Raw genomic sequence first — 144,179 nt, forward strand, 5'->3', positions numbered from 1 at the left:
AAAATTATTAAAAATTAAATTTAATTCATTCAAAATAGCATGCATTAAATTATTTATTATAAAAAGTGGCAAGGCTCTTTTTGTCTGACAGTTTAAATCCTGATAACCGCAAAACTGACTTATTTCTCCATTTTTAAGATGCGTCACATAACTCCTGGAATGGTTTTAGGCTAGATTCACCTTCAAATCCAGAGTTCATATGTGCTACGGGCGAAACCTTCTGTAAACAATGAAACAATAACCACGACAAAATATATTTTGTTGGACATTTGTCAGTAAAAGAAAAAAAACGCTTTAATTCTAAACAAGATATGTTACACAGTAAACACAAACAGTCAGTCAAAACATGAATCAAGTTGAAGCATCTGGAAGTTGCATAAAGTTGGACTTTTGCCAGTTAATTTCTTAATAAAACTTTGGAGCTGTGATTTCAGAAATATATGGCATTTTCTTCTAATAAATCCTCAAATGTTCCTATTCCAATCTAATATTTGACCTTGCAAGAACTAATATTTCACGTTTTACCTCCCATTTGCAGTTGCTCTTTTGCCAGTTGTCATCAATGCATTACATTTAAAGTGGGAGGGGCAGACAATGGGGGATTATTAGGGGGAAGTGGGAGGACAAAATAAAGTTTTAGTGTGCAAATATAACTGCTAATTTTTGTGATAGCCAAATTTTAATAAAAACTAAAATTTAAATAAAACAAGGAAGAATTATATATTAAAAAATCATGGAAGGACAAGTTCTAGTCTAGGTGTTCTTTGATAATCAAAGGTTAAAAACAGCAGTCTTTCTTCAATAGCAGACAGACATACAAAGTAAATTTTTGAAAAGCATTGCTACTAAAAATATAGAAATAAAACAGTGTTCGGAAAAAATTAGTGAAGTAAAAAAAAGAGCGAGAGTAAAAAAGTAGTTACATTAACTTATTTTGAGAAAATTGACTAAGATGGAGCTCCCCCCCCCCTAGTTTTTTTTGTAATCTAAAGTAAAATTTAAAACAAAACCATTTTCAGGGAGATAAATCTATCTTCTATGTCTTATCCCTGTATCCCTGACAGACAGGAAATGAGATATTAGCGAAGGTGTGAAAAGGAAAGAGCATATTTAACTAAGATCAACATACACAAGATGTTTCTCTAGGAGCATAGCTACTCTATAAACAACTATGTATGCAAGGCAGTATAAAAGGTGTATGAAAATGAAAGAGCATATTTAACTAAGATCAACATACACAAAATGTTTCTCTAGGAGCATAGCTACTTTATAAATAACTATATATACATGGTATTATAAAAGGTGTATGAAAAGGAAAGAGCATATTTAACTAAGATCAACATACACAAGATGTTTCTCTATGAGCATAGCTACTTTATAAATAACTATATATACATGGTATTATAAAAGGTGTATGAAAAGGAAAGAGCATATTTAACTAAGATCAACATACACAAGATGTTTCTCTAAGAGCGTAGCTACTTTATAAATAACTATATATACATGGTATTATAAAAGGTGTATGAAAAGGAAAGAGCATATTTAACTAAGATCAACATACACAAGATTTTTCTCTAAGAGCGTAGCTACTTTATAAATAACTATATATACATGGTATTATAAAAGGTGTATGAAAAGGAAAGAGCATATTTAACTAAGATCAACATACACAAGATGTTTCTCTAAGAGCATAGCTACTCTATAAATAAATATATATAAATGGTATTATAAAAGGTGTATGAAAAGAAAAGAGCATATTTAACTAAGATCAACATACACAAGATGTTTCTGTAGGAGCATAGCTACTTTATAAATAACTATATATACATGGTATTATAAAAGGTGTATGAAAAGGAAAGAGCATATTTAACTAAGATCAACATACACAAGATGTTTCTGTAGGAGCATAGCTACTCTATAAATAACTATATATACATGGTATTATAAAAGGTGTGTGGAAATGAAAGAGCTTATTTAACTAAGATCAACATACACAAGATGTTTCTCTAGGAGCATAGTTACTCTATAAATAACTACTAGCGGCTTCGCCCCTAGCCTCTAGGGGCTGTGCCCCAAGAGGTTTGATCAACCTAATTTTTCATATTTTAGATTTAAAAAGAAAAAGTAAAAAAAATTTTTTTTTGGGGGGGGGGTTGTTTTTCATTTTTTTTGGGGGTTGGGGGTGTCCCACTCCCCAAGAAAATAGCTTAAAACTATCACAGGACCAGTAGGTATATTCCCTAAAGAGTAGAGCCCAATCAGTTCAGTGGTTACTGAGATCTTAAGCTTCAGACAGACAGACAGACGGACAGACAGACATCGTTCTACTTTGTATTATAGATATATACATGGTATTATAAAAGGTGTAAGATAAGGAAAGAGCATATTTAACTAAGATCAACATATACAAGATGTTTCTGTAGGAGCATAGCTACTTTATAAATAACTATATATAAATGGTATTATAAAAGGTGTATGAAAATGAAAGAGCATATTTAAGATCAATAAACACAAGATGTTTCTCTAGGAGCATAGCTACTTTATAAATAACTATATATACATGGTATTATAAAATGTGTATGAAAATGAAAGATCATATTTAACTAAGATCAACATACACAAGATGTTTCTGTAGGAGCATAGCTACTTTATAAATAACTATATATACATGGTATTATAAAAGGTGTATGAAAAGGAAAGAGCATATTTAACTAAGATCAACATACACAAGATGTTTCTCTATGAGCATAGCTACTTTATAAATAACTATATATACATGGTATTATAAAAGGTGTAAGATAAGAAAAGATCATATTTAACTAAGATCAACACACACAAGATGTTTCTCTAGGAGCATAGCTACTCTATAAATAACTATATATACATGGTATTATAAAAGGTGTATGAAAATGAAAGATCATATTTAACTAAGATTAACATACACAAGATGTTTCTTTAGGAGCATAGCTACTTTATAAATAACTATATATACATGGTATTATAAAAGGTGTATGAAAAGGAAAGAGCATATTTAACTAAGATCAACATACACAAGATGTTTCTCTATGAGCATAGCTACTTTATAAATAACTATATATACATGGTATTATAAAAGGTGTAAGATAAGAAAAGATCATATTTAACTAAGATCAACATACACAAGATGTTTCTCTAGGAGCATAGCTACTCTATAAATAACTATATATAGATGGTATTATAAAAGGTGTATGAAAAGGAAAGAGCATATTTAACTAAGATCGACATATACAAGATGTTTCTCTAGGAGCATAGCTACTTTATAAATAACTATATATAGATGGTATTATAAAAGGTGTATGAAAAGGAAAGAGCATATTTAACTAAGATCGACATATACAAGATGTTTCTCTAGGAGCGTAGCAACTCTATAAATAACTATATATACATGGTATTATAAAAGGTGTATGAAAAGGAAAGAGCATATTTAACTAAGATCAACATACACAAGATGTTTCTCTATGAGCATAGCTACTTTATAAATAACTATATATACATGGTATTATAAAAGGTGTATGAAAAGGAAAGAGCATATTTAACTAAGATTAACATACACAAGATGTTTCTACTTTATGAATAACTATACATACATGGTATTATAAAAGGTGTATGAAAAGGAAAGAGCATATTTAACTAAGATCAGCATACACAAGATGTTTCTCAGGAGCATAGCTACTTTATAAATAACTATATATACATGGTATTATAAAAGGTGTATGAAAAGGAAAGAGCATATTTAACTAAGATCAGCATACACAAGATGTTTCTCAGGAGCATAGCTACTTTATAAATAACTATATATACATGGTATTATAAAAGGTGTATGAAAAGGAAAGAGCATATTTAACTAAGATCAGCATACACAAGATGTTTCTCTATGAGCATAGCTACTTTATAAATAACTATACATACATGGTATTATAAAAGGTGTATGAAAAGGAAAGAGCATATTTAACTAAGATTAACATACACAAGATGTTTCTCTATGAGCATAGCTACTTTATGAATAACTATATATACATGGTATTATAAAAGGTGTATGAAAAGGAAAGAGCATATTTAACTAAGATCAACATACACAAGATGTTTCTCTAGGAGCATAGCTACTTTATAAATAACTATATATACATGGTATTATAAAAGGTGTATGAAAAGGAAAGATCATATTTAACTAAGATCAACATACACAAGATGTTTCTCTATGAGCATAGCTACTTTATAAATAACTATATATACATGGCATTATAAAATGTGTCTGATGGGGAAAGAGCATATCTAACCAAGATCAACATACACAAGATGTTTCTTTAGGAGCATAGCTACTTTATAAATAACTATATATACATGGTATTATAAAAGGTGTGTGGAAAGGAAAGAGCATATTTAACTAAGATCAGCATACACAAGATGTTTCTCTATGAGCATAGCTACTTTATAAATAACTATATATACATGGCATTATAAAATGTGTATGAAAAGGAAAGATCATATTTAACTAAGATCAACATACACAAGATGTTTCTCTATGAGCATAGCTACTTTATAAATAACTATATATACATGGCATTATAAAATGTGTCTGATGGGGAAAGAGCATATCTAACCAAGATCAACATACACAAGATGTTTCTTTAGGAGCATAGCTACTTTATAAATAACTATATATACATGGTATTATAAAAGGTGTATGAAAAGGAAAGAGCATATTTAACTAAGATCAGCATACACAAGATGTTTCTCTATGAGCATAGCTACTTTATAAATAACTATACATACATGGTATTATAAAAGGTGTATGAAAAGGAAAGAGCATATTTAACTAAGATTAACATACACAAGATGTTTCTCTATGAGCATAGCTACTTTATAAATAACTATATATACATGGCATTATAAAATGTGTCTGATGGGGAAAGAGCATATCTAACCAAGATCAACATACACAAGATGTTTCTTTAGGAGCATAGCTACTTTATAAATAACTATATATACATGGTATTATAAAAGGTGTATGAAAAGGAAAGAGCATATTTAACTAAGATCAGCATACACAAGATGTTTCTCTATGAGCATAGCTACTTTATAAATAACTATACATACATGGTATTATAAAAGGTGTATGAAAAGGAAAGAGCATATTTAACTAAGATTAACATACACAAGATGTTTCTCTATGAGCATAGCTACTTTATGAATAACTATATATACATGGTATTATAAAAGGTGTATGAAAAGGAAAGAGCATATTTAACTAAGATCAACATACACAATATGTTTCTCTAGGAGCATAGCAACTCTATAAATAACTATATATACATGGTATTATAAAAGGTGTATGAAAATGAAAGAGCATATTTAACTAAGATCAACATACACAAGATGTTTCTCTAGGAGCATAGCTACTTTATAAATAACTATATGTACAAGGTATTATAAAAGGTGTATGAAAATGAAAGAGCATATTTAACTAAGATGAACATACACAAGATGTTTCTCTAAGAGCATAGCTACTTTATAAATAACTATATATACATGGTATTATAAAAGGTGTATGAAAATGAAAGAGCATATTTAACTAAGATCAACATACACAAGATGTTTCTCTAGGAGCATAGCTACTTTATAAATAACTATATATACATGGTATTATAAAAGGTGTATGAAAATGAAAGAGCATATTTAACTAAGATCAACATACACAAGATGTTTCTCTAGGAGCATAGCTACTCTATAAATAACTATATATACATGGTATTATAAAAGGTGTATGAAAATGAAAGAGCATATTTAACTAAGATTAACATACACAAGATGTTTCTCTAGGAGCATATCTACTTTATAAATAACTATATATACTTGGTATTACAAAAGGTGTATGAAAATGAAAGAGCATATTTAACTAAGATCAACATACACAAGATGTTTCTCTAGGAGCATAGCTACATTATAAATAACTATATGTACAAGGTATTATAAAAGGTGTATGAAAATGAAAGAGCATATTTAACTAAGATGAACATACACAAGATGTTTCTCTAAGAGCATAGCTACTTTATAAATAACTATATATACATGGTATTATAAAAGGTGTATGAAAATGAAAGAGCATATTTAACTAAGATCAACATACACAATATGTTTCTCTAGGAGCATAGCAACTCTATAAATAACTATATATACATGGTATTATAAAAGGTGTATGAAAAGGAAAGAGCATATTTAACTAAAATCAACATACACAAGATGTTTCTCTAGGAGCATAGCTACTTTATAAATAACTATATATACATGGTATTATAAAAGGTGTATGAAAAGTAAAGAGCATATTTAACTAAGATCAACATACACAAGATGTTTCTCTAGGAGCATAGCTACTCTATATATAACTATATATACATGGCAGTATAAAAGGTGTATGAAAATGAAAGAGCATATTTAACTAAGATTAACATACACAAGATGTTTCTCTATGAGCATAGCTACTTTATAAATAACTATATATACATGGCATTATAAAATGTGTCTGATGGGGAAAGAGCATATCTAACCAAGATCAACATACACAAGATGTTTCTTTAGGAGCATAGCTACTTTATAAATAACTATATATACATGGTATTATAAAAGGTGTATGAAAATGAAAGAGCATATTTAACTAAGATCAACATACACAATATGTTTCTCTAGGAGCATAGCAACTCTATAAATAACTATATATACATGGTATTATAAAAGGTGTATGAAAAGGAAAGAGCATATTTAACTAAAATCAACATACACAAGATGTTTCTCTAGGAGCATAGCTACTTTATAAATAACTATATATACATGGTATTATAAAAGGTGTATGAAAAGTAAAGAGCATATTTAACTAAGATCAACATACACAAGATGTTTCTCTAGGAGCATAGCTACTCTATATATAACTATATATACATGGCAGTATAAAAGGTGTATGAAAATGAAAGAGCATATTTAACTAAGATTAACATACACAAGATGTTTCTCTAGGAGCATAGCTACTTTATAAATAACTATATATACATGGTATTATAAAAGGTGTATGAAAATGAAAGAGCATATTTAACTAAGATCAACATACACAAGATGTTTCTCTAGGAGCATAGCTACTCTATAAATAACTATATATACATGGTATTATAAAAGGTGTATGAAAATGAAAGAGCATATTTAACTAAGATTAACATACACAAGATGTTTCTCTAGGAGCATATCTACTTTATAAATAACTATATATACTTGGTATTACAAAAGGTGTATGAAAATGAAAGAGCATATTTAACTAAGATCAACACACACAAGATGTTTCTCTAGGAGCATAGCTACATTATAAATAACTATATATGCATGGCAATATGAAAGATTTATAAAAAGGAAAGAGCATATTTAACAAAGATCAACATATACAAGATGTTTCTCTAGGAGCATAGCTACTCTATAAATAACTATATATGCATGGCAATATGAAAGATTTATAAAAAGGAAAGAGCATATTTAACAAAGATCAACATATACAAGATGTTTCTCTAGGAGCATAGCTACTCTATAAATAACTATATATACATGGTATTATAAAAGGTGTATGAAAATGAAAGAGCATATTTAACTAAGATTAACATACACAAGATGTTTCTCTAGGAGCATATCTACTTTATAAATAACTATATATACTTGGTATTACAAAAGGTGTATGAAAATGAAAGAGCATATTTAACTAAAATCAACATACACAAGATGTTTCTCTAGGAGCATAGCTACATTATAAATAACTATATATGCATGGCAATATGAAAGATTTATAAAAAGGAAAGAGCATATTTAACAAAGATCAACATATACAAGATGTTTCTCTAGGAGCATAGCTACTCTATAAATAACTATATATGCATGGCAATATGAAAGATTTATAAAAAGGAAAGAGCATATTTAACAAAGATCAACATATACAAGATGTTTCTCTAGGAGCATAGCTACTCTATAAATAACTATATATACATGGTATTATAAAAGGTGATGAAGAGGAAAGAGCATATTTAACTAAGATGAACATACACAAGATTTTTCTCTAAGAGCGCAGCTACTTTATGAACAACTATGCATGCATGGCACTACAAAAGATTTATGAAAAGCATACACTGGTTGTTTTTTTTGGAGCACTGCTACTCTATAACACATTTTGTCCATACAAGTAATAGTATGTGTTGTATATTTTACATGTTTAAAATATGTGAATATTAATTTTCTTGCAGGAATTAAAAGGGACAATACTTTGGAAGATAAATTTATCTTACATCAAGGATTCAGTAGTTTTATGTTATTTTCCTGACCTTCTTCCCTAGAATCTCCCCTCTCCTAGGGGCGAGGCAACTAGTACTCTTATAAGTTTGAAAGAGCTAATAGGTTTTGTGATTTTTTCCTATATCTTTTTAACCTATTTAAAATAAGCAGATGTAAATAATTAGGTTTTAGGTTCCTTAGGTCAAAAAGGGTTCAGTTTGTACAAATAGACGTGGTTTCGAATTTTTTTTTACAAACAAAAAATATATATTTTGGGTCCCATGTTTCGTTTAAGGAAACATAAATAAAGAGGGGCAAACTGTTAAGCCACATGTTGCGAATATTGTTAACAAAGTGAAGTTTGCGGCTGTAGTAATAATTTAACAGTGAGATACATGTGCGGAGGTGAAGGATCTCCATAAAAACCAAACTGTAAATTATAGGCTTCAACTAAATTAGACCCTATCACAAAAACTATTCGAAACACCAGGGATCCAAAGGGATAAGACAATGGATGATAAATAAATGTACATTTCAAATGATTTAAAAGTTTGGACACCGCTTGTTTTAACTCATCCAGATTTAAGGGATGAATGGGAAAGCATGTTTCTAAAACTGGGCACTAGAATAATTTATAGTACAATGTACCCTCCATTCCTGCAAAACACAGACAATTTTCTTTCAAAATTAATTCTTGTTACAAAGACATAGGATGTTCGTGTAAATATGTGTCTGTTTGTACCAAAAAGTTATGGGTAACCGCTGGACCGATTGGATTTCAATTAACAATAAAGCTTCCTAAAAAACATGCCTTAAAAAGATTTTTTGGTGCTTGCTTACATGTGAAGACCGGAGCACCGAAACCCCCCCCCCCCCGCTTAGTTTTGACAAAAATAAAAAATAAGGGGGGGGGGTAGTTTTGTAACCCCCCGCTTAGTTTTGACAAAAATCAAAAATAAGGGGGGGGGGAGGGTAGTTATTAACCCCCCCCCTTAATTTTGAAGAAAATCAAAAATAAGGGGGGGGGTAGTTTTTTCACTGTACAACACGCCAGAAAGTTGAGTGAGGTAAATCAAGTAAATCCAGTATACCAGAGGGGAAACCTTATTACAGGGATATTCATGTTTTGGGGCATAATTTCCTTATTTATTGACTGATTTTAGTAATTGATGTATCCCTGAACAGAAAATAAGGAGGAGGGGGGCCAGTAAAAGGTTTTAATTTTGGGGGGGGGGGGGTTTTCTGTGCTCCAGTCTACCACATGTAAGCAAGTACCGATTTTTTACATTTGAATTAGTTATTATCTACTTTATTATTAACATGTATTCCTAAGATGATGGGGCAAAATGTTATAATTAAAGAATTTCTATAAATAATTTTAAAACAAAACTTAAACCGAATTTTTGTACATTATACAGATTTCTAATTAATGTATGTTAAATATTGACCTAATGATTCAACCAATAATTTCAATCTATAGAAGAGGTAATTATGTTTATTATCATTATGGGATACATCAATATATCCTCCATTGTCTTATCCCCTAATGTCCCTGCGTTTTCTCCCTTGTTGTTTATATTTGATATAATTTTTAGTTTGCGTGCCTAAAAAAGGGGTAAACTGATTTTTTGAGGGTGTATGAATGGGTAAAAAAAACCTATTTAATCTCAAGGATATTAGAATATACGTCGTGGATATTATGACAAGGAAAAAATGCCGTCAATTTAGGTTGCTAACATGGAACTCATTTATTGCTCAGTTCGTTCATCAAGTAGCTGGGGAGGAGGGGATTTGTTAAAGAGGGTGGATGGAGGGTATCGTTATTTTAGCCCGCTGTAAGTTTCACTTTATTAGAGAACATGAAAACAAAAACAAGATTGATCCAAATCAGCGAAGCTTAACAATTCAGACAAGCAGACAAACATACCGAATAAGACTGACAACAGAATGCTTCATATGGACGTACTTACATTTCAAGACTTATTATAGACACCCTTTGCTTATTACAAATTGTCCACTCGTCCTAAGGATTTAAATTCCGACTGAAATACCATAAGTTTAGAACAGCTTTATATATAATAAAATTTGAATTAAAAATGAAATGTTAGATAGATTAAACTATATAAAAAAAATTCTGTAGTTTTTCAAAGTGCATATCCTTGTCCCAAATATAATCCTATTTTCCCCCTTTATTCTATTTAATACTTCAGTTTGGGTTTGGAATAATTAGTGCTTATTTAAAACCGTAGCTATTCCCATTTTTGGTGTATGTCGATATGGATATATTTTATATTTAGATTAAAGGCCAGTTAGAATTGCCTTACAAAATTTAATCATGTATATGGATAATTCCTGTAAAATTAATTAAAATGGTCGTCAATTCTTCGAATTATTGCCCCCCAAGGAGAGCTGAAAATCATGTACAAGTTTCGTGATTATTTTCCGAATTAATTTCGTTGTTGGTATAAGCTGCATTCTAGCACAGAGTCGTATTGAACTTTTAAAATATGTTTTTTTATATTGCAACTTTATATTTGTTTGTTTGTCCTAATGTAAGAATCAATGAGCTTCGCTTTAATAGAGGTTGTCATCGTTGTTTATAAAAAAGCGGCATCAATACATGGGAATAATTCATATTACAACAAGAACAATATTATACATGAAAAGCAAACGCAAAACAAATGGCTCTTGACTTTGGGAAAGCTTCATATTGGTCCTGATATTGTTTGTATTTATTGGAGATGGTTAGTTTAGACCACCTAAGAGAAATGGCCCCCGGAAAAATTCCACCTCTAAAAAAAACATATATTATGTAGTTTTTTATCGCCTCGTATGATATACAGCTTTCCGCGGATATTAAAATGAAAAAATATAAGATTAAAACTAGTTTTGTTAGACCCCAGAGACTGAAAGACCTGGCTGACAAAACTGGTATTAATTATTAAATTTAAAATTATTAGGATTAACATATTAGGGAAAATTAAAGCTTAATAGAACAAGCGTTGCAAGTAAAAATTTAAAAGCTGCTATTCAATTGATAATTGTATACGTTTTAATATGATGCATAAATGAATAGCTTTTAAGTATATATAACTAATAAAGCTACTCTTCAAGCAACTTAGTCTGTCTGTCTTTTAAGCTTTTCTTCACTATCAAACCTTTTCTCGTATTTATTCGAATCCGGTGGATAGGAACCGGTTCTCATCCATACGAAAAAACTATGTCTAGCATCGTATTATATCCAGCTTTCTACGAATATAAAAATGTACAATCATAATATTAAAACCAGTTTTTTTTAGCCCGTGCCTACGGCACCTAGGGGCTAAAAAACTGGTTTTAATCTTATACTTGTACATTCTATATCCGCGGAAAGCCGTTTATAATACGATGCGAGAAATAACTATTATTGACGAATCTTAATGTAGCTAAGTATCGGACTATCAGCTAACGTCATATAATGGTAAAATATGCCTGTGAATTAGGGAATCTACAAAAAAAGTTTTAAAATTGCTGATATGCAGTTAAAATATTATTGAATGGTCTAACAACATGACTTATATTTAGGGGAATAATCACAAGAAAAGCCTTGCTTCTATCTTTTATAGCATTAAAGAAAACTTTTCTTTACCACTCTTTAATACAGACTGACAGACCAACCTCAATTATAGAGTAGCTGCGCTACTAATAAATTGTGTTGTATTAGGTTTCGTGATACTTTTTTTTTGTTATTGCGACAATATTTGTCAAAAGATTTACTTCTATAAAGATAGAAACAAATTCAAGTTTGAAAGAGAGGGCGTGTGGCCTAATGGATAAGGCACCAGACTTCGGATCTGGGGATTGCAGGTTCGAGTCCTGTCACGCTCGGTAATGTTTTTGTTGATAGATTTCTAATTTAGCATGCGAAAGGTTTAGTAGACTGTCCCAAAAATAAGACTTTGATGCTGTGGCAATGAATTAATTATTACTTGGATTTTACACTAGATTTTACTATTCTCTGATAGAGTAAAACACGTAGCTGGTTACAGAAAATATTAGGATTGAAATATTTAGGTAACAATAGTTATATAGAACATTCGTTGCAAGATTCTAGTTTTAAAGCTGCTATTCAATTGAAAGTTGTGTTGTATTCTTTTAAATAGAATGCATAAATGAATAGATTTTTTAGTATATACATAACAAAGCTACTCTTCAAGCAACCAGTGATGGTCTGTTTGTGTTTCAGTTTCTCTTTCTATCTAATCATTTATTGTACTCTAATTAATGTACTCTAAAAGTAGCTAAGGATCGGACTGACAGCTAACTCTACACAAATGGTAAAACATGCATTGAACATAATATCAACCCACAGCATTATTTTCAGGTAGTCTATAAACCTCTTGTAAATAAAATTTCATATTAATAAAATTATAACCAAGCGTGTTAGGACTCGAACCTGCAATCCCCAGATGCGAAGTCTGCTGCCTTATCCATTAGGCCACACGCCCTGAAATTCATTAAATATTAATTCAATATTTTTAAAATAATTCTTGTGACAAATTTAATCGCAAGAATATTTAATAGTATCACGAAACGTAATAATGCATCATTTTTTAGTAGCGTAGCTACTCTATAATTGTACTAGCGGATAAGCCCATAGAGGCCTCAAAGGGCACTTGAGGAGGGGAAAGTCGAATTTGATAGCCCAATTTTATATTTTTTAAAGAAAAATTTTAAAAACATTTTTGATGGGGGTGGAAATTTTTTTATGGGGGGAGGGGTCCCCACCACCCATCATTTTTAATTTTAGTTAAAAAATAATTTTTTTTTTGGGGGGGGAGGGAGTATTTTTTTATTTTTTGGGGGGGTTGGAGGTGTCCCATCCCCCCAAAAAATAGTTATAAACCTTTCCGGACCTATGAGAAGCTAACCTGTTAAGGAGAACCCGATCGATTCAGCAGTTAGCGAGATCCTTCGGTACAAACAGACACACAAAAACACAGACATCCTGTTGCAAAAGATTTCTCAGATGCTATTAACGATAGAAGCCTGATTTGTCTTGTGTATAAACGTAAGACCATTTAATAACATTTTTCACGTTGTTTTTCAGCCACTTTTATACTTTTAAGCTGTCAGACCAATCCTTAGCTACTTTTTTGTCTGTTATGTTTTATTACTTTACCCCCTTTTTTAATATAAGACAAGTAAATCAAATATACTACTGCTACTATGTCATATGCGCGACCTTATCTATTAGAGTTAAAAGAATACATCAGAATGTCAGCCCAAAAGAGGCGCATGTTAATTTCACGAATCACAGTTGTGGTATCAACCTAGGTTAAATGGCAGACACCCGAGTTCAAACGACTACGGCAGTGCGAACAGACGTGGACACATATATTATAGAGAAGCTACGCTTCTCTAGCAATCACTAAATAATAAACAGAGTCTATTCAGATGTTCCTTTATTCAGGGTCTAAGGTTTACTACAGTTATATACAACAAACAATAAATACACAGATTGGAATAAGTAATCATAAAGCAGAATCAATATAAATACATATACAATAATCAGATGGGGCAATAATGATCCCCCATCCCTGGAAAGGGTGGGGGAACCAAACAATACAGCTTAACCATAATAAGGCTTGTCAAAATCTATCATTAATTTCAAAGCATAGGGAGGGGTCGGCTGACCCCTTCCCCAGTACTCGGGGGAGGGCCCTCGGCCCTTCTCCGAACCAAGGTCAGGGTTGCCATAGAACATGGCTCACGGCTGCTGAATACCACAACTCTCCCCTCGGAAGGCTGGGAGGGGGTTTCCCTGCCAGACTTCCGACAGTGGTTGAGGCCTTCGGCCCGCTCATTAGGGGCTATTATGTACAAGAGATAATGATTCAATGGAATCCTAGTGGTGATTTTCAGGGCTGATGGGCCCCCAACGTGGGGTAGAAGGTAGAGGCTGGCTTTTGTTGGGCACGTAGCTCGGCGCCAGCGGGTGTCAGGTTGGCATGGGGCGCAGCCGCTGCGGGACCGGTCAGCAACGGGGCATTCTGGTTGGTGTTGGCAGCGGCTGGGGCACTGGCTACCAGGTTGACTGTCTGGGCAACAGCCTGGCCTCCCGAGGGGCCGCGGGGCTTTCCAGAGTGTGGCCCAGGCCTGCCTGGGCGGTCACTATTGGCTGATTTCATGGATACCATCTCCTCGGCTGCTTCCCGGCCAATAGGAATGGCATCCCAGTCCACTGAAAAGTCCTGGGACTTGGCATGGGTGAGCCTGGCCCTGGCCAAGGCCTTACGATACAAGGTTGGGTGATACAGGTTACTTGTGACATCGCGTTCAGGGCGGCTTGTACACCTCCTTGTGCAGCTGCCAGGGAGATGATGGTTAAGTCTCCCAGCAGCTTGAGGATCAACAGCAGCAGACACAGTATGGCTGCGCCATCTCCCCACTCGTGAATAGCCTGTCTAAACCCAGCCCAGACATCCAGGGTTTCCTCCCCTTCCTCCGCCAGTCGGTCAATATTGTAGGACACGATCCCATGGTCTCCGGTGGCTGAACAGCTGCCTTGCTGGACGCATGAGCCATATGACAGGCTGGTCAGCATGGCGGCCTTATACCCCGGGAACGCTAGTAGCTGCTGCCAGTCATTCAGCTCGGCCTGAGAATACAATCCTCCCGAGCTAAAGTCATCCAAGGGCTCGGTCAGCAGCTGCTTGGGTGTATCCAGCGGGGGCGGCCTCTTCTTAGGTGCAGGAGTTAGCTCTATCCACCCTTCCTTGGCGTGTACAGTTAGGGGGTAGGTGGAGGAGCAGGGAATCTTGGTGGCGTGGCCGCTATACACCTTTGTCACAGCATCTACAAATCCTGTGGGCTCCACCGGCACCTTGTCCCAACATTCATTGCTCTCCCTTACCACGTACTTATTACGTTGGCAGGTAAGCTGGAGCAATACATCTCCCCTCAAAATAGAGAACGTGCTCCCCTGGACACGCACCGGATGGGCCGGGTCTAGCTGCTGGAGCTTCCAGCAATTGGCCGCTACTTCTTCTGCTGCTGCGCTTCTCATTCGAGTTTCCAGGGTAAATCCGATGTAACCCGCGTGTATCTGGGCCTGGAGGGGGACATCCACGTCCCTGGCCGATACTCTGGGCAACGCTGCCGCGGCCGGGTCGGCTGCCATGAACAATGCTGGGTGGTTGGTGGCATGGGCCTCAAAGTCGCAGTTCACTATTGAGGTGGGGGTAGTCATATTGATGAAGAATTGGGCCTGATGGTCAACCAGGAACGCATCCATCACCAGGCTGGGCTGGAGGCTGCGGATCAGCCTCAAGGGGCAATCTCTCCCCAGGTGGTCCCACACATATGTGGCCTCTCCAGTGACACAGGACAGCTCGGACTGGGGACACTCTAGGGTCAGGTGGTCAGACTGGGACTCCACCCGTCCGTTCTCAACTACGTAGGTCTCTTCCTTGACCAGCAGCCGTCGCTCCTGGAGCACTAACTCATTTCGGTACAGCTGGCCTTCACAACCCACCCCCTCGGGGCTGTTGACCAATGCGCCTACCATATCGAGGGTAAAGAACAGGGGGTGGTTCAGCTGGAACGTCAATGGCTTGGTCTTGCCTGGCAGGGTGTAGACTCGGCTCCGGGCCAGGTCCCGGCACGTTTCTGGGTCAATCTTGGTTGGCCGCATGAAGGTGGGGACTGAGGTCACCTTCAGGTGGCCCCAGACTCCACACCTAAATGTCCACTGGGACACTGTGAGTTGACAGCTATATCCCGTGGTCTCCCGAATCTTGACTTGCTGCAGGACATGTACCTCATGGCCCAAGGGCACCTCCTGGTGTAGCGGCTCCTTGCTACACATCTGCTCCTTGTTGTAGGCGGTGACATGGGTGGGGTTGGCACAGTCCCACCCTACTAAGACATAGCTAGTTGTAGGCCACACAGCTGCTAGCAATAGGCCCCACAGAACCATCCACCAATGGGAGAATCTGCCAGACAGCCATCGTCCTCGCGCACGCATCTGGGGATCCTCAGCTCTGGCCACAACTGCTTCCTGGGGCTGGACACTGCTGGACTGCTCCTGGCTAGATATAAATTTCCATTGAGTGTTATCTTTGGACGCCCGGGGCGTCCCGATGCCCTCCCCAATGACAGACTGACAGGCGACTGGCGCCTGTCTGGGCGTCGGCTCCCCTAGCCCCAAGGTGTCCCTTCCCTCGTCCATGGCATGCCCAGTGGCATGGGGCTGGAGTGCGTGTGGCACAGGCTCGCCCTATATTACATCCCTCCCCTGCCCTAGGCACAGGCAAGTCCTGATAACCCCAAATCTCAATCTCCCCAGCCTCTGGTGCGGGAGGCACAGGCAAGGCTGGAGGGTTACAATATTTTGGATACAATGCATTTGTCAATTTTAACTTATCCTGGCTCAGTTGAGGGTGGTAGACAGCTGGACTCTCTCTGCTGGCAGGTGGCTCTGGATGATGGATAGCTGGACTCTCCCTGCTGGCTGGTGGCGCTGGCTGACTGGGGGTGACGGATGTCACCCCTCCCTCTGGGGCTGCAGGCTCGTTCCAGGGTCCAGGTATCCTGGTGGCGACGACGGTTGTCGCCCCAGGCACCAGTGTGGGGGCGCTGGATAGCACCCCCCAGTCTTCACAGGTGGCGGCGGCGGTTGCCGCCCCAGACATCAGCTTGGGGGTGCGGGATTGCACCTCTCGTCCTTCCCAGGTGGCGACGCCGGATGGCGCCCCATACATCGACTCCGATGCGCTGGCTAGCGCCTCTCGCCTCTCCCGCTCAGCGGCCGCCAGGGCCTCCCCGTACACTGTCTCGGTGACGCTGGGTAGCGCCCCTCCGCTCTTGCTGGGGGGACTCGGTCTGGCAGGCCCCATCATGTTGAGGCTGAATGGTTGAGGCCGCAGGACTTCTGGCTCCGCAATGTTGGTTGGCTGCACGAACTCCGGTCCCAAGTGGTTGAGGCTGAAGCCCAGGCCAACCCGGTTGGGTTCAGCCGCTCCTCCCAGCACGTTGATCCTGGCTGGGATAGTCCCAAACTGCGGCATTCCTTCTGATTGGCCCGCCGCGCTGGGGGCGGCTGCTTGCTGGAGTGTTGCTGGGGGCGCGCTCCCTTCCATGTTGGCTACCCGGCTGGGCTTCCCTGAGTGAGCGCCCTTGTCAGCTACACGTCTCCGGCCGGCTACCTGGTCCCAGTCAGCCTTGCACTCGGCTGCCGTATGGCCTGCGTAATGGCAACGTTCACATTTGGCAGGACGGTCACGGCGTGGCTGGGTGCGTCGCTCTTCTAGGCTGACCTCCATAGGCGTAGGACAATCTCTGATTCGGTGGCCCTTCCCATGGCAGCGGTAGCAGTGGCCTGGAATCTTGTCGTCAGGTGCAACCTTCCCCATCTGGTGGAGACCCGGAGCCAAGGCGCCAATCTCCATTGGCTCCGACTCATCGTACTGGGGCAACTGGACGCTGGCCGATCCCGTGAGCCCGTCGGTGGCGTCCACTAGGCACACACCCTCCTTCAGCTGCTTGGTGATCATGGTCACGGTGAACATGGCTCGCCTCGTGTACTCAGGTACCGAGGCGATCTCATGACCCATCATAACGCGTTTCACATTGGCGTTGCAAATGCCGCGATTTAGTTCATCTATCAATAACTCCAAATCTTCGTGGCTGTAGGCCTCCCGGTACAGCGCACACTTTGTGGATATGTAGGCTTGTATAGGCTCCGTCGAGTGTTGCCTGTAGTCTCTGAAGGCTTGCTTCAGGGTCTGAGACTCATAGGCTGGACGAAATAACATTTCACACTCGGCCTTGACTTGTTCGTATGTCAAGGCTTGGCCTGCCTCTCCAAACAGATGAGAGGCCATCTCCGCCGCTTGCCCCGCCAGGAATAGTAAAAGGGCGTTGCGTCGGTTCAGTGTGTCATGGGGGGGTACACGGTAAGCCGCCCATGACATCTCCAGCCTCCGGATGTGGGAGTTCCAGGACTGCTTGGGCGGTCCTCGGTACTCCGGCAGGTTACTCAACATCAGCTTGCGGTACTCGGCTGGAGCCGGCTGGGGATCGTCCTGGAGCCATCCTTGGAGCTGGTCGCCTCCTTGCGCTTGTGGCTGCTCCATCGGGTCAAAGGTTCAGCGGCGGGACACTAAGTTTTAAGTCAATACTATAGGCGGTTTACACTTATGGCTTCTATCCTAGCAGCCAATACCGTTTATCACTTGGTTGGTAGTTTGAACTACAAAGATCAAAAATAGGTGTACACTAGGATACTTGTCACTAGCTTCTAAGCTTTAAGGTAGGCTGGTAGGTGTAGATAGTTGTTGAGGGTCTGAACTGCTGTCAGGAACTGATTTGGTTTTCCTTATCACACTGTAGATAGGAGGGAGGAGCTTGCAAGTCCTTTTTTTCTAAAAATATCTCTGTTGTATGCTGTAGAGTAGCTCCTCTCCTGTGTGTGTGTGTGTGCGTGAAATCTCCTTTCCTTGCAACGCGCCTACGCGCCGTCAGATTGCGCACACAGGTAAAACGTGCATCTATCCCTCAATCTGCTCTCTCATTGGTCCGCTTTATCTCCTTTGTCCGTTGAATTTTTCGTTGCGTCCCAAGCTCCGCTGCGCAACCCGTGAATTGCGCTCCATTCTCCCGGTCGCTATCTCCGCACGGTGGACGGACTTATCCAAGTGTGGGGAGAAGGGGGAGTGCGTGAGGGGACGGGGTAAAGCCGTCCTTCCCCCTATGGGGAGGGGGGTGCTGCAGGTTTGAGGTGACTGGGTGGTGAGGTAATTGTGCTTCTTCCTTAATCCTTGGCTTATTCTTATGTCACCTCAATTGTATTTGCTTCAATTTATGGTGGGCCCCTCCCCTTCCGTTGGGATAAGGGGGTGTATTTGTCGTGCTGTAGGTTTGGGGTCAGATTGTTTACCAATGCATTGTTATCTTACATCTAGGTTCTATTTTTGGCTTTATCACAATACACAACAAATTTGTTTACCAAGCCCTGCCCATAAATCTATTGTTCAGCTTTCACACCAGGGTGGTAATCCATAAAATCTGATATAATATCTGTTTTTCTCAATGGGTGGCTGCGCTGTAGCCTCTCAGGATACTTGGAGTTGACGTAGTTTTTCTTCTGCTTGGTACACTACACTCGTATTTTCGCTCACAGCTCGCAGCTATTTGGCTTGTTTCAGCCAGTCGGCGGCAGGGAATGTCCCGTCCTGCAGCGCCGTGGATTCGAATCCGGTTGGTGGCGGCAGGGAATGTCCCGTCCTGCAGCGCCGTGGGTTCGGATCCTGCTATCTTTTGCAGTAAATGTTGGCCTATTTTCAGCCGTTTGCAATTATTTGGCCTGTATCAGCCCGTCCGCAGGCCTGTTTCAGCCCTTGAGCGCTCAATCCTCCGTTAGATTTCGGCGCTCTTCGCGGTTCTCCGTCAAGTTTCGCTGCTCTCCGCAGTCTCTCGTCCGATTTCGCTACTCTCCGCAGCTCGGGTTCCGCCACACTTAGTGGTCTTTCGCTTCCACAACTGCCGGATACAGAGTTAGACCTTGCTATCCAGGGTGGGTAATTCAGGTTGCTTGTGTCAGTTTTGCCAGTTTCACTGCTGGGAGTACCTTAGCCTCAGCTGCGCGTCTGCTCTACACTTGTGGTTTGCCGTAATCTCACACAGCTGTCACCAAAAGTTGTGGTATCCGCCTAGGTTAAATGGCAGACACCCGAGTTCAAACGACTACGGCAGTGCGAACAGACGTGGACACATATATTATAGAGAAGCTACGCTTCTCTAGCAATCACTAAATAATAAACAGAGTCTATTCAGATGTTCCTTTATTCAGGGTCTAAGGTTTACTACAGTTATATACAACAAACAATAAATACACAGATTGGAATAAGTAATCATAAAGCAGAATCAATATAAATACATATACAATAATCAGATGGGGCAATAATGATCCCCCATCCCTGGAAAGGGTGGGGGAACCAAACAATACAGCTTAACCATAATAAGGCTTGTCAAAATCTATCATTAATTTCAAAGCATAGGGAGGGGTCGGCTGACCCCTTCCCCAGTACTCGGGGGAGGGCCCTCGGCCCTTCTCCGAACCAAGGTCAGGGTTGCCATAGAACATGGCTCACGGCTGCCGAATACCACAACAGTTATTACAAACAGCCAAATTTAATGCAAGCATAATGACCAACTGTTGAAAAAGGAGATTTTGTAGAATATTATCCGTTTTTGTTTTTTAAAATTAGAATGGAGAATATTGTCCTTGTATGTATAAACAAAGTTAAGTGAGTGACGTGGTTTCTTCATAACTAGCGGCTACGCCCCTAGAAACCTCTAGGGGCACTGGTAGGAGGGGGATAAGTCGACCTCATCCAATTTTAAATTTGAGTTTCAAAAGAGTTTTAAAAAAATATTTTTTGTGGGGAGGGTAGTGAAGACACCCTCTCCAAAAATAGTTTAAAACCTTCCCAGGACCTAATATAAGAAGCTTCGGTGTAAAGGAGAACAATATCGGTTCAGGGGTGAGCGAGATCCTTCGAGACATACAAAAACGCTTACTACTTTATATAATAGGATAGAAAATCTCTTAACTTGGAAAGGTTACGAGATTTTTATTTATTTATCTAAAATAACAGGATGGATTTATTATTACTTGGATCTTACACCAGAATATCGCTAAATAATTATTCCTTCCCCAATGAAATGACCTATAAATTATTACCATTTAGTAAAAATTTCATAAAACCATAACTTGAAGCTAAGATAACAAAAAGACTACAAACATTTCAATTCTTTTGATTGGTAAAACTTTTGTCTTGCTATTGAAATAGATTTTTTTTTATCTTAGACTTAAAGGGTTTGTTTTCTCGCCAAAATATAATAATCTAAAATTTCAAAAGATGTTTAGGGTAAGATAATAGATGTCTCTTTGTAAAATTAAAAATAAACTGAAACTACTTCTTTTCTCAATATTATAACAATTAAATACAAAGACAAACTTTACTTGGCTTCTATCCAAACAAAAAAGTTTTTTTGTATCAAAAGAATTATAATTTGGCACCAAGGAAGACTAATTCTGAAAACCACTTGTACATGTTAGTTATCATTTTTATTATTAAGTATAAGGGCGTAGCTATTCTACAATAACGATTATTTCAGGGTAAATAATTAATAATTGAATGCCCAATTAATCACTTTAACAATACTCATAATGTGAATTTGAGTCTTGTATATGTTATAATGCAAGATTAAGGTAAATTCAAAACAATTACAAAATTTTACATTTTAGTGACAGATGAAAAGATCCCAAATTGAAAATACTATAGGGAAGTAGCCCACCACTAAATGATTCAATTCATGCAGGTTTTTAAAGAATTACATATCAATTACATGATTTTAACATTCTAAAGTCAGGTCAAACATCCTAGTATAACTAAACAAACACCTTGGGTATTAGATTAAGAATTAATCAAGATACAACCAACTCTTTGATTGCACGATCTTTGCCTTTGGTAAGGAACCATTCTTAACGTCTTTCGTTATGACGCAGTGCGAAGCCGAGGTTCGTACCTATCAGCTGTACTTTACTATTACAGGAATAGTTTAAAATCGATAGGACAATTCTAACAAGTCTAAATTAACTAGGTACATTTAAGCTAACAGTTGCGGACTTACCGTCCCCAATTATAGAAAAACTTTGCTTTTATTTTAAACATTATATGTTATAACCTAGTTTCAATTTTCTTTTTCACAGCACGATGACTTTTTGTGATAGTCTAATAAACCTCTTGTATGTAAAATTAAAATTTGATCACAATAAAAAGCTACCTAGCGTGACAGGACTCGAACCTGCAATCCCCAGATCCGAAGTCTGGTGCCTTATCCATTAGGCCACACGCCCTTGCTTACATGAAACGTTTTATTTCAGTATTTATTTAAGTAGATCTTGTGACAAATTTAGTCGCAAGAAGATTTAACAACATCACTAAACCTTATAATACATAATTTTTTTGTCCATCAAGAGTAAATTGACGACAAAACTTAGTTTTTCTCCGAAGCTAATCAAGATATGAGCCTGATTTTTCTTGTGTATATTCCCCTAACTATATAACCATTTCATGACTGTTGTCAGCCCTTTTTATGCCTTTTAGCGGTCAGTCAATCACTCAAATCCTAATATACTATTTTGGATGTTATGTATTTTTATTTTACTTTACATAATTTTACTCCTTTTTTCCTCTATACCTTAAGAAGGGGAGGGGGTGGAGAAGGCATTGAACCCCCCCCCCCTCTATGATCTCAGCTTCTATTTGAGCTAGGAGGCTTGTACTGCATGTTACCGGTTTCATATAGAGTTTCTGACCACAAGGGTCAGTCAAGTTTCGCTTCCTTCACCCTTTTATTTAAAAAGCAGTGTTTTAGGTCTTTTTAAAAGTGGAGCTTTTCTATGATTAGGGTCGGTCTGTCCATCCGGGTATCTTTTTTTTGTTAATTAAAACTTGTTAGAATTGACCTATTGATCTCAAACTTTGCATGGTGATTCCTGTAGTAGCAACTATATAAACGTTACAACAATGTCCGTACGTCCATTTTAAACATGTTAATTTTTAACTTTTTAAACAGATTTTTATATGATAAAATTATCAGATTGATCTAATTTTTGGAATATTGATTCCTAGGACAACAAAAAATAATGCTGTAAGCGAATCATCTCTATAAACAAGTCCTAAAAATGTAAGTGTGTCCTTAAACATTATCCTTTATTTATGCATATTATGATTACTCTACAAGTGTTTATGTTTGCTTTTATGGATGTTATCATCCTTGTTTACTTAAGAATGAAATTATTTTTTAAGCTAGAAGAACAAGTTTTGCAGAAAAAGTTTAGCTTTATGTAAATTTTATATTATAAATCTCAAAATTTAAATTTTGACGACGGCAGCTGGCTGCCGCCGGGAAACAACAGTAGCAGATTTTCACCATTTTAAGATTTCTGGAGGATCATACATGGATACTAAAATTGACTCGAACACCTATTTTTCGCATGAGGATTTACTAATTTTTGATATTAAAGTATTTTTGTAACATCAAATGTTTTGTTTAAGAAATAAAAAAATATCTTTGATATTTATCTGAAAAACCAAGCCAGGTGTGCAGGCATCCTGTGTTCGTCAGGATTGAGATATTTAAAAACTACAACTATCAGTTATATGACATACCTACATCTAACAAGTCACTCAGCTTTAGCCCTCTACCTTTAACACACAGAAGATAAGATAGAAAAACAGATGGGGGGGGGGCATTGAACGTCAATTTTAACGGGTCCAGGAAGACCTCCCTTAAGATACCCCTAATGTGCGACACATACTCAAACAAACTTTCTGGAGATCACTGTTTTAGAGGACCCCAGGGCCGAACAAAGCACGAGCAAGCAAAATTGATTTTCAAGTCAGGATATTTTTAAAACTACATGGTAAAAAATAAAAATTCGTTCAAATTATGTCCTATAGATGTAGTTTAAACTATTGAACAGAAGAAAATATGCAGTTCACTAAATTCAAGTTTAAATGCACTTCGTGCAACTACCCCTATGTAAGTTTTTATCATTGTGAGACCATAATTTGACAAGACCATACAAGACTTATAGAGTAAGCTTCGCTACTTATTAAATAATAATATATGTATATCAAACTTTATACGATAATATTAAAACATTGACAAAATCACATTTATAAACACAGAATTTTTTTGAATGAATTAATCATAGGTATACATAAATAACTGTAATAATCTAAAGGTAAACTCGCTTTTTCTGATAGTGGAGCACATATTCCCCCAAATCCTGCCTTTATAAATACAAGAAACAATGAGGGGGGGGGGGGTATAAAATTGTCTTGTCTGTTAGGCAAGGATAAGCCATCAGACAAATTTTATTAAAGTAGGAAGTTTAATGTTCCACTAACAAAACAAGAGAATCTTCCTACCGAATTAAAAGGTTAATATAGAAAAAATCGGACAGTTTTAAAATAAAAATTTTTGATCTTAGCTCGTTTTCAAAAGATAAGTGATTTTCACAAAATAATGTCAGAAAATTTAACCTTTAAAAAAAACTATATCTATTTTAAAAATTACCTAGGATTTTTAAAAAATTGAACTATGAAGCACTGAAATGAAAATTCAATGTTTTTTTTATTTATCACATAATTACAATAAAAATACAAAATCAATCAATAAAATAAATCCCCGAAATAAAATTGGAAGGGGTTGTTCTATGAGTAGAAACTTCTTTAAAAGCTCACACTTATTGAAAGAAAACCTTTCATAGAACAACCCTTTAAATTTAAAACTTAAATTGAATAACAAATTAGGCGATTTTTCTTTTCTTTTTAGCAGATTTTTGTGCAAAAAAATGACATTTAAAACCAAACAGTATCATTTTAACATGACTAGTACTGACAATCATTTTACCTGGAATCAATAAAATAGTTAGTTAAACCTATCAAAACACAGGTTGATCTATCTTGGTCGATAAGTATACATAACATTTATATAATTCCACTTATCATTTCATATTTTATCAATAGTTGTTTATTTTATATTTCTTCTAAACTACATAGTTGAATTTATTCTTGTATTTTTAGCCAAAAAATAGCCAAAACCCAAGAATAAATATCTAGTGAACAGATATATAGAATTATAATAATCAAAAGGGGATGGTAGATATAAAATCCTATCCTACTTAAGCTTGGTATTTAGTATAGTAGAAAAATGAAAAAGCTGATATTGATTTCTGCAAATAGAAAGAATCAATGCTTTTAAAAATCATAATCATGAATTAATTTTAAAGAGACAAAAATAAAACTATATTTTGGTTAGGCACCAGAAAAAATTATTTTTCCAGGATGGCTTCGAAGCCGATTAATATCCGCTGGATTAGAATCGGTTCTCAGCCATACTAAAAATCATATATAGCATCATATTACAGACATTTAAACATTTTTCAAAGAATATTAAGATACAAATTATAAAATTAAAGCCAGTTTTGTTAGCCAAGGCCTTCGGTCCTAACAAAACTGATTTTGATTTTTAATTTTTTATTTTGATATCCACAGAAAGTTGTCTATAATACGATGCGATTTATAACTTTAATAGTACAGAACAATGATTTTACATTAATTTAATATTTTTTGGTACATTAATCTTATCCATTTATATACTAGAAATGAAATACTTTTTAAATATTATATTTTTTAACATATTATAATAGGAAAAATTTTATGTCATAAAAGGAATGAATTGAATATATGGAATAAATCATAAAAAAGAGATTCAACTAAAATTTTTAAAATCAATTTGGTACACTTTAAAAATAATCTAAATAAAAAGGTTACAATTTTTGTAGATTTTTCTTCGGTTGTTCAATTAAGGGAAACTCTTTGTAGGTTGTAAATGCTGACTTTTTGTTATGATTACAGTGTGTTCAATTTTTACAATTAATATGTATGTGTATTTCTTACAGTGTAGCAGTTTCTATTATGTAAGAGAGTAGCAGCGGTTACCAGTCCAACAGCTGTTCTTAACAGCATCCGCCTGAAGAGCTGCTGTTCTGGCCGCCTGCAGGTGTGCTGCCAGCGGCTCCGGCCTGCTGGGGCCCGATCTTGATACCGTTGGCCTCATTGTTAATATCAAACACACCCTCCTGGATTTTGTCATAAATTTCCCTGAAAAAAATTGAAATGAATTAAATTGAGACATTATGCAATTATAACAGCCAATATAACCGTTAATTTAAAACTACTTTTTGACCAAATATTATAATTTTTTTTTAATGAATAGGTGCAAATTAATTTTTTTTTTTTTAATTTGTTGACATGCTTTTGAAAGATGAACCAGTAATGAACTCATTCTTATTACACATAAAAGTTTTTAGTCAATTATGTAGGTATAATCTATAGGTAACTAAATTTTTACAGAGAATACAGAGAAATAAAACCCTACACATAAAAGAATCTTTTTGATTAAATAGCAGATAAGTTTGAAGCACTAGATTTCTGCCGATTCCTTATCCCTTTCTGGCTTACGTACCTAGCAGTGTTGATGAATGCCTCCTCGACATTGGCGGCTGTCTTGGCGGAAGTCTCCATGAAGATGAGTCCGTGCTCGCGGGCAAAGGCTTCGCCCTCCTCACGTTTCACATCCCGTCTTGCCTCGAGGTCACTAAAAGTAAAAACAATGGATAATTTAATTCGAGGTATCTGGCAATAATGGTATCTATTTATCATAAACTCTCAACTCTGGTAAGTTTACTCTAAGATAATATACAGTGATAAGGTTTTTTTGTCTAAAGCTGTTTAGAAATTCTTCTTTTTAGGTAAGCTTTAAAAAAATCTTTGGAGTTGTTTTAAACACTTACTACTTACACTACCCAGAGGCTATGGGCGAAGCAACCACTTTTTAAATGCAGTTTATATAACCAAAACAAAGGAAATCTACCTTTTTTTTTTACAGAACTTGAATTTTGCTTGGCAGGAGTTTTAATTTAGTTTATGTAGTCTTTAAAGTAACTGCGGCGAGCCAAACGGAAACCACCGCAATTTTTAAAAAGTTTATCTAATATCTATTAACGATGTATGAGGGCATTTCTTCACAATTCCACATTGTAAAAACAATTAGGTACCATACAAAGTCACAATGATGAAATCATTTGTAGTGCACATTGGGGCAAATCAACCAAAAAGGGGATTTAATTATTTAGTACCCTTAAAATTCATCTCACAAAAATTTCTTTTTATACTTTTTTGTAGGTAATTTAACAACAAACAAATTTGCTTTTATGTTTTTTTCTGTCATTTGAAAGAAACATGGAGATAAAGGTCATTTTATGAAGGTAGATAGAAAATTACCAGATTAACCCCTCCCGAAAATAGCCCCCCCTTACCCTATCCATCTATCTATCCATCAATCTATCCATCAATCTATCCATATATCTATCCATCTATCTATCCATCTATCTATCCATCTATCTATCCATCTATCTATCCATCTATCTATCCATCTATCTATCCATCTATCTATCCATCTATCTATCCATCTATCTATCCATCTATCTATCCATCTATCTATCCATCTATCTATCCATCTATCTATCCATCTATCTATCCATCTATCTATCCATCTATCTATCCATCTATCTATCCATCTATCTATCCATCTATCTATCCATCTATCTATCCATCTATCTTTCCATCTATCTATCCATCTATCTATCCATCTATCTATCCATCTATCTATCCATCTATGTAATTGTAGTCCGATTTTAGTGTTCAAAGTGTCAAATTTGGGGTCATGGAATTCATTTCAGTAGGAGGGGAGGGGATGGTGTAAATGGGGGTGGATGGGGAACCTTATTTTAGCAAGCTACAAGTTTCACTTTATTTTTATGTTTAATAAATCCATTATAAATGTGGGCATGATTAACATAAATTTTTATAAACTAATATCTATATTTATAATGATATTATGATTCTTGTTTACTGTTCATATGAATACTAGCGGCTTCGCCCCTAGCCTCTAGGGGATTTGCCCCAAGAGGTAATTAAACAAGGATGACAACATCCATGAAAGAAACGAAGCTCTGAAATGGAAGTACAAACAAACATTTACACTTGTGAAGTGTCAGAACTGAATATTAATGCATGTCTATACAAAATTGTAATTAAAACTGATTAAAGACATGTTACTGTTTAAGGACATACTGACGTTTTTAGGACTTGATTATAGAGATGCATCGCTTATAACATTACACCTTATTGAAATAGGAATCAGAATTCAAAAAATCAGATGAATAGGATATTTTTAACATTCAAAACCATTATTTGTTGTCAAAAAAGTAAAAATCAGCTTGTTATAAATGGATGTATGGACTTTCTGGTAACGATTATAGAGTTGCTGTGCTTTCTAAGTCGTACCTAACTGTTGTAGAAATCAGCATGAAAAGTTTGAGATCGATAGGACAGTTCTAGCCTGTTTAAGTTAAGTAAAAGAGCTATCTGTACCAGACGTACGGACGGACCGACCCTAATTATAGAAATATGTGAAAATTGAGGAGGATTTTTATTTTTGAAAAAGAGCTTTAAACAACCACAGGACCAGTAGATATATTCCCTGAAGAGTAGAATTCAGTTTAGTGGTTAGCGAGATCTTAAGAGATGGGCGGACAGACAAACAGACATCAAGCTACTTTGTATTATATATTAACACCTAGGGATCTAAGGAACAAAACAATAACCGATTAATATGTACATCCCTAATATTGATACATATTTAATAAACTATATTACAAAATTATTTGTCTGTAGATGACAATTAGTGGTTGAAAAGTTTTGACACTTATCTTAATGAACCAACCAATAAAAAATCAATTAAATTTCCTGAAGTTCTTATGCTAACGAATATAAAAACGTTATTATAAAACTTGGAAGGTTGGGGACTAGTGTAATTAACAGTCCCCTCCCTTTCTAAATAAAACTGCTGACATTAAACATGAATAACATGTAACTACATAATTTAAAAACAAAGCATTACCAATAGACAGACAGATAGACTACTTGCTAATTCCAATTTAGAATGATTATAAGAACCTCACATTATTTGCATATTAACTTTACCTTTCTGGGTAGGGGACATTGGGCTGTTTATAACACTAGTCCCCAAAGTTTTACAGTTGTGTGTTCAAACGTTTTAACTACTAACTTTAATCTACACAAGGGGTAATTTTGTTTATTATCATTGGGGATGTACAACAATTTATTGACCTTTGTATTATCCCTTTAGATCCCTGATATTTGTAATAATCTATAGAAACGATTATTTAGTTACATTAAAACATCAAACATAAAGAAGTTTAGATTCAGGTTTAGCCACCCCCCCCCCTCTTCTTCCCATCATTGAGTGCAATAGAACTTGAAACTATTTATTATTAACTTTAATTCTAAGTCAGAATAAATATTTCCCAATATGTCTATGTTTTTGTGTCTTTTATTTATTATTTATTTGAATTATATCTTAAGTTTTGACTTTAAAAGTGCAATTAAACGCTTTTTCTTACAAACTTTTCGTGCACTTACGTTCAGAAAACGGACTAAAAACCCCTACGGGGGCGCGGGGGGGTAAGTGAAACCAGTACTGGCGATTAAAATATGTCTTTGGGTAATCAAATATCGTTTTTTTAGCCGGCGACACCCGGCGAAAACTTGTTTCCTTATACTGTCTACTTAAAAGTTGATTAAAAAACAAACAAAAAAAAACTAAAATCTTGACTTCAACTAGAATTATTTAGGTTTAATTTCTTCAATTTGTGTTTTTTTCTTTTACACTGTCAAAATATATGTAATGCATGACTCATCAAAAGTTATTTTGTCTAATTACGTTAATTCTAAGAGATTTTATAATACTTTTAAAATTGTTGGTGAAACACAAAAAGTATGCCTTTTTCTGTAAGAAAATTTTTGCATTTCTTGACTTCCATGCTTTAGAATGCTTACTTGAAAAGCGTATTTTTACGATTCCTTTGAAATCTGATGTAAATTGGGTATGATATTACTCATAGAATGTTTAAAACTTGATTTAGGGGTGGTGAATTGATGCCCCTTGTTGCCCCTATGTGTAGTGTTTTAAAAAACGTAGCACTTCCACCATCATCCCCATTTCAATAGAAACTTTTATAGGGGATTATTTTGTTAATAAATAAATAAACACTAGGTAGGTTTGTTTGGTAACTAGAATATTTTTTTAAAAGTTAGGTTAGTTGAACTCTAGGTACAGTTACACTCTGACAAGTTAAGGTAAAAAATTACACAGAATTTGGTAGATGGCTGAACCACTCTGTAAATACCTAGTTACCTTTTGTTTCCTATGAGCATAATGACCATATTACTGTTACTGTGTTGTCTCGCATCTTCCAACCAGGTTGTCAAGTGATTAAAGGTATCTCTAAAATAACATATTAACAAGATTAGTTTTCATAAAGACTTATGCCTTTTTAAAATCAAAGATACAAGTTGTTTCACTATCGTGTAATATACAACTCCATTTCTAGAATATTTACTGGAACAATAAGCAAAAAATGGACAAGACACACAAAATATCATAAAGAGGCATATACATCTTTATATAAAAGTAACAGGATATCCATTTATGTTTACCAAAGGATCTTGCTAATCACTGAACATGTATAATTCTCCTTTACAATGAAGCTTCTCATAGGTCCTGGGAAGGTTTATAACTATTTTAGGGGAGGGTACCATCAACAATGAAAATCCACAGAAAATTTACATTTAGAAAATATTTTAACCCTTTCAATTTGTTTTATTTTATCATTTAAAACTAAAATTGACTTCTCCCTGTTTAGAGGCCTCTAGGGGCGTAGCCGCTAGTATTAAATTAAATATAATAATAACCTTCTAGTGATATCATAAACTAGTAGGGCACCGGCTGCGCCTCTGTAGTAAGACCTAGTGATGGATCTGAAAGCTTCCTAGACAACGTAAAAACATTAAATATCCAGCTTGTTAAATTCAAAGAAAGTTATAAAAAAAACAACGTGATGATATAATTAATAATTCCTAACAAACAAAAGAAAAGTTTTAGGTACATATATTTAGCTAAGACCGTAAAAAATTTACAATGGTCGACTCTAAGTTTATCAAATTAAGACGCTAAATATTAATACAATGGCTCTAGAATAAGCGTGGATATCATGACAGGGGAAAATTTGTCAAAAACATTTATTCTTTAATCCATAATTGTAAAAATATGTACATGATTTAGAAAAAAAGGAGTATTGATATTGTATGTCTAAAAATAGTTTCTTTTTGAATTATAAGAATCGTTAAGATGATAATACCTAATGAAAATTCAATTCTAGAGTAAAATCCGATTTTATCTTAAGTTATTTTTATTGTGTTTATTATATTTTTTAGTTAAAATATATATTGTAATGTTTTTCCTGTCCGGCTGTGTCCCAAATCTGTAACTTGATTTGTTTTCCTTCGATGTTGATCATTCTAGCAAAATCATTTTTTTCATTTAAATTCTTGGATCTTTTTCAAAAGAACTTAATTTTGGTCCTGGACATTTTAAAGCATAGGTATTATAGTTTAAAAGTAACCGGAATTCTATCTCTGTGTACCTAAGGATCTCGATAATCGCTTGACCGATATGGTTTTTCTTGCAAATATATTTCGCAACATACAACTAGTGCAAATATACATAAGTTTTCCTTTTAATTGCTGTTCAAATCATAACGGTCTTCTTTATGGTAATGAACCTCTAAGGTTCTGGAAATGTTTTATCTTTTTAAGGGGATTGCCAAACCACTCTCCTTCCAAGAGGGATCGCCACTAGAAATGTAATTCCAACCACCTCCTCCCTCCCTTCCCTGCTTTTCTATAATATTTCTAGAAAGTCTAAAGATGAAAATGAAAATATTGATTTCCTAGCTCCAAACTCTACACCAATGGTAAGATCATGGACAGGCTGGAATCTTTTGTCTGTGAACTGAAGCAGCAAACATGATTTACCTACACCTAAAATATATATAAATATTACAATAAAAACTATTTTTGCGGTCATAGAATCTTAAATTATTGAAATCAAAACTTTCCATATTTAGACAAATTTTATCATAATCTTTTACAAATGATACTTAGAAAATTAATATATTGTCTAAAAGACAAAATAGAAATGAAGCTTAAGATCCTGCTGATGGTTTTAAGCTTATTTCTTGGAGGGTGAATACCAATAAAACAACCCTAAGGGCGAAGCCCACATGAAGAAAAAATTATTCAAAAGTTTTGATTGATTTTTGTTTGTTTAAACACTATAACATTGTCTGCATGAGGCTAAAAGGGTTTTTATTTCAAGGAAGTTTCAAATATGATTCCTACCCTTCAAAATAGGAACTACTAAATACTAGGGGCGCATCCCTACAAGACAACAGATAAACTAATTACAGAGTAAAAGCCTCGCTACTAAAATCTATATTTGTATGCAAAAAATGTACATACCTGTATCCCCAATGATAATATATTTGAATAGGTAAGCGTAAGACATTTTTATATCTATAATTAAAAAAGAATTAAGGTTTTAACATATATTTTTAAATCATTATTATTCATCTAGCTAACATACAAAAACAGTGATTATGTGAAATTAAAGACAATTTTGATTAGAGTTGCGTATTTATGAAAAATAAGAAACGTTTTTTGACCTCTTTAATAGTTCAGCTAATCTGCAGACTGGCATGTAGCTATCTGTCAACACTTTCTAGAGCTATACGTTTTACTTGTAATTTTTAACAATTAACAAATTAGTAGAATTATTACTCTAAATTGAAAAATAGTTACTAATTTTAAGCAAGCCATTCAATGAATGTGTTCCAGATAAAGATCTTTTATTGAGAATACCTGCTGAAATTATGAATTTTAATAAATGGGCTATTTTCCATGCAATAAAATTTTAAAAATTAAGTATATATAACCTTACTATTATTATTACATACTTCCTGTTTAGAATAATTATTTTTATTGCTGCGCTACTTTTCAATATATTTCCATTAATGAAAAAAATAAATAAAATATCGATTAAATTACGTTTTAAATCTTAGACAAAGGTTACTTTTCGATGTTATATAAAAGGCTTTATGCCTTTAAAAAGAGGTTTTTATTGATAAAATCACTTATAAAATATGTTCAATACTGTGTTTTATATATAAAATAGACAGTTATTTAGCTATTAACTTTCTATGAATCATAAATTAATGAATATATGTGACTTAAAAATTATATATGTATTGTAAAAATTACTAACAGCTGTTTTTTGTATGTGTTAAAACGCAGAGAAGGTTGGTGGAAAAATACTACATAGACAAAAACTCCCACTGTAAATGGGGTAAAAAAGAAAACTTTAGACTAAACCTTGAATCATTTACATGATGTTAAAATATATGAATATGTAGTTACATCGTCCCTAGATTCTAGGACAGAGATGGAAAGGTCGGGAAATAGCCAAAAACCACCCCAGGGCTAAGAAATTTATTAGGCTTCCCTGAAAAGTACAGTAGCCATTCGAACTAGCAATTTTTGAGATCTTAAGCTTCAGGAAAATAAACTTTTCTACCTCATAGTATTGGATAAATGTTTAAGTAATACATTTATTTCCCAAAAATTATAGTTTTCTCAAAAAAACCAACATTAATTTTCATTTGGGGATAATATATGTAGGTAAAATTGTCTATCACGTAAAGGGAGGTTGACAGAGGAGAGGGGAATATAAACGTCACTTACAGCCCTATCCCTTTGTACCAATTACGCTTGAATAAGACACCCCACTCCTTCCATTTTGTTACCCCTTGGTGTTCCCCCTTTGTTTACCCTCGAAACAGCGTTGCCGTGTTACAGATTAAGAAAAATTAACTAATTAATTTTTTTTAATTTTTAAAATTATTTGGTTAAGATTATTATAAAATCGAAAAATTATAATTTTTGGTTTGAAATTTGGCAACTTTGAAATGAAATGTGATACGGGGCATTTCTTATCATAAAGGGTTTTTATTAATTTTTATAGATAATAGAAAAAGCTAATTTATATAGATAGATAAAATTGAAAGAAACTTGTATTTGTACATATTGCTACAATTTGGTACATCATTTCAATTTTAACAATAAAATATTTTAAATCTAAAAGACGACATTTTAACACACCTGAATTATAATTCCAATAAAAATCCGCAGACAAATAATACAAATTTTAGAATAAAAGTAAAAAATAATCAATGCTATACCCTCATACAATTTGCAATTTAATTTAGAAAATTGGACCATAAAAGGCAACTTCAAAACTTTAAGGGCAAATCTAATAACCTATTTGTTGATAAAAATTATTTTTGTTGAGGTCAAGATGAAGACTCTGCATCAAAGATGCTATTTCAGATAAACACAACAGATGAGATTTTTTGGTGATGATTCCCTACACCAATGAGTCTCCATTTCATAATTTACTTGGTCCGTCTGAAGGTCGCGGTAATGCTTCAGAAGACATAGATTTTGATAATTATTGTTTATTAAGGTTTCGTGATTTTATAAAAAGAATTAATGTTATCTTTCTCTTTCTTTTTTTTATGACAACTGAGCATATGCTCTGTTACTCACTTTGTTTGTTTGATCATTCATGGTTTCCTCTGTGCTTTGCTACTTATGGATGTCATCCTTGTTTTATAAATGAAAAACTATGATACATAGGAAATTTATAAGACTGACAACCCCGTGTAATAAGCAAGCCCTCGCCCCCCCAAAATTAAATCTTTTTTCTTAAATGACATCCAATAATGTAAAGTAGTAAGGTTTTTTGTCTGAAGCTAAAGATCTCGGGAACTACTAGTGCGAATTGGTTGGACTTTTAATGGAAGCTTGGGGTGGTTTTAAGCTATTTTCCTTACCTTCCCCGCCCTCTACGAGGGTAGGGGTAGAGCAACTAGCAAATATTATGAATGAACAAACAAAAGGTTCTACTTATAGAGTAGCAGCTTTGTTAAAAAGTAAATAAATACCAGTTAAAATCAATCATTATGTTAAAAATAGAACATGAAAAAATAACCAAAGCTTTATTTATTTTTATTTATTGAATATTTCAATTTCATAAACATACATATTTTAAAACATTTTAAAAATACAATTTATCTAAATCGCAATTATGCTAATAATATTTTATGCCATAAAGTTTAAATATAAATATATTGTTCTAAAATTTTTACATAATAATTTACTGTTCATGATTACTCATAATTTTGGAAGCACTGGATTTTTCAACATAAAAGAACAAAAACAAAAAAGTTAGATTTAGTATTTTATAGAAAAAACATGTATATAGCCAAATTTTACCATAAATATCTTATGCTACCAGCTTACTGAAACCTATTATAACCTAACTATTAATCTTATTTTCAATGGTAAAATCTGACTTTATATATTCAAAAGTCTACAAATGGTTTGAAATAACAATTTTAAAAAAGTAATATGTAACAAAAGGGATATTTTCATTTAGTTTATTAAAGTCTTATTTTCATGATTTACCTAACTTACACTTAATCTTCTAAATTTATAAATGGTCACTTTATAAATATCTTGACAAATTAAATATACTTCATGAATTTAACCTTTTGATACTTTTATTGAGTATAAAGTATGGTTATATTGGCTAGTTTGCGACTAGAAACTTAAATTAAATCATTCTATTTCTATTAGCATGAACGCAGGTTATATGTTGAATATTATAAGACAATGAACAACTTGTAAAAAATAAAAAATGTAACACTATAAAAAAAACTTAAAAACACACAATTATAATATAAATAATGAAAGTATAACTGTAAAAACTTGTACATTAGATAAATTTGGAAGACATAAATATTAAAAATGGAAGCACATAGAAATATATATAGGAAGATATTATTACATATAAAATATCACTAAATTACTATGACAAAAATAGCTGCACAAAGGGCATATAGCATTCAAAAATTGATAACAGAAAATAAAGTATAATTTTTTTACAAAGAATATAAAGCATTTTAGAAAATCACAATAATTTAAATTAATTTTCATAGTTAATATCACTAAATGTAAATATATTTGGAAGACATCTTTCAATAAATTGAATTGTAATTAGTCTTTAACTACATTTAATGTTTTTTTTCTTCACCAGATGCTAAAACTTGTTTTTTTTACTTAAACTTTTAGAACACAGGGATAATGTATTTTTATATACTGACAAATTGATCTACAAGAGGATATGTTAATATTTAGAAAGACTTTTTATTATATCACTTTATAATTTTAAATTTATATTAAAAATCCTCATGTATGCTTTTGTGGAACTTCTTCTTTACAAAGCAAATGTTTACAACTTTCTAAAAAATCCGCGAAATGATTTTTAAAAATCTACAAGGTGAAGATTTTTTTTATCTTGCAGGATAAACCTCCTCCTTGGCAGGTTCTTTATGCGCAATAACAAGCATTCTCTCATCCTCATCATCATCAATCTCCGCCTGGTCAATGCTGTATCTGTGCTTGGTCAACTGTATCGGCTCATCATGATACTTGGTGTACCCGCCTCCATAACCTCCATCTCTGTGACCATTCTGTCCTCCATGGACAACTCGGGAGTGATGTGGGGGAGGAGGCACTTCTGAGCCACCACGGGGTGGTGGAGACATCTGGGGTAGGGGCCCTCGCACCATTATGGGCTGCATCATTCCAGATGGAGGCCCATTCATGCCATCGCCCCGGTTGAGGGATTCTAGCTTAATATGATGACCGTTAGGATCTCCCCGCTTCTCAAAACTCATCTTGAGTGGGATGCTGTTGTTATTGTTGTTGTTATTCAGGCTTGCAGCTGCAATTATCCTGTGGTGGCCGTGTGATTGTGGCGGCCCTGGAGGCTGGTGGGGCAGCCCCGAGTGATGTCCACTATGGCCATGACCATAGGGTGGATAATCAGCACTGCTGCGCATACCTCCGCTGCTGCTAACATTATTGTTGTTGTTGTTATGATGGGGTGCTGGTGGCAGCGAGTGGTGGTGGTGCTGCGGCTGTTGCAGAGGAAGGTGGTGACGACCGCCAGGAATTGTGGACTGCGGCGGCTCATGCGTCGTCAGAGAAAAGGTTTTGTACTGCATTGGAACAGGGTGGTCGTCCTCCTGCAATAAATATGGTTTAGGTTACTTAAGATCTCATGAATTGTTGGACTATTAGGTCCCAAATTAAGACATATAAGAATGTTCAAAATAGTCAAAAAGACTAATTTACCTGTCTTCTGATTGTATTAGAAGATCTCTGAATGGGAGGACCAGGATAAATGTCGCCTTTGTCCTCTCTCTTCCTGCTCTGCTTGTAAACTCCCAGCTCTGCAAAGTGCTGCACGTTACCAGGAACCTTGGAGAGAGCCTGAAAAACAGTCCATATTAGCATGCTATAATTGTTGAAAACAGAGTATACTGTTTCAGGACACAATTTCATATTTAAGACTTTATTATAGAGATACTTTGCTTAAAATATTGTACCATGTTGTCCCAGGAATCGTTGTTCCAAAGATCAGAGGCATAGGATAATTATATCATGGAAAAATGTTTGTCAAAAAAGAAAATATCATCATGTTTTAATTGGACATAGAGACTAGAGTTTATACGCTCTCTAAATAGTACCTAATTGTTAAAGGAATTATCATGCAAAGTTTGAAAACGCATGGACAATTCTAACAAGCCTAAATTATCAATAAAAGCTGGTTCGTTTATGAAAAAAGTAGAGACGCTACAATGAAAATTACTTACATGAGCTTGATTTTGTTTCTTGATTTCTGCATAGATGCCGCGCTTTCTGGCGGTCTTGTACAGCTTCCACTTTGATACCTTAACAACAAAATATTTTTTAGAAATTGGACAAGAGACGTTAAAATTATCTTCTCCCCAAAAATAAAACGTATTTTCTAGAGTAACATATTGTTATTAAGTTTATGTAAAAATTGTAGGAGAAAATTTGTCGTCAAATTAATTTGCTAACATGTTTATTGGTCAGGTCGTTCATCCAGTATTAGGAGAGGGGATGGGGTAAAAGGGGAAAATCATCATTTTAGACCGCTGCAAGTTTCACTTTATTAGAGAACATGAAAATCTAGTGTTAAATCCATTTATGTATTTAACATAATTTAATATTTTCTTTCAAACGCTTTGTTGTGTTCTAACTGCTATAAATAAGATGATTAAATAAATATAAAAAAATTTGATGAAGTTTTTAATATACAATTACGACGATCTCATTCTATAAAGTAACATAATGTCTGTCTGTATATTTGTATGTCAAGTAAGATCTCGTAAACTTCTGAACCGATCGTTCAGCGAAGTTTGGGGGCAAATCCTCCTATTGGGGCTCGATACCAATAGGCTAGGGGTAAAAAAACACTGTTTATTAGAAATATTAGCAAAGCTTTTTGAAAAATTAGACAAAAAGTAAAAAATAAAAAACCTACCTGGAAGAAATCAGCTGCTTTTCTGAATCCCATTTGTCTGGTGCTGATCATGTCAATGGCGTGCTCGAAGGCCTCGTCCTCAGACAACTTGCTACGGTCGATGGATATGCGCTGGTACTCGAGCCCGGGCTTGCTGGACACTCCTGAACATTTAGAAAAATCATTAGAATTTTGTATAGATATTTTATTAAGCATGCAAAAAATCAAAAACCAGTATTAACATGCAAAAAATTTAATTAATTAAAAAATTTCACCTTAACCAAAAGGGAAACTTTCATCTAAAATTACATTTTTTCCTCTATCTTTTTTTTATTCTGTATTAAAAATGTGTCCTAACTATAAATATAAGTTTTTTTCTTTAGATTATAAATTTTAACTTTCTCTTTTTTTCTTCCATTCTTAGTGCTTTTTTATCTTTGTGTGTTATGGGCGTAAGCTTCCCTGTTTTTCAACATCAAATGGCCGTTTTGATCTATCAGATTTTGAAGAATTTTAAAATAGATATTAATAAAGAAATAATAAGACGTCATGAATTTAACCAAAAATTAATTTGAATGTTCCAGTTAAAATGTAATAAATAATAATTAGATTTTTAAGAATTTGAATTCAGAAATCTATTAATTCTTGTTAAATTAAAATTGATATGTTGCTAAAGAAACAAGAATGTTTTCGATTAAATCCAAAGAAAGCGAAACTTTTTGAAGTTATGGTTTAATTCCTATATTTGTAAAATGTAGATATAATTATCTAGTGTTAAAAAATAAATGAAATAAATATGAAGTAATATATTTAATTAACGTGTATAGTAAAATTGTAAATAATTATTATTTATTTCATATGCTTCTAGCTAATGTACAATAAAAGGCTCCATACATTGATAATCATTAAAAGTAATAAAAGTTGCTTACATACTGTGTGTTTTTTAGTATCGGTGCTACTGTATAGCTAAGGTCTGTCTGTACACATTTGTCCGTTTGGCCGTGTCACGGCTACACGAGATCATACACACACACACACACACACACAATTTTTAATCTTTCATATTTCTAGTGTTCTCAAGAAGGTTTATTATGTTTATTTAAAAGAAAGTATATATAAGGCTTTAATTTAAAATAAAATATACATAATCAAATAGAAAATAGTCTGGTTCTAATATTTATGTTCTAATCTGTTTATGAATAGTTAAAGCATTATTGTGTTGCTTTAGTTTAAGTGCAGAACAAAAATACACTGCAAGAAATTTACAAAAAAAAAATTATTAAAATACTTTTAATTTATCAAATTTAGAAGTTAGCTTATTGAAATTGTATTTTTTTACAATACTTATTAACTAATTTTATTCAGAATTTTTTTTCCGTTTTTTTGTGAAATATTTTTAAGAGTGTACAGAGAGTTTAATTCAAGTATTGGGAGCAATAACAAATTAGGTTCTTAGAAAACAGCTAAATTTATTTCAAAATTTTAATACTTTTTAGATGAAATAGCCTAATAATAAGTATAAATGGTAAATTGTCTTACTCTAAGCGATAAGATTACTACTATAGTTCTATATCTACCTTAAAATAAAACTAGCGACTAAGCCCCTAGCATCTAGGGGCTCTTTAAACAAAGGAAGAAGGAGGGGGCAGAAATGAGTTTTTTTTCAAAATGATAATTTAATCTGTTCAGTAATTAGCTAATTCATAACGGACAATCAACCCTTTTATTGCACAACTTATGTATCTAATATACCTAACATAGCAGCTGTAGATACCTTATTATTAAATCATGGTGTAACTTTATATTAATAGCTAGCAATGGTGTAACTTTATATTAATAGCTAGCACAGCGCGATACACTTTATGGTGCCGCAGCTGCTGGTTTGTACGGACGTCTCTATTGTAAAAGTTGATATAATAACAAGTATTAGGTCATACAATCACAACTTACAACAATAATATCCAAACTTGGCTTAAAAACAAACCGTTTCTACCAAAACAAATCTAGGCTGCTTGCCAGTCCTGTCCTGATATAGAGTTCTATTCTGCTTCAATTCTATACCTTGATATTTTTATGTTTTAAACATGGGACAGGTATTTAAAATCAGGAATCTAAAGAAACAAGACAATGGCCGATAAATTCATAAACATCTCCAATGATGATACACAAAACTACCCCTAATGTAGGTTACAATTAATGGTTGAAAAGTTTGGACACTCAACTTAATGAACCAACCAATCCCAATTCAATAAAAGTCTCCAAAGTTTTTAAACCAATGAATAAGAAAACGATATTATAAAACTTTGGGGAATAGTGTAATTAACAGCCCATTTTCACCTCCCTCCCTGATTTGAAATAAATAATAATCTTTCTCTTTTAGCTCATTAAATGTATTATTTTTAAGCTGAAGAAACACAAAAGTAAACTTCCCAATAGCAGATGCGGATTGGTTCAGCGATTACTCAGATCTTAATATATAATATCACGAAGAATTTATCATCACCCAAATTCTAATCTCCTAATAACTATTGACAAGAAATAGCCATTGACCTCTCCCTACCTGGTATTGAAAAATATTTAACCCAAATATACACATTTATCCCTATTATAAATATCTATTTTTAACCTTGTTCAAAAGCAATGCAAAAATGAACCATGTAAAAATGAGTCAAATATTTATCAGAACATGTTGTTTTTCACCCTAATATGACCTTCATTATGAATCAACCCTTTTTTGCATCAAATCCCCCCCCCCCTCTAATCCTCCATGAATGAGGGGTTATGGAGAAAAGGCCTCGTTGGTCAGGTATTGCAAGGGAAAGGTTTGTTGTCTATCAGGGATTGGACAATGAAAACTAATCTTTACTGTATGAAATTCTACCGTTTAAAGCCGATGATTCTTTTTTTTTTTTTGGGGGGGGGGGGGAGAAGGGATTGTAGATTTATTTAATCATCCATTCATCCTTGACTGTGCATATAGTTTGAGTCCCTGAAGTTCTTATTCGTAAACATTGTTTCGTGTACATCTTTATACACTGTTAGAAATACTTCTATTAATGAACTCTTTAAATACTGTAAAAAAATTATATAACGGTTTTGAACAAATTTGATAGAGGATATATTATTACTCGGATCTTGCACCAGATTTTATGTTCTCTAATAAAGTGAAACTTGCAGCGAGTTAAAATAACTAAACCCCTTTCAACTACCCCATCCCCTGGATGAACGAACTATCCGATAAATGAGTTCCATGTTAGCAACTTAAACTGACAACAGTTTTTCCCCTGTCCAGTCCATACATCCACGTATATATCAAATCCATTACTAATTGACACTTTAATAGTTTAGGCAGACAGTCTTATGTTTTTCCAGTTAAGTACAAGATTTTGGAAAACAATGTCCAACATAAAAAAAAATCGAACACCTTTCAGAAATCTAATCATATGTATATAACTTAATCTACCACAGAACCTCGTTAATGGATTTTGTTTGACACTAAAGCCTCAAAATATCAACAGTATCCACCAGAACTTTTCATTTAAAAAAGGCATTTATGAGAGGGTACATTGGGCTGTTAATTACATTAGTCCCCAAAGTTTTCTCTGGACGCTTTCTTTTTCGTTGGCTTAACAACTCTGGGGGACTTTTATTGAACTTGGATTGGTTGGTTCATTAAGTTGAGTTTACACACGTTTCAATCCCTAATTTAAATCTACAGAAAGGGTTATCTTGTTTATTTATATTGAGGATGTACAATGTACATCAATTTATAAGTTAAAGTCTTATCCCTTTAGATTTCTGATTTTTTTTTAGAAAAAATGAAAAACAATTATTTGATTTCCATCCGCTCATTTATTCATCAATCTGTATCAATTATTCAGCACATTATTAAAAAATATACAATCAAATTATAAACACAAATATTTATATATAACCATATAGAATTATTATTTATACAGCAAGAACTTTTTTTATTTAACTACATTTTATAAGTTCTGTTTTTAGTTTTATTTAATACATATATAATTTAATTGTATACATTTTATTTAAAACTTTACATATTCATATAAAATACATAATTTTCATAATATATTTTTTTGGTTCAAAAATGCCTCTAAAGTTTCTTTTAATGCTAATGATAATAATTTTGGGAGATTAATTTAGATTGGGGGATGGAGTTGATTATGGAATTTTACATATAAAATAAACATAAAGGTTTATACATAACTAAAAGTGAGGGGTTAAATAGGGATTATTATAATAGTAAAATAATACAAAATAATCATTAAAGTAAGAATCTTTATGTAACCAATTTCATTCAATTTTAAGTAATAACTCTAAAGTTAATTTTTAAAGAAATAATTCTTGGTTTTTGTAGAATAAATATAAAATAGATTGGTCCCTTTTACTTGGTTCTTAATTCAAATTTAAAAAAATGGTCAAAAAACTGAAAGAATTTCTGAATTAAATGATAAATAATGCCCATCTTAATTGCTTTTTGGATATGACTTGACTTAAAAACACCAGAATACATTTAAAAACAACATGGTTACATTATTAAATTCACCAAAATGCTGTAAGTATCACAATTAGGGTGTTCCAAAAGTGAAATTTACTAAATCTAAAAATTTTGGGACACCCTAATAACCAGAGAAGAAATTAGTACAGTGAACAAAAGGTAAAATTGATCACCATGAAACCAGTAATTATAAGTTCAAATATAAATAAACCAGTAAATTAAGTTCAAATTTAGGTTTCTAGAAAAGAAAAGAAATTTGTTGGAAGAATGACTTATTTTTAAAATTATTGCACTAATAAAATTATTGCTTTATTATTGCTTATATGTTTTTTTATAGTTAAAGCAAATAATAATGTTTTCAAGTAAGTCTAATACCTAAAATCCTGAATGCATTCGATTCCCTTTTTTTTTAGTTTTCCCTTCTATTAGAAATAGTTCGCGCCAATACTTAAAAATAATTGTAAAATCTTTTATCTAGTATATATACATTTAAAGACTTTCAAAGATGATTATATGGGATGAGATCTAAAAATTAAACCCCTAGCTTCCTAGAGAAAAACATTTTTGAACCTTTTTAGAAAGAATTAATAAGGAATGGAGAAAATATTTTTAAGTATTGGACTCTTGTGATTATCGATATCTGATAATAAAGCTGTAATACACCAATACAAAGATGTTCAAACTTTTACACACTTCATCAAAACACATTATTATTTGCTCTAAATATAAAAATAAAATTGACTAAAAATTAAAAAGTATTTTTGATGTGAAATAAGACCTTATATAGAAATCTTAGACATGACAAACAAAAGAATCGTATCAATTAATTAAAACCTAAGTGGAAAATAAGAAAACAAGTTTTAAAAACAAATATATAGAATATATATTAAGGAGAAAAACTACAAGGGCTCTTTTTCTAAAATTACTAGTTTTTTTAGCATAAATAAAAGGAATGCACAGGAAAGTTTAAAATAATAATAATTTAGGCATGGTCATCACTGACATAATGTAACAAGAAAATTGTATAACTGAAAGAATACTAAGTACATATAACTATTAATGCATAATAATATTTTATAAACAACATGTTTTAACTTTGTAATACTTCATAATTAGAGTATAGTGCCTTTTTTTATGTAAAGAGAGTGAGAAACTAACTTTTTTTATGCAAGAAAAACAACTTCAACTTTATAAAACTTTCTATAAAACAAAAATGAATGGGTAAAAAATGAAGTTCTCACTCCCTTGTTTTGACTGGTGCAGTAAATATGGAAAATAGAAAATATACTTTTTCTTAGAATATTTTCTTCAAACTTAGAATCTATATCATTGCAAAAAGGGCGCCAAACAAACAGCAAATTTTGGATTTTAGCAAAATTATTGATATTAAAATATTTCCTAAAAACTGCTGTTTATTTCACCCTATCTTTTGGAAGAACTAAAAAAGGGCAAGAGTATGTTATACTAATAACATTTTAGCACTAAAAAATACGACTTTTCAATCATAATAATTTTCATAACACATTCTATGAAAAATATTTAAACAGCATTGCACATTTGTTAATGTTAATTGGAAGTAGATTTTGGGGTAATTTTACTGGAATATTACCCCGCAGCAACTCCTTATGGAAAACTAGATATTTTATGGATAGACAAAGTTGCTTAGAGTCATTTTTTTCTCAGTTATTAATACATTTTTAAGTTAGGATAAAGTTTATTTTATTTAAGGAAGAATTTTAATTGCCTTTTTTCTTCTTTCTAAGTCTCAATTAGCAGACCCGAATTTAGGTTAAAAATGTGGAAGATTTGGGATATATGTTTTTATACATATTTATATACTAGTACAAATAATATAATGCAGAGTTTTTTTTTACAAACTTTTAGTATGAAAACAATACGACATACTAAAGTATTTAATATATCACATTGAAAATTTTAAGTATAAATATTTCTTGTTATAATATACTTTAATTTTCAAACAAATTTGGTTTTATAGTAATGGATAATGCCAATTTATTTCTACTAAACAGCCAAACCTTTAATTTTTACAATAGGTTTTTTTTTCATCATTTACATAAAAGGTTTCAAAAAATGCCCAAAGTTTTTTAGTACATAATATGATACATAATGATACATAACTATTAACTAAAGTGTTTTTATATAATACATATACATAATCTTCAAATATAATTTTCAGTTTTTTTTTTCTCTCCAAAACTGATTTTTACTGTTAAATACTAAAAATGTTTTATTGTTTATTTTAGTTAATACTTATTTCACAAGCTCTGTAGTTAATAAGTTTTTTAGCTTTGTGTTTTGGAATGATTAGATACTTCTTTCATAATAATGCCGCTTGGAATGTATTCTTAAGTCATGGAGTTTCTCTTCATTCTTTGAGATCCGAATTCCTTTTTGTAATACAGACTGTCTTTTTTATTACAATATAAGAAATTATATATAATAATCACTGTAGAAAAAGTATCTCAAAAGCATATAATGCCCTTTTAGAGTCTAAAATTTATATAATAGATTTATACATATAAAAAGCTATTTTCTTAATAATACTTTGTATGATTTTTATTGAGCAGATATCTCATTTGTTGATGGGGGTATCTTGATGGCGGGAGTGGTGACGGAAGATGCGCTACTCACAGATGTGTCCAGCGGCTTAATCGCCGAGGATCCCAAGGACTCATCACCCTCTGTCTCCATATCCTCGCTGATACCGCTACTGTTGTTAGCCGCGCTACTGCTGGTGCTGCCAGATTTACCGCTTTCCGATTTTTTCTCACCACCACCGATCAGCTTATCCCCGTCTTTATTACCGCTCTGGTGATCCTGAAACTCCTTTGCCTTAATCAACAAGGAGGCGAGGCCGATGGGCAGATCTTTGTTTGAGTTGCCGCCCACAGAAATGTCATCGTCGCTGATATTGCTGTTCCTCTGACTGCGGTGAAGGCCGGGAATATTGGCGCCCGACAACAAATTAGCCTTCAGCTTCTCCCCTTCCGCCAGCATGTTCTGGTTGTGGAGAGTCTGCATGCTCTGCATCAAGTCCTTGATACGAAACTCAGCGTTGGGCAGACCAAACAGTCCGATTGGCGGTTCGCCACCGCCTAGCGGTGAAAACGGCAACAGGCCCTGTGGGCCGAATGGATTGAGACCGGGTGGCTCGAATGGGAACATAGGTGGGAAGGGTAACGGCGGGGGAATACTGTTGCTGTTATTTCCGCCCATACCGCCAGCTTTGCTAACGGCAATATTGGCAATTCCATCTTTGCTAGCTTTACGCATCATTTTATCCTTAGCTTCTTCACGTTTTATATTCTTTTCTTTAGGCGTTGATCGGCTGTTGCCGATTGTGTTTAAATTATCATTTGCCGCGGGCGTATTCTTCTTAAGTGCATCCAACCGCAGAGATTTTCCGTATTTTCCGCGGACATACATAAGGAGGGAGTTGTAGGGGATGGCGAACACGCGGCTAGCCTGGGATGTTGTCATCCGCTTGTTCCACACCATCTCGAGTGCCTTGGTCAGGTCGTCGTTGGTCCAGGACCGGGGAGGACCGCCGCGGGGCGCGCTGTGCTGACCCTTGTTGCGCCGACCTTAAAATAAACCGGTCATGATACGGTCAAGGATTTATGTATCCCTATAAGAAGGACCCTTTTCTCTACCTCAAGTTTATGTGCTTTCAAAATCTATTTTGCCGGATTTTTTTTTTATATGACATGTTAAAATAATACACAAACAAAATAAAAAATGGACAAAAAGATTTAGTAACCAAAAAAATAAAAAATCTGTTTATCCATAAAAAGACATAAAATACAAAATAATAATTCTATGAAAAATAACAAACACAAAAATTAAAATCTTTCAATGTTTCAAAAGATAGAAATGTCTAAACTTGAAAGATTTTTCAATAAGAAAATAGATATTTACAACAACAACAAAAAAGTTTAAAAAGGAAGAATTAAAATAATGTAAAAAATGTGAAACTTTGAAAATAGGAAGAACGAAGAAAAATTGACAAAAAAACTAAGAAATTCACAAAAAAATTATATCTAACATTTAAAAAAAAAATAATGAATAAAAAGCTTATATGTATATTTTACAATATTTACATACAAAAGTTTAATAAGTCAAATTGTCATAATATAATTGGTCATATTGTAGTCATAATTTAGTTTAAATACATGCCATAGTATTGGTTTAAAGATATATGGTCATATAATATGTTGTGTCATGTAGATAGAGAAATAAGATTTGATGGTGTCTTAAAAACAATAAGTTTTCATATATAAGGTTATAATTCTCTAAATTTTCATAATGGATGTAGAATATAAGTGGATATTAGGACAGGGAAAAAATGTCGCCAATTTAGGTAACTATTTATTTTGTCATTTATTGGTCAGTTAGTTCATAAGAGTATGAAAAGAGGGGATGGAGAGTAGGGATTGTTATTTTAGCCCGCTACAAGTTTGATTTATCAGAGTCCATGATAATCTGGTGTAAGATCCAAGTAATAATAAATCCATTTTTTATTATTTAATTTACATATATTTAATGTGGAATTTAAAAACAAATAACTTACAACGAATTTATAGAAAAATTTAGATCCTATTTGAAATCTGTTGTATATATGATTTTATTTATACTTAAAAAGATTTCATAATAATGGGATTCAAAATTGACAATAGATTATTTATCAAAAACATTTTTCTTAATGAATATCAGTCATTTTTTCTCTCTTTTACTCTCTTTTAATTTCGAATAATTAAGGGGAGGGGGGGGGGGGGGGAGTAACCACTCTCAAATTTTTATTGAACTATTCATAGATTCATGTGAATATGAAAGCTTCATTGAGTCTTTTGTTTCATAACAAACAAAATTGTTTACAAGATTCCTAAAATAAAGAGCACTAAAATCGTATTTTTCAGAAAAGCGTAGCAACCTTTAAATTAGGCGGGGTCTGTCTGTCCATGTGAGGAAGTTAAGATAACATATTAGCTAATATCAAATTAAAATGGCTGCCATATTGAATAGGCAGCTGGAATTTTGTCAATATTTGATATTAGTCTGCCTATGCTTTTTATGGATATAAGCGTCTTTGTAACACGATAAATTAGTATGATGTCTGTAAGTTTGTAAATAATTACTAAAATATTTGATTATTCTTTCTATTTGTATTTAGAGAAGTATATGTAGAAGATTTAATATTTGTCTTATTCTACATAATCAAACAAATCAAATCTCATCTCAAATTCAAAATTGTTTATTTATTCTTTATAATGTATTAATCTATTCTTCTGTTTATTCTTTTCCATATATATTAATGGATTTGTTGCATTTTAACTTAGGTAGCGCAGCAATAAGAAACCAATAACCTTCAATAATAAATCAATCAGACAAAGAACATACTTATGGAGTAGCAATGTCATTTTAAAAAAGTGTTTATTTATCATTTCTTTGTCAAAGAGATAGTTTAAATAAGAATGTATGTTTAAGCTTTAGTTAAAATCTCATAAAAATTCAAGATTTTGAGTAAAACTTGTGTAGATTCTAAAGGTCAAAGTCATAAAAATATGAATAATATAGAAAAGGTCGTCTTTTGCTTGGTGTCAGGTTTTTGTGCACACAAACACACACACACACAGATAGGCGTAGTATCTCTACAGCAATAATGCATATAAAAGCTGCGGTGGTCCATAAACTTTTCTATTAATGGTATAACATTAGAATTTTAGTCTAACCAAGACTGCAACTCTGTAGTCATGCTGTAAAATAATAATGACTCAAAATCCGAACCCAACTCAGCTTCATCAAAGAATTTGCAAGGGCTCGCGAAATTATTCGCAAAACAAAGAAGAGGGATGGAAAAACGGGGGAGAGATATGAAAAGGGGGTTTAAAAATTTGCATAGCACTGTTGCACAAAAAAGATTCCATACAGGTCAGATTTTAAACTTTATATTTTTTATGTTTTAAAAACTGTATCCTTTAAAAGTTCTATCTATTCAATAAATTAAAAATTCTATCTATCCTACTCTTTAGTTTTGTTGAAGTCCTAAAAGTTACTAAAATAATTTGGTAGTCAAGTCATAGTTTTAAAGTAAATATATAATATTTAGTATTACCCAAAATTAGGGATAGATATTTTTTCAAAAAGCTTAAATTCTTTTTTTAAAGGAAAAAAAAGTGCACAATATCTTTCCCTATAGCATACCTAAACAAGCAAACAAAACATATGCAAAAAACAAACAAAGAAATCTAAAAATCATTGTAATAGTAGAAAGGGGTTAAATTTAATGTAAATTATGATAAAATATTTTTTTTGCCATTTCAAATGATGAGTTTCAGTTTGAGAAAGGATGGAGGGAAAATTATAAAGGACATAACTTTTTTTTCAGTTTCCAGTACAAAAGAAAATAATAAAATGTGTGTTTGTATGTTTTGTTTGCCTGTGTGCATGTACTGTGCACAGAAGAGTTACTAGAAAATTCTAGCGTGCACAACCATGCGCGCAAAAGTGTTCATATAAGCTGGCATAAATTTGATAAATGCAAATTTGCAATTTTCATTAAAAGAGTACAAAATCTTCATATAGGTGAATATTTTTTTTAACATTTAAAATAAATTGCCCAACTTAATAAACACTTTGAGCGCTCACCATAAACCAAAGAAGAAGAAGGTAGATATAAAAATGGTTATGTGCATATATACATAATATACTAAGGAGATAAAGATATATCAAATATATATATGCGCACACAAAGCACAAGTTTCTAGCACACAATAAAGCCAGTTTTTTTCGCCTTTATGTTGAACTACATATACATACACACCAACAACTACACACACACACAGCTAGCACAGGCTGTGCAGTGTAATCTGCAAACCACCCTAACTCACCCCGCCCCCAACCCACCCTCAACAACCGCCAGCAAAAAAAGAAAATGCGAAAGGTTGTCTAAGGAGTGGGGGAGGGGGTGGGGTAATTTAGGTTGCAAAGGATAAAGGCGAAAGTTGTGGCAGAATTACGTGCACAATTTTTATTGTTCTTTCTACTACATAATACAGTTGGGGATTTGAAATTGACTTTGATCTAAAATTGAATCTTAAAAATAAGTTACATGTAAAAATTTCAAATCCCCAATATGAAAAATGTCGGAACAAAACTAAAATATATAATAATAATAAAGAAAGGAAGATAGTTGTTAGAGAGAAGAGGAAGATAAATAGGTAAAGTAGATTTTGAAAGCACCGTAAACCATTTTTTCCATGGGACTTTTATAGAATAGGGACATTTATCATACACAATAATGCACAATTTAAGAAAAATTGTGCCTGATATTTATCAAAGTTTGATAGAAATTATTTTGTCAGAAAAATTTGATTTGGGTGTACTACGGTTTATATTAATTAAACTTAAACTAAAAGAAACAGAGTTCTAGAGAAAAATAAGAAATATAGTTAACACTTGAGCTCAGCATGAACAAGCAAAATTTGCGCATATTTCTCAGAATTTCTGGTCTCAGGAAAAGGGAATATAAGAATATAAAACCAAAGTCTTTGTAAGCAATAAGCTTTTCTATTATAATTGAATTTGAAATGAATATTGGAATAAAACCATAAAAAATATTTTCAGGCTGAATATTTTAAAACTCAACCCTTATTTCCCAATTAATTAATTTAATTCCTATAAAGAAAACCAAGCTCTTTTTTATGTTTAGATGAAATGTTTTGATGACGTCATAAAAATGGATAGGTCCAGTCAAGTTTCACAAGGTTACACAGATATATCAATGCACTTCTTGTTTACTTGCCGCTGGATTTTTGTATATCGCAACAAAAATAAACCAAAATAAGTCTTATTTTTCACATTTTATTCTTATCAATAATATTTTTCTGAGATCATTGTATTTGTATACGCAAAAAGGAGTTTTGAGCAAAATTTAAACTGTTATCTTTTCATGGATAAAAAAAAATCATGTTCATATGCGCAACTGTTAGCTGAGATATCTCTTTTCTAAAATAAAGTGAAACTTTGAATATAAACCTTAGCACACCAAAATCTTAGAAAATGTTAAAATGAAATGGAAATTGATAAATATATGATGGTAATATGTACACTATACATACACACACACTCTTAATTTTCTTTAATTGACAAGATGGAAGATATTGCAATGTTTACATGAGGAATAAATTAAAATTCAACTTTAAATTACAAAGATAGATAGATATATATCAAATATATATCCTTAACCTTATTATCTTAATTATTTTCATGTTTTCATGATATTATGATTAAAGAATTGAAATATTATTCATAATGTTTGTCTAAGAAAGTTATTACTGCAGAGTTGAACAGAGACAATCATGGTCAAAAACATCAGCAAAATTACCACAAAAAAAGATTTAATTTCATATATTGAAATTTATCATTAATTTAGTGTAAGTTACTTCTTCTACAAGTTAAATTAAATATGAGTCTACCATGTCAAATAGTTTTTTCCCCTAGAAAATAAGTCTCTATGTTTGACAAGAAGGTAACCTGTAACTTCTAGGCATTGATAGTGTAATATAACACCATAGAAAAATACATTTTTCGCAATTTAATAAGCAATATAAAAGTGACTGCGGATCTATTAAAGTCAGAAAGCTGGATAATATAAAGAAGGGTTATAGTTCAAAAGGGGAAACTGTTGGTATGACATTTTTTATGGTGCTAATATTTTTGTCAAGTTTGACCTTTTTTATTACTTTACTTAAATTTAAGGTATATAACTTTAGATTGGATGTAAATAAACTTTAAATAAAATATTTTTAAAGATATTTTTTAATAATAATATTTTTATATTTTTTGATGATTGTGTTATAAAAAATACATTGACATAAATCTATGACATCCAAACATAAAATTCATGATAAGGTTAAAGTTTAAGGTGGCCCCCATTGACTTTAAGCCCCCCCCCCCCCTAACATACCCCATGACTGTGAAAGTATGAATATCAAAAATTGAGGCTGGGACAATAACAAATAATAAGAGCCCTCCTACCCTCTCTCTCGCTCTTGTCTTGTTTATACAACTTTTTGATAATATTTTTATACTTTTATCATGATATCAAACTAACTCTTCATTCCCCCCTCCCCTAGGCCCTCACTCTCCCTTTATTTTGTCCTCTAAAGAGAATGGAAGAGGAGGTAATCTCCCCCTCTCTCCCCTCTCTCTCTTTTACGTTCTCTTTCTCTTTTTCTCAGCCTGTATCCTAATATGATAACTGCCAATGGTTTCACTGGCGGAACTTACTTTGACCAATAAGAAACAATATATTACATGCATGTAGATAAAGGTTCTGCAAATCAAAGTGCCATAAGTATAAAATGTAAAAAAAAGTCAAGTTGTCTTTGTTGTAAATAAAGCTCTGATGATATATTGATTACAGGAAGGCAAAAAATTATGTGAAATTCATTTTTCTTTGTTTAAAATCCTATTGAAGTAAAGCAAATTTTACTTGAAAAGTATAAAGCCAATGAAATGATGAAATGAAATTTAAAATTGTGCAAATACATGGAAGAAAAAATATTAAGTTTTTGTTCTCAACAATCAGGCTAAGTGGGAATTAAAACAAAGAGGTCTTCAATTTGGATAAGGAATATTTCAGGGATAAACAAGGATAGAGTTGGTTAAATGTGAGAAATTTACCTGCAGCTAATAATTCTACTTTTTAAGGGTGGGATTACTAATCATTGATGACACAAAATGCAATTGTTTCGCAAAAAAATTATAATATTAAAAAAAATTCTACTCTTCTGATGAAAAAAGTTTCAACTTTGAAAAAAAAACAATGTCCTATCCCTTGGTCCCTGTCAATTTGTTTGACATTCAAAGATTGTTGTGTGCCATATTATGATAGAAAAGTAAGTCATAAGGTGACACAGTGGACCACTCTGGACCAACTGGGGGAGTACCAAGTCACAATGGTAATAAACACAAGCATTTAAAATTAGCCAAAAAAATCTGGGAAAATTTAATTTAAAATTAAATCAAAGCTAAATATCTTAAGTTGATTTATTTTACAATTTAGGTACTTAATTAAAAATAAAACTAAGTATTTTAGATTTTGATCAATTTTAGCCACTTGTGGCATAAGAAAAAGGTCAGGAAGGGATATTTTGTAATATATCTTAGTGTCCAGGCCTATATAAATAGATAGATAGATAACTATGGAAGGGGTGGAATACTGGAATATGGGAAATTAGGCAAAACAATAACAAAGTTTCTAGGTTAATAGCAAAAGTGTTAAATAAGTCAATGTGTGTTTTTGTAGGTTTAATTTTATGCTATATAATCTTGTCATTTAATAAAAATATTAAAATGTACATAAAACCATCATATATGTTAAATTTAATCAGTAAAAACAAAAAGAAATAAAAAAACAAAATATCAATTAAAGAAAATGATATATTAATTTTTGTTTCTTATGTATATACTGATTAATTTTTGAGAAAAAAGGAGAGATAGAAAGATAGATACTCACCCCCTGGATAGGAAGAGCCGCCTTTACCGCCGCCGGCGGGTGATGATATCGGGGGGAAGGGTGGTGTATGCAGGCCGGGGTGACCGAGGACCGGGTGGTGACCGCCAGGACCGGGTGGGATCATGTGACCTGGAAGGCCACTGCTGTTGGCCATGAAATTTAGCGCCTGCAGAGCTTCCTAAATTAATAATCAGTTTAAGAGTAGCTGCAATAGGAATCTAAATATACTATCAAATGCTTTTGTTAAGTCTAAACAACATTAATTTCTTGTTTCCTATAATATTTGACATAATATATGAATAAAAATCTAATTATAAAGAAAACCTCAAAGATAACCATAAAACGACTATTTCTCCCTTTGGTTATATTATATTATGTATATAAATTAGTTTCTATATATATATATATATAGATTATTTTAATATAAGTTATTCCCAAGAAAGTTATTACTAGCCCTCAACTTAACCTCAAATAAGCAATTTCAATTAAATGTGTGTAGCACTTTTCTTACACCCCTGCTAAATCTTTAGGCTGTTATTGTGTCGACATAGGCTTGTTGTCAAAATGTCATTTTTAGAATAGCGTTTTAGTGTATGAAAAAATGGTTATAGTGACCAATTTTGGATTCATTATAGAATTTGACAAGTATGTCGAAAATAAGTCAGTTAAAGTCACTTATATTATGTTTGTTAAGTCGACATAAACTTGACATTTTTATGATACTTTAACTGTCCAAAAAAGTTTAGATTATTAATATGATAATAGCTATTACGACATAAATACTTTTTTTACTGATATTAAAGTTATTAAAAGAAAGTTATCATAAGTTATTTCGGGTATAAATCACCGCACCAACAAGTAAGATAATGTTCTTAGATAGCGAAGTAAAAACAAGCTGCTTAATTATGTAGAAAGTCACAGTAAAGTTAGTAGCTCATTTCATTTAAACCACTGCATTGATGGTAAAATTTAAAATTAACAATCTTCTTTAAGCTAACATGCGGACTTATAACTATTCGCAAGTTAAAGAGTAGGTGCGATTATAATAAACTTGTGTTAAAAGTTCTAAACAAATTGGTTAACAGTTTTCCAAGATATAAGTTTCTTTTAGATATATATAACAAGGGAAACTATTTTTGTAAAACTTTTTTTCAAAGTTTTATTTAAAATGTTCATTTTTAATGAATCTATATATTCTTTCGACTACATTAAACCCAATTTAAGGCAAATAATCTACATTCTTTAGGAGTACTTTTTAAAAGTTTTGTATTACTTATATAATTATATCAGAGAATTCCGATAATTCTAAGGCAATGACTGTCCCTTAAATACCATCATACATAAGCTAGGCTTACACAAAAAGAAAAAGAGAAAGGAAAACTTTAAGGGGGGGGGGGGGGTTATTAGTCAGTTTAGTCGATATCAAGGACATTAAGTTTAAACTTTTGGACACTTATGTCTATTATCTATCTATTTACCTAATTATCTATCTATTAATCTATAGGTATACATACAAATGTTTATAAAACAGAGAAGGACCAGGTCAAAAGTTTGGCTTATTTGGAGGGAAATTTGGGAATTATATGTTCCTAATTAGCATAGGACAATTAATGGATTATTGGATTCTTACTTAACCTGTATTTTTGTCTTTAATATATGATACTTCTAACAAGGACAAAAGTATTAAAACCAACGTACCTGCTCATGTGCATGTTTAATACCATTCTGAAAATGTTTGATGTCCTCCCTTTCCTTGGCCAAGAGGTCATGTGACATGTCCAGATCCATCCTGGAGGAGCTGTTGTCCCTGGAGTCCACTAGGCGCTCCATTTTCACCAGGTTAATTGCGGGTGGGTGACCGCTGCGCTCGCTACGTTCGCTATGTGACAAAGGGCTGTGATGGCGGCGCCTATCACTAACGCCGTCCCGGCTGTCGCCGTGCTCCGCTGGAGGCACTGAGCTTCTTGCCGGCGATGGGGAGCTACTTCTCTTCAGAGACAAATTTTCTGGGCCGCAGGTGTCATCCATGATACCGCTGCCATAATGGTTATTGTGCAGATTTGTCGGTGAGTCGCCATGTTTGCTTGACCGTCCGCCGCTGGTTAAATCTCTGCCGTCCACAGAATGACTGCCGCCGCTGTAGGACAATGGAGGACTACCGGGCTTACTTAAATCTAGTGATGAATTGATGCTGTCGCCTGACCGGCGGCGAGGCCTGGCCTGCTTGCGGCGCGGACAATTGGACTGTTGGGAGGGCACGGGGCTGGCACGACCACTATCTTCACCGCGGCTTCCGGTGCCGCGATCTGACAACTGTTCCACATGGCTGGTCAGGCTGAGCGGGCTGGATTCTGTGCTCCGCAGACCACCGCTGCCGCCGCTCGACAAATGCGGCACCTTGGAGTCAGAGTATCTGTGATGTAGGCCGCCCAGATGTGAGGGATGCAGGGCATGGGGCGAGGGGGAGGGCGAGTAACCGCGGTATCCGCCGCCTGTTGACAGGTTGGTGGGAGAGGAAGACAGACTGGTGCCAGAGGGTGGCAGCTGGTCGCTGGACGTAAGGCCGCGGATTTTCAATGATTCAGCAGTCTACAAAATAAGAGATGTTAAAAAATAGTTAATTCATTCTTTATGTCTTTCTATCCTTTTTTAATCATTCTATCTATCTTATCAATCTACATGTTTACCTTGATAAGACTTGTGAGTTGAGCCTCGGGTACACTTGTCTCTCCCTTGTACATGAAGTCCAAAATACTCTGCATCTCCCAGAAAAATACATCCTGAAAATATCAATGATTTGTGACTAAACCAAAGCATTTGATGGTGTACATTCTTATTTTCTGATTTATAATGAATGATTATCAAGACTTATTTTCTAGCCTTGTGATTTTGAACCTTTAAATCTATATAATTTTCAATTTGTGACATAAACAGAGCATTGGACAATGTTTAATTTGCTGTAACTACAGCACTTCTATACTTGCAATTACATACTTTTGCCTTTAAAGTATGCTTAATATGTATTTTGAGCAGAAAGTATGTATTCTAGCTGTCATGTTGCAATGTTAATATCAAGCTATGCAAAGTATCTTTTTAATGTTTTGTTTTGTTGGCTTGGATTTTGCAATCATACAACCAATGTTTTATTCTGTCACACGAAAAAGAACACATTATTCTAAAAATTTAAGTTTCTGTAAAACTCTCATGCTGATATTATATCAAATTATGTGTTAGGTTGAAGATATAGGTTAAAAAAACTCCTCTTAATACTATAAATAATGTAGGCATATCCAATTTTATTTTAGGTAAAACAGTTCAATTTTAATGTTTTTTTTTAATTGAAATCTTATCTCTATCTTTGAGAATAATAAACATATTTGTTTCAAGGGTTTTTGCAAAATGCAATTACATCAAGTATGGAATCATAGTATGAGTAAATAAGGGCTCAGCAACAAATCTATAGTATAGATGTACTATATACAGATAACCTGCCCCCCTTTTCCTTTTTTCGTCTGCTAGCAATTTGTTTTCTGCTACTTGGCTGTGTTAATATTCCGAACACTATTGGTTGATTTTCAAAGACCCGATTGAGAGTCCGTACTAGGTCCTCGGGATGGGAACGTGTTCATTTAGCTTGAATTAATAGTACTTTACTCTTTAAAAAAGCTTGCTAAAAATGTACAGACCGTATATTCAAAACTTTTATGTAATTCATAAAAAATTCTCTTTTCAAACATATAGAAAAATCTTTTGTTTTTAGTAAACAAAAAGACATAGAAATTTTTTTTAAAAATAATTAAAAATAGAATTCTTTAGAATAAATAGTTTAATATGTAGAAGTTTAGAATTTATAAAATCTTAATGAATAATAAATAATTCATTTAAAATTATAAAAATATATTCCAATATAGCTTCAAAACCGCTTAATATCCGCAGGATTAGAACCAGTTCTCAGCCATACTGAGAAAATTATTTATTAACTCGTATTTTAGACAACTTTCTACGAATAATAAAATAAAAACCATAAAATTATTTACTGCTCTATTAGCCCGGGCTTTTGGCTCCTCAGGGCAAACAAAACTGGAATTAACTTTATTATTTTTTTCTTATACTATCCGTGGAAAGGTGTTTATAATGCGATGTGATAAACTGAATTTAAACTTACCTTTAGAACAATGATAGGATGTTTGCCGGGGTAGTCTATGAATAGTCTCTGGAAGTATGGGCTGCAGGCTGATAGGACGACTCTATGGGCTCGAATCCCGGCATCCTCACACATCAAGGTGCAGTCAACCAAGATTTCATTCTGAACAAAAAATAAATGAATAAATAAATCATTAAAAATCTTCGAAAAATTTCATAATTTAACACAAGAAATTATACAGTATCTTTGATTGAAGTTATGAACATAAGGACGAACAGACTCTCGTCTTAGAGAAACTGCAATGGTTATATTATTACTTGGATCTCACACCAGATTTTTATTTTCTATAATAAAGTGAATTTTATAGCAGGCTAAAATAATGATCTCCCCATCCCCTCCCCACTTCCTTAATTAAAGGCTTGATTAATAAAAGCGGGGGGAATTGCAACCTAAATCGACAAAAAATTTCTCTCATTATAATATCCACGTATATTATACATCCATTGCGGCTGTGCTACTATGATTTGTTGACAATACCTGTAACAATAATTCAAAGGCATTGAGTAGATGATGTTGGTGGTTGTTCCATCTGAGCGAATAATGCTGTTGGCCGGGGGTGCTAGGGGGGCAGTTGACCAGGGGGCCCGGGGTCACGCGAGGACCCTCACGCTCCCCAGTCACAGGGTCCACGCCGCGGGGCGCGGGTGTGCTCGACCCAGGACGCTCAACGTCCACCTCGTCACGCTCCATTTTTTGTTGTTGTGGGGCTGTGTTCGATGGGGGTTGGTTGTCTGCTGCTCTCTGGGATGGGTGTTTTCAAGGGTAGGGTGGCTTGAAAAAAATATTCCTCTACCAAGATTTAAGTCATCGGTTTCTGAAAAAAAAATTATTGATTTTAGTAAAAATAAAATATGTCTTAAAAAAGAATATTTTACTGGCAAAATAGTTTATCTTCTGATAAAATGTCCCTCCTTCCTGTTAATTATTACATATAGAGTGCACCCTTTGAAAATGGACATTACAGAAGTGTTTCAATTGAGATAGATATTCAGTAATTTTAATCGTAAAATGTTTTTGTGAAAAACCCTTTTTTTTAGCTACTGAAGAATGTTATATGATTAAGTTGGCTAAATAAGGAAGGGAATTGATTTCTTTAAAAATACATAAACTTTATATGTTTTAATTGCCTATTAACTGTCCCTGTTCTAGGTGTTATAGTAGTTTCATTGTGTTTTAGCCTGGATTTTGGGTCTTTGGGGACTTGAAATCTCTTTGAGATGTATGCATATAAACCTTAATTTAGGCTAATAAAGTAATTGTTTTAGAATTAACATTTAATAAATTATAAATGTATTATTTGTTTTTAATTTTATGAATATATGTGTTTTTTATCAAGAAAGATAAGAGAGAAAAAATTGTATGACATATGATTATGCATCTTTTCTTTATTTGTTTTTTCTTAATCACTAAGTTTTTTATAAATTTTTATTAACACATATTCTGTTAAGAGCACTTAAAAAACAAAACAATATTTTTAGCATATTTAAATAACTAATCAATTCTATATATGTTTTTTTTCTTTAGCTTTTGTTGGTAATCAAATTCAAAAGAAATAATTAAATTAGAAAAAATATATTTTTTCTTTTGATGTTTAGAATTAAAGAATATGTTTTGTGTGTGTGTCATGGTACCTAAGAATTTAGTCATCTTAAAGAATATAAACTGGTGCACAAAATATGAAAATAATGGATAAATAAATAATAATCTTCTAATTTGAAGTTCTAAAATAAATTAATAGTCCTTCAACAGGGCATTAAATGTTCCGAAAAAGGTGACATATTTTTAAATTCAGGTTTCAGTACTCCAACATGTCCAAATCCCTAGGTCCCCTTATGTGTATGATATGATTAAAATCATTATTAAACATGAGTTTTGCTTCCACAGAAATTAATTAATTCTTTTTAGAATTTCTATATGTATTTTTATATACATAAGATTAACTTAGATTTATGTATATTTTGATTCTAGCTAAAAACAGATTAATAAACTTTTTTGAAATTCTAAAATCTTACACAAGGTATTAAACAGCTCAGAAATAACAAGATTAAAACATTTTAATCCAAATTAAGCAATCGAAGTAATTTTTAAAATCCAAAATAAATAAGAAAGTAACTGTCAATTATGCTTTTGGTTTTAGACAGACGTACAAACAGTAATATTAAAATAAATCAGATTAGTGATTAATTTGAAAATAATCAAATCAAATAATCTTCAATATAATTATTGATGTCATTAATTTTTAAGAAATTAATATTTATTTGATGAAGATACTTTTATACTATAATTATCAAGAATTTTGTTTTTTAAATTAAATTATATTTTTATAACTCTAATTCAAAGATATGTTTACTAAAAACATAAATTACGAGAAAATCAAGTAAAATTTTATTTATATAAAACCCATAATCCTATTGTATAAAGTAGTCAAGTTTTTGTCTATTAAGATATCTCTAACCACTGAACCAATTGATACTTCTATTAAGACTCAAATATTGGTTTAAAGAAAATGTTATATTTGAATTCAAGTTGGAAGAACGCTAGTATCTTAAAAATAAAGAACTATCCTAAAACTTTTTGGGTTAAAAATCAACAAGTTAAAACTCCACACAAGAAAAAAATCAACGGAAAACATACACATATATGATATGATAACCTTTTACCCCCCATACATACAAAGAACTTTATCCGGACTTTGCCTCGAGAAACTCCGTTGAAAAATTTCTTACACATATGAACTAAAATACTATACATGTATGTTACATACTACAGTAGTAAAATCAAAGGTCTAAAAATAAAGTACACATAAAAAAGATATTTTAACAATAATAAACGATAGATACCGAACTAAACTTTGATGATTTTTAGTATAGATTATCAATATGATATTAAGAATAAGTGTTATTATATCTGTGTATGGTATAGGACTAGGTTTAGGATATATAGAGGTGTTTTTCTCCGAGCCATGTAACCCACCTCCGTTACCTCTCTCACTCACCTCCGATATAAAGTTGGGTTCACACACACACACACGCACACCTACATACACTAAAACACACACATACATACACACACACACACACACACAGAATGTATAATATATATATAATACAGGTGGGAATGGAATATAAGTTTCAAGAGAGAGAAAGAGAGAGAGATAGAGAGGCGGAGAGAGATAGAGAGAGAACTGGAAAGGTGTGTGGGATGATGGTACACGATATGATATACCACATCGGAGCTACCAAGGTGTGTCATTCCCTGGCCCCGGTCATTTTTACCCCCCCCCCCCCCCTCTTCAGAACTTTGGTCATTTACTTTCCTCCCACGACAATTTCTCCCCCCGAAAGTGGAATTTATTGTAAAGGATGGTTTAGAGATTAAGTATTTTTTTATGTAAAATGTTTTTCAAGGTGTTTTTGGAATGGATGGACAGTACTAAGCTATGCAAAATTTGAGAGAGAGAGAGAGAGAATTATTTGTATGAAAAAGATCCAAACATTTATCAGTAGCGAAGATTTCCTATAACTAGGTAACGTCCTAACGTTCGACAGTCATTAGAGCATGAAAGACTCTATCGCTCTTGACTGTTGATTGATTTTAAACATTTTAAATTGTAAATAATCTAAATTCTATAATTTTTTATTGCTGCGCTACTTATGGATAATTATAAAACTTAAATAAAATAATATCAAAACTAATACATATAAAGAAAGTAATTTTCCCCTTTTGAAAATATAAAAAAAATTGTAAATATGTCGTAACAAAACATGTTATACATTAACTAAATCACTTGTATAATATATATTCCAGCGTGTATGTGGTTATAATGAAAGGACAGTCTACTTTTTTTAAAGCTTAAATAGTACATATTAGAATTGTTCTATTTATTTCAAACTTGGCATGATGATTCCTATAACAGTTTGGTACAATTATAAAGCGTAGCAGCTCTAAAATTATTACCAGAAAGTCAGTATGCAGTCGCATTATCAAAACAATCTCAATTCAAAATTTAAAAAAGGTATTTTTTAAGGTATTAGTTTTCACACCCTGGGAGGGGTCATTGGAATGTTAATTATTGAGGTACCCAAAGTTTTATAGACTCATTCTCTTGTTCAATTGTCTAATTTTTGAGGTTTTATTAAATCTTGATTTGTTGATTCAAACTAGAAATGTCCAAACTTTTTAACCAATAGTTTTTGATTATCATCACTGGTGATGTACATCAATAATATTGTCTTATCTCTGATTCTTGGTCATTAATAATATTTAGACAGGCAGAAAGACATCATTTTACTAAGATTTAGTAAAATGTATGCTTTTTTGAGCTATGTTTAAAAATAGTCTACTTTTATTTCCCTTTTGAGGTAAACATCAATAGATCGCATATACACAATATACAAAGCAAAAAATATGATAAATATAGAATACATGATCGCATGAAGGTTTTTGTGTGTGTGTGTGTGTATGTGATTTAAGCATGTAGCATACAAGTAAAAAGTTAGTATTTTTGTATAATATTGACCAAACAGATAAAACTTGTGTGTATGTATGTATAGGTATATATTTGTAATAACACATACATATATGTTAAGCCAAAGGGGGAATTCTATATATAAATAAATGTATGTATATATGCATGATATATTTAAGGCAACATGCGACATAAGTTAACTTCATATATTATTAGAACGAAGGGAAAATGAAAAAAGTAGAAATTTTAAAAATGGTTTTGTAATATGATTTATTTTGCTAATAAAGGCTGCTTTCTTAGCATCTGCAAGTTCTGTATTCAAAAGATATGGGAGAGTAGAAAAATAGCCTAAAACCTAATAGGGACCTATGTGAACTTAATTGGTTCAGTATCTTACCGAAAAACCTTTCTACGTATAACATAGTAACAGGTTACTTTCATTACAAAATGGTCTAAAACTTGCCATAGGCAAATGTAAGGCTTTTCTAAGAATATACGTAGTTTTAACACCCCTTAAATCCCAACCCAGCTAAAAATACTATGCATGCCAGCTAGCTGACTTTGTTAATATATATGTAAAAGTTTTTTGGTTTTGATTTTCGACATGACACTTACTGCAAAATTATGTAATATATATTATATGACAGGGACCTTAAGGGATAAGACAACGGCCGATTAATTGATGTACATCCCCAATTTTGATGCACAGAATTAACCCTTCTGTAGATTACACTTCGTGGTTAAAATGCTTAGACACTCAACTAAATTAACCAACCAATCAAAATTCGATGAAAGTCCCCAAAGTTGCTAAGCCAACGAATGAGAAAAAAATGTGGGGACTGGTGTAATAAACAGCCCAATATCCCCTCCCTCCCTCTCTAATAATATTAAGTTTCATAAAGTATTTTTATTTCATACACCCTGTTAGTCTGGGTTGTTAATATGTCAACTATTTGAATAACATTGGTGGTAGTTAAAGGTTTTTTTTGTAAACATAATGTCGATCTAATGTCAATTAGTAGTTCATAAAAACTTTGATTCCAACTCTGACGGACAAAGAAGAAAATATGTATGTCAACGCCATATCCCTTTGTTTAACAGGGTAAATAAAGCATATATTTATGAAAAACTACACAGACATTAATGTGTTTCAATGTAGTTTATGCCATGAATACATCGAATAAAGGTATTTTTGATTGAAACCCGTTTCATGTGTTTAATTTTGTATGTGTGTGTGTGTGTGTGTTTGTCTTTGAGTGTGTGTGAATGTGTGTGTGTGTGTGTGTGTGTGTGTGTGTCGGGGTGTGATTTTAAAATGTGTTTTATTTGATCATTTGTAATAACTTGTAACAATAGGTCATAAATCGGTCTGTAAGATTAGTAGACTAAGGGTATGGCAACATTGGGTAAAATAAAAGTAGTTATGTTATTTTAAACCTAATATTACATAAAAAACTAAAAAATTAACAGGTAGATACTTTTTAGAGTTTTTAAATCCATCTATAAAAAAAAGAGTCCTTTAAAGGAACTTACTTCTTATAGTGATGAAATTTTATGTTGTTGGGACAAATGTTATTGAAGCTTTTAATGCATCTAACTCTTATTCTACCCCCCATCTTCCATCCCTTATGCTTTAGACCTATGTCAAGTTGACTGTTCAAAAACATGTTTTTGAACATTATTAATTAATGTAAAATAAATAGTTGGAAATTTATTGGTCTTAAGTCGGTCCTACTTAAAATGCGTTGAAAAACAAACAAAAAAGTGAAAACATAGCTTGATAGGTCTATAAAAACCTCTAATGTAAATGCATAGATTTAATACTAAAAATGTAACAAACTAAATTTACTAATTTGAACAAATTGAAGTAAATTAGTGCAACCTGTCTGTTGTTTAAGATCTCTAAAAGGCCTTATCAATAAAAAATCATATTTAAGGATATGTACAATTTTCGTTGCTAATCATTTTCAACGAGTGAAGAAACTCTACAAGTCAACCTTGCTAACGTACAAAACAGTAAATTGACTGTTAAAGTCCATCTAATAAAAGTCTCATTGCATACATATCCATAAGAGCTCAAGTTACTATTGAGACGACTCGTTAGCAATTTGAAACCTTATATTGGACATTAAAATTTTTATGATCAAAATTAATTGGCGCATTTTTTCTCCTTTTTTTTATATGTGAACAGTTTACAGGTGTTTGAACTTTAGAAAAAGATCCTATGAGCTTTTATAAGTAGCGAAGATACTTTGTAAACTAATGTGCGTTCGTCCGTATGTTTGCCCGATTGTTAATGACCTCTAAAACAGAAAATGTTGTAAAAATCCACCAAATTTTTTTTTGTAAAAATCCACCACAAATTGTAAATTTTCTCTTTTTTCATTCTCATTTTCTTAGCGTAAGAAATGGCATTTGAAAATAATTATTACACTGAAATTGTTTTCAAAGTAAAAAAACTTTGCTTTTCTACTTTGCATTTTAGAGAAAGAAGAAAGAGAGAGAGAGAGGTAGAGAATAATCAAGAAACCAAACTAAGAATAAACAATGTTAGATTTAAACTAAAAGCCAATCTTAAATTTGAAAATTCTAAAGTAAAAAATAGATATATTTCAAATACATTTATTTTTCAGTGGGGAATTTAAAATGTTTTTGGATAAAAAAAGAGCTATTTATAATGTTCTTCTCTAGAAAGAAAGGTGTATAATTTTTTTTTAAAAACTTTGGATATGAAAATAATATTTTGCCCACTCAAGAGAACCCATTATCAATTCAAGTTCTCAACTGTATTTAGCCAGGCTAAGTTTTGGTAAACATATTTTCAAGTCACGACATTGAGAGAGAGAGAAATATATATAGAAATAAATGCACTGTCTATATACTAGATGGACAGAAGGACAGACAAACAGATAGATAAATAGATAAAAGTACTTTAAAAGAATAGATGGATGGATACATAGAGAGATAGATAGATGAAATTGATAGATGGATAAATATGAAGATTTAATAGATAGATAGATAACCACTAAAAATCTATGAACGGAGCCACGACCAAACTCGTATATTGACAGCTGAAAATACAAGTTATGGTATGGAAATTATTGGCAAAAATTTTCTAGTATTTATTGTATTTTTAAGAAGTACAATAGCAAAAAAATACAAGAATTGTTTTTTATTAAAATTATTGTACTATTTTTTAATAATCTATATAAATATAATTAAATCCTTTTATCTCTTGAAATGTGCAAAAATTGATAAATTTGCTGATTTTTGAGAACACCCAAAAAGTTAGTTTTGTGCATCCTTTATTTTTACAATTTTGATGTACCTCTACCTTTAAATGGTTCCTTTCACTTTTAGTTTGTTACTGTTACAATAGAAAATCAACTCCTATAAGATGCACTGACCATGATTGCTTTTATGAGGAGTAAGTGTAGTGCATTGGCTCATTTACAGGCGAAAGCAAATATTTTACAGTTAGCACTTCAAAACATAAGTTTCTTAACTATTAAATTATTGACATAGAAAAAAAGGCCCACCTGCTCATGTGACACTACGTGAAAAAAAATATCCTTAAAACCAGCCGTTGCTGGCATGAAGCAACCTTTACATAACTTTATTTATGTCCAGTCCAATATAAGGTCGACAACTGTCTTCATCAAGATTTATACAGCAAACAATTTAAACTTAGAGAATAGTACCTTTATTTTTATGCCATTTTTATAGAAATCTGAAGGATTTTCTTACTATTTTGAAAATGAACAATGTATATTCTGTACAAATCTTAAAAATCAAACTTGATCAACAATAATAGTACAGTACTTTTCATGTAAAGTTCTATTTGATACTATAATACTTTGGTATTTCTTATTCATATACAAAACAGTTTTCATATACATGAAAGAAATTCACTAACGTAAAGAAGAACGGATAATCCTAATTATATCATAGCTGTGCTATAAAAAAAAATGCACAACAATTTAAGATGAATAATCAGGCATAACTAAAGCATAAACATATATTAAGATACTACTTTATACAGGACGGGACGGAGGGGCAATGCAATTTTAATTAATATACAACCCTTCTTTCCTCTATAAATTTATCAGCCACCAAAGGATTACTTATACTTTCGGGGGGAACATTGATTTACCATCAATTGTCCCTTCCCTGACATTATCACACTCTTTTCAGTGATATGTATTGTGTTTATTCTTTTATGATGTATTTATAATATGTACATACATACTTTTATTTTAGTAGCGTAGCTACTCTATAGTTAGGTTGCTGTACGTCCTTTAAAATCCTCATTGATTGATATAAAACTGAAAAAACATAATAATAACCATTTAAGTTTAATGGAGTGTTACATATGAAAGTTTTTGCCCTTGTTTTATGTGAATATGTAATTTAATATAAGGAAAATTTGATCTAATTTTGTATAAATTCATAAGATATTTTGTTTTAACTCTTATTTAGAAATTTATTTGTATGTGTGTGTATGTGTGTATGTGTGTGTGTGTGTGTGTGTGTGTGTGTGTGTGTGTGTGTGTATGTGTGTGTGTGTGTGTGTGTGTGTGTGTGTGTGTGTATAGTTGTGATGTGATATGCTTAAAAGAATTTAAAATTCATTATCTTGAACAAATAAGAAAGTTAAAGAACTAATCATTAATATTGACCTATACACACATACACACTCACACACATACACACACTCACATACACACACATACACACACACACACATACATATTCAGTGTAATAAAACTCTTAACTTTTTAAGATAACATATTAAAAAATCAAAATATTTAATGAAAAATTAAGTTACCTATATTTTTGTTTCCTTAGATGTATTCTTTCATTTGTGACTTTCCTGAAAAATTTAATTAAGAATTATTTAACTTTACCTAAACTAAAGCATTTAAAACATGGTGGTTGCTTATTGGTATAAGGAATCTTCATAAAAAAATAGTAATCTATCTTGAATAGTAGCTGAGAAAATCAATTAACTCCCACAATCCTGTTTACTTTTACGGACATAACGACGGAATTTGTAATTATTGAGTAGCTGCTTCACTATTATAATTGTCATTTTAGAACTTACATAACTAAGGTTGCGTGGTTTCCACAAATATATATAAACAAAAGAAACAATAAAATTGTAAGCAGACAGAATATTAAAAAAAAACAGATAAAGAAAGAAACATTACATTTTAAAGGGTAATTATTAAACAATCTTCTTGTTTTCAAAATTGTTTATTGCTTATTTGTTTGCTTTTTATGCTTCAAAATCTATTTTTATAACAATGTTAGAAGTAGATTTTTCTAAAATGCTCAAGAATTGACATGGATTTTCTTTTTTTAGGGGGAGGGAAAAATCCTTTAATCCCCTATCCCTTAGTCGACATTTTATCAAGTATTACTATCAGAAACATATATCTACCAACCATACAATGCTTTTCTCATAATCAAATATTTATAATGAGAGCATAAAAATGGCTAGGAATTGTTCATAAAGATGTCTATCCCTTTTCGCCCTGGAGTATGCGCTATGGGCAGGACAGCATGAAAAAGAAACAAAGGACCACATTTTCAAATATAAAATTTACACAGAAAGGGCAATACCATGCAAAAAAAAGGGGGAGGGGAAGGGTAAATAGCATTTTTACATTTTTACTAGGCATTCCACACTATGGGCTAGAATTTAAGGATATTGGACAAAAAAAAATACCACATTTAAAACATAAATGTGACCAATAACTACTTTATATATTTACAAAGTCAAATTTTAATTTTTAAAAATTGTCCAATTTTAGGCCATTGTGTAAAATACGCGATAAATGCATACATTTTTAAAAAGTTTCTAAGAGAGAAAGAGAAAGAGAGAGTGAGAAAAAATATGAGCGAGAGAAAGAGAGAGCGTATTTTCGCGAGTGTTAATGAGGCTCGGCGAGGGAGATGAACGATGGAGGAATTGAGGGAGAGAGGGAGATTTGGTTGAGGGCGCAGCATAAAGGAAAATATTCGCAAACTCTCCCAACATTTTGGCACAAATTTGAAAACTCATGTTTGATAATTTAAATAAATACTCTTGCCTTAATGGTTCTAAGAAATATAGGGATTCCTGATCGATCGGATACTCATATCTTAAAATTGTTTGTTATTGGAAATGTTATGTTAAACTTGCTAATGCATCGAATAAAAAAAACATTTAACTTTGGGAAAAAGGTTTATTCAGATGTCAAATACCTACCCTCTTGTATAATCCTGCAGTTTAAACAACTGGCTATAAAATTAATATTGCAGCGAGACCTTTTTCAATTAAGCCAAACCTCAACGCCGCCGTACTTAACTAGGGCTTAACCTAACCTTTTTTTTTACATAATTTTCCTTCTTTATTGTAAGCCTTTTTATGGCTTTAAAAATCATTTTCAATATTTCTATTTAAATAGCAAAAAGTGTTTTTAAATATCGTTATCAAAAATTTGTGATTTCCTATGCATGATAAATAACACATTAGAGTTAGATTTGATATGACATGTAAAAATGTTAACAAGTCTAACTATGTTCATAAGTTGCACAGCAATATCCATTTTTGATAAAAAAAAAAGGGACGGTAAATTTATAAACAAAATATTTAAAAAAAAAACTTCTTAATAAGACCATTTTGACTTTAGTTAATGATTTATATGAGAATATGGATATAGGATATACGTGGATGTATTGACAAGGGAAAACTTGACGTAAATTTAGCCTAAATATGGACCTCATGAACTGGTCAGTTCGTTCATCCAGTAGAAGGGAGGGCATGGGTTAAAAAGGGTGGATGGGCTTTATCTTTATGTATTTAAGCCAGCTGCGAGCATGAAAATCTGGTGTAACATCCAAGTAATAATATATAGATTTCTATGATTGTCTTTTAAGTGAGGATGAATTTATACATATTAGTAAATTGTGTGTGTGTAAATCGCCGAGCATCGTATTACTTTGTATGTAGTAACAATATGTAGTTTATTGTAGTTTATGTACTTTATTTTTCTATTTTATGTGCTTTTCTTCTACTTCACGCCACAATCAACTCAGATTTCAAAATAGAATTAGGGATGGACGATGAATTAATAGACGCATCTGGGAGCACTTTTAAGAGTCAACCTCCAATTTTGAATTTTAGTTTTAAAATAAGAAATCTTTTTTGAGGGGATAATTTTTTTCTTAAGCCATTTCACTTGGGAGGGTGAAGGTATCCTCTTCTAAATAAGTTAGAAATGATCCCTGGAACTATGAAAAAATATATTGTAAAGGAGAACCATATCGGTTCAACGGTTAACAAGACATCCTGCATCTTTAATGTAAGGATGTATGTAATTTCTCAAATGGGTGAATCAAAAGAATTATTCAATGCCCCTCCATTACCCATGAAATAAAAATAAACTATACTTGCATACATACATACACACATAAACAAATAAGTAAATTTACACTACAGAAAGTTTATCAAATAAAAATATAAATATAAATTTGTTTTTATTATGAACTTGGCCTTATTATTATTTATTTAATGTATTTCAACATATTATAACAAATATTATAAAAAGAAATATAGAGATTTGCAAATAGATGGATGAAATAACTATATCTTTGTAATTTTTGTAAATAGAACAGTTAAGTATAATACTTTTTGAATAACTAGCGGCTTTACCTAAAGGCTCACTATTCAAAGGGGTAGGAAAGAACAGAAAAATAGCCTAAAACCATCTTAAGACATATATCTCTAAATAAAATGGCCTGAAACTATCGAGACTTTTCTTAAAACGTTCAGTAACTTTTGAAATCTTAAGCTACAGACAAAGAACCTAACTACTTTACATTAAAGAATACTATTGGCAGTTATTGACAATAAACCACCCCTCTATTTCTACTAAATCCTTACATAAATAGTAAGAATATTCAAGTACATGATGCAAATCTAAATAATGTTTTGTTAACATGGTATAAAGATTAAGGGTGTGCCTTTACGTCCGCATATCAAAACATCTGCTTAGAATTTCCTCAATTAAAAAATTACCCCATCTGTAGATTAAAATTTGTGGTTTAAACATTGAAACACTCATATTATTGAATCTACCAATCAAAAGTCCCCAAAGTTGTTAAGACAACGAATAAGAAAAAGTTATTATAAAACTTTGGGGACGAATATGATACATTTGTGGAAGGGAAAGGACACCTAAAGATTAAAATATCTTTAGTAAGGTTTCATCACATAAAGATGTAATGTATACCATGTAAATTCACAATAGGTTAGACATGGATAAAATGCCATTATTAGAATACTGTTAACGGGGTAAATTGATGTTACACTTAATATATTCAGATATAAGTAATGTCGTCTTTTACTAAATTTATTTCAATGTTTTGACATAATACATTAAAAATTAAATTTAAAAGTTTCAAATAGTTTTTCTCCATTTTTGAGCCACTGTGTGAAATATGTATGTATTTCAGTAGTGCAAAAAATTAGCACATTGTTTTAAGATATTAATCCGAAAGGTTTTTCCATTTTAATAAGATTTACCAATGTCATGATTTATTTATCTAACAATTTCAGTAGCACAGCTACTTTTTAACTATGTTTGTATGTAAGATGGAGTAGCTACCAGTTGCCAGGGATCTAAAGGAATAAGACAATGGCCGATAAATTGATATACATCACCAAAGATGATACAAAAAACAACCCCTTCTGAAAATTACAATTAGTGGTTGAAACGTTTGGACACTTAACTTAATGAACCAACCAATCAAACACAATTATCCTTGTTTATAGAGGTTTAGTGAACAATTAATAAAATTTCTTATTCATTATTTTGGTTTATGAGAAATTTTAAAATAATTAAAAATTTGAAAATGGCATTCATGTATTATATTCATACTCTATTGATCTCATAATTGATTGAAAATACCATTTTTATAGGTTTTTAAAATAATAAGCAAAACATATAAATATTTTCCAGAGAGAGAGAGGGACAATGGACTGTTTATTACAATAGTCCCCAAAGTAATACAATCATGCTTTCTTGTTCGTTGACTTAAAAACTTTGGGGACTTTTATTAAATTTAGATTGGTTGATTTATTAATTTCTGTGTTCCATCGTTTCAACCACTAATTGTAATCTAATTTTATATGCTTTCACTTAATTTGTTTAATAACAGAATGGGTATGAGTATGAAACTAAACTATACAGTTTTTATATGTGTGTGTGCATATGTGTGTAATATTCATATGAAATTGTGTGTGTGAGTATGTGTAATGCTTATCAGAAATAAAGAATTCAGTAACTTAGGAAGGGGTGGGGGGGGTTTGGGTTTGCGGAAAAAATTAAAATTATTTCTTTTTTAAGCAGATTTATGGAGCAAAGCAAATCTATAAGTTTGAAAAATTATCAAGACTTTTAGAACTTTTTCATCATGCAGCTCCAAACTAAGAGGTCCATTATTCATTCGCCTGTTATTCAATAAAGACTCAAGTAACATTTAAGATTTACCTTTTGTAATTAGTAAAACTTTTGTTTAATTTACAGTTTCTTTAATTTCTAATGTTTATGTATGTATGAATTTGGGCCTCTATCGCTAAAATACATACACACAAAAACAAAATTAATCTTTTAGATGCTTGAGAATTTTTGGTAGTATCCCCTTTTTCTGCAAATGGACCATAATCACCCTCCACCCCATCTAAATTGGTAAAATGTTATGTCTTTTTTAAAAATCTCCAACCCCCGACATTATATATTGAAATTACATTAATTGAATTTATTAACAAGATGTTTATGAAGACAAAATTAACGTCTTTAAACATTCAAAATTTCAAAGAAATCAAATCTAGAAAAAGTAATGAAAAGAATTTTTTAAAACTTTTGAAGGGGGGGGGGGTCCCTTTTATAAGTTAAGGGTTGTTAACTAAGTTTGCATAATGCAAATATATGTATGTATGGTAGTCATATGTATATTAGAATATGTAGATTTTTTATAATTCATACATACATACACTCTAAAAAAAACAAATCAATTTTAAGATTTTGAATCCATTAATATTAGAAAATTATTTGCTTAAATTTCTAAAATGACAAAAAGTTTTTAAAAGAAACTTTATCTTACAATTAGTCAAATGTATTTTTTTTATGTTTTTTACAGTATATATATAATATTGCAACCAAAATAGCATTAAAAAGAAATTGCACTCGACATAAATCCTTAGTATTGTATTCAGTGGTTATTTGAACAAAAAAATATGAAAGAAATACAATCAATTAAAATCATAAAAAGTAATAAATAAGGATAACCTATAAATACCATCCTTATATTTATGGGGCCCTTGTTAGGTTAACCACCCCCCCCCCCCCCTTCTTTTAAATAAACACACCCATATACAACCATATATTCTTTATATATGCACCTTATAATAGAGGATTCCTAAAAAGGTAAATTTATCATAATAACAACAGAAATAAGGCTAAAAATTTAGTGTTTTACTGCAGTATTGGATAGTTTTTGAAACCAGACTAAACTGACCGCTCGACATTGACCTATATTCAAGGTGAACACTTCCCCTTTGCAACTAATGGTTTAACCCTTCCCCCTTTAATTTCTATGAAAAACCAAATTTCCAAGAATTACAATAATAATCACCACCTGTAAAGGGGGTGGGGAGGGGTGTAAGGGGGGATTAAGGGGGTGAATCAAATATGATTTAGGGGTGGAATAATATGGGTGGGTACATATTAATAATCTATAAATAGTTTTATCCTTTTCCATCCCCTAAAGTTCAGGGGGGGGGGGGTCTTTAATCTCTTTTAATATTCTTTGCTACTTTATTATCAATTTTTACCTGTCTTTCTATATATGTTACAAATATAAAGAAGATTTATATCTAATCAGTAGAATCTCCAAGAAAAAATATATTTTTAAATTTTATTTCTGAAGCAAAAATATTGGAACGCCATCTTATTTGAGCATTTTTGATGGTCTTAAGCTTGTAGTTGATGCAATGATGCTAAAGAACCTCGTAATAGTGTCGAACTATGACGTCAGAAAAAAATAACAATTAACCAATGAGAAGCCAGTATTCACTGTAATTGACCAATGGTAAAATATATAGCGGTCTCTCATTGGTTAATTGTTAGTTTTTTCTGACGTCATAGTCAGACACTTTAACTGGATTCATGCTAAAAAATGTTTCATTTATATCAGAGAACAGCTAGTGGATGAGAAATTGATATACATCTCCAATTAGGATAAACAAAATTACCCCCCTATAGATCAAAATTATTGATTGATAATTTTGTAACCAACCAATCAATGTTCAATAAAAGTACCCAAAGTTTTTAGTTAAAGCAGTTTTAAACTTTGGGTACCAGTGTAATTTACAGTCCAATGTCCGCTTCCTCCCTGAGAAATTTAGAAGCATCATTTATTGATGGTTGGTTAATGATGTTATAAATGCCAATAGCCGCAAGAAAACCAACAAAATTGCTAAAAAGCTTTTAAATTTTTGACGGGTGGAAAATTAAAGTGCAAAATAATGTTTCATAATTGGTTATATTTCTAGAGTGTCAAAAAAATTCAAAAGCCATTTTTAGCTACATTGAATGGTTGCTTATCTAACAAACAAAGGATATTAAAGGTACATCCTGTGAAAAAAGCGGGTGAATTTTTATAGTAAGGCAGGGTGGTAAAAAAGATGCTTCAAAATGGTTTATAAAAAATAAAAAAAATTTACCAGTTCTTCCTAATAAAATGACAATTTAAAAGAAAACAGAAAAAGAAAAAAAAGGAAGAAAAACTAAATGTCGAATGCAGCCAATAGACCAAAAATTGCAAATAAAATTTCTCATTGCAAAATTGTATAAAATTGTGCTAAATAATTGCCCTACTTTAATTTTCTTGCGTATACGGGGACAGAGAAAAAGTTTGTTAAAAACTGTTAAAGTGTTAATTGAATTTTGATTGGCTAGTTCATTTGGTTGAGTGTCCAAATGTTTCAACCACTAATTGTAATCTACAGAAGGGTTACTTTTGTAAATCATCATTGGGGATATGCATCAATTTATCAGCCATTGTCTTATCGCTGTAGAACCCTGAGATATTGTTCATAATGTCGATGTAAACATCATCCAAATATGTCAACTATTAATACATCTCTTAAATATCATATTTACTATAAAGATTTAGATCAACAAATGCTAAAAGTTTAATAAAAAAAAGGTTGTAAAACTTATTTTTTTCAAAAACTTTTCTCTAGCCCTGGCAATCACAAAGCGGCAGAGGAAAAAAAATCCAGAAGCGAAAATTCACTTCAAGAATGTTGAAAAATGCAAATTTGAAACAATTATTATGCTTATTTTTCAAAAATCATCTCAACGACTTTTTATTTATTTAATATTTGCTGGAAAAGATCGTTATTTTTAGGCATATAAGTAAAAACTAGGGGGACGCCTGGCTTTTCTTCAAAATGTTTATATATAATTTGACTAACCCAGCTTTTTAACAGTCAAATTTTGAGACGAGAGAGATATGGGGAAAGGGCACGAAATGGAGTGAATGAAAGAAAGAAAGAGGAGAGAGCAAAAAATGTTTAAGTCTCTGAATGAAAGAATTGAAAAAAACAGGGAGGGAGGGGACATTGGGCTAGTCCCCAACGTTTTATAATAACATTTTCTCATTCATTGACCCAACAACTTTGGAGACTTAATTGGTTGGTTCATTAAGTTGAGTGTCCAAACATTTCTACCACTAATTGTAATCTACTACAGAGCTGTTTAATTTTGTGTATCATCATTGGGGATGTACATCGATTTATCGGCCATTGTCTTATCCCTTTTGATCCCTGAAAAAACAACTAAGGTACCCTTATTTCCGTTGAAACTAATAAACCAAAATAATAGGGGAGCAAATAAGACATGTTTTAAAAACGGTTTACACACATATACATATGTATGTAAAGTACATTTTAAAAAAATAGATAAAAATAGTTTTCTGAAAACTCTTCAGGAGATAAGAATGCCTTTCCTTTAATTGTAAGAATGGCAAATTAAGTAAAAATTGGGTATACCTATTCTAATATATATAATACCTAGCGAGATTTTTGTCTGAAGCTAAATGTCTAAAAATGCTTGTTCGAATTGGTTGTAGTTTCCAGGGAAGGTTTGTTAATGTCTTCGGATGGTTTAAGGCTATTTATTTATATTCCTTGTCATCCTTTTGAGGCTATGGCCGAAGCAATTAGAAAGATATACCTACTTGTAATAAGGTTTATTTAAGTGTATTTTCATGGAGATTTTAGTAAAAAACATACCTAAAACATAAATTAAACATTAGATTTTGCTTTTAAAAACATAATTTTGTATATTCCAGACTAAAAATATCCCTAATTACTTGTCTAAAAGCGCATATAATTGTTTTAAAACATAAAAAATCATGAATATGGCAGTTAAAACTCAAGAGTTACAACTTTTAATGACTACATATATATAACAAAACATGGTGTATAGAAACAGAGATATTTATTTGAAAATATTTTGTTAAAAAAAACTTTTAGGAAAATCATTTTCCAGTTATTTTTTATCAACTGGAGAACAATTTTGTCTCCTAAAAATTATCAATATAAAGCAAAATTACTGCATTTCTTGATTTAGGGAAAAAATTAGGGCAAAACAGTTTTTCTTCGGAAAAAATATCCTTGTCCACGATTACATTAACAGCATTTTAAAAGAATTTTAACGAATATATGTCTAGCAGCATATATTGCGGGCTTTTTTTCTTACTTCCATCTTTTCAGTTGGATACACAATAATTTTTACCCGCCAAAAAGTAACTTTAATTTTTTTTCAAGGGTAATTTTCACCCACTGATTTTGGATATTTTCTTGTGGATTTTTACACTTTTAGGGATAATTTTAGGTGGTAATAAAAGTATTTTCAGGGTAAAAATCCACCCCTGTTTAAGACCATACACATAAAAGTTAGTGTCAGGTGGGCAGTGGAGAGTTTTGTGTGTGTGTGTGGGTGTGTGTGTGACAAAACATGACCTTGATTACCTGTGCACCCCCTCCCCCCCCCATCCAAACACACCCTTAAACCATCCTCCCAACCCCTAAAACATAAAGCCGGCTCCTCCCTAATTCCAATTACTCCCTCCCCCCCCCCTTGCTAACGCCCCTTAACCCTCAAAAGCACCCACACTTGTCCCTAGAAGCGCTGTCAGTCGCAACTCCCACTTTTAAATACTTTAGAAAGCTCCCCCCGCCCCCCCTAGTATCTGCCCCTCCTTTAAAATATATTGAATGTCAAAGCATGCAAAGAATATAACCATCTAAATACCCCACCCCCTGCCCCATTGACTTTTCTCATATAAAGTATATGTACATCCATTTCTCTTTAATTAGACTAAAATATAGATCAGCAATAAAATTTTTTCAACATTTGAAAATCAAAATGACAATTTTTATACCTACATACGTACTAATTTAGAGCTACATTTCTGAAAATTATTTAGTATCCTATCCAAAGGATATTTAATAAGATAAATCAAAAACTTTTTTATGATAAAAATCTATTAAATTTTTCATCTCTGTTCCCGCCTTTTCTTGAGACATATATAGAACAATATAAATCTATATATATATAGAACCATATATCTATACTATAAGTACATACACACACATATAAAATAATAAGGGGGACAAGGGTCGAGTCATAAGGCAACCCCGCCAAAAGATGGCTCCCATAAAGAAAGACAATATTTCCAGGGAGTAAGGGAGGGGACAATGGATCGAATATTCAATTTTTAAGTAGTCTCAGACTTTGGGGACTGGCTTAAAGGGAATGTGCACGAATACAGCAGATTCTTACTGATTTTGGGGACTTGCGCATCAATGCCCCGCTAACTAGCTGAGCTAGTTTTGAATATGCAGACAGAAAAGTTTGTTTTTTATCGCTGGTTTTAACAAATATTTTTTCCCAAGAAAATTGTCTTTTCATGTATAGAAACTCTACTGTGATATTTATGTATTAAATAATCTAAGAACCGCTTGAAATTTGGGGTCAGTTATAAATATATTAGAAGGGTTGAGGGTGGTTTAAACAAGATTTTTCTAGTGATTAATTACAGAATGTTTACTACATTGTGATGTGTTGATAATTTAATTTTCAAGTAAATGATTTTTTTCTTAGAACTAATTTTGTTCTAAATTAGGTTACCATGATCCCCTTACAATTTTGGTAAAATTTTCTTGAAAAATCTGGTTTTCGTTGCTTTTCAGCGAACCCTCTTAAATTGAATTAATTGCCCATTGTCCCCTCCCTTACTCCCTGCAATATTTCACCCCCCCCCCCTTAAAACTTCACCCAACCCAATTTTTATTAGTTCAAGAAATAAACTATCTCTAACTCTAAAAGTATTTTTTAAGCTAAAACATAGATTTAGGACAATTTAAAACCAATATTGAAAAAAATGTAAAAACTTGTTTTTCATTCATTTTAACAATTTCTTTCCTTTACCCTTTAAATATCAAATTAGGTTAAAATGAAGATTAAATCTTTTACCCAATATTATCAAAAATTGATCTAAAAGAACCTTAATTAAAGAAAAAAAAATTTCAATCACAAAAATTATATAAGAAAGATAACGGTTTGAAAGAATTGGGTCAACTCAAAATTAACTGTTTAATAATGAAGCTTTTTAAAGTTTATATTTTTCTAATTAACTATTTAAATTTCTATCCTTTTTTTGTGCCATTATTTTTCAAAGGCCTTAAATTTGGTGGCATGCAAAAGTTAGCCAAACAAAGAATCCACTTTTTGTGTGTGTTTGCCATTTTTATAGGAGTATACACCGTACAAACACAATCATACCCACCCACCCACACACACACACAAGCTCACACACACAAACAAATAGAACCTTTTCTAATTCATGATTAAGAGTAGCATGAATTTGCATTTGTATTTAGATATGTACTTAATATACATGTATATTAACAAGGATGAAAACATCCATTTGAAGCAAAGAAGTGCAAAAACCAAGAAAAGCAAACGAATTCGAGCCCAAAGATGCCTATTAATAAAGGGATTATTCTTTCTTCTTTATGAAACTCAAACTTTAAAACTTTAAGTACTTTTATTTAATCTTTATTGGTTGGTTCAAAAATTTTGGAGTGTATTTTAAATCAGTTAATGTCAATTGCTTTATTCCTTAAGATATCTAGTGGATCAAAAAAAAAATCAACCATTTATCTAAAATAGCAGCTGAGCAAATCACAGTTCCCTTTACTGTTCTACAAAGTTTTAAAGACATATTATTGATAAACAAGTACATAAGGACATTTTAAAATATAGAGTAGCTTCGATACTAAAAAAGATCCTATCTTAAAATCTCATTACATAAAAATCTCTCCAACTCTCTCTCTTTTCTCTGTGTTTCACTTTGTATTGCGCGCACACATGTCTTTGTGTGTGTGTGTGTGAGTGTATTTAGGCCTAAGTAGGCATAAATGTGTGTGTGTGTGTTAGGAGAGAGAGCCTAGGCATATATGTGTGTGTGTGTGTGTAGCAAATTTTCTAACACAAAGAACCAGGCTATATAACCAAGCATACAAAGAGTAAAAAAGAGGGGGGGATAGAAAAGCAATGATTATGCTTTAAAGCGAGATTATTGCCTAGCTTACCACCCCCCCCCCCCCACTCTCCCCATCAACTAGGCCTATGTATAATGAAAGTATGCATTAGAGGGATGAAAAAAATGGAAGTGAGGTTAATAAATAAATAAAGAGAAAAGAGATATCTACCACTATTACAACCAAGCATTTATTAATAAAAGGTGGCAGCTTCTAAAAATGCTTAAAACATAGCAATCACAATATAAATAATGCCTTTGAGGCATAGAATTTAAATGTTGTAGCACTAAAAGTTACTCTAAAACCCCAAAAAGTCCTGTTTAATGCAAATAACAAAACATCAGAACAAAAAAGTATTTGCTGTTTGTTTGTATGTTTTTTTATATGGTATAGTGGCTAAAAAAGCCCTAAAATGTGTTTTAAAACTTGTATGAAAAATACTTTATTGGAAGAAAGAGAATTTTGAGCTATTGAAACCACAAATATTATTAAATCTAGAAAAATCTCGCATTGTACTGGAAAGTAAATTTAATAGTTTTCTATTTGTTACAAAATGCATTTAAAAACACTGTAATGATATAATTTTAAGGATAACAATATCCATAAGAGCGTGTTTAAGAAAACATATAAAATGTTTATAATGAACATACTTATAATTAACAGGCTAAATTTCTCGTATTAAAATTTGATGTTAGAAAGCCCAGAAAACATGATTTTCAACTTAGTAATTATTTTAATAGGTGCCTAAAACGATCAGAGTTATCCGTTATCAAAACATACGACCATGCATTAAACATAGAGAAGTATCGCTATTTGATGTATAATATATAATTCATGTAGTTATGTTTTTTTAATGATGTAACAACTATATGTCTGCCCCGTTTATGTATGTCCCCCCAAGCATACAACATCCATATAACCAACCATGCGTGGTATATAGAAGCTGCTGCATGTGTGTGTGTGTGTGTGTGTGTGTGTGTGTGTAGGGGCCCTGCTGCGCCTATGTGTAAATTTTTTCTGTGTATTGCCTTAAAAAATCAGCACTGTGAGTTTCATATGACTAGCGCGGGTTCTTTTAACATATTAACACCCCTAAATCACATTAGACTTAAGGCCTAAAAAGCCTTAAATTGGACTGTTATTTCTACGTTTTGGAACCATTTTAGAAACTTTGTCCATGTAATATATGTATATATATATGTACATGACTGTTTTGCCTATGGTGCTTTAGTGCTTTTTACTTTTTTACATCTGGTCCCCCCCTTGTCCCCTCTTGTAAAGAATAAACTTGAAAATTTCGGCAACACATAACACATGTATTTCTAAGTTTAAATAACCATTGAAAAATGACATGCATATAATACATTAGATAAACAAAAAACTTATATGTATGGTTTTGATTTAAGTACTTAAAATCTTGTATTTAAAGTAGTTGGGTTTTAGTTTGTGTTTCTTAAAAGATGTCTAAATTTTTCATTAACATATCCTTGGAAGGTTTTAGGCTATTTTCCAAGAGTTTTGCCAGCCTGAAACCTCCTTAAAATTTATTAAGGACTAATGGATTTACTAACAAATTTTTTTAAATTTTAAAAATATGCATTTTTTGGGTGTTAAAATGAAGTATGAGCAAAAAAATTAATATTAATGAATCATTGGGTTTGCATGTACTTTTTAATATAATATAAATGAATTATCTAATCTACAAAGAACGTATTACTCACATTATATCATTCCCTTTAGAAAATAAACATGCACACACACACACATATACACACACACACATGCACACACATAAATTATGAAGCAGGTTTTTTGTTGTTGGTATAAAGAAAGAAGAAATCATGTATTATAACTACATATAGAAGTTTATTTAAGCGAAACAAACAGACAAACATACACAAATAAGATTTGGTTGGAAGGCTGAGAAAATCTTTCTCTCTTAAAAGAATAACCAATGATAAAAAGTTAAAATACTTAATTTTGAGGTTTAACATTGGTGAAAGGGATATCTATGGATGAAGGGGAGGGGACATTGGGTTATATATATTAATACAAGTACCCAAAGTTTTAAATCATATTTCAGTCTCATTTATTTGCATTAAAACTCTGGTTACTTTTACTAAATAATGATTGGTTGGTTTAAACTAGCAGTGTTATTTTTTTAAAACCAATTCAGAAGGTGATATTTTATTTATCATCATTAGGGGATGTAGAATAATATATTTAACTTTGTCTTATCCCCAAAGATCCCAGGTGATATACTTTGATTTTTTCCACTGCCTTACTGCAGATTTTTTCAAATGCACCTTATTTTCAAAATGAACATACATATAAAGAATAAAGAAAGACCTGTTCTTTAAAAATACGGGGAAAGATTAATGGCATATAAAAAAAATCTTTCCCAATTGGAAATTAACTATTTAGTTTTATGATATTGGGGAATAGTTATTTTTCGCATCGTATTATAGACAGATTTAAAATTATTATATTAAAATAATAAGATTAAAATCAGTCTTTTTTTGCCCTGAGTGGTCGAATACCCGGGCTCATAAAAATTATATTAATTGTATTAATTTTATTTTAATATTTCTGGAAAATTGCCTATAATACGATGCTTTAAACGATTTTTCAGAATGGCTGAAACCCGGTTCTAATCCAGCGGATAGGAATCGGTTTGGAAGCAATAGTGGAAAGCTAATTATTTTCATATATGTATATTGAAAGCAAATATGTAAAAAGCGCTCTCTGTTCATGAATCGAATGGGTTTCTTTATGGGTATGTTATAAGGATGGAGAGAGAAAAAAATGAGGAGGGGTAAAATCTATGTAAGATGAAAATAAGAAAAACTATTTCAAGAAATCTTATGTGAAATAAAGATTAAAGAAATGTACAGTATTTAAAAGTTTTCTTTAAAAACAATTAAGAATAAAAATAATTTATACATCTTTTATTTTATATCGAAGTAATCTTATACTTTAGTTAACATCTAATCATTAATACTTATTAGTAAACCAAAAATATAATGAGTAATGACTACGTTTAAATCTAATATACATTCATGTCTTTTTAATTATTGCAAATTTGTAAATTTAATTTTGTAATTGACAAATTTAATCTTAGAATCATTCTTTACCAAAAGTTTGCCTAGATCGTTATTAATTCGCTTCTTATGGACATATGTATTATGTACTTGTATTTAAATATTATCAAATAAGCTTTTGTATAATATTAAAGATAGCAAAAAAAATTATTGAAAAAGCAAGATAATTTTTGTCCTTAGGTAGCGTGGCAGTGGCAATAACAACATTTGAGATAATATTAAAACACTATAGTCAAGGAGGTAGGCTACATTGGACTGTAAAATATAATAGTACCCAAAGTTTTACAACCTAAAAACTTTGGGTTAATCATAATTGGTTGGTTCAAACAAGTAGTTCTCAAACTTTTCAACAAATAAATTTAACTTACAGAGGGGGTATATTTGTTTATCATAATTGGGATGTATATAAATTAAATCAAATCCATTGTAGTATCCCATAGATCCCGGCAGAATAGGACACTTTAGGGACGTACGGACACATTGTAAAAGTAGCTTCGCTACCTACAAAAATATAAGGACATAAAAAACTCACCTTCTTAATTCATTGAAGAAAAAGCGGTAAAAATCACATTTTACACCGAAAAATCACTTAGAAACAATTATATGATCTAACACTTTTATATTTATTTATTTGATGATAATTATAGATCACAAATTTATCATAATACACACATGAATATACTAAAAAAATGTATTTTTTTTTCAAACAAAATCACATGTGTTTTTATTACTTTTTTTCCATCCATACATATATATGTTTATTTATAATGATCTTTTTATTATAAAATATATATACGTATGCTAACATAGAGTATATTCACAAAAAAACCTTACACACATGTATGTACGTGTGTGTGTGTGTGTGTGTGTGGGTTTGTGTGTGTAGTTGAGTCAGTGTTGTTATCTGACGGCCCTTGTGTTAGTTTCTGGGCCCAGTTTAGGAGTTGAAATCTCTCTCTCACACACACACACACACGCACACACGCACAAGCTCTCCAATAAACCATAAGGGCAGGGGTTATGTTGGGGGGGAGGGGAAATTGGGGGTGGTTGTCCTACCACCATGTACTTACACACACACACACACGCATACATATACACTTTCTTCCCCCACCTCCCCCCTGTCCCCAACCATTTTCTCCACAACCATCCCCCCTGACTTCCCCCCCCCCCCTCCTTCGTTTTCTTTAGTTTCATCCAAACACACAGAAAAAGAGAGTAGGGTAGCGAGGGGTAAATATGCTGCATTATAAAATCACATGCAAGTGCGCCACTAGCCTGAAAAAGGTTTGAGGATTGAAAATGAAACCTCTCTAATATAATCTTCCCTAAAAAGGACAATTCACAAATTCGCGTCTTTTTGACAGATATTTTGCATTAAAAATGGCTAATATCTTTTATTTGAAGGATTTTAGGGTAAGCTTATTATGTGTCTTAAAGACAATTTTGGGTCCATATGTCGAATTGAAATTACCCTATGTTACCCTAGTTGTAGAGAAGATAGATAGAAAAGTCCTACTCTATGGTTGTTGAATAGGAAAGGGGTATACACAAAATAACAGGGTGCGCTAGAGAAACTGTCTTATTTGTCGCACACCATAAACTAGAACCAGTCAATTTGAGATTTTCTCTCCTACTGTAGAACATAGAAGTCTGAATTTTCCTAAAAATATACCTATGTAATCCTTATTGAAAAGTATCAGGAAATTTGTCTGTATGTACCGTAGAATCCCGCAATCCACTGTACTGATATCCCAGCAAGATATTTCGCCATAGAGTCGCCTCTGAGCTCGTGCAATATATGAACTGATTCCTATGCTACCTCGAATCCTATTCGCCATGAATTAACACCTAATTTTTTGGCGATAAACGTTGGAAAATAGGCCTTTTAAACAAAAGGTAGCATGCGAGTATGGGAGTATGGGACGAAGTCGCACAATAGTAGCATTAATTAAAAGAGAGAGAGAGAGAAAGAGAGAGAGAGAGGATAAAAATAAAAGAAGTGAAAAAAGATCTGAGAGGCTTTTATACTATAGAAAGAACTGAATAGAGAGCAGCATTACTTTATGCTGCTTGCTATGATATCGATGGCGAACTCGCATGCTACCTTTTCTTGAAAGGCCGATTTTCCAACCTTTATCGCCAACGATATCAAACAACGTAGCATGCTACCTTTTTTTTTTTAAAGTTTCCCTGGGTATATGCTTCTCCTTGACAGGGTAGCTTCTCAAATGCCTTGGGAAGGTTTATAACTTATATGTCGGTACTACTACCCTCCCATGAGAAATCGCCCATAGGAAAAAAATATTATACACCCCTTAGTTTTTTCTTTAATTTTATAATATTTGAAAGTCAGGCCGCTTATTGGCTGCTTTCTAGCCGCTTTTACTATTGTAAAAGCCTTTGATTATTTTTTTTTATAGATTATAATATTCACAAATAGTTTTAATTAGAAGTGTTTTTTTTATGTTTTTAGTTGATTTTTTCTTTTAACCCATTAGTGCCGAACTTCCCCCCTGTCGTCAGAATCACTTGAAATTTTAAACACAGCTTCCTTAAGGGATTGTAAGACAATTGTATTTTTAGATTTTTTGATTTGTGGCATACCAAAGAAGTTTTTTTTTTGCGTCGTTTCCGACGCATTCGGACTAATCATTTTTCCCATGCGTCTATTATGTACCATATCGGACTAATCATCTTAGGCTTTTACTGTATAATCTATTAGTTGCTTCGCCCCTAACCTCTAGGGTGGGTGGGGAATGTCAGAAAAATAGCATAAAACCATCCCAAGATATTTATAAAGCTTTCCTGATAAGTAAAACCAATTCAGACCCGAAATTTCTATAATCTTTAGCTTCAGACAAAAACCTTACTACTTTATAATATGGAACACTATACTAGCAGCGGCTTTGCCCCTAGAGGCATCCAGGGACCCTTGGGTTTGGGGGGAGTCAAACCCCCTCTTTCAATTACAGTTTTTAAAGAAAAATTTTTAAAAAATAATGAGAGGGGTTTATTATTTTCTAGGGGTGATTTCTCCTAGAGCGGTTGTGGTACTCTCCCCCAAAATAGTTATAATCCTTACCAGGTCTTATGAGAAGCTAAAATGTAAAGGAGAACCATATCGGTTCAGTGGTTAGTGAGATCCCTTAGTACACACAGACACATGTATGTAGAATGTATTTAGATCCTGTTACTTTATTAAAAGGATACATAACACAGATACTCTACAATCAGTGTCTGTCTGTACGTCCATTCGTCTGTATAAAACAATTCAGAATATAATTATTTGGTACTAGTGGCTACGCCCCTAGAGGCCTTTAGGGGCACTTGGGATGGGGAGAGGTCATTGAATTCTACAACAATATTTTTTATTTTAGATTTAAAAAGAATTAATTTCATTCTTTTTTTTCTTGTGTTTGGGGTCTTTTTTAAGTGGCGATTTCTATTTGGAGGGTGGTGGTACTCTCCCCCAAAATATTTATAAACCTTACCAGGTTCTATGAGAAGCTACCATGTAAAGGAGAACCATATCGGTTCAGTGGTTAGTGAGATCCCTTGGTACACAACACACGGACACATGTATGTAGAATGTATTTAGATCCAGTTACTTTATTAAAAGGATACATAACACAGATACTCTACAATCAGTGTCGGTCTGTACGTCCATTCGTCTGTATGAAACAATTCAGAATATAATTATTTAGTACTAGTGGCTACGCCCCTAGAGGCCTTTAGAAGCACTTGAGATGGGGAGAGGTCATTGAATTCAACAACAATATTTTTTATTTAAAAAGAATTAATTTCATTAAGTTAATTCTATTTTTTCTTGTGTTGGGGGGTCTTTTTCAAGGGGCGATTTCTCTTTGGAGGGTGGAGGTAACCTCCCCAAAAATAGTTGTAAACCTTCCCAGGACCTATGAGAAGCTACAAAGTAAAAAAAGAAGCATATCAGTTAAGCAGATACACAGATAGATACCCTTTCACTTTATAACAATGTTTAGCAAAAAAATATGATTTTGTCGACAATTATATTGAACAACCCAATACATGACAACCCCTCAACCCCCCCCCCCCCCCAGCCCCTATTAATCCTTAAAGTTTTATAATAACTTTTTCTTATTTGTTGTCTTACCAACTGTGGGGAATTGTATTTGTATTTTGATTGGTTGGTTTATTAAGTGTCCAAATGTTTCAACCACTAAATGTAATCTACTTAAAGATTTTATGGTATAATATCCCTGAGTAAGTACATCAATTTATCGGCCATTGACTTACTATTTTAGATCCCTAACCAATACATTTCTTAGTTGTAGCGTAGTTGTTAATTATTTTGATGCAATTATATATATACAGACGGACTGATGTACAGACAGACCATAATTGTAGAGTATTTGCGCTTTTTTTATGAATATATTAACAGCTAGGCTGCAATAAAAATTACGGAAGTATAAACATATTTACAGTCTTTAATTGGCTGTAATTTTGGATATATAGACAGACATACATACATTCCCTAGTTGTAAGGTAGCTATTATTTATTTGGATGCAATTATGGAAATACAGACAGGTGGACGTACAGACAGACCCTAGTTGTAGATTATCTGCGCTACTATTTTTATATCCTTAAAATAAAGTAACATGTTATTGTATGTCTTTGTGTGTGTACCAAAGGACCTTGCTAACCACTGAACCTATATGGTGCTCCGTTACATGGTAGCTTCTACTAGATCCTGGTAAGGTTTATAACTTTTTTGAAGGAGGGTACCACCACCATCCCTTAAGAGAAATCATCCCTAGAAAATAAAAAAAAATAAAATTAAAAAAAAAACTTTTTCTTTAAAAAATTGCAATTGAAAGAGGGGATTTGACTCCCCCTGCAATCTAAGAGGCCCTAAATGTCTCTAGGGGCGTAGCCGCTGCTTGTATTGTATTCCATACTATAAAGTAGTAAGGTTTTTTGGCTCAAGCCAAAGATTACAGAAATTGAAGATCTGAATTGGTTTTACTTATCAGGGAAGCTTTATAAATACCTTGGGATGGTTTTAAGCTATTTTCCTGACATCCCCCACACGTCCTAGAGGTTAGGGGCGTAGCAGCTAGTAGATTATAGGAGATTATACAGTAAAATCCTAAAATGATTAGTCCTATAAGGTCAAAAAGGACGCAATGGCTAAAATGATTAGTCCGAATGCGTCGAATACGACGCACAACAATTTATCAAAAAAAAGTATATAAACTAACTAAAATTAAAGAAAACTTAGCAGAAACTAAAAATATATAACAAATGCTATAATTAATTATAAATAAGTATTTTTTAATTCTTTAAAAGAAAAAAGTTAGACCTGGTGTGGAAATTTTTTCCTATTTTTTCCACCTCTGCCATGAAAATATGATTTCATCTGGTCATCAAATGAAGTGAGAGGCCAAGCAATGTAGAGGACAAAACTTGAAGCTCTATTCAGTTATTTACAAACATTTAAAAAGGACAGCATAAAAAAATAGAGTGATAGTATAGGTTTGAATTTGTGCGTCGTTTAAGACCCTATTGTCATTAATGGGTTAATGTTAATTAAAAAATACTCCTCCAAGGTTCCTCGGGGCCCTGGTTGGTGTTATCCTTATACTAAAGTAACAAGATGTTTGTTTGTGTGTAACAAAGGATCTCGCTAACCGCTGAACCGATCAAGTTCTCCTTAACAGGGTAGATTCTCATGGGTCATGGGAAGGTTTATAACTATTTTGGGGGGAGGGTACCACCACCCTCCCAAGAGAAATGACAAAAAAATCGAATTTTTTTTTAATTTATGGGATACTTCAACGTCAAATAAAGAGGTATCGTACGTAAAAAATTATCGTAGAGACTTCAACAAACAAAAACATTTAAAGTGCCACTAGAGGCCTCTAGGGGCGTAGCCGCTAGTTGTACAAAATTGACCAAATTTTCATCATATTAGAGGACAATTTATTGCTAAATTGATGCACCCTGTAATATAGCTTAAATGAAGGTAAGCTTTGGAGGAAGGGGGTGGGGGTGAATGGGAGGAGTAGTAGTACATACCATATATAGTCTTCTCTTTTCTTACTACAGGTGTGTGTGCCCCCATTTGTAATCTACCAAATCTACCAAATCTCCCTTGTGTTGGGGGGAGGGAAGGGGGGGTCATATGCTCTCACTTGTATCCTGCAAGAATTGGGGGTGTTCCGACAAAATAACAATTTTTTTTAGCAATAATTGCGGAGTAAATTGATTATCTTATTTTAGCTCAAAGCATTCAAATGTAGCGGTAAAAAATCCTTCAATTGAAGAACAATTTTTCTTGAATTCTTTACAGTACAAAATAATGAGTAAGCATTGCAAAAAGTGACTTGGTAAAATGGCATTTCCGCTGCGTATTATTTTCAAAGGACTGAGCTGGATCTTTAAATCCTTTTAGTGGTGAGCCAGATCAGGGTGAGCCAACTTTCCACCAATGAGAGCACAGCATTATAAGAAATGCCGCGCTGTAATTGTCTGAAATTCGGCTCATCGATCTGGCTCACCACTTAAATGATTTAAAGATCCAGCTCTGTCAAATATTTGATATTTTTTTACTTTTGGAAATGTTAAAGTCTTTATTATTATAATTGAGTTTTAAAGGTTAGAATTTTGAACTTATTGGGTTATTTATGAATTTGTTGACTTTCATAGCTATATTTTCAATTTGCTCAAATGTAAAAATTTCTAAATTGCTAGTCAATGAAGGGGGGGAGGGGTGTAAGAAACCAACAGGCAGTCTCTGCCTGGTTAGGGAAGGCAAATTTTGTTGTAGGGTATTTTAAAAGATAGATAGATTAATGCATAAATAGATAGATAGAGAGAAAAGAAGAAAACTAACACAAAATTGTTGTGCTTACATGCATTTTTTTGGGTTGTTCTCAAGCTAACTCTCACTTTTACTTAAAATGGACTTTTTAAGTAATGATTTAATATTCCATTACAAGAAACCAATTTTTCTCAGAGCTAGTTAATAAAGTAAGAAAAAATTCAGGTCTTTTTGGTTTTACATAGAACACACACACACAAACACATGTACATATTTAGGAGATGAACACCCCATACCCTTTTTTACTTTTTTACATTCCCACTTCCCTTTTTCTCCACTCCCCATCAACAACAAACGACATACAACCAAACGCAAGTGTATGTGTGTGTGTGGCAACTCTCCAAGCCTTTCGCAGGACGCGACGTAGGAGTCAAGTGGGAATATACGGGAGTATAAGGGAAGGGGAGGAGGGGGAGTTGTTGTTGTTGGGAGGAAGAATGTGAAGGGCAAAAGGGAAGGTGGGATGTGTGACCCAGAGACATTGAAACCACGGACCACGAACTTGCCACACGCACACAACACACACAAACACACACACACACACTGTGTGCCTATGTGGTGGTTGTCACCCATCCCCCCTCCCCTATTTTCTCTCAACAACCATATATTTGTGGCATTAAAGCCCCCTCCCCCCTCCCTCTTATTTCTCACCCTTCCAACATCCCTTAAAGAAACCTTTGTTACAAAAATAAAGACTGGTTCTCCCCCCTACCCCTGAAGGAATAGCTCCTTTTCACTTGTTTTCTTTTTTTAAGATGGCAGAATGTTGTGTACAATGCTATATATATGTCCTGCACCTCCCCCCCCCCTCCCCCAGCCCCACCTAACTTTCACTGAAGCAAAGAACCCCGCGTCCTAACCCCTAACCCCCCTGGCTATTATTTTCCATAATTTCTACATTATGAGATTATTGTTTTAATATCTAGTAAAGTTCAAATTTTGTTGATCTGTAGATTTTCACTTTTTTTACTGAAAAACAAGTGGGAACAAAAGAACAAGGATCAAAACATCCATGAAAGGAAGGCTCTAGCAGTATTGAAAAGACATTAACAACTATCATTATAGCAACCTTTTGTATGTTTCTTGGAACCTTTAAACTTCTAAAATAATTTAGTAAATTTATAAAGTAAGATATAAATGTCCCTAGAATATTTAGAAGGTTTTTAATTGGTAAAATTTTGAATCTACTTCAGTTCACGGTAAAATATTGCTGGTAACGAATATTGCCAAAAATCTATGAATTTTAAAGGCTGCTAGCTGCCAAACGGCTGAACGTACAGATTATGCCCGCACACTGTTTAAAGCGGCATAAGAAGGCCTACAAATAATCTAAAATAGCCATAAATCAATAATGCATAATTATCTCGCAGTGCAGAGAAATGCGCGAAAAAGGCCTATTTTACGCGTTTTTTCTTCAGTGAAGCTTTCCATGTGCATCAATGGATCTTGGCTATTCCAGATTATTTGTAGGCCTTCTTATACTGCTTAAAATGGTGTGCGGGAATGATCTTTACATTCAGCTGTTTGGCAGCTAGCAGCCTTTAAAATTCATAGAATTTTGGCAATATTCGTTACCAGCAATGTTTACCGTGAACTGCAGTAGATCCAAAATTTTGAACACATTGAAATAAATGGTTTGTAAAAGCAAAGCTTTTCTATAATTATTAATTCTAGAATTTATGATAACGCTATAGTTATTAATCAAACAAGGATAACAATAAACTTTAATATAATGTATTAAGATATTTTTGTCTGAAGCTTAAGATCTCAATAACTATGAACCAATTGGACTTCACATAGGTCCTGTGATTTAAGTGATTTCAGTCTAGGGATGGTTTGAAGCTATTTAAAACCATCCCTAGACCAGTGAAATTTAGATTCCAATGTCCACTCCCTCCCTTGATATATATATATATATATGTATGTATAAATACAACAAAACTATACCTGTCGTTAAAATTAACTAAAGAACATGTCGATTGTCTAGGGATAAAGAGATAGGTACCAAAACATTTTAAGATACTTTAATAAAAGTTTTATTATAATTGCAAAAGAATTAATGGGTTTGAACATGTTTAGAAAACCGTTTATGCAAATAAACAAGTTTGGATTTTGTTCAATGGAGTGGCTTCAATAATGTTCATAAAATTGTTCATATCTTGATAAAATAGACTTCAAAAAGTTCAATAGGTAGCTCCCATATTATATTTTTTTGCTAACAGTTTTAATGTAAATTGTAACGAACCTTCCAGCTTGTTGTGAGGTGGCAAGTTCGTGGACGACGGAACACATAAGGTCAAACTACCCGCGACCGTGGCTCAACACGTAGCACATCCGCTCTTCGTTAGATTCGAAATTTGCCTTTAAATATTTTGGGTACTTTTTAAAATTTGATTGGTTGTTCCAAACTTGTAAGTGTCCAAGATTCTCTACCAATATTTTTAATCTACATAATGGTTATATTTAACATCATAATTGGGGATGTATATAAATTATCGTCAATTGTGTTATTCCTGGGTACAATTTATTTGTATAATTTACCACTGGCATTATTTCTGGTGTTGATAGTGATACACATACTACACATGTTTATTGTCCCTTTTTTAGGGGGGAGGGGGGGAGGGAGGGTGGTTTGTACTTGAAGGACAAAGGTCAATGTTTTTTCAACCCCTCCCCCAATTATTTAAATGTTCCCTCCTATAGTGTTTTAAAACTTTTTTTTAGAAGCAGGGAGTAAGTGAACATTGGACTGTAAACTATTATAGTATCCAAAGTTATATTTTCACGGTTGATTCAAACATATAGTGTCCAAACATTTCAACCAACAATTTCAATCTGTAGAAAATATGATTTTGTTAACTAATATTGGGGATGTATATAAATTTATCATCCATTGTCTTATCCCTTAGCATACCTGCCTCCCATATGTAGAGTTTTAAAAATGTAGTAGTGGACTTTAACTACATATGCTTAATGGAAAGATATACAGTGATTTGACATAGAATTTCTATGTTATATGCAGTTATCTGAAGGGATAAGACAATATACGATAAATTGATGTACATCCTCAATTAATATAAACAAAATAAACTTAAAACTTTAGGAATATTTAATAAAGATTGGTAGGTTTATTTGATCTAGTATGTCCAAACTTTTCAAGCAAACAATTTGAATCTTCAGAAGGGTTAGTTTTGTTAATTTCGATTAGGGATGTACAAAAAGTTTCGTCCAATGTCTTATCCCTCAAGATCCCTAATTAATTGACTACATATGCTTAATGGAAAGATATACAGCGATTTGACATAACATTTTAAAGTTATATGCCGTTATCTGAAGGGATAAGACAATAGACGATAAATTCATTTACATTTCTATTGACTATAAACAAAATAACCATTTCTGTAGAATAAAATTATTGGTTAAGTAATTAGGATTTATTAAAAGAACCAAATGTTAAGCCAACGAACGATTTAATAAAACTTTGGGTACTAGCGTAAATTATATTACATGACATTTAGTGATATATATCTGTTAATGTAACAATTGTGGCAATTTATTGTCCATTGTCCTCTCCCCCCCCCCCCCTCCAATATATTATTGTCATTGGTTTATAACTATGATTGATATCTCTATGTTTGTATTTTATATAGTTCTTATAGTCAATATTTACAGGAATATTACAGTAAAGTTTAAAGCTTTTTCAAGCAAAAATCTTGCTGTAATAGCTTGATTATAAACTTTCATAGAACCCAATATGATTTAATGACAACTAAACTAAGCATTGTGACAAAAAAATTCTTTGTATTATTGATATATAATCTTTTAAACAATTAACTTTTCATATAGCAAAGCTACCATTGACTGTATGTCTGTCTGTCTATAAGTATTTGTTCCACAATACCTTATACTGTACACCAAAAAGATAGGGGACATTTGACTGTAACTTTAAGATTAGACTGGTATCCAAAGTTTTATCCCAATCGTTGTCGAAATCTTGATTGAGTCACAATGTCAAAACTTTTCTTTAATACTCTTTTTAAAGAAAGGGTAATTTATTTATGATATAAGAGGTGTATATTAATTTATCGTCCATTTTATTATCCAATAAGATCCCTGACTAGTACCCAAAGTTTTATAAACACTTTCTCCCATTTCTTGACTTTGATTGGTTGGCACAAACTAGCTGGATCCATGCATCAATTTAACGTCCATTGTCTTATCTTATCCTTTAAGATATCTGAATTTACACTAGACACTACTTGTTTTTCTTTCAAGATTTAAAGCAATTCTTTAAAGTTTTGAAACCAACTAATGAGAGAACGTAGTTATAAAACTTTGGGTTCGAGTACAATTTACAGTCCAATGCCTCCTGCCTTTTTCTTGTCTAAAACAAATTGGTATCCCTGAAATGTAAAGCAAGTCCTCAGTTATCGGCCTCGAGGGGCTAACTGCCCCTCCACCCCGGCAAGGGATAGGTAAGGCATAGAAAAAAACTATCTCCTACTCAACTTATTGAAAAAATAAGGGATTGGGTTTAGGTGCTTAACAGGCAATTTGAGGGAAAACAACAAAAAAATCTCAATGAGGGGGTGATGGTTGACCCCAGAAGCTAAAGAAAAGCCATCGGTTACTTATAAAGTAAACTATAAAATTGCTATGGTTATAAATATAAATATGCCTGATCATTCATTGTACTCGCATGTACTCTTAATAGAGACCCGTTACTTTGCTAAAATACACACACACACAAACATACACACATACATACACACACACACACACACACACACAAACACATGTATGTATGTAAATAAAAACATAAACCACTCTAAGGTGATTCCTGTGGTCGACACTGCAATGTAAAATCACAAAATGAATTAAATTCAGAACAAACTGTGATTTTATTGTGTTATTATTTGATTATAAAACTTTAGAAATAGGACCTTTATGATGTCCACCTTTTTGAAACCATATTTACACAAAAAGTGCGAATGACAAGTATTCAGAAAAAAAGAACCATAATTAAATAAAAGGTTTATTACTCCATGCCCTCATATTTTCTTAAGAATAAGTTTTCTAGTATCACAGACTCTTTTCGAAGCTAACAAAACTGGTTTAAATCCTATAATTTTTCATTTAAATATCCGCGGAAAGCTATATAAAAAACGATGCGACAAATAACTAATTTTGAAGTTGCTAGTCAATAAAAAAAATGGCGTGCACTGGGTTTCGCAAGGAGAGTGGTCTGACCACTAACTGAGTAACAAAAAGGGGAAAGTATGTCTTTAAAAAAAATACCCCTCTCCCACACGCCCATGCAGAAGAAACATTACAAATAATACCTATATTAGCTGCTAGTGGGTATACCAACCTAATAACCTATAGAGGAAACTAAAAAATAAACATAGCCATGCACCATTACTTCTTCCAGATAAAGGTCGTTTAATTAAATCTATTTCGTAACACGATATTATTCATTATTTTTATATATGACTGGCAGAAAATTTTGAAGCTAAATAAATTTTTTATGATAATTAGTAGCAAAGCTATTCTATGATTTACTTTGTCTGTCCGTAATGCTATTGAGGAAATGGGATTTACACAGCTGATAAGAAAGCTAGATCTTTGCTTACTGTCAAATTCACATCAATAAGGAGCACATTTAAGTATAAAAGATTCATGGCGGTTGGACTGCATTTAATATTGTTTATATGAAAAGAATGTAGATTTATTGCTGTTTGAATTTTGCTTCTATGATCATTTCAGACGATTTCTGTGATTATTAGGCATCTGCTCTGTATTTATATTTTTAGTGCTTCGCTACTTATAAATTTTGCCATTCAAGTTAAATTAAAATTTGAAGCAGCAACATCTTGTAAGTAAACCAACTGTTTTTAAGTTGTCAAGTTTACCTTAAACAAATAAAAACCTTTTAAAAGAACATAAGCCCTTTTATGCTCTTTTAAATGCACAGTATCTCTATAGTATAATTATCTTTACTAATATCCATAATTATATATATCCATTCTCTTGATTTTAGTGCTGCTCTATATTGGTAGATTTTTTAGTACTTGACCATCACATTAGAAGACAAAGACTGTGATACCAGCCGTTTGGCAGCTAGCTGTAGTTAAAGTTGCTTCAATTTTACTTCAATGATAGCAATAAAAACCCATAAATGTTTCAAAAATTTTGTAAAACAAGTTTTTAAGGTATATTTTGTTGATATTTGTAAAAATTTATTTAAAACTCCCTACAACATAGAGTTATTGATGATTTTGTGGTATCCGCCGAGGATAAATGGCAGACACCGGAGTTCAATTAGATTACGGCAGTGTGACAGACGTGGACACCTTACTATAGAGAAGCTACGCTTCTCTAGCTTTCACTAGATAATGATCAACATCTATTTTCAGTTGTCACTTTATTGAAGGGTTAAGATATACTGAAGCTATATACAACAAACAATAATTACATGGATAGGAATAAATAATCATAACATAAAAGCATAAATAATACATATACAATGGTCCGTTTGGGCAATAATGATTCCCCCATCCCTGGAAAGGGTGGGGGAGAATTAAGAATACAGTTAACCATAATAAACATGACAGATTCAATCATTAATCCTAAGCGTAGGGAGGGGGTCACTAGACCCCTTCCCCAGGACTCGGGGGAGGGCCATTGACCCTCCACCGAACCCCAGATCAGGGGTGCCATAGACATGGCTCACGGTTGCCGAATACCACAACTCTCCCCTCGGAAGGCTGGGAGGTGGTTTCCCTACCAGACTTCCGACAGTGGTTGAGGCCTTCGGCCCGCTCCTTAGGGCTAAAATATATACAAACGATAATGATTCAATGGAATCCTAGTGGTGGGTATCTTCTTAGGGTTGATGGGCTCCCAATGTGGGATAGAAGGCAGAGGCTGACTTGGGTTGGATACGTTGGTCAGCGCCGGCAGGTATCAGGTTTGCTGGTGGCACAGTTGTTGCTGGAACGGTCAGCAGTGGGGCCTGCTGGTTGTTGTTGGCAGCGGCTGGGGCACTGGCTGCCAGGTTGATTGTCTGAGCAGCGGCCTGTCCTCCTGAGGGGCCGCGGGGTCTGCCAGAGGGCGGTCCTGGCCTACCTGGGCGGTCATGCCCGCTGTCAGTCGATTTCATAGACACCATTTCCTCGGCTGCTTCCCTGCCGATGGGAATGGCATCCCAGTCCACTGAAAAGTCCCGGGACTTGGCATGGTTGAGCCTGGCTCTAGCCAGCGCTTTCCTATATAAAGCTGGATGGTACAGGAACACTTGTGATATCGCATTCAGGGCTGCCCGGACTCCTCCCTGTGCTGCTGCCAGAGAAATGATGGTTAGGTCCCCCAGCAGTTTGAGGATCAACAACAGCAAGCACAGTATGGCTGCGCCATCTCCCCACTCGTGGATGGCTTGTCTAAATCCTGCCCAGACATCCAGGGCTGCCTCTCCTTCCTCCGCCAGTCGGTCAATGTTATAGGACACTATCCCATGGTCTCCTGTGGCCGAACAGCTGCCTTGCTGAACGCAGGAGCCATAGGATAGGCCGGTCAGCATGGCACTCTTGTATGCTGGGAACGCCAGCAGTTGTTGCCAGTCGTTCAACTCAGCCTGCGAATACAAACCACCTGAACTGAAGTCATCTAAGGGTTCTGTCAACAACTGCTTAGGCGTATCCAGCGGGGGTGGCCTCTTCTTGGGAGCAGGGGTTAACTCTATCCAGCCTTCCTCCGCGTGCACAGTCAGGGGGTAGGTGGAGGAGCAGGGAATCTTGGTGGCGTGCTCACTGTATACCCGTGTCACAGCGTCTACAAAACCTGTGGGCTCTACTGGCACTTTGTCCCAACACTCCTTGTGTTCGCGGACAACGTACTTGTGCCTTTGGCAGGTCAGCTGCAGCAGGATGTCTCCCCTCAGTACCGAGAACGTGCTCCCCTGGACACGCACCGGGTGGGCCGGATCTAGTTGCTGGAGCTTCCAGCAGTTGGCCGCTACTTCTTCTGCTGCAGTGCTTTTCATGCGCGTTTCCAGGGTAAACCCAATATAACCTGCATGGATCTGTGCTTGAAGGGGAACGTCAACATCCCTGGCCGACACTCTGGGCAGCGCAGCCGCGGCTGGGTCAGCTGCCACGAACAACGCTGGATGGTTGGTGGCATGGGCCTCGAAGTCGCAGTTCACAATCGAGGTGGGGTTGGTCATGTTGATGAAAAACTGGGCCTGATGGTCAACCAGATATGCATCCATCACCAGGCTGGGCTGGAGGCTGCGGATCAGCCTCAAGGGGCAATCTCTTCCCAGGTGGTCCCACACGTAGGTTGCTTCCCCAGTGATGCAGGACAGCTCAGAATGGGGACACTCTAGGGTCAGGTGGTCAGACTGGGACTCCACCCGTCCATCCTCCACCACATAGGTCTCCTCCTTGACCAGCAGCCGCCGCTCCTGGAGCACTAATTCGTTGCGGTATAGCTGGCCCTCAAAGTGGACGTCCTCCCCCTCGCAACCCACCCCCTCGGGGCTGTTGACGAGGGCGCCCACCATGTCGATGGTGAAGAACAGGGGGTGGTTCAGCTGGAACGTCAGTGGCTGGGTCTTGCCTGGCAACGTGTATACTCGGTTCCTGGCCAGGTCTCGGCACGCTTCTGGGTCTATCTTGGTTGGCCTCATGAGGGTGGGGACCGAGGTCACCTTGAGGTGACCCCATACCCCACACCTGAATGTCCACTGGGACACGGTGAGCTGACAGCTGAACCCAGTGGTTTCCCTCACCTTGACTTGCTGCAGGACGTGTACTTCATGGCCCAGGGGCACCTCCTGGTGTAGGGGCTCCGTGTCACACATCTTTTCTTTATTGTAAGACGTGACATGGGTGGGGTTGGCACAGTCCCACCCCACCAGGACGTAGCTGGTTGTAGGCCACACGGCTGCCAGCAGGAGGCCCCACAGGACCATCCACCAATGGGAGAGGCTTCCAGGTAACCATCTTCCTCGTACACGCGGCTGGGGATCTTCAGCTCTGGTCACGGCTGCTTCTTGGGGCTGGACACGGCTGGGCTGCTCCTGGCTAGATACAAATTTCCATTGAGCGTTATCTGTATGCGGCCGAGGCACCCCGATACCCTCCCCAATGACAGACTGGCAAGCGACTGGCACTTGCCTGGGTGTCGGCTCCCCTAGCCCTAAGTGCTCCCTTCCCTTGTCCAAGGCATGCCCAGTGGCATGGGGCTGAAGTGCATGTGGCACAGGCTCGCCCTTACTCACTGCCCTCCCCTGCCCTAGGAACTCAGGTGCATGTGGCACAGGCAAGTCCTTATTTTCCCAAATTTCAATCTCCCCAGCCTCAGGTGCAGGGGGCACAGGCAAGGCTGGGTGTTTACAATATTTTGGATACAGCACATTTAACAAATTCAACTTATCCTGATGTTGAGCAGCTGGGTTCCCTTGGTTGGCAGGGGGCTCTGGATGGCATGTAGCTGGACTCTCCCTGCAGGCTGGTGGCGCTGGCTGGCATGTAGCTGGGCTCTCCCTGCAGGCTGGTGGCGCTGGCTGACTGGGGGTGACGGGTGTCACCCCTTCCTCTGGGACCGCTGGCTCGTTCCAGGACTCAGGTCTCTCGGTGGCGGCGACGGTTGTCGCCCCAGACATCAGGTTGGAGGCTGGCTCGTTCCAGGATCCAGGTATCTCGGTGGCGGCGACGGTTGTCGCCCCAGGCACCAGGTGGGAGGCGCTGGATAGCACCCCCCCATCATCCCAGGTGGCGACGCCGGGTGGCGTCCCATACATCGATGCAGAGGTGCTGGCTAGCACCTCCTGCCTCTCTCGTTCAGCGGCTGCCAGGGCCTCCCCATACACCGTCTCAGGGACGCTGGGCAGCGCCCCTCCACTCTTGCTGGGTAGGCTCAGTCGGGCAGGTTCCATCAGGTTGAGGCTAAAAGGCTGGGGCCTCAGCACCTCTGGCTCGGCTATGTTGTTGGGCTGTATCAGCTCTGGCCCCAGATGGTTAAGACTGAAGCCTAGGCCAACCCGGTTGGGTTCAGCCGCGCCGCCCAGTACGTTGATCCTGGCTGGGACAGTCCCAAACTGCGGCATCCCATCGGCTCGGTCCGCAGCTCTGGGGGCGGCTGCTTGCTGTGGTGGTGCTGGGGGCGCGCTCCCTTCCATATGGGCCACTCTGCTGGGCTTCCCTGGAGGGGCACCCTTGTCGGCGGTGCGCCTGCGGCTGGCTACCTGGGCCCAGTCGGCTCTACAATCGGCCGCCGTGTGACCGTCATAGTGGCAACGCTCACACTTGGCAGAACGGTCACGGCGTGGCTGGGTGCGTCTCTCCTCTAGGCTAACTTCCACAGGCGTTGGGCAGTCTCGAGCTCGGTGGCCTCTCCCCTGGCAGCGGTAGCAGCGGCCTGGAACCTTGTCATCTGGAGCGACCTTCCCCATCTGGTGGAGACCCGGAGCCAAGGAGCCAATCTCCATTGGCTCCGACTCGTCATATTGGGGCAACTGGATGCAGGCAGATCCAGTCAGCCCGTCGGTCGAGTCCACTAAGCACACACCTTCCTTCAGCTGCTTAGTAACCATGGTCACGGTGAACATGGCCTTACGAGTGTACTCAGGTACACTCGTAATTTCATGGTTCATCATGAGGCGTTTTACGTTGGCGTTACGAATTCCACGATTTAATTCGTCCACCAACAACTCAAGATCCTCATGGTTGTAGGCGTCCCTATACAAGGCGCACTTAGTTGATATGTACGCTTGTATAGGTTCTGTCGAGTGTTGCTTGTAATCCCTAAACGCTTGTTTAAGCGTTTGGGATTCAAAAGCAGGGCGAAATAGCAACTCACACTCGGTCTTGACCTGTTCGTAGGTCAAGGCTTGGCCTGCCTCGCCAAACAGATGGGACGCCATTTCCGCCGCTTGCCCTACCAGTGACAGTAGTAGGGCGTTGCGGCGGTTGAGGGAATCATGAGGTGGTACGCGGTAAGCCGCCCATGACATCTCAAGTCTGCGGATATGTGCCGACCAGGATTGCTTGGGCGGCCCTCTAAACTCCGGCAGATTGCTCAGCATCAGCTTGCGGTACTCGGCTGGGGCCGGCTGAGGGTCATCCTGGAGCCATCCTGGGGCTTGGTCACCTCCTGGGGCTTGATGCTGGTCCATTGGGTCAACGGTGAAACGGCGGGCACAAAGTTATACAGTACTAAAATTGAATGGTTTGTCACTTGAGGCTTCCTAGCCTAACAGCCAACACTGTTTGTATCACTAGGTTGGGAGTTTAGTTACAAAGGTATAACTTAGCTGTACTTATCACTAGTTAGGTGTTGAGGTTGTAGGGTAGGCTGGTAGAGGTAGATAGATGTTGAGGGTCTGAACTGCTGTCAGGAACTGATTGGGTTTTCCCTTATCACACTAGAGCTAGAAGGAAAGAAACTTGCAATTCTTTATTTGCTAAAAATACCCCTGTTAAATGCTATGGAGTAGCTCCGCTCTGGTGTGAGTGTGTGTGTGTGTGTGTGTGTGCGTGGAATCTCCTGTCCTTGTAACGCGCGTTCGCGCCGTCAAATCCGCGCACACGGGGAAAACGCGCTCTCACCCCTCAACTCGCTCTCTCATTGGTCCGCTTCGTCCGTTGGATTTATGATATTTGCCGCACTCTGTTGCGCTACCCGTGAATGGCGCTCTGTGTGTCCGATCGCTAGCTCCACACTACAGACGGACTTAGTCTACTGTGGGTAGGAAGGGGGAAGCGCGTGAGGGGACGGGGGTAACTCCGTCCGTTCCCCCTGTGAGGGAGGGGGGGTAACTGTGTGCTGGTGTAATAGGGCCTTTTCTTCTTAATCTTAGGCTTATCTATTATATCACCCTGATTGTATTTGCCTTCAATGGAGAGGGGCCCCTCCCTTTCCCTTGGAATAAGGGGTGTATTGTTGTTGTGCTGTGGGCTTGAGATTGTTTTGATTGTATATCAGGGTCTTGATTATATTACATCTAGCTTCTATTTTTGTCCTTATCACAATTGCATAACAGATTTGTTTACCAACTCTGTTCTATTTTTAGCTGTTATCACAATACACAGTAATCCAAGCCTGTTCTATTCTTAGATTTATCACAACACAACAATTTGTTTGCCAAGCTTTGCTCATAAATCTATTGTTTGGCCATCACACTAGGGTGGTAATCCCTGCAAATGTGATATAATATCTGTTTTCTAAATGGGTGGCTGCGTTGTAGCTTCTCAGGATACTCGGGGTTGACGTAGTTTTTCTCTGTTCTGGTGCACTACACTCGTATGTTAGCTCGCAGCTTGCAGCTATGTGGCATGTTTCAGCCTATCGGCGGCAGGGAATGTCCCGTCCTGCTAGCGCCGCTGATCCAAATCCGGCTGATGGCGGCAGGGAATGTCCCGTCCTGCTAGCGCCACTGGTTCGGATCCTGCTATTTCTTGTAGTAAAGTTGGCCTATTTCCAGCCGTTTACACTTATTTGGCTTGTTTCAGCCGGTCCGCAGGCCTGTTTCAGCCCTTTTGGCGCTCAATTCTCCGTTAGATATCAGCGCTGCTCGCGGTTATTCGTCAGATTTCGCTGTCTCGCTTCCACAACTGCCGGATGCAGAGTTAAACTTTGCTGTCCAGGGTGGGTAATTCAGGTTGCTTGCGTCAGTTTTGCCAGATTCACTGCTGGGAGTACCTTAGCCTCAGATGCGCGTCTGCTCTACACTTGTGGTTCACCGTAATCTCACACAGCTGTCACCAAAGTTGTGGTATCCGCCGAGGATAAATGGCAGACACCGGAGTTCAATTAGATTACGGCAGTGTGACAGACGTGGACACCTTACTATAGAGAAGCTACGCTTCTCTAGCTTTCACTAGATAATGATCAACATCTATTTTCAGTTGTCACTTTATTGAAGGGTTAAGATATACTGAAGCTATATACAACAAACAATAATTACATGGATAGGAATAAATAATCATAACATAAAAGCATAAATAATACATATACAATGGTCCGTTTGGGCAATAATGATTCCCCCATCCCTGGAAAGGGTGGGGGAGAATTAAGAATACAGTTAACCATAATAAACATGACAGATTCAATCATTAATCCTAAGCGTAGGGAGGGGGTCACTAGACCCCTTCCCCAGGACTCGGGGGAGGGCCATTGACCCTCCACCGAACCCCAGATCAGGGGTGCCATAGACATGGCTCACGGTTGCCGAATACCACAATTTCTGTTTATAATAAGATGTTTAAATCAAGCAATACTTGTTAGAATTGTCTAATCGATTACAATCTTTGCATGGCCAATCCTGTAATAGTTAGGTATGATTTAGAAAGCGTAGCAACCCTATAATCGTTCCTAGAATGTCCGTACGTCCATTTAAACATGTCAATTTTCAACTTTTTTAACAACAAATTTTCATGTGATATAATAATGTTGTCATCCTTGTTTTATAAATATCTTAATCAAGCCGACATTTGAAATGTATTTATCCAAGATAAACTATATTCTTTGGATAAAATAGCTCCTTAAACAAAACTGAAGTAATCAATATGATCAATTGACATTATTATTTTGTTAAGTTATAATCCAGGGCTCAGCAACCGTCCTAACAACAGAAAGGAGGGTTAAGATTGTTATAAAAAGTGTGAAAAAAGCCTGAACGTCACTGCGTCATTTTAAAGGCTTGCCTAATGCTGCTATGCCAGTCGTGTGCCATCATTAGCTTGGTACCTAAATAAGCGCAACTCATTGCCATCAACAGTTAGGACTTCCAAACAAATTGTGACCAAAATACACAAAAATCAGCATGTTTAAAATGTATGTAATTATTATAGAGTTGTTACGAGTTCCAACTCTTAACAAACTGTTACAGGGACGATTCCTATGATTTAAAATATATAGGACTCTTCTAACATGTCTAAATTAATGAAAAGAGCTAACCGTTACAGACAGACCGACCCTAATTATTGAGCAGCTTCGCTACTTAAAAAACATATGAATGAAACGTATGTATGTACACATATAACGGTAGGTAACACCAACGTAAACATTACTTTATGAACATACCATATTATATATGTATATGCAGGGATAAGGGATGTGAAACGAGAATCTTTTAGATATTCACGAATATGCTTTGTGATTAGCGTCATAGCTTCTAGATAAATAGGTCATGTCAGTATGTATGTCCGACTGATATTTTAGCTTTATATTAAGACAGTTGGGGCAACATAATTGCAATAAATTATACTAGAATTTGCACCAATGCAATGCATTGCATTGCCACTAATCCTTTCTTAGTAACACTTTCCACATCTATAATAGTTATCCTGAAGCTTCTAATAGGTCCAGGCAAGGTTTTAGGGGGAAAGTACCAACACCATCCCAAGAGGAATCGCCCAGGTAGAAAAAATAACCCCCAATTAGTTTTTTAAAAAGAAAAAGTGATTGTGTAGGGCAGGGGCGTCCAAGCTTTTTTTTTTGGGGGGGGGGTAAAAAATTTTAGGGGGGGGGGGTAATTCGTGTTTGGGGGGGGGTAAAATGGCGCGAGAAGCGCGCCGAAATTTTTTTTTACCCCCCCCAAAATTTTTACCCCGGGGGTAAAATTTGATTGGGGGGGTAATTACCCCCCCTAAAGTCTGTTGGGGGGGGTAAATACTCCCCCCAAATCTGTTGGGGGGGGGGGGGGGTAATGCTAAGGGCGCCACTACTATTCAAATATATAGTAGTATCTCATTCTTTAGAATATAAAAATACAATAATTAACTCACTAACCAATGAACCAATATGATTATACTTTAAAGTGAAGCGTCTTATAGATCCTGGTAAGTTTTATAACTAGTTTTGAGACACCCTGACATCCTCCCAAAAGAAATCGCCTATAGAAATTCTTTTTCATTATTTAATGAAATATTTAATTTAGTTAGGTATCTATTTTATGGAATCTTCAGTGCTTTACAATTACATCATAGATCCCCGGGATGGTTTTAGCCCTTATAAAGGCCCAAGCAAATAAAACATGATCAAACTATTAAATTTTTTGTTATCATGGTTAAGAACTGTTTTAACTGGTTGGACTATATTGGGGTACAGTCCCTTTTGTGGCAACACTCTTTAAGGGGCGTTTCTTCGTTTTTTTCACACAAGCTTCTCTCCTATTTCTAGCCCCTGCGGGGGCCAATTGCTTAACCATGTGGGGCAATCACCTAAACCAATATAACCTATCCTAAAATAAACTATCAGTAAAATTTTTTTTTAAAGAACATTCAATTTGGGGGGGGGGTAAATACCCCCCCCCAAAATTTTGTTTTAAAGAACATTTATTTTGGGGGGGTAATTACCCCCCCCCAAAATGGTTTGGGGGGGGTAAATACCCCCCCCCAAAATCGTTGGGGGTGCCAAATGGCCCATTACCCCCCCCCCCTTGGACGCCTATGGTGTAGGGTCGACTTACCCCCTCCCTCCTTTTCTTTTACGCTAGTATTAAATAATTTGATATAATCATCCCTTCCTCCTGAAACATTTCCACACATGTTATGATGTTGTTTTTGTCCTATTCCATCAAAAAGTCACTGACACATTTATTTCAAATTTTAAAAATTCTGTTTAGTTAAAAACAAGAACAATTTATTGCTGAATTATAAAAGATTTTTGATTTTAGACAAAAATTAGCATAATGCATTTTTTGTAAGTAATTAAAGGTCTTACAAAAAAGCAGTAATCAATATCAAAATTAAGAAATTTCTAAAGAATCTTTTAAAACAAATTATCAAAGTAAACCGATGTAAAATCTCGGTGATATTTTAGAGAATAGGCATACTGGCAATAAATTAAATCAAACTATTCTAGGTTACGAGCGACGCTAAATTAAAAAGTGTACGTCAACTAAAGGTTTAATTTTTGTGCATGTTTCAGGCTATTTATTGTTTAATATAATCAACTTTAGAAATTTTTTTTGCTATAAGTAAAATTGCTGTAAAAAAATTCCTTTCTAACTTGTTTTTATGACAACCAAGACAAAAAGAGAAACAAAAAAGTTTGATACGTGGACGTTTTGCAGTCGGAAAGATCAACTCATTTTTCTTCTCTTAAAAAGGTACTTTCTTGCCAACTTAATCAAAATTGAAGCAATTGGTATTAGAGTTAGTTTTTAGCATAGGCTTATATTGAAGTTACTAAAACTTCAAGAACTAAAAAAAGTGTTACACATCACACAAAAATATACAAAAGCAAATAAATGATATTAGAAAAAAAGGGGAAGGGCAATTTTTTAAAGTCAAACAATAGAGGGGTTAAATAACTTTATATCTCCACCAGTGATACCATGTGCCGTCTTTCAATTGTGTCTTTGAATATCAACACATCAATATCTTTCAATATCAAGTCGCTACAAAAGATCAGATGGCCATTTGCTAGCAGACGAAAAAGGTCCCTAACACTGGATCTATGTAGTTATCTTGATCTTATATCTATACTTACACATTTATTGGAAATCAATAGCTAAGGGCTCTGAAGTAGGTTATTTAATATTCTCCACATCTCAACTGTATGTGGACTATAAAAAAATAAAAATATTCACATGATTTTATTATGTTTATTTTCATTCAGACGGATGATTACATGTTACTTTTTTACAGCGCCTCTAGCCTATAGTCTGTGAACGGCCGGAGATAGAGGAATAGGAAAATTTTTATTAAAAGCGAAGCTTTTCTATAATTAGGGTCGGTCCGTCCGTACGTCCGTCCGTACGTCCGTCCGTACGTCCGTCCGTACGTCCGTCCGTACCTCCGTAACGGATAGCTTTTTTCGTTAATTTAGGCATGTTAGAATTGTCCTATCGATTTCAAATTTTGCATGGTGATTCCTTTAATAGTTTGGTACGACTTAGAAAGCGTAGCAACTCTATAATCATCACTAAAATGTCCGTACGTCCATTTTAAACATGTTGATTTTTTTACTTTTTTTAAACAACTAATTTTTTTTGTGATCTAATCATCCGATTGATCTGATTTTTGGTATATTGATTCCTGGTACAACAAAGTATAATATAATCAGCGAAGCAACTCTATAATCAAGTCCTAAAAATGTTAGTATGTCCATAAACATTATCCTGAATCAAGCATTTTTTCAACAAATTTACTTACAAATTTTCTTTTACTCTTATACATTTATATTATAATTATTCAGTTCTGACACTGTACAAGTGTTAATGTCCGTTTGTCCTACCGTTTCAGTGCTTCGCTTTTATTGATGTTGTCATCCTTGTTATCATTAAAATTTACTTTTATTTTGATTTATTAAAAGGTTTAAATACTGTTACTTTTTCAAGATAATCATGATTTAGCAATAATCCTCATTTTCTAAGGTAACTAATGGCAGAATGTGTTAATAAACTCTGAGAGCGGAATAATCTACAGTCTAACTCATCTTTCGACATAACAATGCCCAACGTTTTAGTATGACTTTACCCAAATAGCATTTTTAAAAGCGAAGCTTTTCGATAATTAAGGTCGGTCCGTCTGTACGTCCGTAACGGATAGCTTTTTTCGTTAATTTAGGCATGTTAGAATTGTCCTATCGATTTCAAATTTTGCATGGTGATTTCTGTAGTAGTAAGGTGCGATTTAGAAAGCGTAGCAACTCTATAATCATTACCAGAATGTCCGTACGTCCATTTTAAAAATGTTGATTTTTTTTCATTTTTAACAACTAATTTTTATGTGATCTAATTATCCGATTGTTCTGATTTTTGGTATACTGATTCCTAGGACAACAAAGGACAATATTATAAGCAAAGCAACTCTATAATCAAGTCCTAAAAATGTAATTATGTCCACAAACATTATTCTGTATCAAGAAGTTTTTCAACAAATTTACTTACAATTATGCTTTGACTCTTATTCATTTATATTCTAATTTTTAAGTTTTGACACTATACAAGTGTTAATGTCCGTTTGTCCTACCGTTTCAGTGCTTCGCTTTTATGGAAGTTGTCACCCCGTTTATCATAGATTGTAATAGCTATTAAATAAAAGTAGCCTTTTGAATTATAGACATGCTTCTCGTCTGATTGGCTTTATGTAAAATTCCAAACATTCACTCAGGTTTAGGCAATGTTTTGAAGGATAAGACAATGAACGATAAATTAATATATAAATCCCCAATGATGACAAACAAATGTTGATGAAAATTAGTCATCCACAGAGTGGACTAAACAAGATTTAATAGAATTACTCAAAATTTGAAGCCTTATTAATTATAAAAAAAAACATTGGATACCAGCATACTTTGCTGTTCAATATACCATCTCCCCTCCCTTCGTTGGTTATACATATAGTGGAATACAAGGGGTTAGTATACCAGGGAAATAAATGAAATCTAAAAACCAAAATTAAACCACATTTTAGCATAAAAATGAGTTTTTGTTTAAATGAGAATGATATTCCTATCCAGTTGGCATTTTATTTGGCATTTTTCAAGAATGTCAAGCGTGGGAAAATTGTTTGAATGTGGGAACCATTTATTTTGATTTAAATGGTACATATGATTTTCATTTAAATTCATTTTTTGGACCCGTGGAAAAATTTTTGGAACGTGAGAACCATTTAATTTTCATTTAATTTCATATTTTTAAAACGTGGGAAAAAAAGTATGGGATGAGAAAATAATGTATTATATTTTTTAAAAAAACTGGATAGGAATACCCCATTTCTGACATAAATCGACATGACGTTAATCTATTGACCTTGATATCTAAAATATCGGCTAACTGTTTCATTTCTATCTATCTTGTCAGTGGTTCATTATTGCTGCGCTTCTTATGGGCATAATAAGGATTGCAAATTTGAAATTTTGCAAGGGAAACTGGATTTTTAACAAAGAATTTGTTCGAATTTTTCCTTCAATAGACTTTAATATTGCCCCAAAGCTGTTTAAATGTTTACAATTTTACAACTCACTGTTACATAAACGAGAATGTTTAAAACCATAGTAGTGTAGCAAATGGCTCACAAAACGACTTAAAAGATGTCAAGAAGCAGTTAAAAAATATTCTCCTGGAGACATGAATGTTACATTAACAAGGACGATCATAACGGCGTTGCTACAAAAGACCAACTCTACAAAAGACCAACGCCTACAAAAGACCAACTAGACGGTTCTACAAAAGACCAACGCCTACAAAAGACCAACTCTACAAAAGACCAACGCCTACAAAAGACCAACATTCAAAAAATCGTAATGCTAGAAGTTCATAGCCGCAGAGCTCGGCCCCCTAGCTGCGGCCATGTATTGATTATGTAATACATTGTTAATAAATTTAATGTTTATATAACAATATATAGGTGTTGGTCTTTTGTAGGCGTTGGTCTTTTTTAAAGTTGGTCTTTTGTAGGCGTTGGTCTTTTGTAGAGTTGGTATTTTGTAGGCGTTGGTCTTTTGTAGAGTTGGTCTTTTGTAGCAACGCCATCATAACTATAAGCAACATAGCTAAACATTATATCAGAAAACGTTTGAAAAGCAGTCAGTAAGCAGTTTATTTCTATCCAATAGTGGCGTGCACAGGTATTTAAAAAAGAGGTTAATGATAGAAGTTGTGTTAGTTTTTTACTTGATAGTCACTTTGCCAATGTTAAGTGTGTATTAGTTGGTTTATAAAAGGGGGTTTACACATAGAATTTTTTTTAAGGAGGATTTGAAACCTCCATATAAACCCATTAGGAAAAACACAGGACCTTAACAAAAACTTAAATTTCAAAAAGCTAATATTTCATATCTAAAAACTAAAACATACTAGGTAATAAACATAGATTAATGGAAATTTAGCTTCGTTTCAAGACACATTTAATTGAAATATAAATAAAATTCTTAATTTCAAAACCCAAAGAAAATCATAAAAATCTTTTTTGTTTGAATCCATTTCAATAAGAAGTTTCTTTAAACCGAACCAAAACCAATCAAAAAACCCAATATTTTCTATTTATAATAAGGCTAATAAAAAGTTGTGTATGTTAGGCTATAATGTTATAGCTTTGGGGCCCAGAGAAAATAAATAATGGCTATAATATTAGTTGGCCCCATAACCCATACACACATGCACACACACACACTCACACACACATACACAGACTTTTACACAGACAATAACACAGCAGTGGGCCAGAGTGAAAGTGTTTTCTCCTTATATTATTTATGTGTGTGTGTGTGTGTGTGTGTGTGTAAATATAAAGTCACACACACACACACACATACATACACATACAAGATTTCTAGATGTAGGTCTAGGTGTGCTATGGGGGGTTGGGGGGACGTGTAACACTGAGAAACAGTGAAAGTTATCTGAAACAAGACGCACACACACACACACACACGCACACATACTCACATATGATATGTCAGGGGCAAAACATTTTCAACCATTCAAAAAAAGATAACGGTCCTCTAACTTAAAAAAATGATTCTTTAAAAATAAAAGATTTAAATTTGATTTTTTATTAGTTGCACTTAAATATCTTGAATCAAATAGGGGGCTAGATTTTTATTAAGATAACTTTTGGCCCTTGGAGTAGAGAGTTCAATGCCCGCATATAAGCAAAGCGCCACATACACGCACACACACATATAAGAGTGTGTGTTTATCCACATACGTACTCGCTCGCGATGCATCTTAAACGTTGTGTGAATATATGTACGTGTTTGTGTGTGTTGACTAAATGCCACAGACTATGACAGACACACCGACCAACAAACAGACTAACAGACAGACGGACAGACAGACAAATAAGCCAACAAATACCGCAAGCGTTATATGTAGTTGGATGTTATAAAATCTAAATAAAATTTAAGAAATATAGGAGTATTTTTTCTTTCTGTTTTTAAAAGAGAAGCTTCTCTATTATCTGGTTTCGTCCGCCCGAACGTCCATTCGTAACGGATAGCTCTTGTCGCTAATTAAAAAAATATTTCTGTAACAGTTAGGTACAGTTTAGAGTGATAAATAAAGGATAGAACAATTAGAGATAAAAAGGTAGATAGTTGAATAGATAGCTGGATAGATAAATACATGATGGGATAGATTGATAGAATGGTAAATTTTTAGTTTCCTATATTATATAATAGTAAATAATTTTTGTTTGTAAATTGTATGTTAAGCTACCCCGAATCAATAAACGGGAAACTTCATATAGGCCCTGAGATGGTTTTAGACTATCGATCTAGCTCCAAACCTCCCTCCTCCCTCCGGATCAAGAGCCCCTAGAAGCTACGGGCATAGAATTTGGTAGATAGATGGTTAGCTGACTTTAGAGATAGGTAGATAGATAGATGGCTTGCTAGCTGGCTATAGATAGATAGTAGAGAGAGTTTGACTGTACAAAAGAAAATCTGAAAGTAAAATATTATATATTTGTGTGTGTGAGTGTGTGTGTGTGTGTGTGTGTGTGTGGTTAGGATGTGGCCTATAGCCTTAACTATAGGCCTGACAATAGACATACAAGAAAGGGATAAGACAACGGCCGATAAATTAATGTACATCCCCAATGATGATACAAAAAATTAGTGGTTGAAAAGTTGAAAAACACTCAACTTGATGAAACAACCAATCAAAATTCACTGAAGTCCCCAAAGTTATTAAACCAACGAATTAGAAAACATTATTATAAAACTTTGGGGACTGGTGTAATAAACAGTCTATTGTCCCCTATCTCTCTGCTTTCAAGACCTCTGTTAATCTTAGGTATTGATATTTTATCAACATGATACTGTCATTTTAAAAAAATATTGTAGATTTAGGTTTCTAATAGTAATACGACGCATATTAATTCCTATTACAAAATGTTAATATATATTAATTAAAGCCTCTTTTGTTTCATGACATTTAGTAGACATAAACCATGTAAAATTTTATGTAGATCCTTTGCTTTTAGGTTTTACAGAAACAATATCTATAATACAAAGTAGCTTGATGTCTGTCCGTCTGAAGCTTAAGATCTCAGTAACCACTGAACCGATCGGATTATACTCTTTAGGGTATATACCTATTGGTCCTGTGGTCCCAAAACCCCACCAAAAATGAAAATTTACCCCACCCCCGCAAAAAAAACTGGGGAAACTACTTCAAAATAAATGGCAGCACCAGAAATACTTATTTCTTTTAAAAATTATCTCTTGGGGAAAAGCCCCTAGCTTAAGGTAAACTATCAACATATTTCAGAAAATCAATGAAGATACATTTTCTTAATTTTAGAATAAAAAGAGAAAAATGTATGAAGTATTTCCAATTAAATGTCTTTTCGATTTTAGTGAAATTCTACAAAAAATTTTATCAATTTAATCCATAAATAATTATCATTATTAACGATGAAATTAAAAGAATTCAAACATCCTATTAAATAAAGTAGTATGCTTTTTTTTGTCTGTAGCGAAGGATCTCGCTAACCGCTGAACCGGTATGGTTCGCCTTTACACTGAAGCTTCTTATAGTATCCTATAAGGTACTAGAGGGTAGAAGCTTTGTTTCTAGGGATTGACAGACATATTGTTGGCTTCCCTGTAAATCAAAACTTAATGGGGGGATTTTTGAGATAATTGCCTTACTACCTTATACTTTTATTGTTTTTGAAGGGTTTTCTACAATTTTTTTTTCAAGGAACCTTCTTCTATAGTGAAATGACACCTCTACTTTTGAATAAAAATTCTTATGCTAGCCTTAGCTGTACTGACTCCTTTATTGCTTTGTAGGGGTAAGAAAACATAGGTTAGCCTAGGAAATTTTATAGAATTTTTCATAATAAATTTTAGCTTTTCCAGTATGGCTTCGAAACCTAATAATATCCGCTGGATTAAAACCGGTTCTAAGCCATACTGAAACATCATTTATTGAATCATACTATATCCAGTTTTCTACGAATTCGGCATCTCGTGGCCAACAAAACTGGTTTCAATCTTATAATTGTACATTTTTTTCTCCGCGGAATGCTGTTTATAATACGCCGAGATAAAAAACTATTACAATTGTTGTCAACCTATGATAAAATTTTCTCTTTCTCTTTAAAAGCCCACTTCCTTTCACTTTAAAAATACCAAGTTTTCCTCTCATCTGAGAAATTTTTTAATTTTCTGGTTTCCCTTTTAAAATGACTTAAGCACCGTAACCTACATATATGTTGCCTAGCTAAATATACAATATACATACATATATATTTATATGTCTTTATATGTATCTTTAAAGGTATGGGTATTGGGAAGCAAAATGGTTTTAAGCAAAGTAGAAAATCAAAAAAAGCAGGCATTTAATTTTTAAACAATTCTTTATTAAATAGTTTCATTAAAAGACTATAGTAGAATAAATATTGATTTGACAAAGCTTAAATGATGTTACAAAAACCGATTTTTGATGAGATTTTCCGTAACATTATAAAAATTCATACAGCTCTTGCTTAAGTAATGGCAAAATTATTAAGATATTGAACTTTAATTTTACGTACCACCACTGGGTACCAGAGCTTAAGTCCCAGCCCTAATAGATTAATTTTCTATACCACCTCTTCATTATCTTATTATTATCATCAATAACATTACTACCATTTAACGCTATTTAAATACCTACGATGGCACCCATAGTACCCTTAGATGCGGAATCTCAATTGAATAGCCAAAAACCATCCCAAAAACCATAACATGCTGATTGTTACTAACTAAAAAATTATACAGAAAAAATAAAATTCAACAAAAAATTATTTAGCTACGTCGAATCACACATTAAAATTTCTCTTACGTGCGTGCTCGTGAATTTCTATGTGTGTGTGTGTGTGTGTGTGTGTGTGTGTGTGTGTGTGTTAGGGGTCTAGAGGGGGCAACATATACTGTTACGTGTGAGAGTGTAGGATTATGTTTGCCCTACTCAAAGAACCATATTCTTCAAAACTTTTCATAAAATACATTCAAATATGTTAGTATTTTAATCAACTACACCATCTTATAAACAATCGTAATCCCCCTCAAATTTAAAATGAAAAATTTTCACAGATTTTTTTTCTATTATAGGTCCATTTTCTATCTAATTGTTTACCGCAAATTTTAGATACAAGAAATTTTCATTTTTTCTTAATATTTTAATTTTACATAGAATACTTTTCTTCAGAATACCTGTCCCCTAAACTGGCACTGCCTACGTCCTACAGGCTGCCAGGACTGCCAGCAGCTAGCTGGAGGGATGTTAGATAAGGGGCAACACATTCACTAACACACACACACACATGTCTGTTTATGCTTGTGTGTGTAGGTTTGTGTGTGTGTGTTTGTTTGTGAACGTCCGGGAGAAATCTGGTCGAAGAGAGATTTTTAAAAAGAAAAGCTTCTCCAAAATAAAGGACTCCACGTCATAACAAAAGACTGTGTCACTTTACAATATACAAAATAAGAAAATATTTAATACTTTTTTCTTCAAGCAAAGCTTTATTATTTATAAGAATGTGTCCTATTATTGGGTTCTTTGTATATTGTATGCATGCATGTATTGTATGTATATTCAGCCAACTACCTCCCTTCTTTTTTCAAAGACCTCTTTCGTCTGCTTATAAATTATTTTCTGCTACTTGGCTGTGTTAATATAAGCGACACCATTGGTTGATTTTCAATGACCCAATAGAAAGGTTGCACAAGGCAATTGCGATGGGGAGATACAGTTATTTAACCCTTTCTCCCTGTAGTGAATACACAGTCCCTAAATACCGTGGGGGCAAAGCCACTAGTATAATTTTAAAGGAACAGAAAAGATCTTTTCTAAAATGTACTATCTAGTCAGTTATTAAAATTTATAGAATAAAACTATATATGCCCTGTACTGTAATGGTATGCAAAAAAATATAAAATACTATAAAGGATTTACAATTATAATTGGCGAAAAAGTTAATGTGTAGCTCAATAAATCAGACAAATAGACAAACGAACATTAACAAATATAGAGTAAAATCGTAATATTAAGAAAACTTAACGAAAATCTTAATTATGTATATCCAAAGATTACAGGATTTTCAATATAGACATTAATGAAATCTTCCAAGGAATTAATACTTGAACAATCAGGTGAATAGGTTAGATAAATCAAATCCGTTAAGGACATACAGACGGCAAAAAAAGCTGATAATCAATAAATGTTCAAATGTTTTTTCTTCTTTATTCTGATGACATATCCAAGGTTCTACGTCCAGTTATTTTAGATTTCTACACTGATTGTTATAGCAACAATCACACACACACAATCACACACACACACACACACACCTACACACGTAGACACATACACAGAAACACACACATAAAACGCTAATGTCATCAAACTCTCACTTTTTGTCAGTGGTCTAAATTGGAAAAAATTGTCACTTTTTAATAGCGATGCTATTTTACAATTGTTTGGTATTGTCTTTTTTTGTCAGTCTAGCATCTATTTTGGAAACAATTCTAATCAATTACTATATACAACAAGGATGACAACATCCATAAAAGCGAAGCTCTGAAGCGGTAGGACAAACGGACATTAACACTTGTATTGTGTCAGAACTGAAAAATCAGAATATAAATGAATAAGAGTCAAAGCATAATTGTGAGTAAATTTGTTGAAAAACTTCTTGATACAGGATAATGTTTATGGACATACTTACATTTTTAGGAATTGACTATAGAGTTACTTTACTTATAATAATGTACTTTGTTGTCCTAGGAATCAGTATACCAAAAATCAGAACAATCCAATCGAAAAATTGGATCACATAAAAATTAGTTGTTAAAAATGTAAAAAAAAACATGTTTAAAATGGACGTACGGACATTCTGGTAATGATTATAGAGTTGCTAAGCTTTCTAAATAGTACCTAACTACTACAGGAATCATCATACAAAGTTTGAAATCGATAGGACAATTCTAACATGCCTAAATTAATGAAAAAAGCTATCCATCTCAGACGTTCGGACGGACGGGCGGACTGACCCTAATTATAGAAAAGCTTCGCTTTAAAAAAAAGAATAAAAAAGTAAGTCTGAAATTACATTTCTTTTGATGTTACAATATTTTCCATTTCAGACTTTTAAAGATTTAAAAGTTCCCTATAGATTAAAGATCTTTTATTATAAGTTTTAAAACAAATAATTCAATTAAATTGTATCATAAAAACGTGATGGGGACAGGCTACAGCCAATTATATTCTTTACGTTTCAGAGTATGAAAATCTTACACCTTCTAAAAGTAATAGTTTAAGATTTACTCCTTTCAGAAATACATTTTGATTTTATAAATATTTTAAAAGATTGCTTTTAAAAGGTTTCGTGAGTTATTTCTTTATCAACAAAATAATCATTATCCGTATAAGCGAGACTATAAAGTGCTCCTTTTAAAGTGTGCTTTAATATAGACTAGGTTCTTCGTCCCTAGACTCAATAGGAGGGCGTGGAATCGTGGAAGGTCAGGATAATAGCCTAAAACTACCCCAAGACATTTAAAAAGCTTTATTTATCTCATTCAGATAAGTGTTTCCCTAGATCTCTAGCAACAGACAAAAAGAACCTTGCTATTTTATATTATAGAATAAGTCTTTCTTGACTCATTTAATGGAATCATACTTTAAATTGTCATTTATTACAATACGGGCCTCATTGAATTATTTTCACATTTTAAAAGGTTTCGTGACTTTTAATACATTTAATTATTTTTTATCTTTCCTTCTCTCCTTTCTTCCTTTTTCTCATTTTAAGTATATATATGTTTTCATACATAAATCTACTTAACTCTTTTGTGTGCCTTGTCCTTTTTTTCAGAATGCCAGCAAATTAACCACTGCATTATTTCTACTGTTGTCATTTTAACTTTTGATTTATTTCCATAAAGAAATTAAAGAAGAATGAATAATTATACCCATGTTTATCAAATGTTTGAACTATAAGAATTTACCTTTGTAAAATGTGGCAGAAAATTAAAGGTGTACCATTCCCCAATCTAGTTTTAAAAGTTTTTTTTCTGGGCCCACAATGAGCTCCACAGTAAAGAAAAACCATCTTGGTGATTACCCACCTACCCAAATAAAAAATCTTGGATGCCCTTGTCCATAATTTTAAAATATATGAAGTTTCTATTAACTAAACTAACAGAATATGATATAGAAAAAATAGTGAAAAAGGGCGTTTAACACCGCCTCCCACTCCAAAGGATTACCAAAATCAGCCCTTTTGCCTGTAGTAAATCTGCCAGGCCCCCTTTACCTTGTTTTAACCTTTTTTTCCACTTAACCTTAGTTGGTTAACAATGAAGTCACTTTCAATTAATTACAAACTACTGGAATACAAAAAACAATGAAAATTCTGGTAAGTAGACCTTTTACTCTGGTTGCCCTGTGTTACTTCCGAGAATCTGGGACAGGGGATGATCTTTGCAAAAATAGACAGTAAAACAACCAGACAAATCCCAAAATATAAAATATCACTTACGAGCGGCACTAGGGGCACTTTGGGAAAGTAGGCCTCCTCCTATTTTAATTTTCAAAAAAAAGTAAGTTTATGGGAAGGTTAATTTTTTATGTCAAATTCTGTTGCGAGGGTGGTGGTATCCTCCCGAAAATAGTTGTAAAACTTCTTAGGATCTTTTACATTAGGATTAAGGGTTTTTGCTTTAAAAAATTAGGTAAATACATTACGAATATATTGCACTTTTGAGGGAAGCTTTATTAATGATGTCTTTGGCTGATTTTAGGCTATTTTACTGACCTCCATCGTCCTTTTTTATTGGCTAATGGCGAAGCACGCGAATAAATCAGGGCTGCACTCAGCCGGCTTGCATCCATATTTGAGGGGACTCGGCAACTGTTCTTTTGTTGGCAGCAGTGGCGTGCATTGGCTTTTGACAACCCTGATCAATTATGATTATTTATGAATATTTTTATTGTATATTTAGATTTCTTTGAATAGACTCAAAGATCGTTATTAAAAGCGAAGCTTTTCTATAATTAGGGTCCGTCCGGAACGGATAGCTTTTTTCATTAATTTAAGCATGTTAGAATTGTCCTATCGATTTCAAACTTTGCATGGTGATTCCTGTAGTAGTTAGGTATGATCTAGAAAGCGTAGCAGCTCCATAATCTTCACCAGAATGTCCTTACGTCCGTTTTAAACATGTTTATTTTTTTACTTTTTTACAATAATCCGATTGATCTGATTTTTGGTATACTCATTCCTGGGACAACAAAGTACAATATTATATGCAAAGCAACTCTATAATCAAGTCCTAAAAATGTAAGTATGTCCATAAACATTATCCTGTATCAAGCAGTTTTTCAACAAGTTTACTTACAATTTTTCTTCGACTCTTATACATTTAAATTCTGATTATTCAGTTCTGAATTTATACAAGTATTTATGTCCGTTTGCCTGACCGTTTCAGAGCTTCGCTTTTATGAATGTTGCCATCTTTGTTTGTATATATATGGTAATATGTATGGTAATATTTATTTGTCTTACCATCAAGTTTGTTGAACTTTTTTATCGATGTAGAATCCTTTTATTTCATACTGCTTTTTTTTCAATTCTTGTCCTATTCTTATTTTCTTGAATAACAGATAATTATCTGTATATGTGAGATAGATGTTGGTCGTTTGGTCTGACTGTTCGTTTGTCTGTTTTTTGTTACCTTGTTGGAATTCCAAGTATAGATTTAGATTAGACGCAGAGAAAAACAAATTGTGGTTTCCCTCAAATCGCTAATGGAGCACCCACCCTCTCCACAGTGCGTTCGAAGGTGCTTTGACTTTGTCAAAACCTAAATTGGGACATAGTGCATTCATTGCCCTAGTCTAGGTAACTTAATTTCACTTTTCAATAAAATCTAAAATGCAGCCGTTTTTTAGAAAATTAGATTTGAAAATTTCAAGTTCAATTTCCCATGCGGGGCATCCATGTACCCATTATAAACCTTACCTAGGATAAACAATTTCGAACAATTATTTTCAATTAAAAACAGACAAATTTTCAGTCTTATGAAGATTTAAAAATATAGTATTTCAAAATCTCAGTGTATCTCTACTAGTTGCTTCGACCCTAGCCTCTAGGGTAGGAGGGAAGGGGTTAGAAAAATAATATTTTTAAAATTTTCGATTTTTTATGACTTTCTCTTGGGAGGGTAGAGGTATCCTCCCCAAAATAGTTAAAAACCTCCCCGGGACCTATGAGAAGCTACTTTGTTAAGGGGAACCCGATCGGTTCAGCGATTAGCGAGATCATTCGGTTCAGATAAACAAACAAACAAACAAACATCCAGTTACTTTATTACAGGATTTACACGTTACTAAATATCTTGTAACAAATAACAAATTGTTGAATAAATGGGGACAGGAGTATTGTAATTCAATTATTCTTAGATTAAAGTAACAGGATGTCGGTAGCAAAAAATCTCGCAAGCCTAATAAAACATACATTGAAAATAAAAATAAAGGGGTGAATGCATTTCATCTAAAGATTTCTATAGACAAATGAACATGTTCTCTATTCCTACAACGTGCTTTGCTGCTTTCCTTACTTTAAATCAAAATGCTACGCTACTTTATATATATTATCATACTTTTTTTTAACAGCGAAGCTTTTCTATAATTATGATCGGCCCGTCCGTACCGTAACGAATAGATCTTATCGTTAATTTAGGCATGTTAGAATTGTCCTATAGATTTTAAACTTGGCATGGTTATTGGTTATACCTGTAGTTGTTAATACAATTTAAAAAGCGTAGCACATATGTCTAAAATCGTTACCAGAATATCTGGACGTTGATAAGAAGCTTACTTACTATCGCTCGATCATTTAATACCTTGGGATTTAAATATCCATTTATGCTAAATTTTGTTTGCTTAAATAACTCATTTATGTCTCAATATGCTGTCATCCTTGTTTTACAATTATTTGTCTTTAAGCGTTTCCCTTAAATTGAATTGTTCAGCACAATTACAAACCCCACTTAAAAAAATTAAATCAAGGGGGGGGAGTAGTTTATGGTTTCTTTGTTTAATACTTTTGGTCAGTTAGATTATAATAGGTTCTGGGTAGCACCGCAAGGGTTAGGGCACCACAGGCATTGGCCCCCGTAGGGTTAGACCTAGGAGAAAAACTAACCCCTCCCCACTCAACAGGGGGTTTCAGTGCTCGACAGGCACTTTGTGGAAAATCACCTGCTCTATGAACAAATATAAAACATTCGTTTTCCTAAAAAAAAGGTGTTTTTAATATTAGTATTTGATTTACAATAATGGATATAGGATATACGTGGATATATTGGCAGGTGAAAATTTGTCGTCAGTTTAGGTTGCTAATTTGTACCTCATTTATTGGTCAGTTCGCTTATCTTGTGGGAGGGGAGGAGATGTGGTAAAGGGGATTATCATTTTTCTAGCCAGCCGCGAGTATTATATTATCAGAGTACATGAAAATCTAGTGTAACATCCAAGTAATAAGATATCGATTTTTACCCTGCCCAACAAAACTAAAGTAAAACTGCTTAGCGAGATACATCTATTTATAAAACTAGCGGTTGCGTCAGTAATATCAAGGATTTTTTAAAGGGATATGAAAGGGCAGAAAAAGCTTAAAAGACTTAGAAGAAGCTTCACTCTAAAGGAGATTCAGCGGTTAGCGAGATCCTTTGCAACAGACAAAAAAACTATCTTAGAAACCAGAGGTGGATTCTTAAAAAAAATTTGCCCCACTAATCGCTTAGTGGGGAAAAATTGTTTTCGTGAAAAATCCTCCAAAATCACATAAAAAATCTACAAAAATTAAATAAAATCTTATGTTAATAACCCTTTTATGATTTTGTTTAATTTTTGTAGATTTTTAATGTGATTTTGGTGGATTTTTCAAGAAAACAATTTTGCCCCACTAAGCGATTAGTGGGGCAATTTTTTTTAAGAATCCACCTCAGTATACACAGGGAAGACAACAAAATATCCCCCCCCCCCCCTTCAAAAAAATCTTACTATTTATTTGCTATAATATCTAAAAAGCCACATACTTATGTCACAGGGGTTTCAATTGATTAGTTATTGTTGTTAGTTATAGAAAAATCTTAGTAAGATGTGTTGTTCACGTGATTACTGAATTTGGTGAAGCTTCTATAAAATTTTTTCGTCTTTAAGTCTACTCGCCTGTTTGTCCGTTATGTTAAAGATGTGATTTTTAAACTGCTATTAAAGATAGATGTCTAAAACTTTTAAATGATATCTTATATTATTCTTTCATAAGAGATGGGGTAGTTTCGTTAATAATCATTTCTCTAGCAAATAGCCTAAAACCTGGCCTGAATCAATACCAATCTTTCAGTAGTTTATGATATTTTAATGGACATATATTTTTAGTAAATAGGTTAAAGACACTCTAGTAGACCAAAATCAATTCATAAACCTAACTACTGAAATTAAGCAGGGAGAGAGGGGACATTGTCCTGTTTATTACACTAGTCTTCAAAGTCTTATAATAACGTTTTCTTAGTATAAAATTAAGCTTTCTTATTCACTGGCTTAGCAACATTGGGGACTTTTATTGAATTTTAATTGGTTGGTTCATTTAGTTGAGTGTAAAAACGTTTAAAGCAATAATTGTAATCTAGAGAAGGGGTAATTGTGTGTATCATCATTGGGGATGTACATCAATTTATTGGCCATTGACGTATTCCTTTAGATCCCTGAAAATAAAAAGATAAGAAAATTAAAGATTTGTATTTGTATATACTCCACGTAGTAAGAAGCAGAACTAAAAACAAATCTTAATACATATTAATTGATAAAAACTTTAAATTGCATAAAAAGCAGCTGTATTTAGTAGTGAGTTTTTGTATAAATAAAAGTGAATCTTTTATACATTTAGGTTCGTTCCTACGTTCATAACGCATGTTAGAATTATCATATCGATTTCAAACTTTCCTTGATGATTCCTGTAGAAGTTAGGTAAAATTTATAAAAGGTAGCAACTCTACAGTCTTTACCAGAAAGTCCGTATGTCCCTTAATATAGAGATTTTTTGGAATGGCATAATTAGCCTTTTCTCTTAGGTATATTATATTTAACCGCCTAAATTGTTAATCATCATTATTTTATTGGAGTCAAATGTGTTATATTAACAATTATTGTTTTGTACTTGTAATTTGTTTTCTAAGATATGAAAATGAAATATCTTGGATTTATATTCCTAACAGTATTGGTTAGATGCCAAGAAGGACAGCCAGAAATTAAAGAATTGAAATTGGTAAATCTATATATTTATCATCAGATAGCCTTGAGGGCGGGAACGATACACCACAAGATCCTAATTTAGTGTATCTATGACCAAACCTTGCTTAATGCTGTAGATGGTTGTATGGTCATACGTCCCTCAGACAACCAACCTTTTGATTTTACGGCATTTGTATTACAAGTACTAACTGTGCATGGTAATAAATTTCAGCTTATTTAGGCCAAGACATTTCTCATTCTCTAACTATTTATGTCGTACACCTGACATAGCAGCAGTAGGAACCATCTTTAACTTCTTTAGTTATGACGCTATGTTAAGCCGAGATTCAAACCTATCACATCTATGACTTCGAGCGAATGCACTATGTGTTGAGCTACGGTCGCGAGTTTAAAATCTCCACCATCTATCCATATGTATTGAAGCAGAAGTGTAATATAAAAGACTAAGGTGGCTAGGACATGTGCTCAGAATGGAACATAACAATGATAATGTCGTATTCTCTGGACTACATAGTAAAATAGAGAGACGCGCCTGATGAAGATAATCTATCTATCTAGGAAGAACCTGCACAAGAATATCAGTACAGATACACCTTTCTGGTTCCAAACAGGAAATATTTCTTATTGATAAAATTATTATTAAAACAAGGACGTTTGAGTCCATAAAAAATAATAAATGGGTGGTATAGTATAATGTATTTTCCTCTTATTGTTCAGAAGTTTTTGTACCAAATCTACGTTATAATTCACCTTGTCTGTATATCCGTCAGTCTGAAGCTTTACTGGGGAAATGTGATTTTCTCAGCTACTATTTTAGATACACTGCTGACGTTTGATGGGAAAAAGCATCCAGTGCAGTTTACAACTTACTTGGTTCATTAGTCTGTTAGTTATGATACAAAGATTTTTTGATACTTTTATATCCTTTTATGAGGATTTTGTTTTCCTTTTTTTTCTCTCTTGTTACCATATTCTTCGTCAATCGAATCGTAAATTTTTTATTAGTGCTAGAAACCTCTATCTGCACATTACAATTATTTATAAACGCCAATACAACAAAGCTATTAGTAAAAAAACAAGGATGACAACATCCATAAAAGCGAAGCACTGAAACGGTAGGACAAACGGACTTTACACTTGTATAGTGTCAGAACTGAATAATCAGAATATAAATGTTTAAGAGTCGAAGCAAAATTGTAAGTAAATTTGTTGAAAAACTACTTGATACAGGATGATATTTATGGACATACGTATATTTTTAGGACTTGATTATAGAGTTGCTTCGTTTATAAATTGTACTTTGTTGTCTCAGGAATCAATATACCAAAAATCAGATCAATCGGATAATTAGATCACATAAAATATTGTTGTTAAAAAAGTAAAAAACAACATGATTAAAATGGAATTACGGACAATGATTATAGTATTGGTAATGATTATAGAGTTGCTACGCTTTCTGAATCGTACCTAACTACTAAAAGAATCACCATGCAAAGTTTGAAATCGATAGGACAATTCTAACATGCCTAGATTAACAAAAAAATCTATCCGCCTCGGACATACGGTCGGACGGACCGACCCTAATCATAGAAAAGCTTCGCTTTTAATAATTAAATGAAATGATTTGTAGAGGAGAGGCTTGCTATTTTCTAGAAAACATGAAAACTGAATATGTCATAAATCTGCACTATATGGTTTTATCTTCCAAGTAAGAATCATTACATCTATTTATTTATATGTCATTCCATTTATTTATCTATTTATCCATATATAAACTTATTGATTTTCCTTTTGTCGCGACTCCACTCCTAACCCCCCCGGGTAGATATACCACACTTTTCTGGGATCTTGCCAGATCAAGTATCAACTGTGGGGAATACCAAAGGATGACTCCATGCAAAATTTGAGCCGGATCCGGCCAAAACCGGCCGGGATTTTTATAAAAAACAGTTTTTTTCCAGTTTTTAGGGGGTATCTGTAAATCAAGCCCCCTCCTGGGTACGCCCCAATATTGATTTTTGCTTTAAGGTCTGATCTGAATTCCTCAACACTAGATATGACCCCTAGAGTTGAAAAAATGGTTAAAATCCGGTCTTTTGACCGGTTTCCGGTCATTTCCGGCCCCCCCAAAAAATTTAAAAAATCAAAATTTCATCTAAAATTAAAAAAAATATGCTTTAAATTCCATTTTTCTTTAATAATTTTGCAAAAAACAAAAACCTCAGGTAATGAAGATAATTTTAGCAACTTAAAATGTGAAAAAAGGTTGAAAATTGACAAACTTATGTCAATTTGAAAAATGTTGGTAAATCCTAAAAATTTGATGGATTTATACATACATTTCAGAATTTAGGTTGACTATGGTCTTTAAGACACGCCATATCCAGCAAAATTGCAATGAGAAGGTCTAAATGTTTTTCTTAACCAAAATTCTACAGACCCTGGCGGTTCCAGGGATATATCATTAAAGCTTGTCGGCTGGCCAGAAAGCTTTTAACAGGTGGCCGACTAAAAGCCGGATTTAATGGTTATCAACTGTACAAAGTAGCGATTTTCGGTTTTTTGGCCAAAACTCATGCAGGGAGTTGTTTTTTGGGATTGACACACAAAAGCTAGTTTGTACAACTTTTTGAGGCAGACATTTCTTTACTTACGCATTATCCGCCACTGGCAAACCGTTTGGCCAATACGCACAGCCAAAGGCACAATTTTTGACGATTTTTAAAAAAATTTCGTTTTTTTGCCGTTCAAGAGGTTTCAAAGGGTATTTTGGAGGGAAAGGAGTCCTCCAATCAAAATGATTATTAAATACTTTTCTTTTGCAAATTTAATTGGCTACATTTCATGTAAAGTAAATTTTTTTGTGCGTCTAACCGGTTTTGTTTCAGTTGAAATTTAAAAAAAAAGATAACAACTACTAATTACACTAACTCCATGAAATGTATTTTCCCCCCACAAGAAACAAGTTTGGGTGAAATAATTTTTTAAGCCGCAGGCTCCAAATTATCTTATTAATTATACCACTATAATTATGAATTATGTTATCTTACCATATTTATACATAATAATTATGATTATGTAATAATTATTATTCGGTTATAGTATTATAAGTAATAATTATCATATATAACCTATTACAAATCAATCAATAAATTATATTACATAACCTATTTTAAATCTATCTATAATAACCATATTAATTATCATTATCTTTTTATTACTTATTATTTATGATTTTATCATTATTAATCATATAAAATATCCTATTACTAATTGATCAATACTTATTCATATTGTTATAATTTTTGTATTAGGTAGTAACTATTACCATTTCTAAATAACTTTATTTGATTATCAATTGAATTACCTAACCTATAACATATCTTATAGTAATTTTTAATACTTTTTAATTTATGAATAATTGCTAAAGATGAATAATAAGTATTCAGATTTACAAAGTAATAATCATTAAAGATTAATCAGATAATTAAAAGATAAATTAGAAAAAAAGTAGTAAATATCAGTGATTGAAATGTGGAATTAATTATCAAAATTATGATGTACTAACAATTAGTGTTTAACTAATTTTAAAATTGCAAGAAAAAAATAATTATAATTAAAAAGTAATAATTTTTAAATTTCAACTGGAACAAAACCAGTTGGATGCACAAAAAATGTAGCCAATCAAATTTGCAAAAGAAAAGTATTTAATAATTATTTTGATTGGAGGACTCCTTTCCCTCCAAAATTGCTGTTGAAACCTATTGAACGGCAAAATCGCCGAAAATCGCGATTTCGGCGGCGAATAACTGCCAAACGGTCCGCTAGAGGTGAATGATACATAAGTAAAGAAATTTCCGCCTCAAAAAGTTGAACATTATTGAAGAAGTGTCCTAAGTCGCTAAATCGACTTCGTCATCCCCTAAAAGGCAAAAAAACGAAATTGAAAAATCGTCAAAAATCGTGCCTGTGGCGGCGCGTATCGGCCAAACGGTTCGCCCGTGGCGGATAATGCGTAAGTAAAGAAATGTCTGCCTCAAAAAGTTGTACAAACTAGCTTTTGTGTGTCAATCCCAAAAAATAACTCCCTGCATGAGTTTTGGCCAAAAAACCGAAAATCGCTACTTTGTACAGTTGATAACCATTAAATCCGGCTTTTAGTCGGCCGCCTGTTAAAAGCTTTCTGGCCAGCCGACAAGCTTTAATGATATATCCCTGGAACCGCCAGGGTATGTAGAATTTGGGTTAAGAAAAACATTTAGACCTTCTCATTGCAATTTTGTTGGATATGGCGTGTCTTAAAGACCATAGTCAACCTAAATTCTGAAATGTATGTATAAATCCGTCAAATTTTTAGGATTTACCAACATTTTTCAAATTGACATAAGTTTGTCAATTTTCAACCTTTTTTCACATTTTAAGTTGCTAAAATTATCTTCATTACCTAAGGTTTTTGTTTTTTCAAAAATAATTAATGAAAAATGGAATTTAAAGCATATTTTTTTTAATTTTAGATGAAATTTTGATTTTAAAATTTTTTTGGGGGGGCCGGAAATGGCCGGAAACCGGTCAAAAGACCGGATTTTAACCATTTTTTCAACTCTAGGGGTCATATCCAGTGTTGAGGAATTCAGATCAGACCTTAAAGCAAAAATCAATATTGGGGCGTACCCAGGAGGGGGCTTGATTTACAGATACCCCCTAAAACCCGGAAAAAACCGTTTTTTTTATAAAAATCCCGGCCGGTTTTGGCCGGATCCGGCTCAAATTTTGCATGGAGTCATCCTTTGGTATTCCCCACAGTTGATACTTGATCTGGCAAGATCCCAGAAAAGTGTGGTATATCTACCCCCGGGGCTCCCGTGATCCCCCCGGGATGATCCCCCCCACACCTAGGATCTCGTATCTCTCTTTGATGCTTGGGTCAGCCTCATTGGGGCTTTCTCAGGATAAGGACAGACATACGAGTGAACTAACGAATACAGCCGTCGGCCCCTACGGGGTCACAATCACTGAGCGTGATTGAGGGTGGACAAACTCTTGTCATCCCTTACGACGTATACTGTAGGAATTCTGGGGAACAAATATGCATACAAAACTGATTTTCAAATATACTCATTCCATTATGATTGTCTTGTTATTTTATAAAATATTACAGTATATCACATTGTAACCGTAATAAGGGACTGACCCTCACTAACCTGAGTGCCACTCCCTTAATAGTCGCTGGACTATATTATTAAAACATGCAATATTGTACCAATTCAGAATTTCGAAATACATTATTATTATTATTATATATTTTTATATGAAAAAAATTTAACACTTAATGTGTCTATTATACATCTATCCATCTTGGTATATACATATCTTCAAATCTATCTAATCATCTATCCATCTACCAATATTTCTATCTATTAATTTCATCTAACTTTCTATCTATCTCTTCATCTATCTTTCTATCTTTCTTTCTATCCATCTATTTATCTATCAATCTATCCATCTACACATCTACATATATATCTTTCTATCTATCAATCCATCCATCCATATATCTATCTATCAATCTAACTATCCATCTATTTATAAATTGATGTATCCAAATATCCACTTTTCCATCTATCCATCTATCTATCTCACTATCTACCCATCCATCTAAATATCTACCCATCTATCTAAGTATGCATTGTAATTATAATAATATTTATTCAGGAATGGTCGGCAACTGGATATCAGTATGAGAATAAGAGGTATAATTAGGGACGTGCATTTGATTTTAATTGGGGAAGTTGGTGGTGGTGGTGGGGGGGGGGATTAAGAAATTAGACTTGTAACATGCTATTTACTTGAAATTATAATAATATATAATAAACCAAAATAAGTTTTAGCCCTCTTAAAGTTTTGTAAATGAAAATTAGAGTATTCAATGGGAGGTTTGTGACGGGAAGGGGGGGGGGGTGAAGTAATCAACTTAAGATAATCATTGCATAATTAACTGCTTGACATTTTACCTGTTATATTATACCTAGACCCATCCAAGAGATTGATAACCTTCCAAGCTAGAAAAACTGAGGGACATTACACTGACTATAAGGTAGAATTTTTAGTGGATTAGCTACTCTATAATTACTATGTAGACGATGTAAATCTTAAAATACCGAAATTACACTATATTTGATTTTATGGAATAATCAGTATCTACCTACCCAGGAATAATGAAATTAACAATAAATTGATATGTATTCCCAATGATGATAAACAAAATAACCCTTTCTGTATATTAAAATTTACAAAAAAATACACAATTTTAATAAAAGTAACCAATGATTTTACAGTCCAATGTCCCACTTACTTACAAACAAAGTAGTTTTTAATAATGATGTTTTTGTTAATGATTTGATATAAAGAAATAATTGTTCATTTGTAGCTATTCTTATGGGAGCAGCCACTAGCTTATAATGCTTATGTTGTAGGTTGCTTATGAAGGAGACTATGAAATATGTTTCAATAACAAATATTCAATGTACGAGGAAAAGAAAATAATGTTTGAGGTTGGTTTATTTTTTTTAGAGAAGCTATGCTAAAAGTTTGTCTTTTTTTTGAGTTTATATATTTGTTGCAGATGACTCTTTTTATCGAATTTCTAAAGATTATTCTGTTTTTAAACAATTAACTATTTCCTGAAGTGCAGTTTTATCCCTGGTAATGCCTTTCAAGCACTGAAACCACCCCTACTCCATAATTTTTTTTAATTGAAATTATAAGGGCGGGGTAAGTTTTATTCTTAATACCTAACAACTTAGAGGGACCTAACCCTGCGGGTTGTATACCTTCGGTGCCTTAACCCTGTACCCAATAAAACCTATCCTAACCTGGCACTTTGAGGACAACTGTTCTTACTTTTATTTCAGGCAGATGTACAGGGAGATGAAAATGCAAATATTAATGAAATTATGAAGAGAATAGCAAACAGGTCAGTCCATAAAAAGTATGAGTAGTGAAGCTTCTCAATAACAGTAAGCCTTTTTTTGCCCTTCTGTCATTTTGTCATTGATGCAAGATTCAGTATCAATTAAAATAATGTCAATTGTTTATTTATATAATTTGTTCCATATAATTACTGTTCCTATAAGTCATTTTCTTATTTCTTATTTTTAAACCTAACCTCTGCGGAGAGTATGAATGATTAATGTCGAAACATTTCTTCTTACATTTAAACCTTTTTTCTCTTTCTCCTTTCTTTAACACTGTTAAGGATTGGCCAAATATTTCAAATATCTTCGCAACTTTTGGACATTATTTTCCTTGTTTTTAGAACATTGGAGGTCTGGGATGAGAGAACCACTGCCATGCACAATGTTATGAATAAGGTAATATTTATCCAGGGAGGGAGGGTATTTTGGACGGTTAATTACACTGGTACCCAAAGTTTTAAAACCATTTCATATTATTCGGTGTCTCAAAAACTTTGGGTACTTATGTTTAATATTGATTAATTGGGTTCAAAGTAGTATTATTCTATTGGAACATCCAGGGAGGGTGTGATTACTACCCCCCCCCCCTCCCCCTCCCAACAAATAATATGGTATGGAAGAAATTTACATAAAAATCTTAGCAAAACTTACAGGATTGATCTTATTCTTGAAAGTTTGGCTCCAAGGGCCAACAAAAAAGGATTTTTACTATAATTTTTCATCACTCTATTCGATTACAGAGCCCCTTGATGATAATAGCGATAGTAAATCTTATTATATAAAGTAGTAAGGTTTTTTGTCTGAAGATTTCAATAACTACTGAACCGATTGAGTTCTTTATTTCAGGGAACCTTTATATAGGTTCCAAGATAGTTTTAGGTTATTTAATTTTAGATTTAGGTTTATAGACGGCTTTTTTTCCATGTTGGACGCAGAGCACATAGAAGCTAGGGAGCAGGCACTAGTATATATAAAGCACCAAAATATTTGTAAAGGTACGAACAGGAGTTATGAGGGCTCGGCATCAACAACATTGGACCAAGAACAAGGGCAAGCAAGACCAAGATAGGATGGAATCCTTACAGGTATTATATCTTTATAGAAAAGTAGATAATAATGTCTTTAGCTTAAGTTCTTTATAGGTCCCGGAATGTTCTTTGGCCAATTTATCTATATTACAAAGTAGAAAGATATCTGTCCGTCTGTCTGTTTGTCAAAAGCTTGAGTTCTTGGAACTCGCTTGGGCATGTTAGAATTGTCTTATCGTTTACAAACTTGACATAAAGGTTCCTGTAACAGTTAGTTACAATTAGCACCTATCCTATTTTAAACTTGATTTTTGTAATATCTATTCGACTTTGACAAAAATGCAGAACCATAGAAGCAACTATAAACAAATCTTAAAATGTAAGAATGTCTATGGTAACTATCGTGTTTTTCAGTATTTTAGTAATAAATCTTGAATTTTTAATTATATTCTATTTAATTTTAAATAATAAATTCCTAGTTACTCATTTATGGATGTTATCATTCTTGTTTCAGAGTATGATTGATCGTTGGAGTGCTGGTTATAGTTTGTTGGTCTTCACAGTCATGGTGGCTCAAGTTATGGCACTCAGGTATTAATAATCAGTTACATGCAGGGGGGGGGGGGGGGGTGGTTATAGTTTGTTGGTCTTCACAGTCATGGTTGCTCAAGTTATGACACTCAGGTATTAATAGTCAGTTACATACAGTAGGGGGGTGTAGATGGGTTGCATCACTCCCCTACTGCTGGTTATAGTTTGTAAGTGTTCACAGTCATGGTTGCTCAAGTTATGGCACTCAGGTATTAATAATCAGTTACATGCACGGGGGGGGGGGGGGGTGGTTATAGTTTGTTAGTGTTCACAGTCATGGTGGCTCAAGTTATGGCACTCAGGTATTAATAATCAGTTACATGCAGGGGGGGGGGGGGACGGGGTAGATGGGTTGCATCACTCCCCTACTGCTGGTTATAGTTTGCTAGTGTTCACAGTCATGGTTGCTCAAGTTATGGCACTTAGGTATTAATAATCAGTTACATGCAGGGGGGGGGGGGGGGTGGTTATAGTTTGTTGGTCTTCACAGTCATGGTTGCTCAAGTTATGGCACTCAGGTATTAATAATAAGTTACATGCAGGGGGGGGGGGGGGTGGGTGGCTATAGTTGCTTGTGTTTACAGTCATGGTTGCTCAGGTTATGGCACTCAGGTATTAATAATCAGTTACATGCAGGGGTGGGGGGTGGTTATGGCACTCAGATATTATACATGCAGGGGGGGGGGTGTGGTTATAGTTTGTTAGTGTTCACAGTCATGGTTGCTCAAGTTATGGCACTCAGGTATTAATAATCAGTTACATGCAGGGGGGGGGGGGTGGTTATGGCACTCAGATATTATACATGCAGGGGGGGGGGTGTGGTTATAGTTTGCTAGTCTTCACAGTCATGGTTGCTCAAGTTATGGCACTCAGGTATTAATAATCAGTTACATGAAGGGGAGGGGGGTGGTTATAGTTTGCTAGTCTTCACAGTCATGGTTGCTCAAGTTATGGCACTTAGGTATTAATAATCAGTTACATGAAGGGGAGGGGGGTGGTTATAGTTTGCTAGTGTTCACAGTCATGGTTGCTCAAGTTATGGCACTCAGGTATTAATAATCAGTTACATGGAGTAGGGGGGTATATATAGATGTAAAAATGTAATCAGTTACAGGCAATCTAAGTTTCTGACAAAGATAAAGTTATAATTTTATGTCTAGGCAACGTAATTTAATATTGTTTTTTTCTTTTATGAGCATTGGAAATCTTTCAAAAATTCCATTGTACATAAAATGCTATTTTGAAATGCCTAGAACTTTTTTGTTATTGAAGCTGAAGGCTTTAAATTTGGGGTATTGGGTCTTCTTGTGGCAGTCTTTCAGCAGTTAAAGCGTGTTATTTCTTGCAGGCGTCCTTTAATCTAAAAATGGGGTAATTTGTCTATCATCATAGGGGCATTGCATTAATTCTCATTGTCTCTAAATCGCCAATTCTCTTATCTTTTTGAATCCCTGTGCTTTACAAGAAACTAGAACGAAAACATCCAAGTAAGGCTCAACAAATAAACAAACGGAAAGTTACAATTTTAGAGTATAAGAACTTGAAAAAATATCATTTTAAAGGCGTTCAGTTTACTCGAGATCGTTAATGAGTTGCGCCTGTTTAAGGACCAAGATATTCCCCACATTCCTACTATTAAAGCGCAGCTAATTCAAAATAGGAACCTTTTTTTCACGTCCAAACTCGAACTAATCACCGTAAACACTAAATCAACATGTTCCACAAAATCAAATATTTTTTTTCCAGGAGTTTTTTCAAGATAAAGCCAACCACATCAAACTTAAGAATGAGAACTTAAAAATATTTTGTTTTGTATGGCTCTAAATCTGCTGGTTGAAAACCAGTTCTGGGCCTTACTGAAAAATCATGTATCGTATCGTATTATAGAAAAATTTTCAAAATAAAAAAGATTTCTCCGGTCTCTCTGGGCCATCAAAAGTAGAATTATTATTTTTTGTCAATTTAGTTGTAAAAAAGCTACTCTAAAAGTAAAATGTCCGTCTATATGTGTGTCTCATATATTTTTGGGGAAGCGTGATTTGCTAGACTCATATTTAAGATAGTCTGTTGGTCAAGCTACAAAAGACATAAAGGTTTCGTGATTTTGTATATCACATTCACTTTCATTTCTTCCTCTCTTCTAATCTTTGACTCACTTTATCAGTTTATCAATTCATGCTTTTCTTGTGTTTCGCTACTTATGGATGTTGTCATCTTTGAAAAATCTAAATGTTTTTTAATTCTGTTACATTAACAAAACAATAAAATTTAAAAGTTTCATAGATAAAACATTTTCTAAATTGTATATTTTGATATATTTGTAAAATTTTGTTAAACATTTTTGTTTTTATATGTTTTTTATCTGATTTGTTAATAATTTTAATTTAAATTTTGTTTTTTAGCTTGTTTGTTAATTAACTTTGTAACTTAAAAATTTATATTGATAGAATTTATAATGGAAGGGGCATTGATCTGTTTATTACACTGGTATCCAAATTTTTAAATAAAGTTTTCTTATTCGTTGGCTTAACAACTTTGGGTACTTTTATTGAATTTTGATTGGTTGGTTTATTAAGTTGGTATCTTAATTTTTCAATCACTAGTTTTAATCTGCAGAAGGAGCAATTTTGTGTAAATTCATTGGAGATGTTATGCATATTCATTTATTTAATTTATCAGCCATTGTCTTATCCCTTCAGATACCTGTATGGTAGGGCTGTTTTTGTCCCCTTAAACCGGAGAAAAAATTTGGTTCAAGGGCCACGTAAACAATAAAAGAGGTTTTCCACAAAATAATAGCGATTTAAAAAAATAGATTTTTTTACTCCGTACTAGGTAAAATTGACATGAGAAGGGGAACCCCCTAAATCCTGTGTTAGGTGTACAATCTAACCAAAATACCTTATCTTTAAAACTAAGGGCTTTTATCAATGTGATCTTCAGAGGTTTTGGGGGATATTACAAATCTACAATTTTTTAGGGGGGTTAATTACCTCTTTACCCCCCCCCCCCCCAACACTTGGACGCTCCTGCGCATGTTGCAAATTTATATATCTTCGCAATCATTGGACGCTATTGTCCTTGTTATAATGCAACATTATAGCATTGGTTATTTTATTGTTTTAGTGTATACATATATATACATAATTAGTAACAAGTAAATTTTCCTTTTTTGTATCATTTTTTAAGGTAAGGTGTGAAATCATTCACGCACGCACGATTTTCTTATAACTGAATAATCGATAAACATGCGCCAAAATAATTGATAATATTGGGTAAAAACTTTATTAGAAAAAATTTAATTCGATTTTTTAAAAATCTGTTTAAAAATTCTTTGATATTGCAGACACAATCGTCCGCTTTAACAAGTTTTATTAGGGTGTTACGGATAGGTAAATCAATAATTTTAGTTATTTATTCCGAATTTAAAGGAGGGGGGGGGGTCATAGGCGTCCAAGGGGGGGTAATGGGGCGATTACCCCCCCCAAACGAATTTAGGCACCCCCAAAATTTTTTTTATTTTACCCCCCCCCCATTTAAAATTTACCCCTACCCTGGGGGTGCCGTATGCACCCCCAACCATTTAGGAGGGGGTATTTACCCCCCCCCCCCCCCCCAAACAATTTTGGGGGGGTAAATACCCCCCCCAAAATAGAAAATCTCTAACAAAAAAATTTTTTGCGCGCTTCACGCGCATTTTTAATACTAAATTTTTAATAAAATTTTACCCCAGGGGTAAATTTTGGGGGGGGGTAAACAAATTTTACCCCTGCCAACAGATTTCAGGGGGGGTAATTACCCCACCAAGCAAATTTTACCCCTGGGGTAAAAATTTTGGGGTGGGTAAAAAAAATTGCGGCGCGCTTCGCGCGCCATTTTACCCCCTCCAAAACCGAATTACCCCCACATTAAAAAAAATTTACCCCCCCCAAAATAAAAAGCTTGGACGCCCCTAGGGGGGGGGGGTGTAAGGGATGTTGTAGATAAACAGCCTAAAATAATCCCAATACTTTTTTAAAAATTCTAACTACCCAGGGACTCATGTAAAGCCTCCCTTAAATGGAGAACTCAATCGATTCAGTGGTTAGCAAAATTTTAACAGACAACCAAAAAAAACTTCATTCCTTACTCGTCATGGGGTAATGGCGCAATGGGTAGGGTGTTGGCCTGGTAATCTAAGGGTTCCCGGTTCAAGCCCCGCCACGTGCAAAATTAACTCTGATGAATTGAGCCATACTGATGAGCCCTAAAAGGGCGAAACACTGTGTCTATGGATATACTTTATATAATAGTTTTACTTATCCCATTTTGCATGATCTTTTTTGAAAAGAATTGTGTTAGGTGTACATTCACTAACGCACAGGTATCACTTTTCGAAACATTTAGAAACGAATAATATAACAACAGCACAAAACGAAACTTTTTTCGTTGCGTAATATCGTCAAAACACTCTATAATTTTTTTGCTATTGTGTCTTCACTTTTTACGAGATTTTACGAAATTGATACAACACCACATTGTTGTTATATATTGATCAAACATTTTAATATGGGATCTTGGTATGGGCCTCTCTTTATATTCCTCGGCCTTTTTTCTTTCCAGCATTGCAACTACTCTATAACTATGGTATGTTTGTATGTAAGTCCTAAGGTTCTTCTGTAAAAAAATGTCATTTCTAAGCCCTAGACGTAGCTTCTCTAAAACTTGGATTTCTAAAAGCAAAATTAATTTCACTTAAAGTGCCTAATGAGCAAAGAGATCAACCCCTAATTTTTTTTGGTGAATTAAAATTATTGAAGGAAGGGCTATTTTTTTCCTGTGCTTAAACCCGCGGGGTTTACTTATATCCAATAGAATCTAACCTGCCTGACCTAAAATAAAAACAAATATACGGTCAACTACCCCATCCATCTATTTACAATTTTTTTCAAAATAATGGGAGAAGGGGGAGGGATTCTGTGGCCGACAAGGCACCTTACGGGAAAACACTTATCTACGTCGTCTATACAAAATTTTATAAATACTTTGAAAGTTGACTACCAATGATTACCATTGATCTAGTTTTCTCTTTCTCTACCTTTCTTTCTTTCCAGCATTTTCTGTTATTCATTCTTTATTCTTTCTCTCTCTTTCCCTCTCTTTCTTTCTTTCTCTCTCTCTCCCCCCCCTCTCTCTCTTCCCCCCTCTCCCTCTTTCTCTTTTCTCTATGTAACAATTATTTTCAATGTTAGTCATTATGAATCCACCTTGCTTATTTTTCTTTGTAGCCAGGTTTCAAAAATTTGTTAGTTTTGCTTATTTTTAGTGATAAGTGGACAAAGTTTTAGATTTAAACTTTAAAATCCACGAAAATTAAATTATTTTATCCAAGTCTTTTTAGGTTGGCTTGATTTGTTGGGTAAATCTAGCGGAGTCCAGACTTTGCGACCAACAAATTTAATCCAAAAAAATTCTTTGTAAGGAATTATTAGAAATAGTCCCAAAAATTTAAAATATAAAATTAAATTCAAATAAATTTAGACCTTACAAAGTAAACAAATATACATCATAAACCAAAACTAATTTTTGTAGGACAAAGCTGCTTTTTTTTTTGGGGGGGGGGGAGGTTAAGAGGTAATTTGAAGGTACCACCCCCCCCCCCCTCCTTTATCTTGTATTGTCTAAAAGTAAAAGTAAGCGATAGTAGTATTTTAAAAGTAGGTTTGAAACTTTTAACAAAAACTTATTTAAAAATCGCGCAACCTTCATTATCTGAAATAAGACGACAGAAAAAAGTTTTTATATAAATATTGCTCTGTTTAATAAAAATAAAAAACATCTTTTGCTTGTATATCATTAAAATGATAAACTCCCCCTTTTTTGTTATACATATTTTTTCTTTAAATCATAGAGATTCATTACCAAATTTGAAAAGAACTTAAAATTAACTAACCAAAGACAAACATCACAAACATGTTTTTTTTTCTCTCAAAAATAGCTTTAATGAATTCGGATAATATTCGTTCTAGTTGTAAAAAAAGTTTGCCTAATAATCAGAAAAGCTAAAATGTGTGCGCCATGGTGAAAAACGTGAAATTTGACCCAGGAGCTGTGCTCGACAGGGTCATCGCGTCAGCTGACCCGTCCGACAGCTGCTACCTGTACAAGCTAGCAGACTTCAGGAAGAGCGGTCAACTTGTGGATGCTTTCAACAATGGCGGATCTAAGGTAGATAGATATAAATGGATTGATTCAAGTGGTCTAAAGTACACTTTATTTACTTTTATGACAAACATATATTTTACTAATATGCTTTCACTCAAAGGCTACTGCAATTTTCAAAATTTAATTAAAGAAAAATCATCAATGAAAGTTTTTATTCACATAAACCTGTCATCGAATACTTTTTAAAATTGGTCTTGACATGACTTTCAAGCTCAAACTGGAAGAATAAGATAGAAAAAAGCTGAGACACAACTTTTTCCAGGAACAATTGCTTTGAGAAAAAGTTAAATTTTTATATAATTGGTTCAAATTTTGATATTGTAAACTTTAGGAGATGGCGTGGAGATCAGGAAAATAGCTTAAAACACCATTAAGATACTTATAAAGCTTCCCAGAAAAGTACAATCTAGGTGAACTAGTAATTTATGAGATATTAAACTTGAGCAAAAAACCTTACTAATTTTTACATAAGGATACGGGCATGGTGAGCAAGCTAGCACCTCTGATGTACTGGAATAGAGAGGGAGAACTCATCAGATATTTGAATTATGTAGGCATTGGAGGATATGGTGAGCAAGCTGGGACCTCTAATGTACTGGAATAGAAAGGGAGAACTCATCAGATATTTGAATTATGTAGGCTTTGGAGGATATGGTGAGCAGACTGGAACCTCTGATGTACTGGAATAGAGAGGGTGAACTCATCATATATTTGTATTATGTAGGCTTTGGAGGATATGGTGAGCAAGCTGGGACCTCTGATGTACTGGAATAGAGAGGGTGAACTCATCATATATTTGTATTATGTAGGCTTTGGAGGATATGGTGAGCAAGCTGGAACCTCTGATGTACTGGAATAGAGAGGGTGAACTCATCATATATTTGTATTATGTAGGCATTGGAGGATATGGTGAGCAAGCTGGGACCTCTAATGTACTGGAATAGAAAGGGAGAACTCATCAGATATTTGAATTATGTAGGCTTTGGAGGATATGGTGAGCAAGCTGGAACCTCTGATGTACTGGAATAGAGAGGGTGAACTCATCATATATTTGTATTATGTAGGCTTTGGAGGATATGGTGAGCAAGCTGGAACCTCTGATGTACTGGAATAGAGAGGGTGAACTCATCATATATTTGTATTATGTAGGCTTTGGAGGATATGGTGAGCAAGCTAGGACCTCTGATGTACTGGAATGGGAAGGGAGAACTCATCAAATATTTGTATTATGTAGGCTTTGGAGGACATGGTAGGCAAGCTGGGACCTCTGATGTACTGGAATAGAGAGGGAGAATTCATCAGATATTTATATTATGTAGGCTTCGGAGGATATGGTGAGCAAGCTGGGACCTCTGATGTACTGAAATGGGAAGGGAGAACTCTTCAGATATTTGTATTCTGTAGGCTTTGGAGGACATGGTGAACAAGCTGGGACCTCTGATGTACTGGAATGGGAAGGGAAAACTCATCAGATATTTGTATTATGTAGGCCTTGGAGGATATGGTGAGCAAGCTAGGACCTCTGATGTACTGGAATAGAGAGGGAGAACTCTTCAGATATTTTTATTATGTAGGCCTTGGAGTACATGGTGAGCAAGCTAGGACCTCTGATGTACTGGAATGGGAAGGGAGAACTCATCAGATATTTGTATTATGTAGGCTTTGGAGGATATGTCCAGCAAACTAGGACCTCCAATGTACTGGAATAGAGAGGGGGAACTCATCAGATATTTGTATTATGTAGGCTTTGGAGGATATGGTGAGCAAGATAGGACCTCTGATGTACTGGAATAGAGAGGGAGAACTCATCAGATATTTGTATTATGTAGGCTTTAGAGGATATGGTGAGCAAGATAGGACCTCTGATGTACTGGAATAGAGAGGGAGAACTCTTCAGATATTTATATTATGTAGGCCTTGGAGGACATGGTGATCTAGCTGGGACCTCTGATGTACTGGAATAGAGAGGGTGAACTCATCATATATTTGTATTATGTAGGCTTTGGAGGATATGGTGAGCAAGCTAGGACCTCTGATGTACTGGAATGGGAAGGGAGAACTCATCATATATTTGTATTATGTAGGCTTTGGAGGACATGGTAGGCAAGTTGGGACCTCTGATGTACTGGAATAGAGAGGGAGAACTCATCAGATATTTATATTATGTAGGCTTCGGAGGATATGGTGAGCAAGCTGGGACCTCTGATGTACTGGAATGGGAAGGGAGAACTCATCAGATATTTGTATTCTGTAGGCTTTGGAGGACATGGTGAGCAAGCTGGGACCTCTGATGTACTGGAATGGGAAGGGAAAACTCATCAGATATTTGTATTATGTAGGCCTTGGAGGATATGGTGAGCAAGCTAGGACCTCTGATGTACTGGAATAGAGAGGGAGAACTCTTCAGATATTTTTATTATGTAGGCCTTGGAGGACATGGTGAGCAAGCTAGGACCTCTGATGTACTGGAATGGGAAGGGAGAACTCATCAGATATTTGTATTATGTAGGCTTTGGAGGATATGTCGAGCAAACTAGGACCTCCAATGTACTGGAATAGAGAGGGAGAACTCATCAGATATTTGTATTATGTAGGCTTTGGAGGATATGGTGAGCAAGATAGGACCTCTGATGTACTGGAATAGAGAGGGAGAACTCTTCAGATATTTGTATTATGTAGGCTTTGGAGGATATGGTGAGCAAGCTGGGACCTCTGATGTACTGGAATAGAGAGGGAGAACTCATCAGATATTTATATTATGTAGGCTTTGGAGGAGATGGTGAGCAAGCTGGGACCTCTGATGTACTGGAATGGGAAGGGAGAACTCATCAGATATTTGTATTATGTAGGCTTTGGAGGAGATGGTGAGCAAGCTGGGACCTCTGATGTACTGGAATGGGAAGGGAGAACTCATCAGATATTTGTATTATGTAGGCTTTGGAGGAGATGGTGAGCAAGCTGGGACCTCTGATGTACTGGAATGGGAAGGGAGAACTCATCACTAGAACAGAATACATGAGATGGAAGTACAGGAATAACCAGGTACACAGATAGTTTTACTAAAATTTATTTAAATGACGCTTATTTACATTTCTGTGGACAATCTATGAGCCTTGAAGTAAAATAAATATATTTAGATGGAAGTTAATTAATAAATAGAATCTTAACCTAAAAAAACAGCTAACTATCTCTCATATCGATGTAAATATCCTTTATAGACAGTTTTCTGTGGATATAAAAATGAAAAATTATAAGATTATGACCAGTTTTTTCAGTCCCTATGTGCCGAATGCCTGGGCTAATAAAGCAGTATTGATTTTATGGTGTTCATTTTAATATTTTTGTAAAATTGTCTGATGCTGAACATGATTTTCAGTATAGCTAAGTTCCAGTTATAATTCAGTGGATATTAATCAGCTTCGAAGCCATACTTGAAGACTTTATCATTCAGGAAGAGAAGATCAGTATTGACGAGTCTGGGATGACCCAGTTTGATCCTCTGCACACCTGGGAGGATCATAAAGCTGTGTGGAAGATGCAGGTCAGTTTAGTTTATGAATTATCCACTAGGTGGCTCTGATCTTCTGCACACCTTGGAAGATAATATAGCAGTTTGGAAGAAGCAGGTTAGTTTAGTTTAGAAATTATTATTATTATATAAAATAATTCTGGTGTAGCGTAAAACAAAAAAAAATCACTTATAATTATGTGCTTAATAAACAAATTCTGCCTTTGGTTAGCTTAACAATCTTAGGTGCAATATTCAGATTGGACAAAGTAATATTCTAAAAAATAAATATTAATATATATTAAAGGGAGAATAATATTCTGTTCTTTAAGTGTCCTATCCCTGCTTTCATGATTATAATTCACTTAATAACTCAACTTTTTAATTCTTATTTTGATAAAACACTTATTACACAATTACATGGTTTAAATATGGTTATAATGTTAAAAGAAGTTGTATCAACTTTTTTTTTATAGCTAGCCGGTTCTTTTAGTAAGTAGTAGATGTAAAATTTTTCATAGAATTCAAATATGCAATCGGTTTTTTTGTAGACCTCTTATTTTTTAAGTAATTTAAGTTTTTTAAAAAAATAATTAAGTCGGTTTTAAGGTACTAAAACGCAACAAAATAAAAGAAGAAAATGGTCAGTAAGAACAAAAATAGTAAGATCTTTAATTTGACACCTTACTTTTAAAATTCTGTTGAGTAATTATTGAAAAAATCTATTTTTTTAACCTCGGTATAATAAAAACTTTAGACCTAAATATTTTCTCAAACAGACATAAAAAACATGGGTTCATATATACCATTAGAATCAGAAAAATATTACGAATCCATTGTAAGCAAAATTGAAAAAAATTAAAAAATTAAAAAATTACAGAAATGGCCAAATTATTTTTTTTGTTCAGACAACACTATTGTCTTTCCTTTTTTACCCCCTCTTTACCCCCTCTTTACCCCCTTCCCATTTTTATACTCAATTGAAGAATTAAGACGTTGCCTGTACAACATAATATGATATTTTCATATAATTCCTTTTATTGTAGTTTATATACTATATTGTAAACTTTTTTTTTCAATTTTGCTTACAATGGATTCGTAATATTTTTCTGATTCTAATGGTATATATGAACCCATATTTTTTTATTTGTGAAATAATAAAATTAAGTTCAAAGTTTTTATTCTCGTGGGTTTAAAAAAATCGATTTTTTCAATAATTACCTGACAGAATTGAAAAAGTAAGGTGTCAAATTAAAGATCTTACTATTTTTGTTCATAATGACCATTTTCTTTCTTTTTTTTGTTGCATTTTAGTACCTTAAAATCGACTTAATTTTTTTTTTTTTAAACTTAAATTACTTAAAAAATAAGAGGTCTACAAAAAAACCGATTGCATATCTGAATTCTATGAAAAATTTTACATCTACTACTTACTAAAAGAACCGGCTAGCTATAAAAAAAATAGTTGATACACCTTCTTTTCAAAAAAAAATCAGTTTTAACTGGGAGATCCTAATGACAAAAATATTATTTGGTCTTACAGGAATTACATTTTAAAAATATATATATTTTGTTCAGTATCGTGGAAGTCTTGGAGAATCTCTGTTGCATATTCTGATCATGGGTGACAGTCTGATCCACACAAAGATCGCCAGAACTCTCCTCAGACACTTTCCTAACTGTGCCATTGACACGATTGAGGTTAGTTTTCTTCTTGGTTTAACTTATCCTTTAAATCAAGTTTTTTTTCTTTCAATATGGAATTAATTGTATGTACATCAATTCATCGGCCAATGTCTTATCCCTTTAGATCCCTGGTTATTTTAGCTACCATTCATGATAGTTTAACAACTAATAATTAGCAAATCATAGGGAGAAGAGTACAATGGTTTGACTGCTCTGCATCTAGCTATTGCTTATGGTAATGATGAAGTGGCTGAAGTTCTTGTTGCCTGTGGTGCTGATGTTTCTGCCAGGTAAAACTAATGATGACTGACCGATAGAATGGGAATTTTCAGATGGTTTAAGGTTTTAACTTCACTCTTAAATCAAAATGTTTGATAGTCTTTTTGGCTACATTAATTTTTTAGGCCACCCAGTAAACAATAGATTCATTTCATATTTTTATATATTTCATGTGCACATTACTGCTTTAAAGAATATCTTTTAAATTTAAGGGCAATGGGCACCTTCTTCCATCCAACTGATCAGCAGTGGTCTATTCCTGCAAAAACAACAAATTATGAGGTAAGTATTATTTTTATCCTAAATCAAATATTTTGTAACAGATTTTAAGAATGATTTATATTCAATCATTATATAAGGAGTTTATGGCTATTTTTCGCAGCCTCCCTCATATTGTATTTAAAAAAAAAACTTTTGGTGATTTTTTTTAAATGATGAAAATCAAACAGAATAAGCAGTACAATATAGATAATCATCATTTAAGAAACTATGACTAATAAGCTTTCCAACGGTTTGCTATACAACATTTCTAATTTAGGGTCTGGCCTACCTTGGAGAATATCCTCTGTCTTGGGCCTCATGTTTGTGCAATGAAACAATCTATAATCTTCTCATTGAAAATGGTGCTGAACCAGATGCCCAGGTTAGTTGTGCACAAAGGTGTATGACATCCTTGTTACATGGTTGTCCTTGTTCACTAAACAAGGATGACAACATGCATAAGTAGTAAAGCTCTTGAATGTATAAATAAGAACAGCAAATGAAAGGAATAGGGGGCATAACAGACAGACCGACGTACATTGTAAGTAATAATGCTAGTTAGTCATGCAATTCTTTGCACAAAATTTCAGAAGTTTATCTTTGATAAAAGCTGAATAAATGTATTTTACAGCATTTCCAAAAGACTGACAATTAATATAAATTATAGAATAAACGTGCATTTGATAAGTAAAATTTTCATGAAAAAAATGTTTTATTTTTAGGACTCGTATGGAAACACAGTCCTTCACATGGTTGTCATCGTTGACCAGATTGGTATGTTCGGGTACGCCCTCAAGCACCCCATCAAGAAGGCCAACCACATGGTCAGGAACACCAGAGAGCTCACCTGCCTGACCCTGTCCTGTGAGCTGGGAAGAGATACAATTTTCCAGGTAGCTTGATGAGTACATATAGTAGCTACTCTATAACTAGGATATGTCTGTCGGTTGGTACTTATTATATGGTTAGTACACCAGAGAGCTCACCTGCCTGACCCTGTCCTGTGAGCTGGGAAGAGATACAATTTTCCAGGTAGCTTGATGAGTACATATAGTAGCTACTCTATAACTAGGATATGTCTGTTGGTTGGTACTTATTATATGGTTAGTACACCAGAGAGCTCACCTGCATGACCCTGTCCTTTGAGCTGGGTAGAGATACAATTTTCCAGGTAGCTAGTTGTGTACATATAGTAGCTACTCTATAACTAGGATATGTCTGTTGGTTGGTACTTATTATATGGTTAGTACACCAGAGAGCTCACCTGCATGACCCTGTCCTTTGAGCTGGGTAGAGATACAATTTTCCAGGTAGCTAGTTGTGTACATATAGTAGCTACTCTATAACTAGGATATGTCTATTGGTTGGTACTTATTATATGGTTAGTACACCAGAGAGCTCACCTGTCTGACCCTGTCCTGTGAGCTGGGTAGAGATACAATTTTCCAGGTAACTTGTTGGGTTCCTATAGTAGCTACTCTATAACTAGGATATGTCTGTCGGTTGGTACTTATTATATGGTTAGTACACCAGAGAGCTCACCTGCCTGACCCTGTCCTGTGATCAGGGTAGAGATACAATTTTCCAGGTACATTGTTGGGTTTCTATATTAGCTACTCTATAATTATGGTATGTCCTTAAGTAAACATTTGGTCACTGTATGATAAAAATTCTAAATTAATCCCATATATTCTATGTATGTATCTATCTAGGAAATGTTGGAGATGTCATGTATAGAATTTTGGAGATATTCCAACATTACTTGTTGCGGTTATCCTTTAGGTAATCATTTTTGTTAATGTGTAAAACCTGAAACAGATAAAAAGGGGTGTGAAATTGTTTTCAGTTTTCTGGAATTAGTGATCAAAATAAGCTTATTACTTTGCTTCTGATATGTTGGCTGGAATTTTTAAAGATTTTTAACTCCCTAAAATGTCCTTTTAAGTTAGCTATTTTGCTGGAGGTTTAAAATTTTGTTTATTGGTTCTACTTTTGGCAGTCTTTCAGCAGTAAAAGCGGTGCATGTACAGCAGGTTTCCATTAACTGACTGATTATATAGTTGAAATGAAAAAAAAGTGTACCAAAATGTGTGTACCTTCTCACCAATAATCTGGTTATTTTGTATACGTTAATACAATGTTTTCCTATTGGCACAATTAAGGGGTAAGGGTTCTAGACTTTTATATCTATTATATTATCTATTTTTTTTATTTTAGGAGCGCTGGACTCTATAAGCGCAGATGGCTCTACAAATTGGGGTTCTGCTATGATGCTTATTTTGAATGGTACAAAGGTAAACAAATTTTCGGTAAGGCTCTGAATCCGATTAGTATCTTGTGGATTAGAACCGGTTCTCAGAAAAACTGAAAAATCATGTCAATAAATTACGGACAATTTTCCACTAATATTAAAATAAAAAATTACAAGATTAAGACCAGTTTTGTTAGCCACGAGGGAAATATGATGCATTTTAACATGTTGGAGGGTGGTATTATTATAATATTTTACAGGAAGAACATTTGAACATGTTGGAGGGTGGTATTATTATAATATTTTACAGGAAGAACATTTGAACATGTTGGAGGGTGGTATTATTATAATATTTTACAGGAAG

The 144,179-nt window shown here is 34.0% G+C and overlaps 4 protein-coding genes and 1 non-coding gene across 7 annotated transcripts in view; 3 read left to right on the plus strand and 2 right to left on the minus strand.

The window, feature by feature from the left end:
* Window positions 1-12,128: 12,128 nt before the first annotated feature.
* On the plus strand, window positions 12,129-12,201 carry TRNAR-UCG (transfer RNA arginine (anticodon UCG)). The gene has a single exon. It is a non-coding gene; the product is annotated as a tRNA-Arg (tRNA).
* Window positions 12,202-24,019: 11,818 nt separating this feature from the next.
* On the minus strand, window positions 24,020-33,155 carry Rab2 (RAS oncogene family member Rab2). Of its 2 annotated transcripts, none has more exons than XM_080164896.1 (8): window positions 32,406-33,155; window positions 31,835-31,925; window positions 31,343-31,403; window positions 30,798-30,871; window positions 30,241-30,330; window positions 26,425-26,556; window positions 25,511-26,060; window positions 24,020-24,948 (listed from the first exon to the last, which is right to left on the minus strand). In XM_080164896.1, the coding sequence occupies exons 1-7, from the start codon at window positions 32,449-32,451 to the stop codon at window positions 25,916-25,918; spliced, it is 639 nt and encodes a 212-aa protein (XP_080021022.1). In that variant the 5' UTR covers window positions 32,452-33,155; the 3' UTR covers window positions 24,020-24,948; window positions 25,511-25,915. The 2 variants fall into 2 exon arrangements, with proteins under 2 accessions (XP_080021022.1, XP_080021023.1); XM_080164897.1 differs by having other exon boundaries at window positions 25,495-26,060.
* A 1,843-nt stretch (window positions 33,156-34,998) lies between these two features.
* On the minus strand, window positions 34,999-82,884 carry LOC145322689 (protein jim lovell-like). Of its 2 annotated transcripts, XM_080164898.1 has the most exons (11): window positions 82,428-82,884; window positions 66,957-67,001; window positions 58,138-58,474; window positions 57,622-57,762; window positions 56,144-56,236; window positions 55,155-56,045; window positions 53,457-53,634; window positions 38,419-38,561; window positions 37,724-37,801; window positions 37,203-37,340; window positions 34,999-37,093 (listed from the first exon to the last, which is right to left on the minus strand). In XM_080164898.1, exons 3-11 carry the CDS (start codon window positions 58,348-58,350, stop codon window positions 36,356-36,358), a joined length of 2,613 nt encoding a protein of 870 aa, XP_080021024.1. In that variant the 5' UTR covers window positions 58,351-58,474; window positions 66,957-67,001; window positions 82,428-82,884; the 3' UTR covers window positions 34,999-36,355. The 2 variants fall into 2 exon arrangements, with proteins under 2 accessions (XP_080021024.1, XP_080021025.1); XM_080164899.1 differs by lacking the exons at window positions 34,999-37,093; window positions 37,203-37,340; window positions 37,724-37,801; window positions 38,419-38,561 and adding an exon at window positions 42,227-46,521.
* Window positions 82,885-120,940: 38,056 nt separating this feature from the next.
* Window positions 120,941-132,064, plus strand: LOC145323384 (transmembrane emp24 domain-containing protein 3-like). The gene is made up of 11 exons (XM_080165809.1): window positions 120,941-121,046; window positions 121,592-121,642; window positions 122,662-122,741; window positions 126,746-126,783; window positions 127,063-127,127; window positions 127,507-127,584; window positions 127,945-128,006; window positions 128,349-128,403; window positions 129,003-129,092; window positions 129,550-129,626; window positions 131,373-132,064. Exons 1-11 carry the CDS (start codon window positions 120,960-120,962, stop codon window positions 131,422-131,424), a joined length of 735 nt encoding a protein of 244 aa, XP_080021935.1. The 5' UTR covers window positions 120,941-120,959; the 3' UTR covers window positions 131,425-132,064.
* A 3,602-nt stretch (window positions 132,065-135,666) lies between these two features.
* The window catches only part of iav (transient receptor potential cation channel subfamily V iav), a 20,060-nt gene continuing 11,547 nt past the window's right edge, over window positions 135,667-144,179 (plus strand). Inside the window, exons 1-10 of the mRNA XM_080165497.1 lie at window positions 135,667-135,833; window positions 138,765-138,872; window positions 139,282-139,371; window positions 140,917-141,039; window positions 141,211-141,314; window positions 141,516-141,585; window positions 141,842-141,946; window positions 142,287-142,457; window positions 143,277-143,346; window positions 143,782-143,858. Of these exons, the coding sequence (XP_080021623.1) occupies window positions 135,684-135,833; window positions 138,765-138,872; window positions 139,282-139,371; window positions 140,917-141,039; window positions 141,211-141,314; window positions 141,516-141,585; window positions 141,842-141,946; window positions 142,287-142,457; window positions 143,277-143,346; window positions 143,782-143,858 (1,068 nt within the window). The 5' untranslated portion in view covers window positions 135,667-135,683. The remainder of the gene's footprint in view (window positions 135,834-138,764; window positions 138,873-139,281; window positions 139,372-140,916; window positions 141,040-141,210; window positions 141,315-141,515; window positions 141,586-141,841; window positions 141,947-142,286; window positions 142,458-143,276; window positions 143,347-143,781; window positions 143,859-144,179) is intronic.

Source organism: Acartia tonsa, chromosome 6 (assembly GCF_053477335.1).
Source record: "Acartia tonsa isolate MP-2025a chromosome 6, ASM5347733v1, whole genome shotgun sequence".
In the NCBI taxonomy this organism is placed as follows: Eukaryota; Metazoa; Arthropoda; class Copepoda; order Calanoida; family Acartiidae; genus Acartia; species Acartia tonsa.

What these genes read in the sequence shown, in the direction of transcription:
- Rab2 (XM_080164896.1), bottom strand. Translation starts at nt 32,451, where the DNA reads ATGTCTTACGCTTACCTATTCAAATATATTATCATTGGGGATACAG. An exon ending in ATGCTCATAGGAAACAAAAG is followed by an intron (nt 26,557 to 30,240) that starts GTAACTAGGTAT and finishes TTTTACTTTTAG; the next exon opens with TGACCTCGAGGCAAGACGGG. An exon ending in GCATTCATCAACACTGCTAG is followed by an intron (nt 26,061 to 26,424) that starts GTACGTAAGCCA and finishes AATTTTTTTCAG; the next exon opens with GGAAATTTATGACAAAATCC.
- LOC145322689 (XM_080164898.1), bottom strand. Translation starts at nt 58,350, where the DNA reads ATGGAGCGTGACGAGGTGGACGTTGAGCGTCCTGGGTCGAGCACACCC. An exon ending in AAGCAGCTGATTTCTTCCAG is followed by an intron (nt 37,802 to 38,418) that starts GTAGGTTTTTTA and finishes TTTGTTGTTAAG; the next exon opens with GTATCAAAGTGGAAGCTGTA. An exon ending in AGAAACAAAATCAAGCTCAT is followed by an intron (nt 37,341 to 37,723) that starts GTAAGTAATTTT and finishes ACTGTTTTTCAG; the next exon opens with GCTCTCTCCAAGGTTCCTGG.
- LOC145323384 (XM_080165809.1), top strand. Translation starts at nt 120,960, where the DNA reads ATGAAAATGAAATATCTTGGATTTATATTCCTAACAGTATTGGTTAGA. An exon ending in GACATTACACTGACTATAAG is followed by an intron (nt 127,128 to 127,506) that starts GTAGAATTTTTA and finishes CTTATGTTGTAG; the next exon opens with GTTGCTTATGAAGGAGACTA. An exon ending in ATGAAGAGAATAGCAAACAG is followed by an intron (nt 128,007 to 128,348) that starts GTCAGTCCATAA and finishes CCTTGTTTTTAG; the next exon opens with AACATTGGAGGTCTGGGATG.